At 46.6% G+C, this 144,179-nt stretch overlaps 1 protein-coding gene, 1 long non-coding RNA gene and 1 other non-coding gene across 3 annotated transcripts; 2 read left to right on the forward strand and 1 right to left on the reverse strand.

Annotated features, from left to right (window-relative positions):
• Positions 1–48,910: 48,910 nt before the first annotated feature.
• On the forward strand, positions 48,911–50,528 carry LOC103883661. Its single transcript, XR_001901750.2, has 2 exons — positions 48,911–49,471; positions 49,855–50,528. It is a non-coding gene; the product is annotated as an uncharacterized LOC103883661 (long non-coding RNA).
• Positions 50,529–61,623: 11,095 nt separating this feature from the next.
• On the reverse strand, positions 61,624–103,862 carry LRFN2 (leucine rich repeat and fibronectin type III domain containing 2). Its single transcript, XM_021937225.2, has 2 exons — positions 101,555–103,862; positions 61,624–62,905 (listed from the first exon to the last, which is right to left on the reverse strand). The coding sequence occupies exons 1-2, from the start codon at positions 102,952–102,954 to the stop codon at positions 61,936–61,938; spliced, it is 2,370 nt and encodes a 789-aa protein (XP_021792917.1). The 5' UTR covers positions 102,955–103,862; the 3' UTR covers positions 61,624–61,935.
• LOC116275533 lies at positions 77,682–77,784 on the forward strand. Its single transcript, XR_004184654.1, has one exon. It is a non-coding gene; the product is annotated as a U6 spliceosomal RNA (small nuclear RNA).
• Positions 103,863–144,179: the final 40,317 nt, after the last annotated feature.

Here is a 144,179-nt window from a genome sequence, read left to right on the forward strand (position 1 = left end):
GAAGCAGCAGGTGAGGGAGGCAAGGGCAAATCAGGAGGCAGGGACAGCAAGCCCGGGAGTGAGATCAACATGAGCAGAGGCTGGGAGGCATGGCAGATTTAGAGTGGAACACAGGGTAAGTAGACTTATGTCGTATTCCAGACACCAGGCTCTGTTCCTCTCCTTTCCTGGTCTGAGGAATGCCCAAGTGTGGGAGCTTTCAGTGCCACCCTAAGAAGCCTAGTGGAGTTCCCAGGCCCTCCTGCAGCCCTGCCCTCCTCCTCTTCTCTAGAGAGGAGCGGAGTATCCGGGCTTGGGGGAAGGTGCTGTCACTCAGTCCTCATGGTGCTCCCTGGATGCTGACCTCCTGATTCAGGTTGTTATTATTCCCATTTTGCTGATGAGAAACCAGGGGCTCAGGAAGATGCAGGAACCTGCGCAGGACTGCACAGCAAAGCCAAGCCCCTCAGCCAGGGCTTCTGCCCCCAGCCCCTGTGGCCTATGCTGCTTAGGAGAAGGGACGGAATGGAAATCCCTCTCTCCCCATGTGGTTCAGAAGGCTGACACTAGCCATTTAAAGCAGATTTTTTTTTAAATGGAGGTTTTCCAATTACAAAAGTAATAAATACTCATTATTTTAAAAATCAAACAATATAGAAATTCACAACATTGAAAGTAAAAGTCTCTTATAATCCCACCTCTCTCTCCCCAAGATAACCACTCTTAACAGTTTGATATGTATTTTTCTAGACTTTCCCATGGGTTTGCAAATATGATGGTACATTTTTAAAAAATGAAATTATGCTTTGCTGCAATTTGCTTTCTTCAACTTGTCAGTCGTGAACTGTTCACATGCCTGCATACTGATCGACAAAGTGGGGTTTCTTGTGATCCCCACTTATTGCTGAGGAAACCAGGCTTCCTCAGGGAAGATAAGTTTCCCCAACCACACAGCTCAGGAGGGACAGACTTAGCAGCCCAGCCTGTCAAGATCTGGGGCAGCCAGTGGGGAGCTGCCCATAGCTACACCCGCCCACTCACTGCTTTTTCTCCCAGCAGCTTTCTCACCATCCTCAGCTGCTGAGAATTTTTAGGAATGGATTTCTGTGTCATTTCTAATAGATCAGGAATATCCTAGCAAGACAGATTGCCTGAGCCTGTTAGGTGGTAAAATCCAGGCTCATCCCTCTTGTATGCAGATCATTCCTTTTCCTCAGGAAGGAAGCTCTGGGTAGCAGCTCCCTGGGGGTGGGAGGTAGGGGGTGGAATGAAGCAGCACAGGGCCGCTGACCCACCAGCCTCCTGAAATAGCCAAATATCTGGGCTGGGGGAGGCAAGTGCCACGAAATTCAGTCAGTAGCATACCTTCACCTGTGTAGTCTCGGGAGTAGCACGGCATCCCTGGGGAGCTGGTTAGAAATGCAAAATCTCAGCCCACAGGCCAGACCCACTGAATCAGAATCAGCATTTTAACAAGATCCCTGGGGGAGTCCTATGCATAGTAAAGTATGAGTAGCTGGGGTTTGGCAGTATTCTGGTTCCTATAAAGCCAGTCCATGACTTCTTTTCCAGAAGTTTAGTTGATGCACTTGGTATTAGAAACTTAATAAGAGCTAGCAGTTACAGGGACGTTTCTATGTGCCAGGCAACGTTGCAAGTGTCTTACTTACATGAATTCATTTAATCCTTATAAGGATGCTATGAGTTGAGGTACCATTATTATCCTGATTTTACAGATGAAGAAACTGAGGTGCAGAAAATTTGCTTAATGTGCCTGAGGTCACATGCTAACCAGAGGGTAATCTGGGACTTAAACTCAGTTCCTCCAGGATCTTCACCACCACAGCACGCTGCCCTGCAAGTGGATGCACCCATCTGGCATGGAGCAGTTTTGACAGGCATCTCCAGAGTAGCATTTCCAAGTGGAGCTTGCCAACACATCTTGCTTTTCTCCCCCACCATCTTCCCCCTTCCTAAAGACTGGTCACCTTGGAGAAGCTGCCAGAGCTCAGCATGAACCTCGCCACTGCTTTTGTGGTGATGCTGAGACCAAGAAGTAATAGCAGCTTATTACATCTGCAAAACCCTTTATCATCTATGATGTCTCTTTATTCTCCAAGAACCAAGTGAGATGACGCAGGTGTTACTATCCTCACTGGAAGAACAGGAAAGGAGCCTAGAGACACCCAGTGACTTACAAGGTCATGCAGAACAGAGACTAGCAGCCAGGCCTCCTGACTTCTGGAGCATGTTTCTTTCATCTCTCTAGGATGCCCTCTTCTCTAGAAGACTCTATACCAGTCCTCTCCACCCTGAAGGCGGCCAGCATCTCCTCTCAGTGCTTCTGCAGCTCTGCAGGGGAAACTGGGTCCCTGATGAAGCTTCAGCCTCTCTCCCAGGCTGCCTCCTGCCTGAAGCAATTATAAATCAGGGCATTTTCCTTTCATTCAGACCTGATGTTTAATTCATCGCTATTCTGGCTGCTTTAATGCAGAGAACATTTATTCAGTGGAATAGCTTTGTTTTGCCTCCCAAGCTTTATTCTCCTCTTTAGAATACCATTGCTATTGCAGAGGGGGCTTCCTGTTAGCCAGCTTTGGAGACCCTCCCCCTTCTGCTCCCTGAGAGTGGCCCAGCCCTGCCATCTTATATGGACCCACCCCTGGACCGAGAGTGAGCTTCAGCTCCTGAGAATGAGGAGTCCAGGCTTTTCTGTCCTTGGTCTAAGCACCTGACATTTTCAATTTGCTCACCACCCCCCTTTCTCCCAGGCCACATGCCTGGTGTGATGAGCTGCCTGGCTCCCAGATAGGGCTGCTACTGCCCAGGACACAGGAAGTTGGAAGGGCCTGGAGTGGAGCGGGGGTAGCACAGCTGTCGTGCTTCCTTCTTGGAGCTCCTGCCTTGTGGCACTTACCACATCTTCAACTTCTTGCAGTCTAGACAAATCTAGAACCTTGGACTCCAATCCCTGAATGCTATGCTACCTCCTGACAATAAACCTCCCTGGTGATCATTTCCATTGTCCTGGATCTCAGACTGCTAAGTGTCTACAAAATACCCATTCCTCCTCTATTTTGTAAAAACAAAACCCTCAGCTAAGCATCATGCTGGAAACCCAGTTTACATATAAAACTACATTGCCCAACCTCTCTTGTAGCTGGGTGTGTTCGTATGACTAGGTTCTAGCCACTGACAGCTAAGTGGAAGTGTTGTGTGGGACTTCTGTGAAGCTTTCCTAAAAGAGAGAAGGCACAACTTTCTTAATTTATCTTCTGTTACTTACTAGCTGGAATGTAGATGTAAAGACTGGAACTCTAGCAGCCATTTTGAACCATGAGGTGGAAGCCACATATTGGGTTTAGGAGAGACACAAGACAGAAGGAGATGGGTCGCTGACACTGAGGATTCATCTTTCTGAGTGGTTGGCTCATCTCTGAATTTCCTTTACAATAGAAATAAGCTTCTATCTTGTTTTAGCTACTTTTATTGTGTGCCTTTCAGACATAGGTAGCCAAATTAGTTCCTAACTGATGAAGACACAGCCATTTACCACTTTCTTGATCTCCATGATGGAAGCTGCTTGCCTGCCAAGCTCACTACCTAAACCAGTTTCTGATACAAGATTTAAGAATGTAGCACCTAATAGAAATGAAGGACAGAAGAGCTACAGAGGAGGGATGTGGAGTCTAGGACACAGAGTGAAGAATGAGCGGACATAAATTCAACTTGCTCACAGTACAGATGGGAAGACTGCGTTTTGGAAATAATTAGTCATTAGCCCATAGACCTAGAGCTAATAAGTGGCAAATTCAGGATTCGATACCAGAATTTTTTACTCAAACCATCACTCCATTACCACTTAGAGAGAGCTTGGGACAACACGAGGGAAGACGTGCCACATCTTCCAATCTTGCCATGGTCTTGTCCTCACTGTGAGAACTGGAGCTTGTCCCCACAGAGCTCTGCTCCTTTCTCCTTCTCTCGTGAGGTACATGTATTTATAAAGCAACAGACTTCTTATTATCATACAAAGCAGATGTAGGGGAAGGAATCAGCCCTTTTTGGGGCAAAGCCACCTAGTAAGAGGTGAGCTTCCTCTGGCCCGTCTCAGGCTGGAGGAGGGTGGCTTCCGTTTTTCCATACCCTGCTTCCCACCCTGTAGGTACAGAGCAATGGTTAAGCTCAGGCTTTGAAACCAGGCTGCTCTGGTTTGAATCCTAACCCCACCACTGACTGACTCTGTGACCTTGCCTCCCCATGCCTCAGTTTCCTCACCTATAAAAGAGGTGATAATTATACCCACCTTCTAGGGTTGCTGTGAAGGTTGAAATAATAAGGGCGCAGGGTGTTAGTTATTACTATTTTCCAGAATTACTATCTTCTAGATCGAGATCACCTTGTCGTAGACACACTGACATGGTTGACATTTTAAAGTTTTGCTTGTTTTTCATGTTATAATATGGTCATAAGTTCCTTGATGGCATGGAGCATATTAGTCTTTGTTCATCAATACTTAGACTGGTACCTAGCACACAGTAGATACCCAATAAAAACGTGCTCAATAGAGCCAGGCAGAACTGAATTCTTTCCGCTTCTGAGGAGCATCTTCCATTCTCCCTCCCGTCTCCCTCTCTCCCTTCTTCGCTCTCTTTGTCCGACACTCTTTCTGTCTCTGTCTTTCCCTCTACCACCTCTCTCTCTATTTAATATACTCCCTCTTGCTCTTCCTTTCAACCATTTTCCCCACTCTGTTCCAGGCTTCACACTGACATGTGTGCCCCTGTCCCTGGCTGCCCCGTCTCCAGAGCACGATCATATTCTGCTCCGAATTTGCCTCCAGGATCAGTCCTCCCGGGAGGCCTCCTATTGCTCAGCCTTGAGGACACTGAAGCATCAGGGCTGGATGGGAGCCTCACTACCTGTTCTATTCCAGCCTGCTCACTTTTCAGATGAGGAGGCCAAGGTACAAAGTACTGAGAAAGTTGCTTCACAGTCATGTGGCCAGCTTGTTCCAGAGCTAGGATTAGAACCTGGGCTTTCCCACTCTCAGCCCAATGCTCTTTACATTAGAGCATTCACAGAGGCAGTGGCAGAAACCTAGTAGGAGACCACTGAATGCTTGTTAGATGAATGAATGAATGAATGAATGCTGTTGGAAGAGGAGAGCTACTCAGACAATACTACTTGTTTTTCTGCAGCTCCTTTTGACCTGCTCTACCCCTGCCCCACCCTCCACATGCCTGGGGTCCCCAGAGGAGGTCTTTGGCACTGTTAGTCTTGCCTGTGACCCTTCCACCACCCCTGAGGAGTCAGCCGTCTTTCTCCCTCCTCTCACTCCTGTGTGCATAAAGGCCATTTTCATTGTTCTCTGTGGAAAGATCTTTAGAGGACCGAGGCCATTCTCTGAGAACAAAGCCTCCTCCTAGGGAGTGTTGGTCAGGGCTCTTGTCATTGTGGCTTGCTGTCTGCTCAGAGCCTGTGTTTTGACCAGAACAAAGTGATTCCGATTGGAACCCTGTAGCTTGTTGCTGGCTCTGCCTGCTTTTCCTGCAGATGTGTAGCCCCATTCTGGCCTCTTCTCCTCTCAAGGAAAGGGGAGTTGTCTTCAATTGATGGCCCCTCCCCAAAGCCCAGCCCCCTCCTTCTCCATGCCTTTCCCCTCTACCCTACCCGGCACCTCCCGGACACTACCTGCCGCTGCAGTTCCTTGTTGAACTGTTCTTGTTTTAATTCCATCCCCTGCAATTGGAGCCTGAATAATGAGTTATTTCACAGGATGATTGATCTGGGTATTAGGGCATCATTTAGTTTGCCATTACAACAGCCAATTTTGGTTACATGCTCAGCTGTGAAGGGGAAATGGGCCAGCCTGCTGGAGCTTTCTAAAGCATGGAGCTGGTGAGTAGGGGGATGGGGTGCTGGGCTGAGGGGCAGAGGTGGCAGGTGGGCAGGACGAAGGGGTCTGGCTTGCTTCAGCCAAAATGTCTTTATTCGTAGAATATGATGCTGGGAAAGAAATTTAAGGATTGAAAAGGGATATAACCCTTTCTCAAAGGGACAGGAAGAGTGGAGTTTTCAGGTTGTAGATGCCAGGAGTGGAAAGGTCTCTCTTAAATAACCGAGTGAGTGAACCCCAAATTAAAGAGCATTACAGACTCTCCAGTATTTCAGGATGACAGAATAGTGGTCCATCCTTACTCGCCAGTCCCATACCAGACCCAGCTGCAGAAATTTCAGTGGCTCCCCCATTTATTTTCCTCATAGCACTTCTCATAACCCAACACTTCCCTTTCCATTTACTTTAAGTGAAGTCTCGCCTATCTCTTCCTCAATGAGAATGAAAACTACATGAGGCCAAGTACCACGTCTATGCTGCTCATCTGTTTCCCCAGGGCCTGAGACAGTGCCTGGCACTTCATGGCACTCAATAGGCATTTGTTGAATGAAGTGAATGAGCATCAGAGGGCACTGGTTTCATGGATCTGAGTATGGGGGACAAGGCATAACATGCGCAGTGATCTCCGACTCCCCCGCACGAAGCACATGCACGGTGGTCTCTGACCCCTGCATGAAGCACATGCACGGTGGTCTCTGACTCTCCCGCACGAAGCACATGCACGGTGGTCTCTGACCCCCGCACGAAGCACATGCATGGTGGTCTCTGACTCCTCCGCATGAAGCACAGGCACGGTGGTCTCTGACTCCCCCGCACGCACGCAGGCTGGTCTCTGACTCCTCTGCACAAAGCACATGCACGATGGTCTGACTCCCCCGCATGCGCACGGTGGTCTCTGACCCCCGCACGAAGCACATGCACTGTGGTCTCTGACCTCCGCACAAAGCACATGCATGGTGGTCTCTGACTCCCCCGCACGAAGCACATGCACTGTGGTCTCTGACTTCCCCGCACGCTCGCGGTGATCTCTGACTCCTCCGCACAAAGCACATGCACAGTGGGCTGGCTCCCCCGCATGCGCACGGTGGTCTCTGACTCCTGCACACATGCACGGTGGTCTCTAACTCCTCTGTGCCCCTTTTGAGCATCTTGGGAAAGCAGTAGACCCTCTCCCCAGGAGAAAGTGTACACACATCTGCAATGCGGTATTTTGCAAATAAATTCTAATAGTGAACAGAAACTTCTGCAGAAGCTGCAGTTTTCTTTAGAACCTCGGTCAAGAACTCCTAGCATAGAACTACACAGGGAACATTGAATTTGGAGTCAGTAGACTTGAGGTCTTCCCTATGGAGAAGTCACTGAACATTTCTGAAGTTGTTTTTTCTTGCCTATTTCACAAACATCCCATACAATGTTTGTGAGAACGCCTTCTTATCTGCTAGTTGTAATTAATAGCATCACTGGCCGTTTCAAGCCTGTCTATGACGAAATGAGTTTCCTAAAAAGAAATTAAGGAAGGCTGTCCTATGGGGAGGTACAGCTTTGTAATCACTCTTGGCTCTAGCCACAGAGGGGCCATCCCCTGCAGCCCCCCGCCCCGCAAAGGCCCTCCAATATTCCAACTATCCGCAAGCTTTAAGCCTGGCCTGTTAGAGAAATAATCAGATGACCTGGTCATGATTTGCCTGAAGCATTTGGGTAACAGTAGCAACAAAAGTTGAACAGACTTTAGCTACATTACCAAAGCTATTAAAGTTAAAAACCACTAAACAACCACAGCTTGCTTCCAATCATCCACCCCACAGGCATGCAAAACAAAACCAACAAGAATGTGTTAGAATAAAATGGACACTGAGTCTTATTAATGTCTTGAGTTTGTCTGGAGCTTTAAAAGCAAACCCCTGGCACAACCAGTAGGCATTGTTGAGCAGCACAAGGTCCTTCCAGGAGCATCCTTACACCCCCACACTAGACACCTTTAGGTCCTAGGCTAATTTTCAGGATCCATGATTAGAAGGCATTTGTGAACACAGATGTGACATGGGGGATAGTGGATGGGGAATACCTCTGGCATGGGAGGTCAATGAGTCAGAGTTGAAGACCCTGGGGCAGGCACAGCAGCCAGAAGGATGGGGGCACCAAGTGGGAGCTAAGATATGGGACCAGGGGAAGCCCTACATGTATGAACAAGGGCATTGACTGTGAGTCAGTCTTGGGGGCAGAAGTAGACAACAGCATCAGAGTCTGCCAACAGCCATCATTCTACATTGGCAGGCTCTACAAACAGAGGGAGGTTCTGCAAACAGTGCAAGTGCATTAAATAGCTTCAGATCCTCTAACCAGCAGCTTGCTCTATACACAGAGAACGGTGCAGTCTCCAGGGATCTGGTGAGCAGACGGCTACAGGATTTGTACCCCAGGATTAAAGCCAGAAACCAAAAGACCATCTGCCGGTACACATAGGAGGGAGGATGCAGGTCATTTTCATGTTCAGTGACATTGTAGGTAGGTTCATTTTCCCACAAGACCTGAGGTCTTGACACCTCTATGTGGCTCTTGCTGCCCTCCCCTGAGAAGATCACAGGGTGGGCAAGTTCCTGATTCCTTCCTGTAGCACAGCATAACAAGTTTCTCATTGGGAGTCGCTGGGTGTCTGGCTGTGGTGGGTGTGGACCATGCATTATTAAGAGAGAGGCGAAGCTCCCTGTAGAAGGCTGAAGCCAGTGGCCATTGCATTGTGCGGCATTGCTCAGCCTTTCCAGTTTACAGTCCATTTGGACATCCATTATTTATGGTAACCGAGTGGCTATGAACAAGCTGAGACTCAATTAAGGTAACGTCCCCCACGCAGAAACCATGGTTAATGCTGAGAAGTTATTCCAACTCCCACTTTACCATCGCAGAGCTGGAGACACAAAGAGACCAAGAAGTGGAATTAGAGAAACCCAGAGATGGAGGCAGAGAACAGAGAAATGAAAAGAGAGGCAGACACCCCCCCTCCCAACACCTGCCCACAAAGCCGGAGGCTTTTCCCACGGGTCATCTTAGCACTCTCCTGGCTCTCCTGGAGTCCCCTGTGCCCTGTCTTACAGGAGAAGAGTGTTCTGGCTCCTGGAGGCCTGAAATTGATTATCCCAGTCTCCACTGTCCCCATCTCTTCCTTCCCTCTTAGTGTCCCTCCTGTCCTGTGCCCCAGGACATGGGAGAGATTGGATACATCCTCGGAGGACTGTGGATGGTGCCTGCAAGGGGAACTGGGTGTCAGGGACAAGCTGCTGGTAGTTCTAGAGTCCATGGAGCTGGAGGACAGGAGAGGGAAGCGAGAGGTGTGGCCAGGGAGGGGCTCTGGGAAAGGCATTGCTGGGGAGGGCTGGAGGTGAGGTTTTGGTGTGGAAGTGGAGAGGAGAGTAGGCGGCAGAGAAGTGACTGAGGAAGGGGAAAGACAGGCAGAGAGGGAAGAAAGTGGGGGAAGATGCACGGGAGGTGGGAGAGAGGGAGGTGAAGGAAGAGAGAGACAGAAGAGGGGAATGGTGGAGGTTGGGGTGGCAAGGGCAGAGAGAGGCAGAGTGTTTCAGAGCTGGCAGAGCCCGTGAGGACAGGCATGGTGCTTAGGTGGGAAGCCCTTGAGGAGACTGACTGACAGTGGCTGCCTGAGCATCGTGGAGAATGGCAACAGAGTTTCCTGAGTGTCCTGGGCCCTGAGTCCCAGATTCCTGGGTTGGGGCAGTCTGCTGGCTCCCTGCTCTGTTCCCTGCTCAGGAGGCTGGACAGGTGCAGGAGAACCTGCGGGGGCGGCTCTGCAGGCAGCAGGAGTGGCTGTGTCAGCTGCAGGGTCCAGACCTGACTCAGGACGGGAAGAGCAGGCGGCAGACCTGACTGTCTTCTGTCCCTCTCATGGCTGCATCTCCGCCATGCTCACTTCTCCTCCCTTTCATTTCCCTACTGGAGCCCTGCAGGTGGCCTGGGGCAGAGTCCTGCTGAGTTCTTTCTTGTTGATTATAAGTCATGTCCATCTACCTCCTCCTGCTTTGCCCACTCTTCCTTCTAATTGAGATACAGTTTCATGGTTGTTATTGTTATTATTTTCATCATCATCTTTATTACCATTATCTTTTGGAAGCTTGTAAGCTCCCTGAGGGCAGGAGTCTTATTCACCTCTGTGTGTGCACACATGTACAGACCACACTAACTCACAAACACCCCTGAGTTATTGACAAAGACCCCATGCTTACTTCAGGGAGTGCTGTACCAGTCAGGGTGTTTGCAAATCTACTCTGGCTAGCTTAAGCAGAAAATGAAGATGTTAAATCTTTTGTGGGAGACAGACTCAGACTTTGGGAGCAGCTACCCAGTCAGGAAAAATGCCCAAACCAACCCCAGTCTCTTCTCCTACAGACCTCAGAGCTGCCGTGGGCTGGCACATGCCTCAGAGCTCCCACTGCTGATACAGGGTTCTGGATCCTGGTGCCTCCATCTCTGCTGCTTCCAAAGCCAGACGCCTCTGCCCCTGCCTTCACCAGGAAATAGCTACTGCATGGCATTGGCTACTGCTTGCCTGTCTCAGGCTGAAGCCTCTACTGGTGGGTCCCATTGGCAGAGTCCATGTCCATGCCCTTGTCATAGCTACAAGAGACACTGGGAAAGAAGAGTCTCTGGTTTCTCACTCCAAGAGGCAGGACTCAGAGTGGGAAATTCTCCAACAGGGGAGTGGTGTCCAAGAGACGTGGGTGGCCAGAAAGCTTGCTGGTGTTCTCTAGGCAGTGAGGGGCACCTGCCTGTAGGACTACACTGATGGTGGTGGATGTGGAGATGTCTATCTCATTGGCAGCTACCATGGAGGGCATGTTGTCTCCCTGGGGGGAACTGGGGGCTCATGTATCCAGGCAGGGTGAGGCAGGCATTGAGGATGAGGTGGCTGAATCCAGGCACAGCAGAGCCCCATTGGTAAGCAGGTGAGATATACCCTTGGCATTTTCTCACCTGCAGCCCACCTTCTGCCAGGGAACTGTAGAGAACTGCTGGAGGAGGGCTAACAAAGCTGGGGGGACAGCAGGAACATCCCTTTCCAGGTGTGTCTGCTGATTAAAAAGGGATGCAAAGTGAGGAAATGAAATCGGATCTGAAGGTGCGAGGCAGGGCAGCCTGGCTGTGCAGATGTTCCAACCAACCTGCTCACCGAGGGTATTTCTGTTCACCCACTGCCTGTGTTCCCATCCTGCCAAGGCCTTAAAGACAAGAACACTCCCTCCTGGATCTCTAGAGGTGAAAGATACTCGTGCTGAAATATAAGCACCTGGTAGGGAATGGGGGTTTGAGGGTAAGGCAACCCCCTTGCCTTGTCCCGGGCTGGGCTGTCAATCATTCATTCCACCCCAGCATCACAGAGGTGGGGTCCATCTCCCCCACACCACCACCCGTAGCCCCCTACTCTAGATCCTTCCCCACACATGCCCAGGCAACCTCCTGGTGAGAATGACACCTGAGTTCCATTTATCTTTGTGGCTTTTGGCTAAAGGGATCCACACGCAGCAGGCAGGTTCATGAGCCTAATCGGGCCTGATGCATCTCTAACCAGACAGGGAGTGAGTGTCTGGATTTGTCACCGGACAGGTACAGATGTTGGAGGCTCTCATCCATGAGACAGAATCACTCTTGGGGATTGAGAGGCTTAGGCGGTGTCAGTCAGAGACAGTGCGCACATCTCAAACTGGGACAGAGGCTGCCGGCAAAGCCCTCTTCAACCCACTGGAGTCAGCAGCCCAGGGCTTCATAAACCAAGTTATGAGAGCAGAGCTGAGAATTTGTAAGGTGCCTCCTTTTTAAAGCCTTTCACTTCACCTCCTCTCTCTCAGCTAGCGAGTCTTTCCAGGGCAACACAGGTAAAGGGATGAACAAAGTCTCAGAAATAGAGCATCTGGGTTGAAACCAGCTCCACTCTCTACTAGCTGAGGGGCCTTGGGCAAGTCACTTACCTGCTCCTGGTCCCAGGTAATGCATGTCACCTGTGGGCTTGCTGTAAGCAGTGAGTGGGATTCTCTAGGCAGCCGCTCCGTCTCTCATGCTCCTGTAGCACTTCATTCCTCCCTATTAGGCAGAAACTGTCTAGCACTGGACATATTACTTAACCTCTCTGAGACCCATTTAGTGCTTGTCTACAATGGAGAACCGTGACAGTGCCTACTTGGTCGGGCTGTCGAGAGGGTTCATACCTGCAAAGCCTCCTGACAGCCTGGTGCATGGCGAGCCCTCAGGAAATGGTGGTGGTGGTTTTTGGTGGTGGTGGTGGTGGGTACTCCAGCATCCCCCTTTTCGGGATGAAAGTTTCCTGCTTGCTTGTCTTGCTTCTCTTGCCAGCCAGGGAATGGATCGGGGCAGGGTCTCTATCCAGCCTGCATCCTGGCAAGCAGCCGACATTCAATACATCTATGTTTGATAAATTAGTGAAAGAGACGATGCCATACAAAGATGACACATGACCGCAATGCTGCATAGTGACTCTGGGTATCTGCAAGACCCCTGTGGCCTCTCGTCCACTGTGAGGACTTGGGCAAGAGACTGCACTTCTATGAGCCTCAGTTTTCCCATCTGTGATGTGAAGATATATGATATTGAGATATAGTAGAAATATATATATATATATATTTTGGTCTTATCCCTAGTTTCTTGGCATGCAGCTCCTAAAACCCGTGGGATCTCCAGAAGTGACAAGTCTTTGTGTATGCTAATGAAATGACTGGTGTCTGGGGGCTCCTGGATAGCCTGGGATTGGGGGACTGGTTGCCAGGGGAACCAACCACATGATCAGAGGGTTGAAATGTTCAGCCTCACTTCGCAGAAGGGGAGAGGGGCTGGAGATTGATTTAATCATCAATGGCCAATGAGGTGATCAATCATGCCCACATAATGGAGCAAAACACCCAAAAAGATGAAGTTTGGAGAGCTTCCAGGTTGCGAACACATCGAGGTGCTGGGAGCATGTGTGCCCCACCCCACCCACATACCTTCCCCTGTGCATCTCTTCCTTCTGGCTGCTCCTGAGTGGTGTCCTTTCATAATAAACTGGTGGTGAAGTAAGTAAGCTGCTTTCCCGAGTTCTGTGAGCTGTTCTAGCAAATAATTGAACATGAGGAGAGGGTCTTAGGAACCTCTGATTTATAGCCAGTTGGTCAGAAGCACAGATGGCAGCCTGGACTTGTGATTGGAGTCTGGAGTGGGGGCAGTCTTGTGGGACAGAGTCTTTTAAGCTGTGAAGTCTGCACTAACTCTAGGAAGTTAGCGTCAGAATGGAGTTAAATTGCAGAACACCAAATCACTGTTCACTGAAAATTAGAGAATTACTTGGTGTGGGGAAAAACACTCCCTACACAGTTGGTGGTCAAAAGTATTGAGGTAGTTGGTGTCGAGAAATAAAATTTGTTTTTCTTATTCAGGATAATAGCCCCACCTCAGAGAATGGGTTTAGATGATGTCTCCAAAGCATCCAGTACAATTCTGGGCTTATGGTGGATGCTTAAAAAGTGGTGGCTGGCAGCTGTCCTATGGAAGCCAGCCTGGAAAACTGGTGACCTTGGCCACGAATCTCCCACCTCTCCTCACCTAGGTCTCACCTCCCCTTCCTGCTGCCCTGCTGTAGTCCAAAATGACCACCGCCCACCCCCAACCCCCAAGAGCCTCAGTCAATGGGAGTCTTGTGAGGGTGGCTGTAAATAAATTAATTCCCATGAGGTGTGATTCATAAGTTCTACCTTTCCCAGGCTACTTGCATATATAAGAAAGAAGTTTGGAGATGGCACTATTCGCAAGTTAGCAAGCTAGAACCATAGGGAGTGATGAGGACTGGAGAGAATTTGAGAACAGTGTATTTGAAATTGTTAAACAGTACGTTGGCAAAACAAAACATTTGGTTATGGGTCCCAGTTTGCAACCTCCAAGACAAAAGTGGGCTGGAAGGGTGAAATTCTAAGCTGAGAGTTAATCAGGACCAGAGTAGCCACGCTTCCCCTTCAGATCATTCCGCATCCACTGGGTGCGGCTCTGAGTCTCTAAAACCTGAGAAATGCCACAGCTAGGAGCCTTTCCTCTCCTCGTTGATTCAAGGAAGTCCAAGAGCCAGGGACGGTGCCCCTCACACTGCCGGGAAGGCCTGACACTCTCTCTCCCCAGGGCGCAAGCTGAGGCCAATCCGCTCCTTATTTAGAAAGAGCTGGGACTTAAATGTCAGTGGATGATATGGGAGCAGCATGACAATTACCAGCTTAAACTGAAATAAAGGAAAGAAGGATTAAAAAATGCCCAGCACCCATCAAGCTAGGCCAGAAGAGAAGAGCGAAGCCCTCTGTTTCTACATTAACTCCTCATCAGCGAGGCGCAGGTCAGAAGGGTGGCTGGGGAGGAAGCTGGGGAGGGGAGAGTGGGTGGGAAGCTGAAGGAAGGTCAGAGGTGGTGCTGACTTGGGCTCCCACACTCTCAAGGAGGGGACCCAGAAGGCCCCCTGCTCCTTTTGGCAGTACACTCAGGGGTTGGACCTGTGGTTCCAAACTAGGCAGACTGAGTTCAAATCCCAGCTCCTCCACTAACTAGCTCTGTGATTGTCCCAACTTCCTCAACCTCTCTGAGTTTCAGTTTCCTCATTTAGACCAGTGGGATGATGATAATTCCTCTTAAGATTAAATGGGGTAGTGCCTGTATGTCACTGGGCATGCAACGATACTCAGCAAATGATGCCTCTGCCAGTCAGATGCAGTCAGGAGCTAAGAGCCAGGTACAGCACAGATCACGCCTAATTCCATTACCCCCAGTCGTTGAGCTGCAGATAGTCTCTTTTATTTTAATCTTTCTGTAGGGGGAATGTGTGGTGCTCAGATGTAGGTCCAGCAGGAACTTGGCACCTTTGCAGCAGCCTCAGCTTCTCCTTTCTCTTGGGTGCAGGGCTCAGCTGGGCAGGCGCTCCAGGACCAAGGCCTGGGCCCTCATCTTGGAGCCCCTCTGGGTTGCTCAGCATCTCCTCTTTTCAGGGTGAACTGCTCTGGGGGCTGGGCAATGGTGGAGATGCACCCCACAGGGCCAAGGCAGCCTGGGCACTTTCCCCAGGAAATTCTTGACACTCTGCACTTTTCCACTTGGCCTCCTTTAAAGGGACTGCTCATCTGGCCTCCCCTGGATGTACTAGAATTGACCCCACAGGCTGACCCAGCTGGACCCCAGGCTCTGGGTGAGCAGTGGCCTGGATTTGTTTACCCATCTCCTTCAACTCTCTGCAGGAGAGCAGCCCTTGGTTTCTGAACAGGGGCAGTTCTAGGTCACCTTTGAAAGGACCTGCTGGGATTTCTGCAATGCTCCCCTCCGGCATCCACAGCGGGTCACTGAAGCCCAGCTGATGGTCTGTCCCTGCCTATCCTGAGAGCCTCTGCCCCTGAAGCTGGCAGTTTTTCTCAACCACATCACATCCTCATCACAGCCACCAGGGTCAGAGTCTTCTTTGGCCTCTGAATCAGGCCCAGGCTCCTCCTTTGTTCAGCCCAGCATCCACCTGTCCCAGCTGTGTCCTATATATCAATCAGCATTCTGTGTAGAAAGCAGAAACACCCAAAGGATCCAGCAGAAAGAGATTTAATAAGGGAAATAGTGACTTACAGAGTGATCAGAGGTCCTAGACAAATGAAGGTCAGGACCACTGCTAGGCTTTAGGCTTAAGGTCACATCCCCACAGCTGTGAGCCTGAGACCAGGAGACAGCTGCTGCCCCTGCAAGGACCACTGGTGTGGCTCCAGCTGCCCTGCATTCAGGAAGCTGGTGACAAGACTGTGGATATACCAGTTGCTGCAAATCCTCATGTTGGCAGGAGCCCGCGGACCGTCCAACACACTGCAGAGAAACGCCTCTGCTCTCTGCCACTGTCCAGAGCTCATGGAAATGCCTCTTGTTGGCAAAACCGAAACTGCAGCCAGATCCAAACAGCAAGAAACTCTGGGAAATGTCATTTTTGTCCTGCTAGCCCCTGTGATACAGAAGGAACATAAAGGGTATGAAACAATGCTAAGTGCTGGTAGACAATACCCAGCACAGCCCAGAACTCACTCAGACCCCAACTGGCCCGCAGTCCCGGCCTGCTGTAGCCCCACCCAAGCCTATGGCTGGTGCTGACTCCTGCCTCTGCTGCATTGCCCCACACAGCCTCTGTCCCTTCGCCAGGTGGAGGACTGGCCCCCTCCATTCCCCGGCCCACACCCAGCTCCTTCAGCTAAGGTCCTCCTAACCCCAGCATAGCTCCCGGGCCTTCCTGGAGCCTTTTTGGGATGGAACCAATCCAAAGGCTGGCTCCGCTGGAGGCTAGCTTGGGACTCAGATGCCTGTGCTCTAGCTGTGAACACAGAATGTCTGTGAGCCACATTCCCAGAGTACATTCACCTGGGGGTCTCGTCCAGCTGTGAGGTTCTGAGATTTCTAAGTATCTTTCTTTATAAGCAGAGTGGACACGGACACACACACACACACACAGTCCTCAGGGAGCTACAGCTTTGCTGAGTCAACCCAGAGTCACTGTCCAACTCTCCTCTGGAAACGTGGGCAGAAATAGGTGCTGAGGGAGGAGGGGTGGCTGAAGCAGAAGGCTGAAGCACATCCCCCACCACTGACTTCTGGCTTGAGTGGGCTGGGAAAACCCGCGGAGGACAGGCTTGGGGAGGACAGAGGAGGCTGGGGCGAGAGACGTGGTAAGGGCAGAAGTGAAGCACTCAGGCCACATGAGAGGAAAAGCTACTGTCTGTGCTGAGCTGGACCTAGGGGCTCAGCCCCCAGCCTCCCTGCTGTCCCCTGCTTAGCATCGTCTCAACTAGACCTCTCCCAAAGCAAAGCTACAGCCATGCCAATGACCTTGAGCTGCACATTCAGCTTAATCCGCATCAGTGTCAAAGTGAAGGCCTTGCTGTCAGTCCAGGATATTTATAACCCGCTTGCCAGGTCCCACTACCTGGCGGCCGCCAGGAAACTAGGCCACAGGAGCCACAGAGGAGGCAAGCCCTCCCCCAACCCCAATCCCAGCCTCAGACGGCTCTTCCGTGGCTGTTGGCACCCGCCCTGGCTGTGTGCCTCCTCCCCATGTCCCTGCTCCCTGCTGGTGATCAAAACCCGCCAGAGTTCCCCATGCCTGGGGGCATGTCCACAGGCCTGAGTACAATGTCCATGGCTTCCACTTACCACTGTCTTCCCTGCCCGCTCCTTGTGGCCATGTGGTGTGGTCACAAAGGCTCCACCTGCCTGAGGTCAGGTGCCGGTTCCACTGTTCTCTGTGTTGACCTCAATAATCTTGTGTGACTTTTCTGTGTCTCAGTTTTCTTATCTGTAAAATGGAATTAATAATGAAGACTCCATGAATAAAAGGCTCAGAATGGTGCCTGACACATCGTAAGGGCTCAGTGTGTGCCAGCTGATCTAGAAAGGTCTATTGGATAGCAGCAGAAGCCCCAGGGCCAGGCTGTTCAGGTTCAAATCCCGGTTTGGCCACTCACTGGCTCTGTGACCTTGTGCCCATTAATTATCCGCTCTGGGCCTTAGTTTCTTCCCATGATATGGTCTGGATGTTTGTCCCCTCCATATCTCATGGTGAAATGGGATCCCCAATGTTGGCGGTGGGGCCTGGTGGGAGGTGTTTGGGTCATGGGGCGGATCTCTCATGAATGGCCTGGTGCCCTTCTTGTGGTAGTGAGTGAGTACTCGCTCTGAGTGCTTGTGAGATCTGGTTGTTTAATAGCACGTGGGACCTCCCCCTTCTCTCTCGCTCCCTCTCTCGCCGTGTGACACACCTGTTCCTGCTTCATCTTCCACCAAGAGTAAAAGCTTCCTGAGATCTCATCAGGAGCAGATACTGGGCCATGCTTCCTGTGCAGCCTACAGAACTGTGAGCAGATTAAACCTTTTTTGTTTTTAAATAAATTACTCAGCCTCAGGTATTCCTTTATAGCAACACAAAAACCATGTAAAATCAGAAATGATAATAGTATCTACCTCATGGAAGTGTAAGGATTAAATAAGCTAATCTGTAAAGCTCTGAGAATGGTGCCTGGCACACAGTAGGTGGTCAATTAATATTAGCTCTGATAATGATAATGATTAGCATCATCATCATCATCGTTTATTCTGGAATGATTTTCTCCCAGCCAGGCTGCCCTCTCTTCTTCTTGCCTCCACACTTTAGCTGACACAAACGTTCCCCTTACACACACTCTCTCTTCTTCCCTCCCAATTCAAACTTTGCGTTTCTTTCAAGCCTTACCTCCTCTATGCAGCCTTCCTTGACCATTTTGGTGAGCTTTGCACTGTCTTCCTTACCCAAACCACCTTAGACCAGATCCCCCACGTGATTCCCATGAGTAAACCTAGACTCCAGACCCTGAAGGCAGAGGCTCTGCCAAGCCCACTTCTCCTTCCTGCTTTATGCTGAGCTAACAGCAGTGAGATCAAAGATGTTGTGGATCAGACGTGTCCTTGTTGAGTGTCCAGGGCCCTCCACTCTGGGCAGGGGTCTGATTCCTGGGATGAGGGTACAGTGTGTCCTGGCCCTCAAGAGACAGGTGTGTGACCTATAAAGTAAAACCTAGTCGTTTCCCCAGAAATAATCCCACATTCTGGCCACTGACCACCAAAATGCATTTTTTCCCAATCCCAGTCATTTTCTGGATGTTCTCAGTTTGAGAGAGGACCAGGCCTGTATGCTGTGTCCTAGGGGTGGACCCGAAACCCTTCCCCACCAGAAAGGGCAGGTAGGAAAATGTCTTCCTCGGACACCCAGGCACAACAAGCCCAGGGACACAGGGCTCAACACGGGGGGAGGGCAGAGGGGGCGGGCGCGAGGATCTGGCTCAAACACCACAGTCCTTTCCTTGAGGAAGAAAGCAGCACTCCAGTGTCACTGTGTTCCCCGTATTGAAGGCCTAATAAACAGCAGGTCAGCCCAGTAGGTCAGTGGTTCTGACCTGGCACTGTGGCTGTGTCTGGCACTCTCAGCCTCGGCCAGTCAGAGGCTTGCTGACACTGCCTCCTTCCTCCCCTCCTCCCCACAGGCCTATCACTGCGGAGAGCTCTCCTCCAACCTTCTCCACTGCCTCCCCAGCAATTTCCCCTCCTCTCAGGGGCGGCCTGGCCAGGATCAACGTTGCTCAACCTACAGGGGCTGCCTTTGGTGGGAGCCCCCCTTTTTCCTATGTGCTGGGGGAAGGGGTGGGGGATAGGAAAGGGGCTCAGCAGGGTTGGGGAGGGGTCCTTCCTCGGTACTTATTGTCCCCTCTGGGGGTTGAGGGCGGTTACAAAATGGATGAGGATGGGAAGAGGCCCTCCTGCAGTGCCCTGTGCTTGGCCCTCAGGCTGTCCCCTTACCCATCTTCCCGCTCTAGTCTAAGAGCACCTAAAAAGGAGTCTCACTCTAGCTCTCATGACCCATAACTGAAAATTAATCCCCTCCACGTCCTTTCTAAGTTATCCCAGAGAATATGACATGTCAAAAGCACATTTGTCTAATGGAAGGACCCCAGGCCAGGGGAGAGGGGCGTTGGGGAGAGAAGCCTTAAAAAATCCAGCCAAGCATCTGTGGTTTGTGCTCCATGTAAAGTGAAATGTGGGCATTTCTTCCACTAAACGGCATGGGAATAAGTGTAGTGATACTAGCTGGCATTTATACAGCACACTACAGTTACAAGATCCTTGCCCCACCCTCTCAGTTTGTTACCCTTCTGCATTGCAATAGAGCAAGGGAAGGCTGTTGAACCCCCTTTGACATGGAAGGAAACAGAGCCTCAGAGCAGCTAGGAAGGGGGGATCAGAGGCTGTTTGTGCCCCACCTAGATGTCCTTTACCAACTGGGCACTCACTCCAGGCTGCTGCAGTGTTGGCTGCTAATAGCTCATAACTATACCCTTCTCCTCCACATCGCCTTAGCCAGCAGGAGCCACTTCCCTGGGAGATGCTTTGGAGGTTAAGCCCTCTACCATAGCCCCTTCCCTGGGAATAACCTTTAGCTAAGGCCTGACTGCTGTAGTGACAGAAACACCGCCCTCTTGTCTTCAGGTAGAACAAACTCCATGCACTGTACATGCCCCAAAGCCCCTGTGGGTTTGGCCCAGCTAGACCTCCCCTGAAGTGGCATCTTTGTCTGGACCCTTCTGCTGCTCCATCATGCCCTACAATCCCTCCCAGCTTCTCTGCAAGCACTCACTCAACAAACCACATGCTGGAATATCCTCTCAAACCCTGCTTCTAGGGAACCAGACAGAGGGCTAGTACACAGGGCTTCAGATCCTGAATCCGGATGTTCCTGAGACAGTCTGGTTCCTAAGCATCCTGTGGGTGTCTGTTGTGGTGAGAACCTTGCTTTCTTCCAGGACCTCAGCTCCCTCCCTCTCCTCCTCCCAGGGCAGAAGCTGGTTCTTAACACTTTGACTGTGAACTGAGGGATGAAGCTGCCCAGAGCCCCCGGCACCTCCCAAACCCCACTGAAAGCTCCCTCTCTCCCGCTCCCACCCCGGCTGTGGTAGCCAACACCATGACTCAGGCCCCATCCCCACAGCCCTCCACGGGCCCCCAGATTGCTACCCAGTGCCCTGGCATGTTAAGCAGTACAGATGGCAATTAACTGCGTGACAGGAAAATAGCCCGACACTAATTATTTCAGGGACAAGGCCGGGGACCATTAATAAGTGATGAAGGAGTCTTTCCAGAGGCTCTTTGGCTGGCCCCTGCACCAGCCTGCAGAAGGCTGGAGACTGATGAGGACCCTTCCCCACGCAGAGCTCAGTGGTGTGGGTGGGCAGTGAGACAAGTGTCAGTGCCGAGGGAGATGCCACACATTTTCCAGGGGAAGTCAAGCCACTCTCCCCAGCAGTTAAATCGACAACTGTTAAGGAGACAGTCCTCATCCTTCAGACAGGCAGAAAGCAAACAACAGTGGTTCCCTGGATCTTCTCTGATGAATAATTGATTGTAGAATGCAATCTCATGAATGAATTCCGGAAGAATCCCCAGTCAGCCCCTTCTACACTCTCACATCTGCCTCCCCTTCCCTGGCCCAATCCAAGAGGCAGGCACAATTTCCATTTTCCTGAAATGATTCTGTTTCCTCTGTGCCTGCTTCTAACGTGGCCCCCGGGACAACTCCCACAAGGAGCAGCAGTCAGAGGCCAGGAACGAAGGATGGCGTGCCCAGATGGAGGGCTGAACCACGCCGGGTCAGCCCTGGGCTTTGACAGTGTCTCTCTCCCGCAGCATATCACAGCAAGGCAGGGAGAGGAGAAAAGCGTCGTACATTCAAAAACCCTTTCATGTGCTAGAGTGAATGCAAATGCAGACACTCTCACACTCACATGTACACACTGACACACATACCCACTCTCGCACTCACACTGACACACACATGCACAGACACACTCAACACACATGCACACTGACACACTCACACATACACACACACTCTTGCATACACACCAACACACACATGCACACTGACACACTTATATATACATGTGGACTGACACATACTCATGCACACCGACACACACTGACACACAATTGCTCTTGCGTATACATTCACACTGACATACATATGTACTGACACACTCTTACACAGACACACACACAGATGCACACCCACATATACACTGAGACACACACACTGACACACACTGACAAATTCGTACACTGACACACACATACATATGCACTGACACACACACATTCAGTTACACTGACACACTAACACAAACACATGCACACTGACACGTGCACTGACACACATACAGTGACACACATACACACTGACACACAAATATGCACTGACACATGCTCACATTCACATAGCCTCACACATACACACACACTGATACATACTGACAACACACACACACTGACACATTCTTCCTCACACACCCTCTCACACTCAGATGTACGCACTGACACCCACACAGGCACACATACACTGACACACATATGCATATGCAGTGACACATGCTGACACACATATACACACTGACACACACACATGCACACGGATACACACTCCCACACATACGTGCACACTGACACACTCTCATTCTCCCTCACACACATTCACACTCTCACACTGACCATATACTCACACTCACACATTCTCACACACACACTCTCACACTTACACACGTACACACTGACACACAAGCCCTTTCTCTCTCTCACACACACACACACACACACCCACTTGAACAGACAGGGGCTCCCACACTTTAAGAGCCGAAGTAGGCCGGGCGCAGTGGCTCACGCCTGTAATCCCAGCACTTTTGAGAGGCCAAGGTGGGTGAATCACGAGGTTAAGAGATTGAGACCATCTTAGCCAACATGGTGAAACCCTGTCTCTACTAAAAATACAAAAATTAGCTGGGGGTGGTGGTGCACACCTAGAGTCCCATTTACTTGGGGGACTGAGGCAGGAGAATCGCTTGAACCCGGGAGGCGGAGGTTGTAGTGAGCTGAGATCACGCCACTGCACTCCAGCCTGGATGACAGAGCAAGACTCTGTCTCAAATAAATAATTTAAAAACAGAGCCTAAATATGAAGGAGATATTTATGGGGGAAGAGATATTTGCTTCACAAAAGGATTTGCAACAGGGATTCTTTCAGTAATAAGAAACCAAAGTGCATTGAAAATGGAATTTGATTTACAAAAATGTGATTTCTCTGTAAATTTTCAGAAGCCCATGCCTTGTAGGGGATGGATGTGTGCTTGTAAATATGCAGAACTTGTCAGTGCCCCTCTCCGTGTAGTTCGGGAGAGGGGCAGGGATGTCAGATGGAAATCCTCGCCAAGCCTGCTGGCTACACACTCAGGGGTCTGATGGCAATCCAGCTTGGAGGACCACAGACACCATCTCCTTCTGCACCTCCAGCTTGCAAAGGGGAAACCAAACACTTTATTCCCAAGGCTACCACAATCCAAAAATGCAAGGTGTGTTGTGCTCAAAAGGTCTTCATCTCCAAATGTTTTCCTTTTATCCCCTAACTCACTAACCAGCCCAGCCTCCAGTGGATGTTTTGAGTGGGGTTAACTAAGAAATATCTTATCAGTTATCTCAACTGACTTCTTCATTGATGACTGATGAAAAAAATGAGGCAGAAGCTGCCCCAAACCAGCACCTACTAGACCCTGTGCCCTCCAGCCTTCATCCTCACCAGCCATCCCCACAGTTGTACGAGGCCGAAGCCAAGAGAAAAGGCTCTGGGCAGCACAGTCGCGCGGTCCTGTCTCTTCCAGCCCCATGTCTCCCTCCCTCTCCCCGCTTCACTCACCTTCTTTCCCTGCTGGAAGTGAACAGATGAGTCATTTGAACTTTAGCTTCCTAGGCTGCTTTTCTGGATGAGTTTGGAACTCACTCTTTTTGGGTAAGGACCCCACCCACTAATTAAGACCCCCACCCTTAGGAGACAACTCCTGTGCTGGACACTAAATTAGGGTCTCACAGGACTGTCTTGGTAATGCCTTAAAGGAACTGGACACCTAGAGACTTGAAGACACACCAGGGAGTAAAATTCAGGTCTCTGATAATTTCCAGCACTTGCTCCAACAGACAAATGGACTCTTCTTCAAATTTAAGCTCCTTTCTTGTAATAACAATAAGGCTGATCACAATAGCCTTATTTTTAAAAATAGTGTTTGTTTGTTTGTTTTTTAAAAAACACAGCTGATGTATATGCCAGCTATTGTTTTAAGCCCCTTACATATGTGAACCCATTCCGTCATCGCCATAATGCTCTCTAAAGGAAGTACGGTCATTACCCCTCAGAGGCCCAGAGAGGTTCGGTAACTCCCTCAAAGTCACACAGCTAGTAAGCGACACAGGAGGGAATTGAGTTCTGACTCCCTGAGCCCTGCAGACATCTCTATTTCTGACCTCAGCTCCTGCCAATCTTTCCCCACCCCCACCCTCTTCTCTCCAGCTACAAACACACCAAGCCCATTCCCCACAAGGCTTCTGACTTTGCTGTTTCCTCTGCCGGGAAGGCTCCACCTCCAGCTTATCCTGTCTCCTCAGTTGGGCCTTGCCTGACAACCCCATCTAAAGTAGCCACCGTGGCCACCCCCACCCTAACCCACCCTCCATTTACTAGGCATCGATCTGCTGTAATTCCATCAGCATTCCTCACTACCTCAAATGATCTTATCGTTGGTTTACTGATTCCACCACAATGAAAACTGCACATGTGCAGTGATTCTGCCTCTCCTCTTCACTACTGTGCACTTTATAACACCTTGGCTTGGCACAAACTGGGCATGCAATAAAGACTGATTGATCAAGGAGTGCTCTATTCACAAACCAATATGCACACCCACTCACGTGCACACACACTGCACACTGGCGTGTGCATGGGAATGCATTCACATTAGACCACAGGCAGACGCCATGTCAGTGATACAGTCCTCTGCAGTGTAACACTGATAGATGTGGTGAGGCTAGACTGACATAAATGGGCTTTCTAGCAGTAGATGCTAAGAAACAGAATTCCTCTGAGGACAGATCCATAATTACCCAGCCTGGAAGAATGCAAAACAGAAAATAGAGCCTCTGTGTAGGAGCCCCAGCATCTCTACCACCTGGTCCAGGCCTTTTGTGTTGGTTGCCTGGAGAAATGGAAGACGATTAAAAGGTGTGAGAAACTGGTCCCTTCAGAGTCCTTGGAAGGGGAGGGCGCTAGACCAGTTGCTCTAGTTACTGAATTGAGCTTGCTAAATATAGCTGGCTCAGACATGGGGCATTGAGGAGGCAGGTCTGAAATCAGATGGGGTGGAAGGGGCTTCCCAGTTCCCTGCCCTTGGCCTTATATTTCCACCCCAGGCCCAATTTGTAGTGAGGGGATGCCCTTGACATGGAGGTGGAGAAAGAGGGAGAAGCAGATGCCTAAGCTTATGGTTGTTCTGATCCAGTGCCTGGCATTCCATTCTGAATGGCAGATATCTGAGGTCAAGGTACAGCCAAACTCTAGCAGATAGGACCCTTGTTCTATGGTACTCAGGCTTGATCAATTTCAATGCTGCGCAAAGCCTTCCTGTGTGCATGTGTGAGTGTGGTTCCTAGAGTAGGAGGGGCAAGAAGGTAAATATGACGTCTTTACAGAGCAGAAGCATGGGGGTGTTGGTGAGAGCAAAACTCTGGAGCTGTCGCTAGTGGCATGGGCTGGATGGGGACTACCTCCTCAGCCCAGCAGATTCCCAAAGCCCTGCTTCCACAGAAGAAGATTCCTAGAATCATGTAGTAGGTGGAAAGGGCTGAGAAAAGCTCTCCATAGCAGAGGGCCTGTGGAGCCCAGGCCCTCCGAGACATTTGGCAAGCCAGAGTGCATGCCTCTGGAATCACCCCACTGCCAGGTGCCCAACACACACCGCCCCCCTTGTCCTCTTGGGCAATCCCAGCCTTTGGAGCTCCTGGTTCCAAAAGCTCTTCCCTAGCCCCAGGTGATGTTCCCCTGGACTCCTAGCCAGAAAGCCTTAGAATGGTCCTGAGAGCACCCACTGTGGTGGCCTGAGATTCTCCTTATCAGCTCATGAATAACCATCTGACCCAGGCCCTACCAGCCCAGAGATCTTGTCTGTAAAATGGGAACTACAATGACCTCTTCAGAGGTTATTCTGAGGGTGAAATGAGAAATGTCAGTAGAGCATCCAGCACAGGTTACAGGTCCAGTCAGCAAAGATGGCATTCGAATGTTTGCCATATTTTCTTTCTCTCTTCTCTTTGTGTCTGTTTTGTATTTCCTACAGGAAGGAGATGTGGCCAAACTGTGATATTGCTTTCTACCTCCTTGAACTACCCTAAGAAGCTTCCTTCTCCACCCCTATCTCTAGTGAAAGCCTTCACCAACCCCCCATGTTGTTGCATATGGCGGGATTTCCTACTTTGCTAAGGCTGAATTCTACTCCGTTGCATGTATATTCCACTTTTCTTTAACCGCTTCTTCGTTAATGAACACCCAGGTCGCCTCCACATCTTGGCTGTTGTGGCTAGTGCAATCAACATGGAAGTGCATGTTTGAGATCCTGATTTTAATTCCTTTGGATGAATACCCAGGAGTGGGATTGCTGGATTCCACTTATATGAAGTATCTAAAATAGTCCAACTCACAGAAGCAGAGAGTGGAATGGTGGTTGCCAGGGACTGGGAGGAGGGGGAGATGGAGAGTTGCTATTCAATAGGTACACAGTTTCAGTTATGCAAGGTGAATACATTCTAGAAATCTGCTGTACAATGTTGTTGTACATTGTTATAGTTAACAATACCTTATTGTACATTCAAAAACTTGTTAAGAGAGCAGATCTCAAGTTAAGTGTTCTTAATACAATAAAAAAAAAATGATCAAAATCACAATGCCCCATTCTGCTGGTTTCTGTGTGGGAGGCTGATTGATCTTGCTGCCTAGTTGGGGACAGTAAGCTGGGCTGTACCTGACACTGTATTGCATCAGTGTTGCTCTTCCTGCTGCTGCCTTTCTTCCAGATGTCTCCTGACTTTCTTGTTCTTTCACAAGAATCAAAGCCTGTGATTATTGGTCAAGCAAGAACACAGGGCAGGAGACAACCTCACCCATCCAAAGAAATGCATGCAGAAAAGCCACATTTTCCAATTCTGGGGAGCAACCACCTGACCCTACCCAAGCTCCCTCCCGCCTGTCTTATACCATCTGAGCCCCAGGTACCTGTAGAGGGATCTGCTCATAGGACATGGGGCCTTTGTTTCTGCCCGTCCACCACCCAAGGTGTCTAGTCTCCAACTTCAGTGGCGGGGAGAGCTAGGGCACCTAGAGAAAAGCCCCATTGCGGCCTCCTTTCTCGGGGTGAGGTTCTCATGACTGCTCATGGGGAAGGACTGGGATGTGAGCTGGAATCCCAACATGAGGAGAAAGTGTGCCTCCATCCTCCTTGCTCCTCGCTTTCCTTTTCTTCCCTTCCTGCAGCTCAGCTGTTCCCCTCCATTTACATCCATAGCGGGGAAGCTCTTTACCTGGGCAGGCCCCCGATTCTCAGCCAAATGTCCCAGTACTGCCAGTCCTGTCTTGAAGTTGACCCCAGAACATCTTCTCCCGTGGTTCAAAAGGCCTGGCCAGCCACTCTTGTTCCAACAGAGCCACCCTTGCATCAGGATGGGGAGAACAGTGTTCTTGAATGAAGGTTTTATATTGTATTTCTTACTGCTTGAAGTTGTGCTTGGGGGTGAAGAGGATTAAGACAAGAGTTTATTGTTACTTTCCACCCCAACCAGATGAACTGTATCTGAGACAGAAGGAGGATAAGAATAAAAGGGAGGGACTCCCATCTCTCCTAGAGGATCGATGGCCTCCTGTCACCCTGCAGGTTCCCTAGAGCAGAGCTGTGATGTGCTGGGAGTGGGGACCATCTTCTTATGCATGATTATGTTTTGCAGAGGAAGTTCTAGAACACTAAGGAATGGCTTCTTCACCACTGGCACACTGGGCAAGGCTGGGGAGAGCTATGGGGTAGTATTCTTCCCTGGTGTGGTTTCTTGGTGATTGTGCCAAGAATAGTGGAAAGGATGACTCTTGGGTCACAGATGACTGTGGCAGCAGTGCCATCCTCATGTGGGTGGGGAGGTGACTCCCAGGGAATTGGGACCCTATGCTTATGTTGTTTATGTCTGAAGTTATATCAAGGGCTCTTGGATGCCTTTCAGTTGACATTTGGGACAGTGAGGCTCAATTTCCTGCTGGGTCTGGGGGAAGTAAGCAGCTGGCTCCACTTCCTTAGAAATTTTCTCCAGTCTAAGCCCTGACTCCTAGCTGGTTTTTCCATTCAGATGATGACCACAGCCCACTCTGGATGCCAAACCTGTCTGTGCTCAGGGATCTAGGAGGGCAAGAGTGGTTCTGGTCAACCTGGGGAAGCCTCATAGGAGACAGGCAGGACTACCCACTCTCCCAAGGCCCTGGCTGAACTCTGACATTCAACATGCCCAGTATTACTGAGGAAAATATTAGTACTCCTTAGCACAAATATCTTACAGAGAATTCTAACATCAGATAAGGAAGACCAGGCTGGATGGCCTCTGAAATACTTGCTGTGCCAGTTCAGTGATTCTAGAACCCAATATGCCCAATGTTATCATTAATATGCTGCCATTGATTACAATGTGCTCAGTGATGCATATAATTAATATAATGGAGGCCGTTAGCACTTCCACTTCTCCAAGTCTATGTGTTATTCATTTAATTACTTTAGCACTTCATAGTTTATAAATATACAACCCCCTGAGCTAGATCTTTCTCCAACGCCATTTTACAAATTAAGGAACCAAGGTCATAGAATAAAACCCCACTTCCCTCACTCATGAAGAGACGAGCAGCTTCCCCCCATCTAGGCTGCTGAAGGACCTTCTTGTTCTCCCCAGGCCACCACCCTATAGCCCACACTGTTTGCCCTCCCCCACAAGCTCACACAACCACATCCCCCAAACTCCAAAGGAGTTTGCTCCCCCAGGCCTCCTTGGTCCTCAGAAAAAACAGTCACTCTTTTTTTTTTTTTTTTTTTTTTTTAAGAAGGAGTCTCACTTTGTTGCCCGGGCTGGACTACAGTGGTGCGATCTCCGTTCACTGCAACCTCCACCTCCAGGTTCAGGCGATTCTTCTGCCTCAGCCTCCTGAGTAGCTGGGACAACAGGCGCGTGCCACCAAGCCTGGCTAATTTTTGTATTTTTAGTAGAGACGAGGTTTCACCATATTGGCCAGGCTGGTCTCGAACTCCTGACCTCATGATCCTCCCACCTTGTCCTCCCAAAGTGCTGGGATTACAGGCATGAGCTACTGTGCCATAAAGTTAAGAATGAAGAATAGTCATTCTTAACTGGACGGAAAGCTAATTTCTTCCTCTTCAAGGCATTAGTTGAGCTTTAATAAATGAGACAAGCAGGTCTGAGAACCACTAAGAGCACCCGTGAATTCTTCTGGCTGTAAGAACCACCTTGGACTGAGTGATTTTCTGGCCAATCCATCCTTGCCCAGGCGGTGTGTTCCTCAGAGTCACAGGTACCTGGTAAATTTGTGAAAACATGCCTGTCTGTCAGCTCGAGAAGTTAATTCTTCAGGGAGGCTTGTAAAGACCTCAAAGTCATGGGCCTATGTTCTTTCATTTCTTACAACATGGGGAAGAGTGTCTAGCATTCAGCAAGTTACTAAATGTGAGTTGTTTTGATTTCTACATCTCCCTCACATTGCTGCTGGGCTCTGTCTTCTAAAGTTCATGGCCCATGGGTTAGGATCCATGACTTGGGATGTGAAGGACTTTTCTGGGTTTCATACTGGGGTAGGAGAATATATTTACTAAAGGCTTACTCAGCCCTGTCCCTTACTAGGACTGTGACCTTGGATGTCTCTTGTTTAACCTTTTTATATCTTAGCTTGTTCATCTAAAACATGAGTCTTTGTGTCATGGGCTTAGTGAGGATTAGTTATCATAGCACATATGAGGTGCTTCGCAGAAGTTGTGTAAAGAAACACCAGTTTCTCCCTTTCCTACCCAAAAAGCCCCATCTACATTGCTAAGAACCTTCCTTTTTGTAGAGCCTTAGAATAGTCAACTGAGATTAGCAGGAGCCCCACCTCCTGGGCTTCAGTCTTTCATCACAGGTGCCATTGCTTGGTCCATCGTGTCCTTGAAACATTTGGTAAAGCCACATCTTAGAGCATCTCCTCCGCTCCCCTCTCCTAGGCTAGCAAACCTAACTCCCTTGAGATCCAGCTTTGTCCCAGCCCCACCCTCCTCCCCTGCCTGTGTCATGGCTGACTCAGGGACCATGACAGGTTTTAGAAGGCCAGTGGCTCATTATCCCTACCCTCTGCACTTTGGCCCCTTGGGCCGGCTTTAGCTCCTCATTTGAGGAGGCCTGGGTGGGGTGATGGGCAGGGCCCAGCCATGGGATATTTACAGAGGGGTCTGGAGCCAGGCTCCCTGATGTGACAGCTGCTGTGTCCTCAAGAGCATGTGCACCCCCATACCTACTGATCCTGGGCTAAAAAGGCAACAGGTAAGAGGGAGGTTATCAGGAGTCCTGAGGTGCCCACAGGTGGCATATGACCCCCAGGCAGGAAGAAAGAGCACGCTGAGGCCTGAATATAGGTTTCCCTTCCTCAGAGTCCTAATCTCTGCTTTGTTGTTGTTGTTGTTGATGCCACATTTACTGCCACTGCTACTCCTCTCTTGCATTCTCTGGTGGCTGGAACATGAGAATGGAGAGAAAGTAAAGAAAACCATCAGGGGTCCCCCCAGGCTCTGAGTTTTAGGAGTCTCCTTATCCACTGCTTGAGCCAGAACCAGAGGTTTTCTTCTGCATCTCTCTGTCTGCACCATGCTGCTCACTCCTGGGTTTCAGGCCATGCTGAGTTCTGCTCTAGAGATTCCAGAGGAAAAAGTGTGCACAACTCACCAGCAGTTTTGTGGTACTTGGAATCCTGGCTATTTTCAGCCATCCACTTGCTGGTATTTACTGTTCAGATTATTCAAATAGCTGCACCATGCACTCTATCGAGGTTGTATCATCAGTGGGAGAGAGAGGCTGCCACATGTTTACTTCCTCTTACCCGGAACAGAACACAGGAAAATGGTAAGGTCCTATCAAGTCCTTCTCCTCCCTCCAGAAGGAAGGAATCAAGCCCTGGCTTATTGTCACATTGTCCCGTATCCCTATAAAAACACAATCACACCTATTCACTTATTCATTCATGTAACAAATATTTCTTAGGCACGGATTCTGTGCTAGGCCCCTTCTAGACACGAAAAAATAGACAAAACTACTGTCAGGCAAGTCAGTAACACCTTATGAACAAGTAATGTCATATATTATATGTGGGTAATAAGTGCCATTGTGAAAAATTCAGGAAGGTAAAAGGATGGGAATGTTTTTTGATAAAAGTGGACAGGTAGGACCTCTTTGAATAGGTAATGATATCTGAAGAGAAGGTTTAAAAAAGGCGATCTCTCCAAATACCTGAGGCATTCCTGGAATGGAAATTGCCAGCACCCTTTAAGAGATAAGGGCACGCTCCTGGCAGGTGTCTGGGAAAGCCAGGAGCCTGTGAGCAGGACTGCAGGTGGCAAGGAATGCAGTTGAGGATGAAGTTGGAGATGGGCAGGAGAGGGAGCAGGTCACATGGGCCATGTAGACTGTGATTAGGACTTTGGCTTTTACTCTAAGTGAGATGGGGCATCAATGTGGAGCTTGATGCAGAGTGATACTATCTAACTTATAATTCAACAGGATCCATCTGACTGCTATTGAAAAGAGATTGGGATAGGGGAGTGGGGCCAAGAAGGAAGCAGAAAAGTCATCTAAAAGGCTATTAAAGTAATTCAGGAGAGAGAAAATTGCTTATTGATCCAGGGTGATTGAGGTAGAGGAAGTTAGAAAGGCTTGGGTTCTGAATATATGTCGAAGGTAGAATGGACAAGATTTGTTGACAGAGTAAGCTTGGATAGTGAGAGAATGTGAATGGTCAACTTGGCATTGGCACAGAGACCATCTGGTAATTCCTGTTGACCCAGGTATCTCCTACCTAACATCCCTGACATCATGATATCCAGCCACTTAATGAAGAATGAAGACTCCCTGGAAGAGAGACTTCACTACTTCACACAACAGCCTTTTGCAGGCCTCTAATATTCTTTCCTATGCTCACTCAAAATTCATGTGCCTGTGTCTTTCTCTCACCACTCCTAAAGCAATACAAAGCAGGCCTCCACCACCTCCCACAGGACAGTCCTTGAGATTCCTCCGAGGTTATCCTTGAGACTGATCTCTTCCACAGTTGATGATCCCCATTAATGCTGTTTTCAGGAGGAAGTAGCTCTGGGTTTTCTACTAAGTAAAAGGATCAGGAACTGATGGCCCTCTGAGCTCCTTCTAGAACATCATTCATGAATTTTGATATGTGATTCATGTTCAGGCCATGAATCTAAATTTGGCAAATGCACTCATCTCCATCCTGTTTCTTAGGTGGGAGATAGGAGAGTTAGCTTAGCACATGCTTCCTTACCATTAAGGAAACCACAGCAATGAGAAGAGCCCTTCCTTAGACATCCACCTCCATGTCTCCCCTACTCCATAAGCATCCATACCCACACTCTGGTTTACTGCCCATTATAGTAAATGAACTATCCATATTCCTATTTAAAAGCCATCTCCACTGTTCTACTACATCCTATTCTTTCATACATATTCAAGAAATTGATGTTTCTAACAGGTGAAAGGCACCATGGAATAGAGCTAATTTTTTTAAATGAAATACAAGCACTCTATATAAATAAGAGAAAACCTAAATTTATGGAAGAGTCAATGTGCCTGGAAAAATTGACTGAGAATGATTAATTCTGAGACATAGCCTATACAACTATTAGACTATTAAAGAGAAAAAAAAATACTCATGGCCTCCACACACAACAAGCATAATACCTAGAAAGGTATGAAAATTATATAAGCTTCACAATATTCAAGAAAAATCTGCAAAGCAAGGCAAGAGTGGAACATTATTTTCAAGTAATCAAAGAAAAGGAAATGAACTGTGAGCCATTGCCTTTATTGCAGCAAAACCATCGTTCAGTTATTAAGACTATAGAAAAACAAATGATATATTCAAGGAGTGAGAGAACTTTGTACACATGAACCCTTCTTGGATAATCTGCTACAGGGAAACATTGGCAAAATAATGATGGTGAGCATGTGGTATATTTACTGTAGATCTAAGATTTACATAAGAATCAGGGACAAGGATAGAAAATAATTTATAAGTGTTGTATGTTCTAACAAGGTAGAAAGAATACAACTTAAAATTTGAGCTGAGAATAAAGACAGAAAGAGGAAAGTAGAATAAGATCATTGTTGCATAGAAAACAGGCAGGTGTCAAATTATACCATTTAGAATGAACAATCCACATAGTAAAAGGTTAAGTAAGAAAAAAGATGAATAAAGATATTTTAAAAGGTAACTACTAGAACAAAAATGTACATTTTTTTTTAATCTCAAGGGAAATCTTTTAAAAAGAGCAAGGAAGACATATAAAGAAAGAAACACATAAAAATACATAGAAAAACATTGAAAACAGAGTGATCCAAATTAATTTTAATGAAGAAGAGAATGTAAAAGATAAGATGGGAAAAGTTATGCTAGCTAAATAGGAATAACTCTAAAGCAGAAGTAGCTACTCTAATATCACCCAATGCAGAATTTAGAACACAGAGCATTAAACAAGAAAAATAGTAGCATTATAATGCAAAAACCAACGATCTATAATAAAATATATTATTTATTAAATAATATCTATGTAATTAAATAATATCTATGTAAGAGATTATACAAAATCCATCTATATGTAAAATAAAAATTACAGCAATGCTAGGATAAATAGAAACAATAATGGTAAGATAGTTTTACACATTACTTTCAGGACAAGAGAAGTCAAGAGAAGTCAGGCAAAAAGTAAATATGGATAGAGAAGACTTAACCAATATCAATGATAAATTAGATTTCATAAATATGTATCAAATGCTATACCCTTTAATAAAGAATATTTTCCCTTCTCAAGCAGAAGTGAAAAATTTATTGAAATTCCTCCTATGTTAGATCACAAAGGAAATATAAGTAAGTTCCATGGTAGGAATATTATAAACAGAATTATCTAATCACAATGCAGTAAAAGTAGAAACAAAAGGCAAAAATTTTAAATGCCTTTCCAAAGGTAAGGGAAAAGAGACTAACTTCACTCTCCAGCCTCAAACAACAAAAACATCTGAAGGAAACATTTAAAACAATGATTTTTAAGATACTGGACATCAAACCATGAAAGACAGTGAACCTGAAAAATTGGAAGACAAATGAGATAGTTCTACAATTTCACCAGCTGAGCCCCTTGAGTGGATTTCCTGGCCTCAGTGCAGGAAATGGGAGCCCAGGTAGACTCTGACTTGAGGAACTGAAAGTCTGAGAAGATCAGGATGGACATAGTTCATAGGACAGAGTACCGGAGAGAGGAGAGCGGCAGAGGGTCTCCCTAAAGTATTCAGTGGAATGCGGATCAGTACATACATGCAAGGAACTACCCAAAGCCACATAAAGACTTACCTTAAAGGATTAGAGGAAACTCTGCCAGGTACGTTTACAGGGCCAAGAATTGTGTCTGTTCTGAATAGCTGAGCTGGAAAATCTCATAATTCATGCAGAATTGTGTCAAGTACTCATGAGGATCTTACCTCAGAATACTCTAGACTAAATGCTGCTATCATTCCACCTAACTAATCTTAAAAGCAAGACATGAAAGGATTAACTGTTTCCAAGTAACTTAACAGCATTCCAAACAAAGCTCAAGAGTATTTATAGGGAATATATAAATGTCCAACACCCAATAAATTAAAATTCATAATGTCTGGCATCCAATAAAAAATTGCCAAGCATGGAAAGAGGCAGGAAAATACAACCCATAATGAGGAGAAAAATCAATCAATTAAAACCAACCAGAACAGGACACAAGTGTTATAATTAGCAGGCAAGGACATTGAAACAGTTATGATTATAATCCATATGTTCAAAAAAGTTGGTATAGAGACATACAAGATGTCTAAAATTTCTAAATTGAACATCCACAGCTGAAAACTACTATGTTTTACATGAAAAATACATTGAATGGCATTAATGGCAGATTAGACATTAGAGAAAAGAAAGATGACTGAACTTACAGATAGCAACAGAATCAATCTAAAATAAAACAGAGAATGTCTCTAATGTCTGAAATAATAAAAAACAAAATGAAAGGAGCATCAGTGAGTTACAGGACAATTTCATGTCGTCTATCATACCTGTAATTGGAGTCTCCAAAGAAAAGACAAGAAAGAGACAAAAAAAATTTGAAGAAAAATAACAGCCTAAAATAATCCGAATTTGATAAAAACTATTAATGCACAGACACAAGAAGCTCAAAAGCCCCAAACACAAGAAACACAATGAAAACTATGCTAAGCCAAATCATAATAAAATTACTCAAAACCAGTGATAAAAAGAAAACCTTAAAAGCAACAGAGAAAAAGACAACTTACATGAAGAGCAACAAAGATAAGGAAGATAGTCGCTTTTTGTCAGAAGCAATGAGAGCAAGGAGACAGTGTAGCAACATCTTTAAGGTACTAAAAGAAGTAAACTGTCAATGTAGAATTCAAAAATGAAGGCAAATAATTCTTTAGACATGCAAAAGCTGAAAGAATGCATGCCAGCAGAGTCACACTGCAAGATATGTTAAAGAAGGCCTTTCAGGCAGAGGGGAAAATAACAGCAGACTGAAATACAAATCTACCCAAATAAATGAAAGGAGAGGAAATGGTAGCCAGGTGGATAAATATAGAGATGTTTGTTGATGTACGATGGAGTGCATCTCCATAAACCTATCGTAAGTTGAAAATATCTTAAGTCAAAAATGCATTTCATACACCTAACCTACTTAACATCATAGCTTAGTTTAGCCTACCTTAAACATGCTCCGAACACTTAATATTAGCCTACAGTTGGGCAAAATCATCTGGCAACACAGTACACTGTAGAAGTATTGGTGGTTTATCTGCCTGACTATGTGGCTGACTGGGAGCTGTGGCTTGCTACTGCTGCTCAGCCACATAGGAGAGTGGAGTTTTCTATTGAATGCATTTAGTTTTTGTACCATCATAAAATCCAAAAATCATAAGTTGAACCATCATTAAGTCAGAGACTATCTGTATAGGATTTTCTTATTTAAGCCTCTTTAAAAGATAATTGCATTTAGAACAAAAATAACTGTAGTGTATAATTTATGATATATGTAATAGTAAAATATATTACAGAGATAGTTTAAAGTTCAGTGGGAGATAAATGGAATACACTATTAAAAGACTCTCATACTATGTATAAAGTAGTATAAAGCAACCACTGAAATAGCAAAACTAAGTATTACAGATCATAAGCCAACAAAGAAAAGAACATGAAAATAAAGAACATATGGGACAAATAGAAAACAGATTGTAAGCCAATATACTTAAACCTAATCATATCAATAGTCACATTGCATGTAACTGCATGTGGCCACACTGCATGCATCTAAACACCCCAATAAAAAGGCAGAAATAAAGTTGAGGAGAAAAAGCAAGCCTCACTATTGCTGCTGACATAAAACACACTTTAAATATAAAGACACAAACAAGACAAAGGAATAGGAAAAGATATACAAAGCTAAAACTAATTCTTTAAAAGCTGGAGTGGTTTGTTAACAGCAAACAAAGTTGATCTCAGAACAAAGAATATTACCAAGGATAAAGAAAGTAATTTAACAAGTTTCAAATGATAAATGATATCTAATCAGTTGGAAGGACATAAACTCCTAAATGTCCATGTGCCTAACAACAGAGTTTCAAAATACATTAAACAAAAATTGGATAGAAGAATCCACAATTATAGCTGAAAGTCTTAATACCCTTCCCTCAACAACTGATACAACATATAGAAAATCTGTAAAAATACAAAGGATTTGAACAGCACGATCAACCAAGTTGAACTAATTGACATGTGTAGAACACTACATCCAAAAATAACAGAATATGCATTCTTCTCAAGTGAAACCAAGATATTCTGAGCCAAAACAAATTTTAATACATCTCATTGAAAGACATAAATTCCCAAACTTTATGTAAGAAGAAATAGATAACCTGAAAAGTCCTATGTCTACAAAAGAAATTTAACTTGTAATCATTAAACCTTCAAAAAAGGAAAACTTCAGACCCAGGCAACTTCACTGGTGAATTCTATCAAACATTTAAGAAAACCTTAATACCAATGCAACACCAACTCTTCCAGATGATAAGAGAAGGGAGTACTTGCAAAGTCATTTGATAAGACAACCATTACCTTGACATCAAAACCAGACAAAGATATTACAAGCAAAGAAAACTAAAGACCAATATCCCTCATAAACATAGATATAAATATTCTTTACAAAATTTTAGCAAATCAATACAACAAAATATTAAAAGAATAATATGTCAAGACAAGTGAGATTTATCCCAGGAATTCAAGGTTGGTTCAACATTTTTAAAAAATCGATCAATAAAGTTTACCATATTAAGAAACAAAAAACAAAAAGCATGTGATCATCCTTGCAGACACAGAAAAAGCATTTTAAAAATAGAATATCAATTTTTGATAAAAACTCTCAGGAAACTAGGAAAGGAAGGAGACTTCCTCAGTCTCACAGTGTCTTTTAAAAGCCTACAAATAACAGCATACTTAATGGTGAAAGACTAAATGCTTTCCCCCAAGAAGAGGAACAAATAAGGAGATCTGCTCTTACTATTTCTATTCAATATTTACTGCAAGTTATAGCTAGAGCCATAAGGCTAGGAAATAAAATATTAAGCATTCAGTTTTGAAAAGAAGAAGTAAAACTGTCTTTATTCACAGAAGACATAATTGTCTGTAGAAAATCCGATGGAATAGAGTGGATTCCTATGGAATCCACAATAAGAATTACTAGAAGTGGCCGGGCGCGGTGGCTCAAGCCTGTAATCCCAGCACTTTGGGAGGCCGAGACGGGCAGATCACGAGGTCAGGAGATCGAGACCATCCTGGCTAACACGGTGAAACCCCGTCTCTACTAAAAAATACAAAAAACTAGCCGGGCGAGGTGGCAGGCGCCTGTGGTCCCAGCTACTTGGGAGGCTGAGGCAGGAGAATGGCGTGAACCCAGGAGGCGGAGCTTGCAGTGAGCCGAGATCCGGCCACTGCACTCCAGCCTGGGCGACAGAGCGAGACTCCGTCTCAAAAAAAAAAAAAAAGAATTACTAGAAGTAATACATGATTTTAGCAATGTTGTGTAATACAAGGTCATATGCAAAAATCAATTGTATTTCTGTATATTAGTAACAAATGATAGGAAATTGAAATTTTTAAAATGCCATTTCTAATTGCATCAGAAATGTGAACTATTTATGAATAAATCTGACAAAAGATGCACAAGACCTTAACATTGAAATCTATAAATTGTTGATGAGATAACTTAAAATAGACATAAATAGATCATATTTATAATTAAGAAGACTCTATTATTAAGCTGTAAATTCCCAAATTTACAATTAGATTTAATGCAACCCCAATCAAAATTTCAGTAGGCTTTTTTTTTTTTTTTTCAAATGGCAAGCTGACCTTAAAATCAATATGAAAATCAAAGGACCTAGAACAGCCAAAACAACTTTGAAAAAGTAGAACAAAGTTGGAGGATTAATGTTACTTGATTTCAAGACTTAATATAAAGCTAGTTAGTGTGTTAGTCTGTTCTCACATTGCTATAAGGAAATACTAAAGCCTGGGTAATTTATAAAGGAAAGAGGTTTAATTGACTCACAGTTCCACATGGCTAGGAAGACCTCAGGAAACTTGCAATCATGGCGGAAGGGGAAGCAAGGCACCTCCTTACAGCGTGGCAAGAAGGAGAAATGTCCAGTGAGGGCGGAAGAGGCCCTTATAAAACCATTAGATACCCATGATAACTCACTCACTATCATGAGAACAGCATGGGGGAAACTGCCTCCATGATTCATTACCTCTACCCGGTCCCTCCCTTGATACGTGGAGATTATGGGGATTACAGGGATTACAATTCGAGATGAGATTTGTGTGGAGACACAAAACCTAACCATCTAGAGTAATCAAGACAGTGTGAAATTAGCATAAAAATGGGCAAATACATCAATGAAATAAATAAAGAGTCTAGAAGTAGGCCCTCACATATATGGACAACTGGCTTTTGACAAAGGTTCAATGATAATTCAATGGAGAAGAGATAGAGCTTTCAACAAATGGTTCTGTAACAAATTACAAAATATGATACTAACATAAAAACTGACATATAGACCAATGAAACAAAATAGAGCCCAGAAATACATGCATTCATGGTCGTAAAGGTACAACTTCATTATTTTGCATGTGGATATCCAGCTTTTCCAACACAATGTGCAAAAAAAAAAAAAAAATTCCATCCATACCTTGTACCATATACAAAAATTAACTCAAAATATATTGCAGATCTAGGCTGGGCAGAGTGGCTCACAACTGTAATCCCAGCACTTTGGGAGGCTGAGGTGGGCAGATCAATTGAGGCTGGAAGTTTGAGACCAGCCTGGCCAACATGGTGAAACCCCGTCTCTACTAAAAAATACAAAAATTAGCTGGGCATGGTGGTGCACACTTGTAGTCCCAGCTACGCAGGAGGCTGAGGCAAGAGAATCATTTGAACCCAGGAGGCAGAGGTTGCAGTAAGCAAAGATCATACCACTGCACTCCAGCCTGGATGCCAACAAAAAAAAAAAAGTGTGTATATATATATATATATAATTTAGATCTACTATATATCTATGTGTGTGTGTGTATATATACATTTATATATAAATATGTATTTTCACATATATAAATATATATGTGTATATATAGAGAGAGAGCAGATCTAAATGATCTAAATGTAGAATCTGAAAGCATAAAACTTCTTAAGAAAAAACATTTACAACTGTGGAGATCAGGCAAAGGTTTCTTAGGGATGATACCAAAATCATGACCCATATAAAAGAACAAATTGGTAAACTGGGATTCATCAAAATTAAGAACTTCTTTTCTTCAAAATACACTCTTTTTCCTGTATATTAATTATCATTTATTTGAATACCATTTTTAGAACCTGTAAATCTGTACAAACATACATTTTGCAACCTTGATCAAACTATTTTATTTTATTGTAAGAAACTTAACATGCGATCTATCCTCTTAATAAATTTTTAAGTGTACAACACATTATTTCTGATTATAGGAACAATGTGATATAGCAGATCTCTACAGCTTATTTATCTTCTTTGACTAAAACTTTATTCCTGGTGATTAGTAACTCTCCATTTCCTCCTCCTCCTATTCTGTGGCAACCACCAGAGAGCTCATATAAGTGGAATCATGCAATCTTTCTGTGACTGGCTGTATTAGTCTATTTTCACAGTACTATAAAAAATACCTGAGACTAGGTAATTTATAAAAGAAAGAGGTTTAATTGACTCACAGTTCCACATGGCTGGGGAGGCCTCAAGAAACTTACAATCGTGACAGAAGGTGAAGGGGAAGCAAGGATCTTCTTCACATGGTGACAAGAGAGAGAAGTGTGAGCAAGAGCAGGGAAAACTGCCTTATAGCCATCAGATCTCATGTGAACTCACTCACTCTCATGAGAATAGCATGGGGGAAACTGCCCCCAGGTGATCCAATCACCTCCCATCAGGTCTCTCCCTAGACATGTGGGGATTATGGGGATTACAATTCAAGATGAGATTTGGCTGGGGACACAGCCAAATCATATCACTGGTTTATTTCACTTAGCATAATGTCCTCAAGATTCATCTATGTTGTCACATATTACATAACTTCCTTCCTTTTACAGGCTGACTAGTATTCCATCATATGTATATACCATGTTTTCTTTATTCATCTCTCTGTCTATGGACATTTAGTTTGCTTCCACATGTTGGCTTTTGTAAATAATGCTGTAATGAGCAGAGGAGTGCTAATACCTCTTTGATATCCTGATTTTAATTCTCTTGGATAAATAGCCAGAAATGAAATAGTTAGATCATATGATAATCCTATGTTTTATTTTTTTGAGGATCTTTTCTATACCGTTTTCCATAGCAGCTGCACCATTTTGCATTCTCACCAACAATGTACAAGGATTCCAGTTTTTCCACATCCTCTTCAACACTTTGGTTTTTCTGATAATAGCCATCCTGACAGGTGTGGGGTGTTAGCTCATTGTGGTTTTGACTTACATTTCTTTGATGTTTATTGATGTTGAACATTGATGTTTACTAACCTAACTATCAGGTTAATAGTTTTTTGTTTTTGTTTTTTTCTATTGAGTTGTAGGAGTTTTGGAGATTAACCCCTTACCAGATACAAAGCTTGCGAATATTTTCTTCTATTTTGTAGTTTGTCTTTTCACTTTATCAATGGCTTCCTGTGCAGAAGCTTCTTAGTCTAATGTAGTCCCACTTATTTATTTTTGTTTTTATTACCTGTGCTTTTCTGTCATATCCATAAAATGATTGCCAAGACTAAGTCATGAAGCTTTTCTTCTATGCTTTTTGTAGGTGCTTTACAACTTCAGTCTTACAATTAAATCTTTAATTAATTTTGGTTTTTGTGGGCAGTGTAAGATAAGGGTCCAGTTTTATTCCTTTGCATGTGAATATCCAGTTTTCTGTCATCATTTCTTGAAGAGATTCTCTCACCCATTGTGTAGTTTTGGCACCTTTGTGGATGATCAGTTGAGCATTTATGAGCAAACATATTTCTGGGCTCTCTGTTTTGTTTCATTGGTCTATATGTCTGTTTTTATGCTGGCATTATATTGTTTTGATTATTGCAACTTTGTAATGTAAACTATTTTGAAATCAGCCATTTTCATTATACAAGTCTTTTACCTCCTTGGTTATGTTTATTCCTAGGTATTTTATTCTTTGTGGTGTTATTGTGCATGGGATTGCTTTCCTAATTTCCTCTTCAGATAGTTTGTTTTTGGTATATAGAAATACAATCAATTTGTGTTGTTATTTTTGTATTCTACAACTTTACTGAATCTATTTATTAGTTCGGCCTCCAAAAGTGCTGGGATTACAGGCGTGAGCCACTGTGGCTAGCCAGTTCTAATAGTTTTTTTAATGCAGTCTATAGAGTTTTCTATATATAAGATTAAGCCATCTGCAAGAGGGATAATTTTATGTCTTCCTTTCCAAATTGGATACATTTTCTTTCTTTTTCTTGCCTAATTGCTTTCGGTAGCACATTCAATACTATGTTGAATAGAAGTGGCAAGAGTGGGCATCTTTGCCTTGGTGCTCTTAAAGGAAAAGTTTCTAGTTTTTCACCATTGAGTATGGTGTTAGCTGTGAAGTTTTCATACATGACCTCTATTATGGTGATGTAGTTTCCTTCTATTTCTAGTTTGTTGAGAATTTTTATCATAACAGAGTGTTGAACTTTGCCAAACACTTTTCCTGTATCTATTGTGACAATCATGTAATTTTAATCTATTATTCTGTTAATGTGGCATATCACAGTAATTTCTGAATGCTGAACAACCTTTCACTTCAGGATAAATACCACTTGGTCATAATGTACGATTTTTATAATATGCTATTGGATTCAGTTTGCTGATACTATATTGAGGATTTTTGCATATATATCCATCAGGGATACTGGATGCTGGCCTATAGTTTTCTTTTCTTGTAGTCTCTTTGTCTGGTTTTAGTATCAAGATAGTGCTGGCATCTTAAAATGAGTTTGGAAGTATTCCCCACTCTTCAACTTCTTGGAAGAGTTTGAGAAGATTTAGTGTTAGTTTTTCTTTAAACGTTTGGTAGAATTCACCAGTGAAGTCATCTGGTCTTGAGTTTTTCTTTGTTGGGAGGTTTTTGATTACTAATTCAATCTCTATGCTACTTACAGGTCTGTGCAGGCTTTCAATGTCTTTATGATTTAATTATGGTAGATTGTATGTTTCTAGGAATGTATCCATTTCTTCTGGGCTATTCAGTTTGTTGGTATATAATTGTTCCCAGAAGTCTCATGATCTTTTTAAATTTCTGTGGCACAAGTTCTAATGACCCTTCTTTCATTTATGATTTTATTTATTTTAATTTATCTGTTTTTCTTATTCTAAGGGTTTGTCCATTTGTAAACATTTTGCTCATCTTTCCGAAAATACAGATCTTAGTTTTGTTGACTTTTTTTCGATTGCTTTTATATTTTCTGTTTCATTTATTTCTGCTCTAATTATTGTTGATTCCTTCCCTCTGCTAACTTTGGGCTTAGTTTGTTGTTCTTTCTCTGATTCCTTGAAGAATAAAGTTAGGTTGTTTATTTGAGATCTTTCTTCTTTTTTAATGTAGATGTTTCTTCCCATGAAATTCCTTCTAAGTACTGCTTTTGCTGCGTCTCTAAGTTTTACATGTTTTTTTTTTTAATTTTCGTTTTTCTCAAGCTATTTCATAATGTTCTTTTCAATTTTTTTGACTCAATGATTTTTCAAGAATGTATTTAATTTCTATACATTTGTGCATTTTTCAGTTTTATTTCTGCTATTGGTTTCTAGTTTCATGCCATTGTGGTCAGAAAAGATACTTGATATAATCTTAACCCTATTAAAATAGTTAAGACTTGTTTTACAAACTAATATGTCATCTATCTTAATGAAAGATCCCTATGCTGCTATTGGGTGAAATATTCAGTATATATCTGTTATCTCCATTTGGTTTATAGTGTTATTCAAGTTCTCTGTTTCCTTACTAATCTTCTGTCTGGATGTTGTGTCTACTATTGAAAGTGGGGTGTTGGAGTCTCCTACTATTATTGTATTGCTATTTATTTCTCCCTTTAGTTCTGTTAATGTTTGCTTTATATATTTAGGTGCTCTAATGTTGGGTGCATGTATATATATAATTGTTATAATATTCCTTGTGGATTGACTCTTTTATCATTATATAATAATCTTCTTTGTCTCTTAAGAGAATGAGAATACAAGCTGAAGGCTAGGAGAAAATATTTGCAAAATACATATATCTAACAAAGGACTTGTTTGTAACACATATAAAAACTTTCAAAACTCAATAAGTAAAAAGCAATACAAACTAATAAGAAAATGGGCAAAAGATTTGAATATATAGTTTACCAGAGAAATTGTAGTACAGATAGCAATAAGCACATGAAAAAACACTCAACATTCATAGTCATTAGAAAAACGCAAACTAAAATCACAATGAGATACCACTACACACATTTTAGAATGACCAAAATTTAAAAAACTAACTTTGTGAAATATTGGTAAGGATTTGGAGGAACTAAAAACTTCCACATATTGCTCTTGAGAATTAAAGTGTACAATCACTTTGGAAAACAGTTTGGTAGTTTTTTTTTTTTTTTTTTTTTTTTGAGATAGGGGTCCCGCTATGGTACTCAAGCTGGCCTCAAACTTCTGGGCTCAAGGGGATCCTCTTCAGTACCTTGGGTAGCTGAGATTACAATAGTGCACCATTGCACCTGGCTGGTAGTTAACCATACACTTATCACATGATAGAGTCATTCAACTCCTAAATATTTATCCAAGAGAATAAAAGTATATATTCACACAAATGTCCTCCAAGTTTCCTAGCAGCTTTATTTGTGTTAGCTAAGAACTGGAAACAACACAAATGTCATCATCAGGTGACTAGATAAACTAATTATTGTATATCCATATGATAGAATTCGATTCAACAATAAAAAGAAATTAACACTAAAACTCATGTTTTAATCTCAAAACAATCTCAAAACAATGCTGAGTGAAATTATTTATAAGAAAATTGAATACATACTGTATGATTCCATTTATATTAAATTCTATGAAGTGCACACTAACCACAGTGACAAAGCAGGTAAGTGGCTGCTTGTGGGGAATGAGGTTGAGAACTAGATTACAAAGAGACACAAAGTTTTTTTGGTATGTTCATTATCTTGATCATCATGATGATTTCATTGGTTTTTATAAATGTCAGAATTAATCAAATTGTACATCTTGAATATATGAAGTTTATTGTATGCCAATTATATCTCATTAAAATTGGTAAGAAAAGATTTTTACATCAAAAAATATTTTAAAAGATGCCCTTCCAATTGGAACTTTAAAACAATCTATAGTTAAACAATTGAGTGATAATTAAGATACAAATAAGAATTAAAGGAGCTTGAAAAAAAAAGATAATTAAACCACTAAATATCCTATCTGTAAAATATATTTAAAACAGTAATCAGAGGACAATATATGGCTATAAACACTGTATCTCTAAACATGGAGGAATGAAACTAAATTCAAAAATATATAATATTCCTCTAAAAAGTACAAGAAAGAAGATATAACAACTATACATTATATGTACCTAACAACAGAGCCCCCAAATATATGAAATAACAACTGCTAAGTTGAAGGGAGAAATAGACAATTCAACAATAATACTTGGATACCTCAGTATATCATTTTAATAATGGCTAGAATAACTAGACAGGAGATGATCAACGAAACAGAAGGCTTGAACAACACTATAAAATAACTGGACCTAATAGACATCTATAAAACACTCAACTGAACAGTATATGTTCTTCTGAAATCCACATGGAACATTGTCCAGTACAGACCATAAGTTTGGCAATAAAAGAAGTCTCAGTAAGTATAAAAAATAAAATTATAAAAAGTATCTTCTTCAATCACAATGGAATAAAATTAGAAATCAATAATGAGAAGAAATTTGGAAAGTCACAAATGTGTAGAAATCAAACAAATTCTTAACCAATCCAATGGCTCAAATAATAAATCATAAGAGATACTTGAAAATTCTCTGATATAAATGAAAACAAAACCAAAGCATACCAAAATGTATGGATACAACAAAAGTAGTATTTAGATGAAAATTTTTCATTGCAAACATCCACATTAAAAAAGAATAAATATCTCAAATCAATAACCTAAGTATATAACAAACTAGAAAAATAAAAAGCTAAATTCAAAGCAAACATAATAAAGGAAATAATAAAGAGTAAAGTGTACATAAATGACATAGAGAAAAGAAAAACAATAGAGAAAATGAACAAGCACAAAAAATGGTTCTTTAAAAAAAATAAAATTAACAAAATCAAAACTTTAGACTTACCAAGAGAAAAAAGAGGACTCCAATTACTAAAATCGGTAATAAAAGAGAGGACATTACATTGATCTTACAGAAATAAATGGGGTTATAAAGAAATCATATGAGCAATTATATACCAACAAATTAGATAACCTAAATGAAATAGACAAATTCCTAGGAAGACACGAACTACCAACTGACTTATGAATACATACAAGCATAGACACATAGCTCAATGGAATCAAATTTAGGGTCCAGAAATAAACTCATATACTTATGGTTAACTGATTTTTCTCCAAGGGTCTCAAGACCATTCAGCAGAGAAAGAATTATATTTTCAGCAAATTGTGCTGGGAGACAGCTGGATAAGCACATGTAAAAGAATCAATTTGGACCTCCACTCACAACATGTACAAAAGTTAGTTAAAAATCATAAAAGACCAAACGTAAGTGCTAAAACTATAACTCTTATTAAAAACAACAAATCTTCATAATCTTGGATTTGGCAATAGAGCCTTAGATAGGATACCAAAAACACAAGCAACAAAAGGAAAAACAATAAATTGGGCTTCGTCAAAATTGAAAACTTTTGTGCGTTGAACACTATCAAGAAAGTGGAAAAACAACCAACAAACTGAGGGAAATTATTTGTTAATCATATACCGGTGACAAACTTCCTATGAACTAAATACTTCCCCCAAATTCACGAGGCAGAGCCCTTATGAATGGGATTAGTACTCTTATAAAAGAGGCCTGAGAGAACTCCCTTGTTACTTCCACCACATAACCCAAATATATACTTTAATAAAGTATATAGGACACATTGCAAGATGGCCATGTATGAACCAGGAAGTAGGCCTTCATTAGACACTGAATCTGCTGGCAGCTTGATCTTTAACTTTCCAGTCTCCAAAATTGTGAGAAATAAATTTCTGTTGTTTCTAAGCCATCCAGTCTATGACACTTTGTTACAGCATCACAAACAGACAAAGCCAGGTCTAGGACTGTGAATATATAAATAACTCTTAAAATTCAACAACAAACCAAAATCAATAACAAACCAAAAAGATACAGAAATCAATTTTTTTCAATTGTCAAAGGACTAGAACAGATATTTCTCTTAAAAGACATACCAAGAAAATATAGCCAATAAATACATAAGAGGATATTCAGAATCTTTAGTAATTAGGGAAATTAAATCAAAACCATAATGAGATAACACTTCACACCTACTAGGATAGCTATAATTTAACAATCACAGCAAAAAGAAAACAAGTGTTGACAAGGATGTGGAGAGATCAGAACCCTTATATATTGCTGGTAGAAACACAAAATGGTTCAGCCACTGTGGGAAGCATTTTGGCAGTTCCTCAAAAACCTAAATATAGGATTACCACATGACCCAGCAATTCTACTCCTAGGTACATATCCAACAGAACTGGAAACATGTCCAAACAAAAGCAGGTGTACACAATGTCCATAGCAGATTTATTTCTAACAGTCAAAAAGTAGAAACAATCCAAATGTCCATCAACTGGATACACAATATATTGTATATCCATGCAGTGGAATATAAGCCTTACCAATAATGAAGTACTGGCACAGGCTATGATACGCATGAACCTTGAAAACATTATGCTAATTGAAAGAAGCCAAACACAAAAGGTTATCTATGGTATGACTCCATTTATATGAAATGTCCAGAACAGGCAAATCCATTGAAACAGAAAGCCAATTAGAGGATGAAGGGAGGGCAGAATGGGGAGTGGTTGCTTAATGAATGTGTTAGTCTGTTCTATCACTGCTATAAAGAAACACTTGAGACTGGGTGATTTATAAAGAAAAGAAGTTTCTGCTGCACTCCAGCCTGGGTGACAGAATGAGACCTTGTTTCAAAAACAAACCAACAAAAAAAGGTTTAATTGGCTCACAGTTCCACAGGCTGTACAGGAAGCATACATAGCAGCTTCTGCTTCCGGGGGAGGCCTCAGGACACTTCCAGTCATGGTAGAAGGCAAAGGGAGAGAAAGCAGCACTTCATACGGCCAGAGCAGGAGAAAGAGAGGGAGGAGGGAGGTGCTACACACTTTTAAACAACCAGATATCAGGAAAATTCATTATTGCCATGACAGCATCAAAGAGGATGGTATTAAACCATGAGAAATCACCTCTATGATCCAATCACCTCCCACTAGACCCCACCTCCAACATTGGAGAGAATTATTTGACATGAGATTTGGGTAGGACACAGATTTAAACCATATCAGTGTGTATGGAGCTTGAGTGTGATAAAAATATTCTGGAAGAGAGTTAGTGATAATGATTGCACAATTTTATGAATGAACTGAAAGCCACTAAATTGTACACTTAATACTGTTAATTCTATGCTACATTAATTTTATATCAATTTTTTAAAAAGGCGTATGGGAGGCTCAGATATAATGGTACATTTGAACTTTTCATGACAAGGTCTTTCAAAACACTTGCCCAATAAATATAAATATATGGGCATCCTCCAGTTGGCCTTTAAGGCATTCTCTTCTCATTGGCCGAGAGCGTTCTCATCTGCTCAGCAACTTTCTCCCGTTGGCCGGACCCTTGATGCTGAGGCTTTGAAGCAGAGCCTGGGTTTTCCAGGCAGTGCAGATAAGCCGGTTTTAGCAAACCCTCCAGTTAGGACTCTGGGTCCCCAGGAGCCGACTGAGTCTGTTCAAGCATTTCTCTCTAGTGCCAGGCCTTTGGTTGGTGGGAAAAGGTCAGAGGATGGCACTGGGGCCTCTATTTGCAGTCTTACTCCTAACTCTTGGGAGGCCTCAAAACAAGTGCCTTCTGGGTGGTACTTTCCAATGGGGTAAAATAAAAAGACTCCAGGGTCACAGGCACCCAGGGTTCAATAACCTGGTAAACAGAGAGCAGGAGACAGTACCAGCATAGCCCAAACTCTGTCGGGCCTGTCCCCCTCAGAAGCCAGGACATGGCCAACCTAAATTCTGGAAGGCCTCGTCTCCCATAGTCCCAACAGGCAGTGCTCATCATCAACGACTTTCCACCAAGCCCGCCCTCTGCATACTGCATGGACTCCAGGAGTTCCCTGCCCCTACCCCTGCCCAGGAAGGCTGGTCTGGGACCAATCAGAGGCTGTGGAACTTTCTGGAAAGCCCAAGGCTCCTCCCTGGGTGGGGCAGAGCCTCTGATTGGAGGAGGCCTGCCGGGAAGGTGGGGTAATGGGCGTGGCTAACGGTATAACTGCCCGAGCAGACGACAGTTGGCAGTTATTTCACGGCCTTTATCTGTTCCTGCACGATGCCTGTAGCCTGACTTCCTCCTTGACAGGCTGATTTAGGGGTGCTCCCCAAGAAGATCAGAACTGCTGAAAGAATGAAGAAGAACCTCCTTGGCCCAGGATGTGGATAGAGAACAGAGCGCACTTTCACTTACCTGGCAAGGTGGTTTTGGAAGTTTCCACGGAAGCCTGCCCCGGGCCGCTGCTGCCCGTCCTCGCCTAGGTGTGGAGCTTCCCAACCGGCTGGGGAGGGAATGTCCTGCGGGAGCCGCCGAAGACCCTCGTGAGCCTCTTCCCTGGCTTGGCTGCAGCTGCAGTCTGGTACTTGCCCATTCTGCTCTTCTTCACCTCCGTATTTTCTCTCTCATGGAAGAAGAATTCCATTCTCCCATCCCAGGAAGGAGAGTGCCCTGCGTGCCATGAAAGAGCCCAGGACCCGCAGGACAAGTGCGTCACTGACAGACCTGCCTTCGCCAGCGCCAGCCCATCTATGAAACCTCCAGCATTTGTGCCCCAGACTGGCCCCTCCCAGGCCTGACTCTTTCTGTGTGGGTATTTTCCTCCTGGGCTTGCTGCCGCCTCGCTCCCATTTCTCCCTTCCCTCCCTATGGTGACTGGTGAAGGGTTGGGGCGGGTGGAACCCAGATCTGGGGTCAGAAGGTCCCCTTGCCAAGTCCCAAGTTTTCCATCTAAGCCTTGTGCTCATGGGAAAGACACCTTACCCTTTGTGGCATGTCCGCTCAACTGGAAAGTGACACAATCAATGCCCTAATCCAGAATTCTTGTGAGAATGGGAGTAATTATGTAAATATCTTTTGAAAACAGATGTGCTGCCAATTACATTTTGTGATTTTAACTTTGTCTTGTTTCTCTGCTGTGTTTTGTCTTCGTATGTATCAAGTTTCTTCTGATTTTTTTTTTTCTTTTATAGGAACGGTCACTGCCCAGGATCAAGCTACAATGAAGAGGAGGGAGGCAGTCTGCACGCACCGCCATTTTCTAGGACCTGGAAAGCGCCTCCCGCTCCCCCCGCCCTTAGGAAGATCCATCCCTGTGGAACCTTACCCAGGCTTACCAGCCTTTGCTGAGCTTGATCTATTTGGACTAGTATCAGTCAGTAGGACTTGAGACGTTGGTTCTCTACACTTGCACCCTCCTTGTCCCCATCAAAATATCCAGTACTCTACCTCCAGGGAGTAGACTTGACCCTCAAATAGCAAGTTCAGCCTTCCCAGGTCTAGGTTCCCTGGGGGTTTAAGATTCGTGTGGTTCCTTAGTATAGGGCTAGCTGTGAGATGGAATCCCACTATGAGCTTTAGAATCAGTCAAGAAGAACTGGGCCCCTTCCCTTCATCCCTCCTCTTTTCCCTTTTTGTCCCAGAGCTCAGCTCTGACTCAAAGTTTTTCCATTTACCATCAACATGGAAACTTGGCTCCCCACATGGGTATATTATCCCCCTTTTGTACATGGTCTTGTTGATCAAAACTCCCTTTCTGTGAAAGAGGCCTGTGGGGCTCAAGAAGCCTGGTCAACCAGCCAGGCTAGTCCCACATACCTCAGAACCAGTTTAATAAAGGCTCTATGTCATTCTTTTTTGTTTGGGCTGAATGGTGTGCTGATTCAGAAGACTTTGATATTTTATTCTTTTCCCCAAACCAGCTCAATTGGTGTTTGTGCTAGAGGGAGATGGACAATGGGGAGGGCTGTTATAAGGGATGTCCTTGGCCCTCCCACCTCCCCCTTTGAAGGATGCCCTCATTGTCTTAGGCAGGGACCTGATACCGGTTGGTTTAGTGGATACCTGGCAGTTTACTCTGAGCATTTACCTTGTATTAGGGCAAGAACTAAAGGAACAAATACATCCACCTGAATGTCAGGTCAAATGGGAGGATGTGGATGGGAGTAAATAGTGATTAGTATTGAGGTCCTGGAATTTTACTGGTTACTATTTTTATAACTTTGGTCTTCCAGTCCTTGAATGAAGGTAAATGGAGACTTATTAGGGAACAAATTACTAGTGGCAGGGTGGTGGTGTCCTGGTATCCTGCTTAGAATGTGAAGAGAGTGCCCCATCATTGGCATATGCTGTGCGTCTGGCAGGTGGTAGCCAACTGTCCTGGACTGCACAACTGGTAGTGAAATTCATAGCAGAACGCAACGTTCATTTACTGGGGCCTCACAGTTGGCCAGTGTCCCTGTGGCCTTTCCCCTTTTTCCTTCCACTCTGTGTCATGGAGACCCGACTTGATTTGGCAAGAGAACAGCGTACACCTATGATTTCCCGAATATTTCCCAGCAAGGACCCTGGTTGGCTGTGTTTCTACTTCAGTAGTGACCACAGCAGATACTGGCAGTTTTCTGTTATGGCTGTGGGGTCTTTTAAGGAGCAGGAACGGTGGAATATGTACAAACCTGGAGCCACAATCAAGTACTGAGCTCCTTGAAGCACAAGGCATGAGAATATCATGTTTTCTCTTCCTTAGAGGATTTATGAATTAAAACTAAGGAATAATTTGTAATCAGAATAACACCACCTGGCAGGGATATTGATGAGCTGAGGAAGGCTTATTTGGAGATTTCTGGTATTTTCCAGCTCTGAGACTCCAGACCTAATATCCGTGTAATGGCCATTAATTAATGTCTTGTAATTTTAACAGTTTTATCGGTGATCCATTACATTAATCATCATGAGTTGGTGACTTCTCAAATCCTACAGGTTATTTGTTATTTGTATAACTGTATAGGGCTATTTAATTTACAAACACAATACTCTTTTGAGGTAGATACCAGAACCATTTTACATTTGAGGATATTGAAACCAGGAAAAATACTCAGCTCTTGAAGGAATGGACATGGGGTGCCCTTGCCTTCCTTGGGGAGAGAGCCACCTATTCTGTGCAGTTGTAGTTAGGGCCTGCCACCTTACTCCTCCTCTCTCCATCCAACCGCTACATTTTAGAAAAGGCAGCAGTAATCTGGGAATTATTTAGTGCTTAGTTTGAGATGACAAATTTTAAGGACCTTAAGAGCAACCTTTTATTTCTTACCATATGAGGCACTAGGACAGGCACAGAGAATATTATTTGCCCAGTGCATATCTTCATGGCTTCCACTTTTTAATCTTAGGCTCACTTTTTTAACCTCATTGCTCACATGTTACGATTCCTTCCAGAAAATTCACTGAAATTCTAATGCCCCTTGCTGTTCCTTAGGTAACTTAGGAGTAACTCTAGTTATTAAGCAGTTATCCAGCTCTTCCCCTAACTAGTTGTATGACTTTCAGCAGGCTGCTTAATTTCTGCATGTCTCAGTTTTCTCAGCTGTAAAATGAATGATCCAACCCCTATGTCAGAAGGATGGGTGAGGCTCATGAGGAATAACACACATGAGAAACATGGGATGCTTACCCCAGTGTTTGGTAAATAACATGAGTTTCCTTTTCCCTGTTTGAATAGTCCTTTCTATTCCGCTGAGAACTTTCCTGTTCATGCTGCATCACAACCAAAAGGGGAAAGAATCCTGAGTCCTGTGCTCATTATTTCTCCCTTCTCTAGCTGGTTCAAGGCCAATCTAGATACCATGGTGTTTTCTGAAAGAGTCCCACCCTTCTGTACAACACCCTTCCTCCCAAGGAGACTTGATATGACTGGTTAACAATACGATTAACACTCTGGAACAATCTAGAAGGGCTGGGGCTCATTACCCTCAGCCATTCTCCACCCATTTAGTCTCCAAGCCATTCCCTGGAAGAGACAAGTGGATCTAATGAGTGGGACTGTGCCATGAGACCTCCAGTATTCATGGAGAAGCCAATCCTTTCTTCCTTCACCAGGCCTCAAGATTTCCCAGTGTGCCTCTATTCTTACATGAGGGATGGAAGTCTTTGCCTTCATACAGGAAGGAACTGGAGCCTCAAAGCAGACAGGACAAATACAAATCTTGAAAATGACCATGACTCCTAGTTGGTCCCTACTTGCCTCCTGTTTCACTAGGTAGAGGGTCACTCCAGGTAGAGCCCTACCCAGCATGCTGCTCCTTCCCCCACCTTTAGATGTGGACAGTGGGTAGGCGGGCCCATAGCCTGGACCTGGACAGCTGTGTCCCTGCAACCAGACTCTTCTGATTCTGCCACGCCCCACTCTTTCCTACTTATCCTTTCCTAGATCCCTCTTACTCCATCTTTCCTGCTCAGGTCACAATGGACAATAATCTCTGATGCCTGTCCCAGCTAGATTGGCACTGGAGAGCTGAGAGAGCCTCCTGTCCATGGAGAATTCTGGCAGAGCTCCTCTCTTCAGCCGCCTCTCAACTCTCCATGGTCTGGTGCCCTTTGTCTACCTTTCCCAGGCCTGACTCTCCTCCCACTTGCATGGACATTGTCTTTCCTAGCTCTGGGCTGCCTTCTCAGCCTCATGTTTTGCCCTCTTTCCTGCTGTGTCAGCCAGCCATCACTGTAATGCCTGAGTGCGGGGATGTGGTGTGAAGGGAACTTCAGTTCTGGGGTCAGAAGATTTAAAGTTTGAGACCTACTTCTGTCCCACAAGCTCTATAAAAACTAAGCCAAATAAATGACTTTGATACTCAGTTTGGAAACATTTGTAACATGAAGAAATCAGGCTTTTGATAAAGAATGGAAGAAACGATCATCCATGCTAAAGAAATGTTTGGAATGTTGAGATGCTGTAGAATCTTTTTGACTGTGCTGCTGACTTTGTATACCTCTACATATAAATGTCTCCAGTTTTGTTTCTTTTCTACCATTCTGCAGACAAAGCTGAATGCAGGCAGCTGTTCACCCCTGGAGTCAGGCACTCTTAATCTGAGCCCCTTCATCTTTGGTTTGGGGTAGAAAGCACAGGTGGCACCCTTTCTCTAGTTTTCTCATGTCTGGCAAAAACTCTCATTTTCTGTAACCTAAGAAAGGATGGAAGACCTTGAGCCTCAAGAAAAAAGCCCCAAGACAGTTCCATGCCTCTGCTTCCCTCGCAAATCGAAGCTGAGCTAGCCCAGAGCAGTTTGCATGATTCCTTAGAAGAAGGAGCCTCACCAGGACTCTTAAAAGCATGGAGACCAATGAAGGATTGGGCTTCTGCACTTTTTCACTGTTGAGGTCCTCCCTGCCTGCTTCCAGACCTCTGGAGTGACCCACAGTCTTCTCTCTTTACCTTAAACACAGAAGCCAACCTCTTCATGTATGTGAGTCACCCCATCTGCAATTATATGTCCTGGCACACCCCAGCTCTCCCCAAACAAACTGTGAAGCATCAGCCCTACCCAAGGAACATGTCCAGCCATGCACACTTCAACCAACCCTCTCTGACCTTAGGATGAAACCATTTCTCTAACATTTTTTTTTTCACTCACATTAGGATCAGTGCGTTGATTCAGAAGATCAAATTGGGAACGAATTTTAATCTCCCTACCTCAAGCAAATGGATGGCCTTTGGACTAGAGGGGGCCCAGGTATTAAAGGGAGGCAGAAAGGGCTGGTCAATGGGCTACCATCCCCCCACCCCTTGGGAAGAGCTCACCTCCCTTCTCAAGTGGAGAGCCTCTGGCCCACTCTCAGCCCTCTGATCAGAGTCAGGCTCTCACTGAGTGATTTTCCTGGCACCTGGCAGTCTTCCCATCCTAGAAGGGAACAGTGGGAGGTTTTTGGTGGCAGCATTTGTGTCATTCCAGAGTACTGAATGTTAGATTTTGGCTGTTGGGCCAATCCTGGAACAAAGATGAAGGGTGAGAAGGATTAGGGAACCAATCAGTGAGGGGCAGGATGGCTATCCTCAGCCCAGAAGTGAAGTCTAGAATTTTCCAGGTGCTTCCACCTATTATGGAGACTGTTGTGTACGTCAGAACATTCAGGGCATCAGGGGCTACAGAGGTTACCATGTACTCTCTGCCCCTTCCCTGCCTCCTTTCTTTGCTCTAAATCATGGAGACCAGTACTGATTTGGCAAGGGAATATCGAACCTCTTGAGATTTTCCCAGCTGGGACCCCGGCTCTGTACCTGTTTTTTTAACACTGTTTTGACCATAGCAGTCTTTGGGAGTTGCTTGATGTCTGGGCTCTGGATTTCCCATGAAGTCAAGAATGATGGATTCACAAGGGCCCACCAGGAATATGGAGCCATGGTCCCATTAGAGTATAGAGAGCTACTCCCTGCCTTGGGTAAATCCTGAAATTCATCATGCATAATTTTGCTTGTAATAAGATTAATAAGAGCTTGAATAGATATTGAACAGGGGATCCTAATACCCACTGAGGGAGGCTGGAGTAGACGACCTCTGATAGCTTTTGCCAGCTTTGAGAGTCTATGAGCTTAACATATGTAATATTATCATGAATATGCTATAATTTATATTAATTTAAATGATGCATATCATTAATACGAATGACTATTATGCTGCCTTTTCCAATCCAATATGTGATCTGTATAACTACATAGTACTACAGAAGCATACTTACTGAAGTCGATACTTACCATTGATATCTTACCAAAAAGGAAACTGTGGCCAAGAAACAGGCTCTCAACCCAGATCCCCTAAACTAAACAGCCCCTTTCCCTCAAGAGCAACTGCACCTGCCTTGGGTTACTCAGGACCTTCTAGTTCTCTGCAACTACCCTTCTTCCAGGCCTGCTTTGTTCCCTCCACCACGCCCCCTCTCAAGCTCCTAGGACAGCCAGAGATGCTTCCTTCAACCCCTGCTTGTCCAGGCACAGGACCCGAGTCCTTAATGTGCCCCTGTTAGATCCAAAGCCAGTCACTTTTCCATACCAGGTCTTAATTTCCTCTTCTGTAAAGTGACTCAAGATTTTGGAACTTAAAATCTGGTGCATTCTTCCAAGCACAGGGCCATCTTATGTTGCATGGCCTTTGGCCAATCTATCTGTTCATCTTTTCTTGGATAGTAGTTTTGCCAGATTTATAAGTTATCTTGAAATTAGTGAAAACAGACCAATCTTTGATAACCAGAGATCTAAAGCATCAGTTTATGTCCCTGTCCTTCAGGGTAATGTGTAAGGCCCTCAAAGGCATGCATAGTGTCTTTTACTTTGACTTTTATCTCTCTTGATACCATGCACAGTGCTAGGCACACAACAGGTCAGCAAGAGCATGCTGAATGAGCACAAACGGATTTTGCCATCCGACAGAGGGCACAGATGTAGGGCCCTGAGGTTTTACTTCACAGCAAAGTGGAAACAATGTCAGATAGGTCAGCTAACAGAGGTCTCCATGGTTTGGAAAACAGGATATCTTGGATGTAGCCTAGGAGATTCAAGGGAAAGAAAACTCATCCTTGCAAAGTATATGAATGTTAATGCTGCTGTGGGGTGTGCTAGGGAGCACCGCTGAACACATGTTACAGAGGAGGTGCAGGAGAAGAGGGGGTGTGCTCATCACCAACTAACCAGATGGATAGCCTGGACGGATGGGCTGGGGCTGTGGGAGGTTGGTCAGTGGGCTGACTGACTGTGGGCCAGATGGGTTTGGGGATCCCATGGAGATGGGTGAAATTCCAGTTCCACTGTCTCAGCAGTAGGAAACCGAGCGTGTGACTGTTGACGTCTTGGAAAGGACTAGATCATGAGATCTTCCTTGCTCCAATCCCAGACAGATTCCAGCATGAGATGGTAGAGGAGAATTCTGGCTCCAATCGCCAGGAGCACATTCAGCTGTTGGCTAAAGGGACCAGAAGATCAATTATCCCAACAATAGCAGGAAAATAACCAAGGAAGAGCCTGTAATCTGGGCCTACTTCCTCAGAATAGGTGAGCAAAAGAAAGATGCCACACGTTATACAAAATGAGAACATGGGGAAAGATCACTGAACCTGTCAGAAGTTCCTAAATGGCTATGATAGGGGTCGCAGGATAGCCTTAAAGGTAAAAGCTAGCTCCTCTCTTTGGTCTGGGGAAAACATGCCAGTTTCCCTCCAATACAAGCTTTGGGGAAGGGAAACCATGAGCCTTGTAAACACTGACTGACTGTGAGGTACAGAACCTTAACTGAGATGATGGAAGCTACAACCTTTGGTTTAAGGGCTGAAAGCACAAATAGATATTTTTAAACTGTGAAAGTGACAGTGTTCCTTTTAGATATTGGGGGAGTAACCTGGATGGGCCTGATTCTATTATGCAAAGGTGGAAACCTCAGGTATTTACCTGTGAGAAGCCTTCTTGTCACAACAAATGTTTCTTACTGCCAACTGCGTCACATGGAAAGGCTGGTTTTGATACTCTAGGTGGAATCTTTAAAACTGTGCATTCAGATTTTGAGTGCTGCCTGCCAATAGTCTCTTCTTTTGAATAAGTATGTCTATTTTTCTGGCACCAGTTTGCAGAAATCCCAATGGTTGCAAGAACAGAGGAAGCCCCACCCAGCTTGCTGAAGCCCTGAGACCTTCACTGCAGGCACATTGAGAACAGAAGACACAGAAGTACTCAGGCTGTACTTACGAAAAATCAAGACTCACAGACTTTTAAAGAAAAGTTACTTTGCCTTTGAGAAGGGGGAAATCTGAGACAGTGACTGTTGCCTAACCTGGCTGACAATTATATCCCTTAACAAAAAAGTGTTCCTAAGGTCTTTTGGAATTTCAACACTGTAACGATGAAAAAATAAAAAATTCTCTTGAGGGAAACCTGAGGGATATGTCATTATCAAGAACGTGGGGAAAGGGCTCGAACTGTTTTTCCAGAAAGCCTAATAATCAACTAGGCAAATACTGTATCAGCTATCTCACTTCTGCAAAAGATCGAAGAGCTGGAGGCTTCTGTATATCAGGAAAGAGGATCTGGGTAGGTATCATCCCTGATAGGGACAGAGTATTAAAATAGAAAGAGGCAAGAAGATGGGTTTTGCCTCTGAAGCAAGCTGATGTCAGGCTTTTTATCTTAGGGGGAAGAAGTTATAGGCTCCTGGGGCAGAGGAGCCCAGACAAGACTGGAGATGGAAGGTTCATTCAACAAGTGACCTCCTAGAGGTCACCAAGAGGGGAGAAGGGGTGGCCACAGGGTGGGGTGGGGAGTGCAGTCTGAATCCTGAGGAATTTTCCTGGCTGGGGGAGGGAACGTGTTTTAAGGCAAGGAGGGCCAGAAAGGCCGGTGTATGGTCAGAAGGAACCGATTCACCAAGGTGCTCTTGCCTGGAGTTAACATTCTGAGGATTCTAGCAGATCTTAGGCTAATCAAGGGTTTCCCGATTAGGCTACAAACGTGAATCATTCAGTCAATATAAAATACAATCTATTAACAGGTTGATGGGAAGAAGAAAGGATAGGGGAGGCAGTGTAATGTCATGGGAAGAACTAAGGCTTTGCAGCCAGACTTAACTGTGTGACCTTGGGCAAGTTACTTAACCCCTCTGAGCTTCCGTCCCTTCATTTATAATATGGGCATAATACTATCTACCTAAAAAGGCTTTAGTGATGATTCAGTGAGAAACATATGTGAAGCAACAAGCACAGTATCTGGAAGCTGTAGGTACTCAACAAATGTCAGTTTCCTTCCTCTTCTAAGCTGTGCTTTCAAGTCAATTGTATGTCTAGAGTCACACTGTCCAGTACAGTGGCCAGTACTAGCCACATATGGCTCTCAGGTACTTTAAAGAGGGCTAGTCTGAATTCATATGTGCCATACATGTAAAATACTTTAAAGAGGGCTCATCTGAATTGATATATGCCATACATGTAAAATACAAACCAGATTTCTAAAACTTTGTACCAAAAAATACTATAAAATAACTTACTAATAATTTGAGTGATTACATGTTACAATAATATTTTGGATATATTGAGTTAAAATATAAGATTAAAATTAATCCCACCTGTTTCTTTATGTTTGATTCAACATGGCTACTAGAAAATTTAAAATTACAGTGTGGCTCACATTTTATTCTATTGGACATTACTGATCTAGATACTAGAAAAGACAAGGTTGGGAAGCTGTGTTCCAGAAGCACGTTTGTTTCTATATCTTGGGTTTGGGTTTTGGTTTTGGTTTGTTCTCCCACGGTTTCCCAGTAAAAGACCCTTTTGAAAAAAATACTATCCAGGGCTCAACCAAAATGGGTAGAAGATACCCACATGCCCCTAGTTGTCAGGCGCTGTGGTGACCACAGTCCAGGAAAAAGTAGGTAGGGCTGGCATATCAGAGAATGGAGATGTCAGGTAGGACAGTCGGGACAGCTGGGGATGGACTGTTCTTTTCTTAGCCTGAAGCTTCACTTCAGATTTCTCTACCTTTCTTTACCCTGGGAGGATGATCCCATTCTCTATTATTTCAGAAGATTCCCCCACCGTATACACAAACTTGGCAAGAAGCAGGCTCCCACCAGGCAGTAACAAACACAGGTGCAAGAGAAAATGCCACTTCAAAGCCATCTTTAGAAAACCCCAGAGTTTCCAGAGAAATGAACAGCAGACATTCACAGACATAAGAATTTTTTTTTCTCCCGCCCAAGGAGTGTGGTTAGTGGTTGTTTTTAAAACTGTACATTTTACTGTACATTTTTTTTAGCAAAGGAGAAGATTGGCATTTATATTCTGACCACAGGGATGCTGCTTTCCAAAACTCCAAGTCAGAAACATGACAAACACAAGAGCAAGTACATATCATGTCACGACAGAACTCGGAGCCGCTGATGAGAATAGACAGTGAGTTGGTTCCTTCCACTGTTCACCACCTTCCCTCTGTGTGTCTGAATCCAAAGGCAAAAAAGAAAGCTGGTATTTGAGACCACTTCCACAATGGCTATAGTTTGAAAGGATGAATGAGAAAGATGAGGAGGGATAAAAGAGAAGAGGAAAAAACAGGAAGGGAAAAGAGAAAGGGTGGAAGAGACTTCCTTTCAAGTTACTCAATTCTGTGGGTGCTTCTGTGACCATAGAAGGGATGTGCTCCAGCCCTGGGACTGGCCTGGAAAATTGTTATAACTTGAGGTCTCAGGAGGAACTGGCCTGGTCTGTTAATGACCTTGTCAGGACCAGAAAGGGACTGGGAAAGGCAGAGAGTAACAGGAAAAAAAAAAAAAAAGAAGAAGAAGAAGAAGAAGAAGAAGAAGAAGAATGAAGAGAAGAGAGGGGAGGGAGAAGTGAGGAAGGAGGAAGGCCTGGGATTTGGAGACTCTGGAACTAGAGCCAAAGGTAATTCTGCATAGACAGTTGCAATCCCTCCTTGTGTGTTCCAGAGTGGGGTTGGGGGCCAGCAGCTCAGCTCCAGGTCTGAGGCCATTGGAACTTTTTGGCCCAGAATGGTCTTGCCTGTATGCGCTGTGGGCTGTGTGGATGGCAAATGGAAGAAGGAAGAACAAAAGAGAGAAAATAGAGGTCTATGGAAGGAGTTGGGAGAGGAAAGAATGAGTTGGAGAGACTGAGGGAGAGGTAGTGAGTTGCTGATGAGTAGACACTGGACAGGGATGCAGGGGAAGGTCATTCCAATCTGTCTACAGCAGGTTCTCTGGGGGCACATCTCCTCTTCCCCTTCTCTTGCCACTGTCTGGCAGGGAGGGGTTATCCCTAGATGGAAAGGAGCCTATGCACCCCTCCCATTCCACCCTGTAATTTCCAAGGATGGACCCTCCTCAAGAAACCAAGAGCAGGCATCCCCTCATCCCACCTTGAGCCACTTTCTTAAAGAACAAACATGGGGCAGCCTTTGGACACAGAAATGCCCTAGGCAGGGTGAAAACAGGGTCATGGATCCCAAACACCACTGCCAGGAGGCAGGTGGCCTTGGCTCCTGCCCTGACCTGGTCATGAACTCACTGTGTGACCTTGGGCAATTCCCTTATGCTCTGTGGAAGGGAGAGGAAGGGTTAAAGATGGGATGATTGCAAAGACCTCCCCAAGCTTCAAAAGCCTATTATTCTAAAAAGATTCAACTTCCTCCCTCCAAGGCTTCTAGAATTCTCTGTGCCCAGTAAAAAGGACGGGGACTGCTGTAACCAGCTTGTGTTAAGCGAAAAGGCCTAACATCTAGAGTCGTGAAGAATTAATAGGCCCATAGAACTGGAAAGGGACTGGAGACCTAATACAATCCCAGTATTTTTGCAAAGTGGCAAATTCAGGTACCAACAGATAAAAGGGTCTTGCCCCAGTTACTCAGCAGGCTCTTCATGTGACTATGGACACATGAGCTTTGGACTCCAAGTCCACCGCTCTTTCTGCCACCCACACTGCTTTCCTTAAGAGAAGCCCTCCTGGCCTGCCACGTGCTCAAGGGGGACTTTCCATGCCAGCTTCCCAGAAAGAGTGGCAACAAGCCCAAAGCAACTCCGGAAGTTAAGATCCCTTGTGCCCTACAACATGAAGCCCTCCTCCCTCCCCACACATAAGAACCCAGGAAGTTACTCTTCTGGTTCAAACTTCTGTGATGGGTGTGGCATGTCATGTTTGAGAAGCAAAGGAAACTAGGTCAGGTATTAGGTGTCAGTCACTCACCCCTTCCAGTGTCGGGTGTGGGCGTGGTTGGGAGTAATGAGAGCTCTGGGCAGGGAACCCCACAGTCTTCCCCCAAACAAGTGTGGAAACAGAATAATTCCCTCCTCTTGTCAATTGGCAACAATTACCCAGTACCAGGGCTGCTGGGAACACGCATTCATATGTACGATTAACTCTTGATTATCCGTGTGAATGAAGAGGAGGAGTCTGGGAAATGGAAAAAAATAAATTAAGAAATAAAAACAACACTAGACCCATAAGCAATCCAAAGCCGCTTGCTTGTAGGCTACATTTGTGATTAGAAAGGCGGAGTCTCGCCTTTCCAAACACTCAGGGCTCAGTCCGGTATTTGAGCGAGTCCGCATTCCCTGAGCACACCCCGGCCGGGTGGTGGGGAGGTGATATGGGTGTTGGGGGTTGGGGGGGGGGACACGAGGCCATTGACAGGGAGACGAAACTGTCCCTGGATGTAAACATCACCATGGAAACTCCACAAACACTTGCCAGTGAGATTCTTTCCCCTTCTTCTCCCACCCTGCGCGCAGGAAAGGGAGCATGCCCACCCCCACCTAGACCGTGCTCTCCATCACCCACTCGGAGCTGCCAAAAGTCCCTCGGGCCCCCACCAGGTCACTCTCCTCGAAGGGCAAGAGCATGCCGTTGACAGAGAGGCTGCGCTTCGTCCAGATGTTCGAGACCCTCCGAGGGGGACTGTAGCCGCCGGGCACTACCCCTCCCGCCGCCGCAGCCGCAAAGTCCCCCATGTCGAAGGAGTGACTGCGTTTGGCCTTGCCCTCCAAGGGCAAGGGGAGCAGGCTCCTGGCCCGGGCCGCGGGCGGCCCCAGCAGTGGCTCTCGGTCCGAGTGGTGGCCCCTGGCTGACGTCCCAGCCCCTCTCCCGGCTGGAGTCCTGGAGTCCAGCAGCTCCTCCTTTCTCTGACTCTTGAGGTCCAGGGAGGCGAAGGCCCCCATCAGGCGGTCAAGGCTGGGCTTGGGGCGCGGGGCGGAGGGTGGGAGCCTCCAGGGGGCCCGTCCCAGCCCCGCGGCCTCCCCACTGCCCAGGGAGCTGGAGGAAGAGGAGTCACTAGCGCGGGCCAGGCTGGCGGTGAAGTCCAGGAGCTCGTTGCGCACCACCACCTTGGGCGGGCCCTGAGGCGGGGCTCCGGCAGGCGCGCTGCTTGGAGGCGGTGGCTGGGCACCGTTGGTCTGCGAGTACACATTGCTGACGGCCGCTGCCATCTTACTGGGGGCCTCGTGGTTGCAGACCTTGTAGCGCACCATGAGGATGACGATGAAGACCAGCAGCGTAGCCACGATGATGCCCCCGATGACCAGGATCATGGTGCCGCCCAGTATCTGGCTGTGCATGGACTGGCACTGTGGGTAGTCAGCCTTGGTGAAGAACTGAGCGCAGCCCACGATGTTGGTGGCCGTGAGTGTTGTGGCTGTGTCATCCCACATGGCCAGCACACACAAGTCGTAGCCGGTCCCAGACACCAGGTTGTTGACCACGAAGGCCTTGTTGGAGGCTGGGATCATCCTGGGGAGGGAGGTGGACACAAAGAGTGAGGGGTGGTGGGGTGGAAGGACAGGGTGAGGGGGAGGGGACAGAGGGAGAAACAGAGTGAAGGGGGAGGGGGAGGGAGGCCAAGACACACACAGGGATACAGAGAATAGGGCAGAGGGAAAGTAAGGGACAGGGGTGAAGAGACACAGAAGAAGAGAGATGAAGAGACAGAGGAGAGGGGAGGAGAGAGGGGCGGGGGCAGGCAGGTGACAGGAATAGGGTATAGGAAATGAGAAGAAAGAGATGTGAGGAGGGAGACCCAGACAAGGGAACCAAGGGACAGGTTGGGGTGGAAAGGAAGGTGAGAGAGGCAGATTCAGGGATGGAGCGTCAGGGAGAGGTATAGATGGAGAATGTGTCAGAGACCGGGTGAGAGAACATCCAGATATATGGAAACAAAAACACAAAAAGACAATGAGTATGAAGATGAAGGGAATGAGAAGCGGGGTAGTTGAAAGCAGAGAAAAGGGGAGGCATTTAGAGGTGGAGGGAAAGAGGAGGAGGGGGAGAGACTCAAGCAGAGTTGAGAGGACACACAGGGACAGGCAGAGGGAGAGACAGAGAGGCAGAGAGGTTAAAGTGTGAAGAAGCAGAAATTATACAAAGGGACACCCGCTACCCTCCTCCCTCATACCTGCTACAAGTATTCCCTCGGTCTCTGGGAAGGGCGGGGTGAGAGGTCAGCCCTGACCCTGTGCCAGCCCACTCCAAGGCTCGCTCCAGCCCTCCTGTGACCTCTGAGATTCGCAGGGATCCCCATCAACACTTTCTGAGCCTTCTTTCTGGACCAGGTGCTGTGCTGTGTCAGAGACAAGATCCTGCCTGGAGAGGCCAGCACCACCCTCACCTCCAAAGGGCTTTCTCATGACTCAGGAGGGAGAGCATTTGCTGCTGCAGACTGAGGGAGAGGGGGTCTAAGCAGAAGAGGAGTGGAGGCAGGAGAAGGGGGCCTGCCGCTTAGGGGTGGAGGGACAGTGCAGTGTTAAGGACTGGGGGGCACTTCTGCATCCCAGAAGAAAGGGACGATACCTTGGTCCTAGTTGTAGTAGCCCAGGCTCAGCCAGGAAACCTAGGGGAAGAGTTTCTTTAGTAGAAGACTTTAACTGCTCCTTCCACCTTAGGGGAGGGTCTGATGGGGAAGCACTCTCCCCACATTGTGGCTGATCCTCTCCTGCCTGGACCTGCTCACTCTGAACTCTAGAACCTTGTGACCTTGTTAAGCCTGGATGCACACCCTGAACTCTAAGACCCTTTTTGAGGTATCATGCCTTCTGCCGATTCCAGAAATGATGCCTGTGTCACTTCCATAAACACTCCTGAAGAAATACCCAGGCTTGAAGGTACCACTGTGTAGCTTTCTTGGTATTTCCTCCACTCCCATTCTCCTATTCCCTACTACTTGAGAATGAAAGGGCTCTATCAGCTCCCATCAACCCCTCAAACCTAGAGCTGGGCAACTTAATTAAGATATCAAATATGAAATACTGAAGTCTGAAAACTTCCACCTGGGATCCTCACACAGAGGACTGGAACTGACAGGCAGATATTGACATCCCGTCAGTGGGTAACCCCAGTGGCTGCTGCCTCCCTCCTCACCTACCCACCTGCTCTTTTGCTAGGGAAGCCACACTGGAGGAAATTGAGCCCCCAAGGCCCAACTGATATGGTCTGGCTGTGTCCCCACCCAAATCTCATCTTGAATTGTAGCTCCTACAATTCACGTGTGTTGGAGGGACCTGGTGGGAGGTAATTAAATCATGAGGACCCGTCTTTCCCATGCTATTCTCATGATATTGAATAAATCTCATGAGATCTGATGGTTTTATAAAGGGGAGTTTCCCTGCACAAGCTCTCTTCTCCTGTCTGCCTCCAGGTAAGACATGCCTTTCACCTTTTGCCATGATTGTGAGGCCTCCCCAGCCATGTGGAACTGTGAGTCCCTTTAACCTTTTTCTTTTTTTTATGTAAATTATCCAGTCTTGTGTATGTCTTTATCAGCGGCGTGAAAATGGACTAATGCACAGCCCCACCCCTAGCACAGTGTTTGGGGCAGAAGAGGCCAGAGGGGTTAGGAGGGATGGATCCAGCAAGGACCCTGCAGCCAGCCCCACAGGTCTATCTGCAGACTTCAGAGCCAGTTTCCCCTGGGCATCATGACAGTCCTGTAAAGGCAGTGATCAGTACTCCCATTTCACAGAGAAGAAATGGCTGAGACTCAGAGAGGGTAAGTGATTTGCCTGAGGTCACAAGCTTGGACTGCTAGTATGCAGCAGTTGAGACTTTTAACACTAGCTTCTGGGTCCATGGTCTGGGCTTGTTCCTCATTGTGTGACAGACATGGAAGCATTTTTCCTCATTTCAGTGAAAAGTTCACCCTGGCCTGTGGTTGGTCAACCACCTTCATCCCTGGAGCAGCTTAGAGCCTGCTGTGGCTCACGCTCCTCTACTGATAGGATGCCCTGCCTGCTGGGCCATCTGCTGGGCAGGGCCTAAGGAGCCCTGTATGGCCAACGCTGCAGGGGACACTCGAGTCCTCCAGGGCCTCGTTCCTTTCCCCTCAGGGCTAATGATGTAAGTTGAGAAGGCAGGAGCTAAGCACACCCAGAACAGTGACAGCAGCAAGAGCAAACACCAGCTGGTAACTGTGTGCCATGCTCTGTTTTAAGTGCCCTATGCCAACTCACTTAGGCCTACAGCAACTCCCCGACACAGCTGCCATCATAATCCAGATATTTCAGATGGGGAAACAGAGGTACAGAAGTGTTAAGCAAAGATAACATGGCGGAGCTGGGATTAAATCCCAGGGAGGCCACGTTCAGTCTGCTCTGAACCACCGCATTCCACCATTTTGCTGGGTCGCAGTGATATAAGAGCATGTCCACTTGAGAGGTAGATGGACACCCTTGTTTACTGAATACCTGTTGTGTAACATAGATTTCCACATTCATGATTGCATTAAACACAGCCACCCCAGGACACCAAAGATGTACTACAAGCCCAGAAATCTTCTCGATATTTAGCCACCTTCTCCTGGGAAGCAGACCACACTATTACTACTATTACTACTACTACTACTAATAGCAACAAAATAAGAAGAACAGCTAACATGAGGGCTTACTCTGTGCCAGGCACTATTGTGAGATATTTAAGGGGATTAAGACTCATTTAATACTCCCTAACATTGTTGGGAGGCAGTTATTGTTATTCTCATTTTCATTTAACGGATAAGAAACTGAAGCACAGAAAGGTGAAGCTACCTGCCCAAGGAGGCCCAGCTAGTAAGTTGGCAGAGTGGGATTCAAATCAGGCAGTTTGGCTCCAGGGCCTCCGCACCTGACCACGGGGCCATGCTGCCTCTCAGACACTGCCCCATCTACCTGCCCTTCCTGGGCAACTTTGTGTGGAAACCTGCCTGGCCTCCCCAACTCCCCTTTGCTCCCAAACTCAGAGAAAATCATAATGTGGTGAAGCCACCTCCTAATGTGATGAAGCTGCAGTTGGGCTGTGCTGCTGATGGAGGTGTAACAAGGCAAGGCTGATTCTTGGCGGGCCACTGGCACCTGGATGAAGGGTCAGGTCTGGAACAGTTTTGCACTGTAACTGGCCCATCAGAAACAAGGCCAGCAGGAAAAGCCTGCCAGGATGAAAAGCAGAAAGGCAGAAGGCGGCTCCTGATTCCTCTGCTGTGTGTGTGCGTGCGTGTGTGTGTGTGTGTGTGTGTGTGGCAGTAGGAGGAGCTGGGGTGACTTAAGGAGAGCCAGAGCCAGCTAACTCAAAACAGCCCTAGCGGGTAAGGTCAAGTTTGCCTTTTCTAATAACAATAATAACCAGTATTCGCCTATTGTGCTGGCATGTTTACACGCCTTATCTCATTTAAGATCCTGACAACCCTCTGAGGAAGTTATTCCCATTTAAAGAAGGAGGAAGCTAAACAGTTTGAACTTTCCCTTGGAGGAATGATGGGGCTGAGACCAGATCAGGTCCACTGGGACCCAGAGCCCACACCTCTTAAAAGCAAGACCACTGCTGCCTCCAGGCAGCCAACAGACAAACTGCATGAGAAAGTCACAGGAAATGGGCACTCCAGTGAAAGAGAATTCATCTCTGACCTGTGTACCCCTGTCCATCTCATCATCCAACCCTACGAAACCATTCACTGATCCTCCAAGCTGTATCTGGGGAGCCTGGATTTCCCCCTTCACTCCTGCTCACAACCCATCACTCTGGCTGGTAGATTCTACCTTTTGAACACCCTCTGCCTTCCAACTCCACATGCAGTGTTAGCTTAGGGCTCTCCATTTCTGGTCGGGATGGACTCAGCAACCTCCAGTCAGGCTCTCTGCCACAGATTGTGCTCCCTGAAAGTGCATTCTCAGCACCACACCATCTCGAGTGCTCCACCTAAAACACAGCTCTGGCTGTGTCCCCTGCCTGCTGAGATGCTTCCAGAGCTGACTACGGTCTACAAGAGACAGTGCAAGCTCTTTAGCTGGGCTCCAAAGCTAGGCTGCTGTCACATTGTTGTCCTTCTACCCACACAGCCTCTAACACTGCCCACATTCTTAAAAACTTGCCCAGGTAGGAAAACACTGCAGAATCAGCCGGGGCCTGAGCGGGCAGATGGCACTTCCTAGAAGGATAATTAAAGAACTTATTTATCAAGGGACTAATTGTAAAGAGGCAAGAGGTTATGGGGGATCACAAGGGAATGTGCAAGAACCCAGAGCTAATAGCAGCCAAGAGCCGAGCTGTTGCCTCTGCCACACCCCCAGGAGAGAGAAGCACGTAGGCCAGTGCTACTCGTAGTGTGGCTCACAGACAGATGCCGGCCCATGGACAGTTTGTTCCTGCTCCATGATCAGACACTACAGAAGTCAAGAGTAAGCATTAAGGCTTTATAGCAATTTGGCATTGGTTGTCACATTCAAGTGTGTGATGATTATTTCTGATAACTTAGTTCTAGTCTTACAAAAGCACTGGCCTGCAACAGAGTGGGGAAAATTGAAGCTGCTCCTTCACAATGCATAGCTTGAGGAGCCCTGGGCTAGTGCAGGCTTTCTCAGCCCCGCCACTGTTGACACTTGGGCTGACTATGTCTTGGTTGTGTAGGGCTGTTCTCTGCATCGTAGGAGGACAATCCCAGGACACCCCTGGGCTCCACCCGCCAGATGCCAGAATACACCCACAGTGTGACAAGCTAAAATGTCTCCAAGCATTGCCCAATGACCTCTGGGGGCAAAGTCACCCTCCACTGATGCACATTGATTTAGAGAATTTGGTTGAGAGACAGAAGCTGCCAGGGGCAACCTCACAGGGTGGGCGCCAGACAAAGAAGTAGCCGGACCTCACTCTTCTCTGCTGCCGACCTTCTGCTGCTGCTCTGCATGGCTGAACCAAACTGAAAGCCAGATTCACAGGCACATGCAGGTCAGGCTTCCAGAGTGCAGAGCATGGCAGAGGAGGGGAGAGTGGATCCCGAGGGACAATAGACAATAAATGGCTCAACCGTCAGGTCAGTCACGGGCCTCCCGGTGAAAACCACGTCCCTGAAATCCTGAGAGATTTCTTTTCATCATGTAAACTACCAATATCTCTGTTAGCAGAAAACATGAATTGCTATTTTAAGTTAAGCTGTTCCAATGCGTTAAATTTAATTAAGCTCACACACTCTAAAAGACAATTTGAAACTGCAACCCCAAGCACTTACTCAGGAAACACAAAACAAACCTAAGTGACTGCCTCTGGATTGTTTTTCTTTTTCTTTCTTTTTCTGTTAATATTATTTTGGCACTGTTCATTCAGTTTAACACTAGCACACAAATCTACAGTTGATACCAGAGGTCTATGAAATCACAGGCACATACTGTGATTCTACTGTGGGCTCTCGAATCTGTTCTCCGCCTTTCACCTGCTTGCCTCTGCTCTGTGGGGAACTACATTTCCCAGGCTACCTTGCCTGTTCCCAGGTTTCCGAGCCCTCAGGCTGCCAGGTGGAGGTGGCCAATGGAGGCACTGGAGAGAGACTGGAGGGCCGGAAGAGGGGAGAAGCCAGGTATCTCTTCTACTTTTTCATCTCCAAGTGGTTTCGCCCTGTCAGGCACTGAATCTCCTCTGTGATTCCAGCTGCCAGGGTTCCAGCTCCTGCTAGACACATTAGGATCTTAGTCACTGGCCATGCCATCTCCTCCTGTGTCCTTCCAGCCTTGGATGGGGATGTGTGGGTGGTGGTGGCTTCCCTCTGTTGCTAATCTCTATAGTGCCTCCCTGTCCTGCCCCCCACCCACTGCTCCTGTACCCACTGTCCCCACCTGTTGTTGACCTCTGAGCAGCTCCATCATCCCTAAAATCCAAACCCTGTACTGAATTCTCTTTCTCTCTCTCTCTTTTTTTTTTGATACAGAGTCTCACTCTATAGCCCAAGCTGAAGTACAGTGGTGCGATCTCTTGGATCACTGAAACCTCCGCCTCCGGGTTTCAAGCAATTCTTGTGCCTCAGCCTCCCGAGTAACTGGGACTACAGGCACATGCCATCAAGCCCAGCTAATTTTTTGTATTGAGTAGAGATAGGGTTTCACCATGTTGCCCAGGGTGGTCTCGAACTTCTGAGCTCAGGCAATCTGCCCGCCTTAGCCTCCCAAAGTGCTAGGATTACAGGTGTGAGCCACGGCGCCCAGCCTAAATTCCCTCTTTCAAAAGACCTAAAATGTTTCTTTTTTTTTCTGACTGAATCCTGAATGACACAAGGAGATAACCTTTACATTGTTGAGAACATTCTATTTATTAACTTATTTCCTTGCACTTTGGGAAAAGATGATCATCTCTTCATGTCAGCAGCAGCACATCTTGGCTGCATCTGGTGAAACTCCAGCTGTAGGAAACAATTTACCAGCCTCTCGAAATCACTCATCACTCCCCCAGTAAGCCATCTTGATCCCATTATCCCATTGCACACAGTGGTCCCTCTTCCTTAGCATCATATCTTTCTCCACCGGGTGATCTCATCTTTTAAGGCCTGACTCATAAATTACCTCTGACCTCACCAGAGCTGTCTTTTCTCTCCCTTCTCCCACAACCCCTCCTACAGTCCCCTGTTAAAGCCCTGGGGGTTGTTCATGTACACTTTTCCCTTGAGGACTGGAACTATGTCTTATTCCTCTTTGTATTTCTACTGCTGATCATGATGTCTGGTCTAGAGTCAATGCTGAGTAAATATTTGCCCTATGGTTAGGCAGTGAGTGCAAGAGTGCTTTGCAAAATGTTAGGGCCTAAACATATGTGAGGGATTCTTATCTAATATTCAAGGGCTAGCTAATGGTGAATTCTCAGACACTGGCTGGTTCTGAGGACATCTTTCTGGAGAGGTATTTTTTCTGTCACCCAGGCTGGAGTGCAATGGCATGATCTTGGATCACTGCAACTTCTGCTTCCCAGGCTCAAGCAATTCTCCTGCCTCAGCCTCCCGAGTAGCTGAAATTACAGGCAGGCACCACCATACCTGGCTAATTTTTGTATTTTTAGTAGAGATGAGGTTTCGCCATGTTGGCCAGGCTGGTCTCGAACTCCTGACCTCAGGTGATCCACCTGCCTTGGCCTCCTAAAGTGCTGGGATTACAGGCTTGAGCCACCGCACCCAGCCTGGGGAGGTATTTTTTCTGTATCCTTGAGGCTTACTGCAAGGGCTTCTGAAAACCTTTCATGGATGTGCATATACGTATGTGTTTGGGGTATATGATTGTGTGTAGGCCTGTGTGCGAGAAGATGTGTGTCTAAGAAGTATCATTTGTCAGCTGAATGTGTGGGTATTTGTGAGTGTATGTCAGAGTGTAGGTGTTTACATGTATGTGGCAATAAGGGGTCCTGGTCCTAGGCGATGTTAGTCATTGTTCTGCCCCTCTTTCAACCAACCCCCTAACCCCACCACCCCCAGAGGCTCCCACATCCTCTGAAACTTCTGAGGTGACTTCCTGTGTGACCTCTCCTGCAGACTGAGCCTCCTCTTTTCTAATGGAACAGAGTTTGCCCCCCAGAAAAGGCATTTGGGCCTCAGAAATAGCAATGGGAATGGAGTGGGAGTTTCCGCCTGGGCCTTGGCCTCCAGGAAGAGCCTGTGGGCTAACTACCAAACCCCACTCTCTCCCTCTCTCGTGACTTCCCATTTAGGCCACACTCTCTAGGCTCTCTTGCAGCTAGTACGCCCATGTGACCCTTTCTGGCTAAAGGGATGTGGAGGATGTCATCTGTGCCAGATGATCTGTGCCATCTCTGGGCCAGGCCTTCAGTAGGTCAGGATGCCTTCCCCACACTCCCCTGTCCTTCTGCCAGCTGGACCCTGGGGCAGGATGACAAGGCCTGGAGGGAGGTACATATGGGTACCTAGGTCTCCCATGAGGAAGGTCTCCTGGTAACCTGGCACACTGCTCTGGACTGTTAGGACAGCGAGAAATCTAATTTGATTCTGCTTGAGCCTTTACATTATGGCAATTCTTTGCAACAGCAGCTGCCTCCCCTGACTAACAGACACCTGCAGGTAAGATGAAGTGAGCCTGAGGAATTTGCTATGTAGTGGGTACGTGTGTGAGAGACAGGGTGAATGTGTGTGTGTTTGTGTAAGAAGAACACATTGGTGCTGGTGTCTATACGAGAAATCTTTGCCCTCCTGGAGTTGTCAACAAATACCACCTCTTGTATCTGCATAATTCCTCCAGCCTCCAGCCTCCCCTCTGCTCCCCTAGCACCACGCCTTTCTAGGTGCTCTGTCCTCTCCTCCCTCCATCAGTGATGCACCATGGCTGCCTGCTGAGCCTCAGCGCTAATTTGGAATGGCCACATCAAGTTTCCCTCACCCCACCCCCCTGGCTCTGTGTCCTCATTACTGGCTCTTCACAGAACCACTGGCTTGCCACCCTCTCTAGCTAGCCTTGGGATCTCAGACTACATGACATGGCCTCATTAAACCAAGCCAAGCAGCCCTTACTCCCAGATTCTCTCTCTTCCTGCAAGCCCCAAAGGGACCTGTTTGCTTTCATGCATGAGCTGCAAGGGAGTAGAGGAGATGAGTGTGGTTCCATCCTGCATACAATTTACTGAGTACTTACTACGTGCCAGGAACTTGACAGGCAGAATCTGATTCTGCACACTGACTGTATGAGGTAGGAATAATTACCCCATATCACAGAGGAAGAAACTAAGGCTCAGGCAGATAGAACCCCTGCTTAAGCTCACACAGCTGGAAAGTGGCTGAGCCAAGTCGGCCAGGCCACAGAGCATGATCTTCCCTATGCTGTATTATACTGAACTGAATTAAGCAGAATCAGGATTTAGCAGGAGGCGAGTCTTGGAGTCAGCCAACTGTTTGCCAGCAATTTAAAAAGAAAAAAATAACCTGCATTACTTTACAATGATAGTTAACATTTATTAAGCACTTACTATATGTCAAACACTGTTCTGAATATTTTCCACGTATTAGTTAATTTAATCTTGGGAAATCCTGTGAGGGAGGTACTAGTCTTATTATCATTATGGATGAGAAAATCGAGGCTCCAAGAAATTAAGTGATGTGACTAAGCTCTCACAGAGAGGTTCGTGCTCAGCCAAGATTGAACCCAGCACTTTCACATTTCCTCAATTCATGTTCACAATAACCCTGGGAAGTACATCTAATAATCATGCTGCTGTTTGAGAGGCAGCGGTCAACTGAACTGCCGTGGGCTCACATAGCTGATTAGGGCCGGAAATGGGACTCCAGTGAATAAGGAGGGCAGTCTCTCTACTTCAGGACACATGCTCCTGGGAGGTCTGAGGGAAGTGAGGGAACCATGTGGATATCCATGGGCAGAGTTTCCAGGCAGCAAGGAGGTGCCAGTGCAAAGGCCTTGAGGTAGAAACAGTGAGGAGGACGGTGAGGCTGGAACAGAGAGATGGAAAGGGAGAGTAGTAGGAAATGAAGTCGCCAAGATAGCAGCTAGGAGCCAGGTTCTTGCAAGTATGTTCACTCTTGTGTTCCAACTCTGAGCATTGGCTGCTGGGTGCTAGTGTTAAGGATTCTGAGGCTGTGTTTAGACTCAGTGGGACAGAGTCCTCTGGAGACTGTGTCTCGTATTTGCTGTTTCTGGCCTAGAGATCAGAGTAGTTAGAATTACCAGTACAAGTTGTAGACCCTACTGGTGACTAGTGCCAAATGCTGGCCTTCCCTAAGCACCAGGCCCTGAGTGATAATGGGGGAAGGCACATGTCTTTTCTTTAGAGTGGGATGATCATGGAGCTGGTGTGACTCAGTGAGGGCTCCAAGGATCGGAAGCCTCTGATCTTCCAATTGGGGCCAGGGACCAGAGGCCTGGGGTTGGGGGCCAGCCTCTGTCCCTGCTCTTCTGCCCTTGTGGCTCCTGAGAATATGGAGCTTCCACAAATGCCCCGAAGCACCCCTGCCTTACTGGCAGTTACTTTAGCCTCTCAGTGAGTGAAGGGGCCACATTCCTTTCAATAAGATTGAGACTCTGAGACAGAGCACCCCAACCATTGCCTCAATCCTCAGGTGTACCCAGACATCCACTTCCACAGCCCCTGAGACAGCAGGCAGGGTTGACATCAGCCCCTGTTGAGTTGGCCTCTGGGTCTGGGTGTCCTTCCTTGCTCCCATCCCCCAGCCTCTTCTCTGCCAGTAGTCAGAGGGATCCTGTTAAAACCCAGGTCAGAGCCTGTCTTTCTCGCTCAACCCTGCTCTGCCCCCAGAGAAGCCCACCTCATGTAGTCAAAGTCCTCATATGGCTCACAGGCCCCAGGCGATCTGCCCCTCCCCTCTTGGGTTTTGTCTCCTTCTATTCCTCATTCTTACTCTACAACCTGGGCTCCCCGCTGCTTCTCAAATCTGCCAAGGGGTCTCCTGCCTCAGGACTTTCGCACTGGCTGTTCCCTCTGCCTGGACGCTCTTCCTCCAGATATTTATATGCTAGCTGCTTTGCCTCTTTCAGGTCCCTGTTCCAATGTCACGTTCTCAGAGAGGCCATCCCAGATCATCTTTTCAACACTGGGGGCTTCCTCAGGCTTGTTACTCCACTCCATTTTTCCCCAATGCACTTTTATTGCCCAACAGACAATATCATTGATTTATTATGATTACTGTTAGTTGCCTTTCTTTCTCTCTGTCTACTAGAATGTCAGCTCCCTGAGGTCAGAGTTTTTTGGGCTGTTTTGTTTTGTTTTGTTTTTACCTGTTTTGTTTACTGATATTTTCCCAACACCTAGAATGATACTTGGCACAGCGTAGGCCCTTGAAAACATTGGCTGAACTTGTAAATGAAATGAACGTTCCACACTGCACTGCCCAATATAGTAGCTGCATGTGGTCATTTAAATTTAACTTCAAATTAATAATAATTGATTAGAATTAAAAATTTACTTTCTGAGTCATAACAACCAGATTTCAAGTGCTCAGTAGTCACATGTGGCTAGTGGCTACTGGATTGGACAGTGCCACTGTGTGACATTTCTGTCAACACAGGCAGTGCTATTGGATGGTGCTGTTCTAGAACATGCTATGCAGCCCTATCCATGTACCCAGCAAATGGTATTAACACTGTCATTTTCTATGTGAGCCCTGATGCACCAAACAGGTGGGCCAGTCCAGGTGATGTTGTCCAGCTCTGGGGCAGTTCACACCAAGGAATGAATTTGTCTTGGAGACTTTGATCTGGACCTCTGAGCAGCTCCCCATTCTCTCTGAGGCTCTGGACAGCTTCATCCCTCCTTCATGACTCTTCCAGTTCTCCATGGTTCCTAGGACCTCTGGGTTCAGCATGCCCTCTCTGGGATTCTCTCAGGCCTAACTCAAGCTCCTCTGCCCCCTGGAGTGTTCTCTCTGCCTCCAATACTCAGCTTGTGCCCCAGCCCCTTCCCAAGGCTTGGCCCCACTGGCAAAGCTGCCTCACCTTCCCCACAGTCCTCAAATAGGGCCAGCCCTTAGCCAGCATGTGTCTTTGGGCCCCCTGTGGTCCTTTGTTTCGATATTCTGGTTCCTGCTTTTCTGCTTCCCATGTTCAAGCTACCCATTACACATCTGACACAATTCTATTAAGAAAACTCCCTCATAGATCCAATAACAATGAGAGATATCATCGGAATACCTACCGTTAGCAAGAGAAGCTGAAGAGGCAGCAGGTGCGGTGGATATGCACACAGGCTCTGGAGCCAGACTCTGGGGTTCCAATCCTGGTTTTGCACATACCAGCTATAAAACCTTATCTTGGGCAAGTTTCTTAATCTCTCTGTGTTTGTTTCCTAGAACTATCCCCTTTCTGTAAAATGGTGCATTCATAATCTCTGCCTTATAGGGTTGTTATGAGGATTCAAGGAGTCATGATTCCTAAAGTACCTAGGTCAGTGCCTGGCACAGAGTAAGCCCCGCATGAGGGTCTGTTACATAAAGGAGTGGGCCATGCTTAACCCGCTTAACCCCAAGGAAATGCCTCTCTGATGGTGGAAATCCAGGCCTCGGGGATTTGTGGCTGGCAAACCTTATGCAAGTTAGAAACAAGGAGATTCGGCAGTGCCTGACCCTAGCTGGGCTGGCAGGGAGGCATCTTGGCTTCAACACTTGCAGCAGGATGGGTCCCCTTCCAACTTCCCATGAGAGTCTTGTTCAGAATTCACGTGGAGGAAGTGTCAGTAAAGGCCTGGCTGAGCAGTGGCAGAGATGACAGGAAATTAGGCCAAAGAGAGCTGAGCCCCAGCAGGCTGCCTCTGTGCTCATCTCCCCAGCATTAGACCTTACCCGGTGACAGGTGAGGATCACTCGTTGGGAGGCCCTGTGTTTGCTCCCTGATTTGGGAGGCATGGCGGATGCAGCTGCCAGGCAAGGACTTGGGAAAGTCGCAGCCCAAGTGTTTGGTGGAGGCAACAGTGTCAGGAAGGGAGCTTCGCCCTGCTCCATGGGGCTCCTTCATGGAGGGGATAAAGCCAGGAGGTGGGAATCCAGGCACTAGCACTGCACCACCGGGTTCAAGCCCCAGTCCTGTCACTGACCAGCAGTGTGACCTTGGGCAAGCCACGTAACCATCCTGTAAGAGGGGGCAGATGATAGAGCCCCGTCACAGGGTTGCTATGAGGATTACATGAGCGAATCTCTGTGATTTGAACAGTGCCTTGTCCCTAGTGAGTGCTGAATTTGTGCTAGTGTTTGTGACTGAGGACAGAGAAGTGAATCCAGGCCTGAGGCTGGATACTGGCTGATGGCTCAGGTGCACAGCCAGCTCCGCAAGCCAGTCGTCTGAGGTCTGACAATCTGTCTTGGTGCAGGCCACTGGGGCCAGCCTGCCCCCTGATCCAGGCACTTCTCTTGCTGACTCATCAAGGTGTCTGCTGGCTCTTCCCAGTTCTTCTCTGCCCTCACCATGCACAGATCCTAGGAACTCCGGGTTGCGAAGGGCCCTGAGAGCCAACCTGCTCATCAGCGCCTCCATAGCAGGCCCACCTGGCTGTCAGCACCCTCTGCTCACACACTTCCGGGATATACCAGGTAGTCATCCTAGCTCTGGACAACTCCGAGTGACTCATGGGGGCCATGGTCTGACAGACTGCGACTTCCTACCACCAGCCCAATGCAACCCCACAGCTGCCCAGAACAAGCCTGTTTCTTTCTTTTCTACATGTTGATGCTTCCCATATTGTGAGGCCACTCTCTCATCCCACCTTGACTTTTCACATCTCCAGAATTCACATTTCCGTTTCTTCCAACCATTTCCTCATAGCACAGTTTCTAGTTTGCTGGCAGGCTGCCCCGCCTGATCATACCCGATCACATGTCAGTTTGTCTTTGGCCCTTCTCTTTGGGGGTTCTGAGTAGTCAGATCCTATGCTCCCCAATCAGACATCACACTTCTTGTGAACACCACCCTCCTCCCTGAAAGTACACTGGATTCTCTAGAAGCCACATCCCATTGGTGGTCACACTGAGCAGACTGTCAATGGAGAGGCCCTGTGCTTTCCCAGGACTGCTGTTAAGCCACATTGCTTAAACACTGTCCCCACCACTGCAGGCTCAGCCAACCCAGGCGAGCTCTTGAGCCCATGTAAGGCCTGCCTCTCTCTCTCTCTCATTCTGTGTATGTGTGTGCGCGTCCTCATTCAGGTCTCCACAGATATAGAAGTCTTTTCTGCATTTAATTGTCTTTAGCTTCCAGCCCCCAGGGACTGGGTTGGCATATCTTAGAGGAAAGAGTGTAGGCTTTAGACTCAGACAGAAATCTCTCTTTGAAGGCTAGTTCTGCCCCCGACCAGATGTGTGACTCTAGACCATGTAACTTTCCTCTCTCTGAACCTCTGTTTCCTCACATGTGAAATGGGAGAGTAATACCAGCCTTTTGTGGTGAGTGTGAGAAATCAAGTACAACAGGAATAAACATGTCTGCTCCTTTCCTGGGCCATTTGGTACCACAACGACGATGACTACAATGATGCTACTTGTCATTTATCTCCTGGAGGAGCTGAGAAGAGCTTACTCAACAACTCATCACGTACAGAAAAAAATGCAGAAGGTGTCAGATCAATTACACCTTGTTATAAACACAAACGTGTGCAAAATGAAGATTCCCCACCAGCTGTGCCCAAGACACGCTAGAATAACCAGCAGACACCAAGTAAACACCACCTAATGATGAACCTGATCGGACCATTCGCCCCAGTTGGCAGATCCATAATTTCGTGGGGGCATCACCCGGAGCAAAGGCAGCACCAGCCTCCTTGAAAATGCTATCGTTTGCTCTCTTTGGCAGCACTTCCACTAAAACTGGAACCATGCAGAGGTCAGCATGGCCCCTGCAGAAGGATGACGGCAAATCTGTGAAGCGTTTTATATTTGTACGAAATTCTGACACATGCTACAACTTGCATGAACTTTGTGTGATTCCACTTATATAAAGGGCCTAGGGTAGTCAAATTCATAGAGACAAAAAGTAGCAGGGTGGTTGCTGGGTGCTGGGGGAAGTGAGGAATAGGGAATTCTTATTTAATGACTACAGAGTTTTAGTTTGGGATGATGAAAAAGTTCCAAGATGGATGGTGATGGTGACTGCACAACAATATGATGTATTTAGTGCCAGTGAACTGTCCACTCTAATGTGGTGAAAATGGTAAATGTTATATATATTTTACAATAAAAAAGGGCAAAAAATATTGCAAAGCCAGTTCTACCAGGTGAGCAGGAAGAGGAGAGGTTGTTGGAAATAGATGTGTCACTTCAGGGAGGCTGATGAGCATCTGGGTGGCAGTCACCATCGGCAGGGGTTTCTTGATTCTGTTGTCAGTGGGCTTGGGTGGCCCTGTCAGATCTGGGGAAGGAGACAGCATTTGGGGAGGGGTAGAAAGAACCCCTGGCCATCTGATGCTATTCTACATGTGCCCCCGTGGGTGAAGAGTAGGGCAACTCCAGAGAAGAAGTTGGCAGGAATCAAATGCCTGGGAAGAGGCATTTGAAGATCCAGCATGGTGGTTCACAGCAGCTGGGCCTGGGTTCAAAATCTGCTCTGGCGCTGACTAGCTGTGTGACCCCAGGCAGATTACCTACGCTCTGCCTCAGTTAAATAGGAATGCTAGTACCTACTGTGTTGGAATATAATCAGGGCTAAATGAGGTAAAGTGTGTTAAATGCTAGGGGTGTCTGGCAATAAATGAAGGAATGGTAAACACTGGGTTTTGTTTCAATGCCAATGGTGAAGTCAACAGTAACCCTTTGTCTTAGTTTCTGTGTATTGCTTAACAGAATACCACAGACTAATTTATATTTTTTAAAAAACAACAACAAGATTTTCTCATAGTACTAGAGGCTGGAAGCCCAAGATTAAGGTGCCAGCATTTGGTCTGACAAGAGCCTTCTTTCTGTATCCTCACATGGCAGCAGTGGGAGGGCAAGAGAGAGACAGAGAGCCCCCTCAGCAGCCACAAGCCCTCATGAGTTTATCACCCCTTACGGGCTCCACTTCTTCATCCTATCATCGGGGATTAGGTTTTAATCTATGAATATCAAAGAGGACACAAGCATTCAAACCACTGCACCCTTAATAAAGCAACTCTGGGTAAAATGAAGCCCTCAGTCGTTTCATGGAGGGGCCCCACCTTTTTCTTCAATTATAACCACCTCCTCTGTCAGAGCAGAGGCTGTATCATAAGAAGGAACCTGTATTGATCCCCAGGGTGAATTTGTGCTCTAGTGAAGAAGGTTTACTGACTGTGCCATGTGAGGTGCGTCACTTCCCATGTTTGAGCCTCAATTCCACAGTTTTCTCACCTGCAAAATGGGTTCATAACAGCAATCATATGGTGTCTTCGTGCAAATTAAGTACCATGATATTCGCTCAGTACAGAGTATGCTGCTTAGAGTGTGTTTATGCATTAAAAAGTAGCCATGATGATGTTTGCATTTGGTATTTGAAGATCAGTTTCAAATGTTGGCCCCACCATCTGCTAGCTGAGCAATCTCGAACAAGGAGATTGTGCTCCTCTGAATCTCAGCCTCCTCTTCTGTCAAACGGGAATGAGAACACTACCACCTCCCCGAAAGGACCGTCTGGAAAACCTAAGATGCACATCTGCTTGGACACAGTATGTAAGTGGTGAAGCATTTATAAATGTGAGGTGTCCATTTTTTATAATGGGGACAGCCAGCACTCGTGCATAGTGAGTGACCGAGAAACTTACTGACACTTCCTTGGGGGCTGCTCCAAGCTGCATGCCTGGAGGCAGACTCCCTGGTGAGAGCTTGCTGGGCATCTGGCTGCTGAGTTGCTGCATCATCCTGCCCACTGCCTCACCCCACGGAGAGTTGCCCTTTCCACCCAGCAGTCAGGAGGAGCCCACTCAGCACTTCTCTGGGCTGTGCTTCTGCTGATTCTCCCTGGATACCTCTGTCTCTAACAAGCAGTCTGCTCAGGAAGGAGTTAATTAAGGGTGGGGAGAGTGACAACTTCTAGGGGGAGTTCTCAGGTGGGCAGCAGGGAAGCCCCACTCTGTCCAGCCAAGTGGAAGGTCCTTGCACACTCCCGATCCTGGAATCAGCAGGAGGGAGGGTGGGGGAGCAGAGCTGTCCCCACCCACCAGCCATCCTCATGTCCAGGCTGGAGGACGAGGCTCTAACTCCCACTCTGTCATGACTTGTTCAGCCTTGGGCAATTCACTTTCTTTCTCTGTGCTTTTAACATTCTAGAATTTCATAAGAACATCACTGGAAGAGGGGTGATGGGAGCGAGGGGAAGGCGGGAGGAAGGGGATGGGATACTGGGGCCGTGGGAGTAGGGGCAGCAGCAGGTGCCTGACCCTGAAAGCACACAGGGCTCAAATCCCATCTCCACAATTTATTGACTGTATCTTTACTCCCTTACTTAACTTTCCGTAGCTTGTGTCTTCTTATTTGTAAAAGCAGTTTGCGAACCCAATTTGCAGAGTTAGATGAGGATCAGCAGTAACGTATGCCAAGCACTGGCATACAATATATACTCAATAAATCATTTATGTATATAGTGAATGCTTACGTACTTTATTATTGTCTATCTTCTATTTGTCTTTCTGTCATCTCTTTTATAGACTAATACCATCCATTCCACCCACCTCGCAGCAGGGCCTCTCCTGGTGGCAGAAGATGAGCCACCTGAGGGCACAGGTAGTTTTAGGGGTTGGGGTCTCTGCCAGATGGCAGAGGAGCCTTCCTACGGGATGTATTCATTAGCAGGAGCTTTAAGGTGGGGCTGGCCTGGCCCAGAGGTGCACCATCCTGATTTTGCCCGGGAATTACTAAAAGCAGCAGCATAATTATCCTCCTTCCTCTGTCCTGCCCCAAGTCTGGGAGCAGCCAGCGCCTGTGGGGACAATGAACACAGAACAGAGCCACTAATTGCATGCCAGGGTCCCTGGAGGATGGCCATATGGGCCTGTCATCTTCTTAGTGTGGAAGTAATCATGTAAATAAATCACGTGGAGTAAATCACAGACTTATCTGTAATTTTCTGGGAGTCTCTCCAGCACTGTTTATTAGGGTGCATGGGTCTGAAGCCCCAGGAATTGGCTCGGTCTCCTCCCTCTCCTGCTCCAGCTGGGGAGAGGCCACACTGGGTGGCAGACGGGAGTGAGGCTGATGAGGAGTTGTCCCTGCTCTGCTGGGGCACATGCAGGTGCGGTGGAGGGTGAAGCTCAAACGGGCATGGCAGGAGTAGGGGGGCTGTGGGAGTGAGTGGCCATTGGCCATGTAGGTACGTATGTGAGTGTGACTGTGTGTCCACTGGCCAGCGTGGAAGCAGCCCTGAGCATGTGGCAGGGAAACGGATTGACCTGAAGCTGTGAGCACCTGTGATCATGCACAGGTGGGGGTGAACACTTGAATCAGTGTCCTCACAAGGGCCACATGGCCCCACGGGATCTGGCCCCACTGCCTCTCTGCCCCAGCTCGCCCAACCTGCCCTGCACTCTCTCTGCTTCAGCCACCCTGGCCTCTTCATTGCTCCTCAGAAACACTCCGGTCACAGAGACTTTGCTCTTCCTTCTGCCTGGAAGGCCCTTCCCACAGACCTCAGTCCGGCTCCCCTTCAAGTCTTTGCTCAAATCCCACCTTCTCAGGGAGGCCTGCCCTGGACACCCTAGCTAATATTACAACTTACCCACCACCCCCAGCACCCTGCCATGTCTTGCCTGAGGTTTCTTTTTTGTGTGGCACTCACTGCCTCCCAGCACCCATATCATTTACTCATTTGTGGTGCCTGCTGCCCGTTTTCCTCTCATAAGGACCAGGATTGCCAGCTGTTTTGTTGACTGATGTGTCCTGAACACCCGGAACAGGAGCGTTTCTTTGCTGGCATAGCTGCTTCAGGTCTCTCATCTGCATGTAACATGGGGAGGAGACAGAAGCCATCCAGGTCGTAGGGCTGCTGGACAGGCCCAATGGTCGGATATCTAAAAGCACTGACAGCAGCCTTGGCACACTGTTCAGTAGCTGTGAGCCCTTGTTATCATGCCCCACTGCAGCCTGGAAGTGAAGCCTGCATGAATGATCCGTGGAAGGATCTGACACAGCAGCAGGTATCCCGGGGAGGGGTCCTGATAAACGCTTCCCGCCCCACTCCCACTCAACACCTTACAAATTCTCAGGAACAAAAATTTTCTAACCTCCCCCAGTCAAGGAACTCATATTTTGGGGATCCCTTTGGGTTAAGAAATTATTTATCAGGAAATGTGTAAGATTTTTGGTTTTTTAAATCAAGGGAAAAAGCAAGCGAGGCCCCACCCATGCCTAGCCTGGGGCTGCACAGCTCCGGAGTCCTACAGGTAAGTTAACAGAGCGTGACTGACAAGTACATCCTCTGAGGGGTGTGAGAGCCACGCAGACCATGCAGGACCTGGAGCTCTGGCCTGAGAGTCTCCAGCCCAGTGTCTTCTCCCAGCTTTGCAACCCCTAACAGGCTATGAGACTGGGGTCAAGTCCTATCCCTTCTCTGGGTCTCTGCTTTTCCCTGACACCATGAGGCATTGGAATTAAGCCATTTCTTAGGTAATTTCCAGACTCATTCATTCATCCAAGAATGTTTGTGGAGCTTATGTGACAGGCACTGCTTTAGGTGTCTGTGGGGACAGCAGTGACCCCCACTGATACGAGTCCCTGCCTTGTGGAGTTGACATTCTCTGTGGGGACAGAGCAAACAGTAAACACAACTGGTAACTGATTTAGTATGTTAGAAAGTGGGCTGTGCTAAGGAAAGAAGAACAAGCAGGTAAGAGAGAAAAAGAAAGTGTTGAGGTTAGGGTGGGACGGCTCAGCTTTAAGTGGGTGGTCAGGCATCACCTCATTGAGCAGGTGACCTTTGAGGTGAGGGAGATCTTACATCCTAGGAATCTAAGAATCTGGTCAATGATTCCCAGCACTGCCGTATTCCAGAGAGCACCGTTTGTGGTCTCTGGAGCCCTATCTCTTCTTTTTCTCCATCGCTGTGCACACTGACCCCATGCCACCCCGTGGGTGATGGGACTGGAAGACAGATCAGCCATATTTGCAAGAGTGGTGAGTGATTTACCGCTGCCTTTATTCATACTCTGATATTTCATGGCTCCCGCAGCTTTGTTGGGATAAATATGACCTCTTATTCTCCACTTTGCTTAAGACTCAAGGTCAACAGCCCAGCTGTGATCTATCTGCTGTTCCCTCTGCTGTATGTCCCCAAGCCAGGGAATCCCGTGACTGTCCAAGATTCACAGTGTTGTCCTCCAGCTACACACGCCTGCCTGCCACTCAGCACTGGGCCTGGGCCTGGCTGGGCCGGGGAGGCAGTGGCTGCAGTAGCTCTGGGAGAATGATGGCTCATGTAGGGCAGACGCTGAGCCATAAATCTCGCTCTTCCCTAAGCCTATGCTGTCTTTAGGGCTGAACCACGACCCGGTTTCCTTTCAGTCTGGGAAGAGGCAGCAGTGGGAGGCAGAGCAGCCATGGTTCAAGTGGCAAGTTATAAATTAGAACACCCCAGGACATGGCCATCATCTTCCCAGCATGGAGAAGGGGTGGAAGGCATGCATCAGCATGCCTGCCTCAGATGGAATCCCCCAGGCCCTTGAAGCAGCCGAGGCTCCCCTCTGCCTTCAAAGCAGCCATGGCTTTGTCAGACATCACCAGCACTGCCGGAAGTTCTCCCACTTGTCTAGCTGAGAGCCCACTCCTCCTAAAGTGCCCACCTGTTTCCTCGTGTTCCTCCTTATGTGCAGGTGGGTGGGATGGGTGGATCTGGTTCAGTCTACCGCATTTCCTCATGGTGGTTCTCAGTGCCAGCGGGCTGACGGTTTTGGGGTTGTTAGTAAATTGGGCGACTGGGGAGGGGACAGGGGTGAAGGAAATGGGGTCACAGGACTCTATTTTGAAGACATTACCTGTGACTCCAAGACACTTATCTCACCCCCTCAATCCTAACTCATGTCCTGGGAGGGAGAAGAACAGTCAGGAGCTCTTTGGAGCACAACAGGCCTGGGTTTGAATCCGGCCCTGTCACCTCCTAGCTGGGAGGCCTTGGGCAGTTTACATACCCTGTCTTCTCCCTGTGATTCCTAGCCTGGGAAAGAATCATAAGCCTGCCTCCCAGAGGGCTATGAAGGTGCCCGGTGCAGGGGGGCACACACCAATGGGCACTCAGAAGCTGGCGGCGCACTATTGAGGCCTCAACTGGAGCCAGTCTACTTGGCTTCACATTCCAGCTGGGACACTTCAGGCAGGCTTCTTCCCCAGGCCATGCCTCAGTTCCCCCCGCCCCGTAAAATCGAGATAACACCTGCATCTTTTTTGTCAGGATGTTGAAATCATTAAATGAGCTAATAAACAGAAACCACGTACAACAGTACCTGGCATGGAATAATTTCTCAGAAAGGTTGGCTCTTATTCTCCTTATCTTTATTGGAGGAGAAACCGCCTGCATTCACTTAGCACTTTTGACCTAATTCCATCCATTGGCTTTGTGATTTATAACCCATTTATTTCCAATCAAAGAAATGAAATGACTTGAAACATAAAAACATATAAAATGGGACACGCAAAATTTGTTAATGTTCTATTGAAGATTGAAAATCAATAAAAAGTCTTGAGTGAGAAGCTTGCCCCCCCAGGTGGGGTCATTGTGACACCCAAAGGATCACTTCAGTTATAAACCCCCACATGACCACACAGCTGAACACAGCCCTGAGCCACTGTCTTTTGGGAACAGCCTAGGGAGGAGGCAGCAAGATGGTTCTGGACAATGTGAGGGGGTGGCTTTGTTGGGGTACTCTGTGTGGGAGTTGGCACCGTCGGAGGCTAGGGAGGGCTGAGGCTGCCTTCACATGGGGGGCACCCTCAGCTTCAGAGGAGCTTCTTCAGCCCACTTTGGCCCGGACAGGCCACATTCAGTGTACTGTCCACTGCCGGACCCCACACCTGCAGGGAGACATCACAAACCCTGTACACATCTGAGGCAAGGGACCGGAGACCCACCCCAGGCAACTTACTGCTCCAGAGACAGACAGACATGCCAGTCTTTCCCCACAATGCCTCCTGTGCCTCTTCACTAATTGAGCTCTTACTTATTTTTATTTTTTTCTTTGAGACAGTCTTGCTTTGTCGCCTAGGCTGGAATGAGATGGCGCAATCTCAGCTCACTGCAACCGCTACCTCCCGGGTTCATGTGATTTTCCTCAGCCTCTTGAGTAGCTGGAATTACAGGCACGTGCCACCATGCCCAGCTAATTTTTGTATTTTTAGTAGAGACGGGGTTTTACCATGTTGGCCAGGCTGGTCTTGAACTCCTGACCTCAGGTGATCCACCCACCTCGACCTCCCAAAGTGCTGGGATTACAGGCGTGAGCCACCATGCCCGGCCTGAGTTCCTACTTGACCTTCTGGGTCACCTCTTCCAGGAAGCCTTCCCTGGCTTCCCCAGGCTAGGTCAGTTCCCCAGGACCTGCTCTAGCATGTACTTGCACAGCATTTATCACAGCTGTAGCTACTGAATCGGTGAACACCTCTCAGCATAGTTGTTTAACGTTTGTCTCCCTGGGAGATGCGAGTTGTAAGAGGGCAGAAATGCCTTGTTCATAGCTGCCCTTCCCATGTGTGGCCCAGACGAGTTGTAAACTTAAACACCTCTTGAATGATTAAAGGTAAAGGCAAGGATGGAGGGAGGCAGAGAGGGAGGGTGTTGAATCTGAACAAATAGTATTGGGTGAACTATGAGAATTATGTTCAAAAATTAAATGGACATATTACAGGAAAAGAACTAGTTTTATGCCTGATAAAGATGAAGGCAGAATTTAAAGGTTGGAGGTAGAGGGAGATAGATTTGAGGGCCTGCAATGAAGTATAACTTTTGTTTATTTGTTTGTTTGTTTGTTTTGAGACAGAGTCTCGCTTCTTCACCCAGGCTGGAGTGCAGTGGCATGATCTCGGCTCACTGCAACTTCCGCCTCCCGGGTTCAAGCAATTTTCCTGCCTCAGCCTCCCCAGTAGCTGGGATTACAGGCATGTGCCAGCACGCCCAACTAATTTTTGTAGTTTTAGTAGAGACAGGGTTTCACCATGTTGGCCAGGCTGGTCTCAAACTCCTAACTTCAAGTGATTCGCCCACCTCAGCCTCCCAAACTGCTGGAATTACGGGCATGAGCCACCACGCATGGCCAATGAGGTATAACATTTTAGCCAGTGGCACCCAACAGTGGTGGGGGCTTTCTTGTCTCTGGAAGTTATTCCTGCATGAAGCCAGCCAACATCCCAAGTGGGTGGTGGGAATGAGGGGTGACGGGTGGGAATGAGGGGTGACGGGTGGGAATGAGAGGTGACAGGTGGCAATGAGGGGTGACGGGTGGGAGGAGTGGTGGGCACCACAAGGATTCACAGAAAGGGGAGGGTTGGCCTGGTTGAGCTTGAACTGACCTTTTCTTACTCTGGACTTCTTCTTGGTCTGAGAGTAGCAAGAACAAGGCCCATTTTAAAGACAGAAGAACCAAGTCCAAGAGAGTTGCAATAAAGAAGCAGCTGGACTGGTCCTAAGGACTTTGGCTCTGCCTTTCCTCTCCCTGACTCTCCCAAGCCCTTGACAATAGGTCCACAGAGGGGAACTGGGCTTTGAGGTCACCTCATGACCCTTCCTGACCCCCTTCCTCCTTCTCCTGCTAGGGCGTCCACTGTGCCCTCCCTCGGGTCAGCATCCACTGTTTGCCAGTCCCAGGAAAAAACCCACTTCACCATCTCCCAGGTTTCTGCCCCTTAAACGTGCAAAGAAACCCATCTTTAATGGTGGAATTCCCGGCCCTCTGAACTGTGAAGGAGGCATTTTTAAACAGGGTTCTGTTCTTAGGCCTGTTCTAGGCAGGGTGGGGAAGAATAGGTCTTGGGTCTAAACCTGGGCGCTCCTGCTTTCCTGGCCTGGGAGAAGCAGCCCCCCACCCACTCCCTTTTGCTGCAGGACAGAAGCTTCCTTCCAGCCCCCTGCCCCTGAGGGAGGCGACTGCTGAGCACCAGCCAAGCCAACCCAGGAATCTTCAAAGCCTCCCTGTTCCACTCAGACCTTTTTCCTAGCAACAATCAAAGCTTGAGGGAGGAGAGCAAAGCAGCCTTGGGAAGCAGCCCTTGGCACTGGCTCACACGCGGTGGCATTTTGACGGGTGGTAAAAATATCTTTCTGGTGTTCAGTGCCGGCTGCCGCTGCTGCCACCATCTCAGTTTCCAAGATCCTGTCTCCAAGCTCAGTGCCTCGGCAGCCTCCCCACCTGTCAACGCACACCTTGGGAGTCAGAGCACAGGTCACTGAGCCCCTGACCAAGGGCCACATTCATATATGACAACTGCCACCTTCATTGCCAGGGCCAGGCACCAGCCAAAAATGCACTTATGAGCCATTAGACTAGGTGATTTATTGTCAGAAATGCCACGGCACACACCTAATGAGCTAATTAAACAAGAACATAAATAATTACTCCCTATCAGAGTACAAGGTTGTGGGGTGGAGGGGCTGGGGGATGCTGACGGAGGAGCTGGGTCAGTGATGGCGTGGGATGCTCTGCTCTACACGGGAAGATCCAAAACTCCTCTCCACTCACGGCTGAGTTGGGCCTCAGTGAGGTTCCCGGGCTGAGCAGACATAGGCCCAAGGATTCTGCCAGAAAAATCATGACAAAATGCTGCTTTGTTCCCTACCTAAGTACTTCCTACTCCCTCACAGGCCCACACCCTAATCTCCTCCTGCCCCAAGTGGGAGAGAAAGAAGGGGTCCTTCTCCCATTTTATGGATGTGAACATTCAGGAGGAAGAGGGTCTCAAGATACACCTAAAACCCTGCAACCATCCCGTAACTGGTCTCCCTGATGCTCTCCCTGCCTGCTGTGGTATATTCTCCAGCCAGCAGCAGAATCTTCTTTCTTAATCACACCACACCAGTCTCCTGCTTTCAAATCTCCCCAGCCTCAGCCCCAGAGGTTTCCATCTCATTCAGGATAAAATCCAAGGCCTCATCATGGCCAGCAAGGGCCTATGTAATCCAGCCCTGTCCAGTCCTCTCACTCATTCACTGCCACTCTACCTCCAGAGGCACTGGAGTCCTTGCCACTTCTCCAACAGGATAAATGCGTCCCTCCCCAGGGCCTCTGTATGTGCTGTTTCCCCTGCCTGACTCTTTCACCCCATTCAGGTCTCTACTCCAACATCTCTCCTTACAGAGGCAATTCCTGACCACCCATGTAAAACCGTAGCCCTCTGGTCTCAGTCTCGTTTCACTGTTTATTTTTCTTCCTCCTGTATATTTTTGAACTTTTCATCTCTCCCCCCAATAAGAATGTAAGCTCCTTGATATTCAAGGCCACTCTTCCCTCTTCCAACCTCTGCCTTCCTATCACTTTCCTAGGCAAGTGCTATGCCTGTCTTTTCCCAATCCTGAGGTCTTAACCAGACAATAAATATTTATTGACTGAATAAATGAATATCTGGTTCCAAATACAGAGTTTTCCTCACCCCAGGTCATTCCTCACCTCAGAACTAGACCCTGGCTTCTCACCAGCAACAGGAAGAAGCCCAAAGTCAGGACAGCACTGGCTCCAAGCTCAAGCTCCACCGCCTCCAAGCTGTGAGGCCTTGCAAGTCATGCCACCTCCCTATGGCTCAGAGTCCTCATCTGTCAAGTGGCAATCATGGATCACACCTCATAGGGTTAGCATGAGTCCAAATAAGAGAACATGCAGAACAGCTTTAGAACAGTACCTGGAGTGCAGTAAGGACTCAGAAACATAGCTACTGTGTGTGACATTCAAGGCCATCCATACTCTGCTCTCTTCCAACCTCTACATTCCTATCCTTTTCCTAGACCAGTGATTCTCAAAGTAATTTCCCCAGACCAGCAGCATCAGCATCCCGGAGAGAATGTATTAGAAATGCAGATTCTCAGGCTCCACTCGATACCTACTGAATTACAAACTCAGGGGACAGGGTCTGGTACTTGTATGTTCACAAGCCTGCCAGGTGATTCTCATGCATGCTCAGGTTTGAGAACCACTGCCCTCTAGGGGGGCTTTCTGCCAGGAAAGTCAAGTGTCACAAATTATTGGTCCTGTTTCTTTACGGGCCTGTAATAAAGGAGGATCTCCACAGCCTTTCATGGCTTGATGCTGAGCGCAGTTCATTCCCTGCACCTTGCCTTTGGGCTTGGCCACGTAACTTGCTGTGGGTAGCGGGATTTTGCAGATGTGATACCAACAGAAGCTTGACATTCTTTTCTGCAGCTGGGCTTGCCTTCCTGCATTTCTGCTATTACCATGAGAAGAACATACCTGGAGAACCACTACCCTTCTCCTGGGGCTCCAGGATGAGATACCCAAAGAGGATGGGAATCAGAACTGGAGCCTGAAGCCAAGTGCAGTCGTGCCCAGCCCAGCCCGGACCAGACCAGTTCAGCTCCAGCCAGCCTGCAGAGCTATGACTAAGGAAATTCAATATTCTTGGCTATAAGCCACCTAGAGTTTGAGGTTCTTTGTTATGCAACACGGTTGTGGCAGCAGCTGACAAATACACCAGGGGTCCTCACAGGCCTTTGACTGGGCCTGATCATTCTTGCCTCTGTCTCTGTCTTCACTGGTTTCACCTAAAATAGCTACCACCCCCGCTGACCCCGTGCAGCCTCCTTCCTTCCAAATCCCGCCTTAATCCCAGGACACAGCTTATACACCACTGTACCTGCTATCATAGCCCCCCAGAATATGTTCCTCTCAAGCCAGGCAGTTAGCGCATGGAAAAGCTCAAGTGGACTAATTTCACCAAGCAATTCATTTACATTTTAATCTTTTTGGGGGCTAATTGCTAAACTGAGAAGCTCCTTTACTTAATACCATCACTGACTAATGACCTAGTGCAAAGGTTTGCTGTTTAACAGATCTCTTCCATGCTTCATTTCCTGCCGTTCACCTCTTTTACGATGCAAGTGGAGTTCATCCGCATGTCTGGATCAGCACTCTCAACCACAGCATCAGCCCCACAGCCACAGAGCACAGCGGAGCCCACCTTTGGAGCCCACCCCCGCTGGAAATAGCTCTCTTTTGTAAAGAGTTAACAAGCTCGTTCATCCACAGTGCATGGCTGCATGGCCCTGCGTTCACCCCGGGGTGGCCCATCACATCCTGTGGTTTTGTGCCATTCTTCCCGCACCCATCCCCCACCTCTGAGACCCTGAAGATGATGGACATTAATTTGACTTCTTGTCATGATCCCTTCTGTCACCCACAGGGTGCCCACTCCCATCACACACATTCATGCCAGACCATAGGCCTCATTGACAAGAGGTAAGCTTCCCTCTTTGCTTTGCTCTGTGTCTCCAGAGATGAGAAAAGAACACTCACAGAGCGGCAGGAAAGCAGCCCCATCAGCTTCCCCCCCAAGGCTGGCCTCAGCCACAAACTGGCTACTGGTTGCTGGGACTGTGTGGGCAGGTGCCAAGAAACGCTCACAGCAGCGATGCTTCCGCCCAGGCAGCTCTGTGGCCGTCGTACGCCTCCCCAACATCCATTCCCCACTTCTAATTGCCCGGCAGAATGCTGATTTTATCTAGTGGGGAGCAACGTGCACGAACAGACAATTGCCCTCCTCAGCCTCCAATGTGCATTGGGAGAAATACAATAAGCTGGCAGCAAAAGCCACCGCGTGGGATTCTTTAAAGGGTTTGGTGCCTGTCTTAGTTTGGGCTTCCCAGATGCAGACCCTGAGACCAGGATTTGAGTATCAGTAGTTTATCTGGGAGGTGGGCTCAGGAATCTGTGGTAAGGAAGTGTGGAAGGAAGTCAACACAGGGCATTTTGCTAAGCAAGTTACCACTGTGGGCAATTGGGGCCCACTCCTACTGGGAGCCCCTGGGAGCGAGCATAGACCACGTATCCACCTTTCTCCGACGGTAAGGAAGCTGCGGTATTAATCCTCCAAACTCTGTTAAAGGCTGAGGGCTGATCCCAGGGTTGGCAAATCCCCTATGGATAGGCCACACCAGAGAAAATCTACAGGTAGAGAATGTGAGCAAGAGCAGGAGCAGTGAGCCACACATTAAGAATAATGCAATTGACCTGCCTCAGTCCCTGACTCCATGGAGCTCCCATACCAGCTCTGAACTACCTCCTTCTGGAATGCTTTGACAGAATTGTGAACCCACAAAAGTATCTGACAGGTCTCAATCCATTTAGAAAGTTTATTTTGCCAAGGTTAAGGACGTGCCCATGACGCAGCCTCAGGAGGTCCTGACGACACGTGCCCAAGGTAGTCTGGGTGCAGCTTGCTTTTATACATTTGAGGGAGACATAACACATCAATCAGTACATGCAGGATGTACATGGTTCAAACTGGAAAGACAAGAGGTGGGTCACTTCAAGGTAATAGGTAGATTTAAAGATGTTCTGATTGGCAATTGGCTGAGTCATTATCAACAGAAAGGAGTGTCTGGGTAACAATAAAGGGTTGTGGAGACCAAGGTTTTATCATGCAAATGAAGCCTCCAGGTAGCAGGATTCAGAGAAAATAGATTGTAAATGTTTCTTATCAGACTTAAAGAGTCTGTTCTGTCAGTAATGCCGAAAGAGAGGAGGGTATAATGAGGCACGTGTGGCTCCCCATTCCCATGATGGCCAAGTTTTTGGAGTGCTTTGACAGAATTGTGAACTCACAAAAGTTCAGGTTAACTTTGGAATGCTCTTGGCTGAGTGGAGGGGTTCATTCAATTGGTTGGGGGGCCTTAGAATTTTATTTTTGGTTTTCAGAATGACGGAAATTACCCCCAAATTTGGAAAAGTCAGATTTCTGCTACTAGAAGCACTTCACATTTTATGAAGATGTTCTTCTTTCATGCTGTGTCATCTCTTTCCAATTTTACAACAACCTGGTGAGTTATCATTATCGCCATTTAGAAGGTGAGGAGCCTGAGGTTCAGACAAGTAAAGAGAAGGGAGATCACAAGAGCCCATGTCTGGAGCCCCTAATTCCATCTTTCTTATGGTAATCACTCAGACTCAGCTGAGGGGTGAAAAAAATGGCTCCAGAGACTGAAATGCACATGGTGTTTTTGTTTCCAAAGTGTTTCCACATATGTTATCTCTTTGGAGATAACCCCATAGAGAAAAGATTTTTTATTCCAATGTTAGATGAAGCAAATCTCAAAGAGATGAGTAGTGCATGGTAGAGCTGGGATTGAACCCAGGCCTTCTGGCTTCTTCCCTCACTAGCAGTTTAGAGACCAATCCCCTAGCTGTGGATTTACAGAAACTCTGTCTACCAGTGCTGTCCAAACCCCTGATTTCACTGGGCATGATGCTGAATGCATGTCAGAATCACTGGGAGAGCCTTAAAAACGTGAATATCCAGGCACCAACACAAGCTGACTCAGAATCCCTTTTTTAATGGGGGGATGCCACTCCTCAAGGGGTTCCAAAACACAGTCAGGGTTGGGAAACATGGGTGGGTAGGAAGCCCTGGGGTCAGGGTCAGAATGCCTGAATTCCACACCTTCCCCACTCCTGGTCTGACCTGGGCTGTTAATGAGGCTGAGTGGAGCTGGGTTCTGTGAACACGAACATGCCTGGAAAAGTTCAGTTGTGAGATAAGTGTTTGGTGTTGTTTTGATGGCCACCATCACAGCATCGTCCCCAAGTCCCAGGCACTCCTCCAGGCCTAACTCCATCCCTCTGTAAGCCCTTTTTAGTGTTTTCCTGGTATAGAATAAATGATATCCCCACTCCCATCTCCATATAACCAAACATATGTAAAATTAATTGGACTGATTCTCTTGTTATCTCTTACTGGATGGGGGAAAAGCTTCATTTCAGAAGAAGGGAGACCGGATACATGCTGTAATCTCTTTACTCTTGCTAATTACTTTTTATCTTTGGAGCTCTCTCCAGCCACAGCTTTTGGAGATTGAGAAGGGAATAACGTGGAGAAATTAGTCACCTCTGAACAGATGCTCTGAAGCTTTTTGAATCCCAGTGGTGTCACCTTCTTGAGGACAGCAAGAGGGGCCGGATGTGGGGATAGTAATATGATTTGAAATGCTCTTAGAAGGTGCCCTGAAAAACATCTCCCCATGCACAAACCTACTGTGGGTTTTAAAACTCCACCATCAGGGATTCACTCCTTTGGGTCTTTCAGAGCTCCCAATTGAAGTGAAAATATTTCTTATACTTTGATCCCTTAAAACTTCATCAGATCGTTTTCCAAGTTTACAGCTCTGTTGGTGTTGAAAAATGGAGACACAGGAGGCAGGCTGGGGAACAGGGACTAGAAGAGAGGTGCAAGAAGAAAAAGTGGGCAGGCTCCTAGTAATCATAAGTACTCTCAGGTAACCAGTACGCCACTGCTGACTATGAAGAATGCTCTTTCAAATACATGAGTTCATTCAGTCCTCACCACAATCCTGTGAAATATGCAGAAAGGAATCTCTGTTCTCATTTTACAGATGAGAAAATAAAGATGGAGAGCAGTAAAATGATTTTTCCATGGTCCCAGGACTAGTAAATGATGGAGTTGTGTGGATGTGCTACCTGCCTTCCTATCTTCTCTACATTACTGAGGGTGCATTGTGCCTAACTTGGAAAAAATAACCCTACATTTCCTAGATTCCTTTGCAGAAATGTGTGCCCAATGAAATGCAAGGAGAAGTTATTGGATGGGGATTCTGAGAAACTCCCCACTTTGCTTTCTTGCCCTTCTTGTTTCCATCTTTCCTATTGCATAAAAGGGAGATGGGATCACTGGTGCTCCAGCAACCATTTTGTACTATTAAGTGACCTTAAGGACAGAAATTGTGTGCTGAGGATGGTAGGACAGAAAGACAGAAGGAACTGGGCTCCTGATGACCATGCTACCCAGTCCTAAATTCTCTTCCACTGGTCTTCTTTTACATGAGATGTTATAAAACTTTATGAGTTTAAATCATACTAGTTGAGTTTTCTGTTCATCCTAATCACCACCCTGGACTTCTGACTCCAGAGTCATTTTTTTCTGTGATGCCTCTAGCAACTCTGTCACTTCACAGTGGCTTACCTGGTGACATGCAACCCAGAAATCTTCATCTTGCCCATTGATCCCCTGGACGATCCCAGGCGGTAGAGTGGAACCAAGCTTCTCACTGGCACCCCTGTTTCCCCAGCATTGCTGGAACTTAGAAGTATGAGACTGAGTCTCGACTAAAGCTGACAGAAAATCCCTGTGGACTTCCAGAAAGCTACTCCATACTTCCCAGAAAGAGAAATTACAGCTGGTGTCCCCAACCCGTGTCTCCAGCCTTAGTAAGGACTCTTTGGGGCTTTAGCGAGAAGTGCCCCACAGCAGGTACATAGCACAGTGGAAAGGGCTGGATGTAGAAGACTACATTTCTTAGTCTTTGCTTTGGATAACTTTGTAAAATCTACTCAATCTGTTTGAGACTAGTTTTACTATCTATAAAATGGGTTTAACATTATTGTCTTTTGCATCCTCTCTTGTAGATGTCATGTTTCAACAGTGTGAAAAAAAAAATAGAAAATATAAAATCCAAGGCAGGTTGATTTTGATTTGGGTTCTGACCAAGGAGTTACCTTTCCTCCCTGTCCACCCCTATTTCCTCCTCTATACCATTCTCTTCCTCTGCCTGTCGGGACTCAACCGACCCTTCCAGAAGAGTCCAGACCCTCTGGGGAAACAGCTGAGTCAAAGAATCTTCTCTCACAGGTCCTGTCCCTGGCATGCCCCACTCCCTTTAGAGAACACCCGTCCCTAACAGCGTCTCCCTTTAAGAACACCTGTTCCCACCAGCTTCTCCCCATGGCCCCAGATCCTGAGATGTTGATTTCACGAGTAAAGTTTTCTCCAACCCACAGTAGAGATGGCTGTCTTTTCATGGGGTAGGGCAGAGCTCCACTGAGATGTGGAGTGGTGAGATCCTGATGGGGTGAAAACTTGCTGAATCTGCCCTCTTGTCCTTTCCCCAGATGGAAGACAGAGCAGCAGTAAAACACGCAGCCCCCTGCCCCAGCCCTGCAAAACTCAGTGGGGTGGTCCGGTCTCCCAGGACAGGACGTGTGTCTAACAATCACAGAAGACATGGCATGGGAAAGGGAGCCTGCAGATAGGGTCGGACGGGGGCTGGGGTGGCTGTCATCTCCCCATCTTCAGGGTCTCTCTTGTCACAGCCCCTCACTTTTCTACACGAGGATGGGGGCAGCATATCGAGCAGCACAAGGCACAGCTGCATCCCGGCTGACTGCCTCAGGAGCACGCCTGCTCTTCCCCTGGCCCTCCTGGGGACCATTCCAACATCACGCCTGGTGACAGATGTTCTTGACAACTCTTAGAGACAAGTGTTTGTGAATGTCACTTGGGCTGATAATGACATGCAGGACATTTAACTTTCCATGTCACCCCAGGGATGAAGCCAAGCTGGGGTGGGCTGTTGCTGCCTCCAGGGTGGCAGGGGAGGCTGCCTTTCTGACTTCCCTCTCCCAAACTTTCCCTACCCCTCGTTGACTCCTCTCCCCTTTGTTGCTGACACCATTAGTGCCAGCCCCTTCCTGACAGGGTGGGCCCTGGCATTGAGGGACATGTCAGTCAGCCCTCCCCGTCACACAGGAAACAGGCCAGGCCCCGCTTGCGGACTGTCTGTCTCCAGTGTGTCACAGCGCCTGCCTGCAGGGCTCAGCTGTGTGTACTCAGGAAGGGCAAGCAGCTTGGAAGTGCAGCCAGAATCGTTAAATAATGAGGGAGCTTATTAGCTGAAAAAAGAGCAAGGCACTATTTTGTATAGCCTAATTCAAATCTGGTCTGAGTTATCCATGATTTGGGGTGATCCGTGCCTCTGCTCCTCCTTCCTGGTATGTAGACTAGATGCTGATGTTTTCAGACATCGCTCACAGCTCTTTGGGGTTTCTGTGAAACCTTGAGGTGGGTCACTGGTGACCTGTCAATGGCCTATGTCCAGGTCTGGTTGGGTTCTCTGGGCCTCTGCCAAGATTTTTGTCTCTGACCTCAGGCCCTGGAGCTTAAATGCCTGTGAGACACGGTACCCTAACCCCAGGAGGCAAGCTGACACAGTGCCCCCAACTAGTAAAAGCAGGTGAATTTAGCAACAGTGGAAGCCATATTATCTTGATCATGGGATTTTGAAAGTCTCGAGTAGATCCACACACTGTGAGAGCTGGGATCATTTAAGTTAAATGTTTTCACTCCTGCCTGAAAGTCAGGCTGCCTGCTTAGTACCCCTGGAATGGAGTCAGCCAGGTTCTATTGAACTCTTTTGGTATGGGCAGCTCACTACTTTGTGGCAGCTTTTACTTTAAGCTGCTGTTGGGCAGCTTTGATCTTTATTTCCAGTCTGTCCAGTTCACCAAATGTTGACTCAATAGCTATTTTGGACCAGGACTTACTAAGGGGTGAGGACATGGAGATGAGCATGCATGAATATCACATGCTAGCGAGGAAGATAGATACAAAGCCAAATCATTTCGGAGCCAGATGGAGAGCAATGAGAGACATGTGTAAGGCTGTTGCTGTTGGAATTTTGTTTTTGTAACGGGCCAATGCCTCCTTCCATGCACGCATGTGTGTGCGTGTGTGTGTGTGTGTGTGTGTGTGTGTCTTTTCCTCTTTTCCACCCACAAATTCTTCGAATAAGTTAAAGGAGCCATGACTTCTTTTCTAAGTCTTCTCATCTCCAAAGTGAACTTCTTCCATTTCACGTGAGCTTCCAGAGCCTCATTCTCATCAGCCCTCCTCTGGATACATTGCAGCTTATAAACATGACTCCCAAGACTGTACCATCCAGAATTAAACATATTAAAGCTCTGCTCTGACCAGCTACAATGACTCAGCAGAACCATAACCTCTCATGATCTGACCACTATACTTCCATTAGCGCAACTAAAAATGACAGGAGTCTCTCACGGGTTCCATCACATTGTGGCCATAACATCCTCAAGATCAACTACAACTCTGAGCCTAGGCACACAGAATTTCAGTCGAGCCAGATTTTCCTCACCTTGAACTTGTGCAATTGCAACTGATTCCTTGAACCAAAATGAAGATAGATTATTGACTGATAGTTTTGTTGACATGACAATTGGCCAAGCCTATTTTCTGTGTAGTTAGCAATCTCAATTAGAAAATACACTGGCAGTACAGAAATGGGACAGATGTTGAGGCAGAAGCCAAAGGCTTTCTGGCATATTCGCATCAATTTATTAATCAATCTGGTTATCTGACCAGTTACAACTTCACTTCATCAGTTTACATGTCTCCATTTTGTCCCCAAGACAGCATGAGTTCACCAAATGTCCTGTACGATTGTGATGTGCTCTGTTTATGGTAGTGACTCACAGCCAGCAGAAACTCCTAGGACATTTTCCAAGTGTACCTGTCACTCCAGAGATGCTGGTCCAGCCGAGAATCACTATGCAAGTGGGGATATCTCTGAGAAGCACTGCCCTCATGAATGACAAGGAGGCAGATAAAAAGGTTGAGAACTACTGGTCCACAGCCTCTCCTGAAGACATGGTTCAATGACTTGGCAGGATTTGCCCTTAGTGAACCCATGTTAGGTTAGCATTCTTTTCCAAGCGCTCACAGCTACCTATTGAGAAAGCCTTTCCAGAATTGTATAGGGACTCCATGTCCAGCTTAACACCCTAAGCATTACAGAGTTTATTCCCTGAAAATCAGAATATTCACCCCTTTCCCATCTCAGGCATCTCTCTGTCCATGCTATCTCAGAATCACCACCATGGGCTTGAGAACCTCGTCTACTTGCTCCTTTAGTCCTTACTCACCTACATGTGACCCACCAGGGCCTGGTGACCAGAACTCATGGACGGCACTGTTATGCAGGCCTATTGGGCTTTGGCATCCCTCTCCATAGTATTGGTCTTGTTAGGTTGAGGCTTTGGGCAAACATACAGGCTGCCTATATTCAGATTCCATCTCTGCTACTTACCCCCTGTTTAACACCTTGAGCAAGTTTCTTCTACGTAAAGTGAAATAATAGTTTTTAACCTCCTAAGGGTTTGTGGGAACTAAATGAGTTAGTGCACATAGAACCCTTAGAATAGTGACCAGCACAAATAATCCATCAATGCAGGTGTGTACTATTATTGCTGCTGTTGCTGCTGCTGCTTTTCTCCTTGCTGGGGAAGATGGAGGCAAGTTGCAAGTTGTAACTCTTTGCCTCTTATCTATTCTCATTGTAACCTCTTTCCCAAGCAGCATTTTTTCTTCTTGGACATAAACACGGACTAAAAAACCCTCTTTGGTTGCATTTAGCTTTCTCTGTACAGCACGTGCTCCGCTTCAATACTCATCTTCAGATACAGACCTTTCCTCCCTTCTTTTATATACCTTCCGGTTAAAATGAGCACTCTTTCTAATGAGGACAATTCATTTTCTAAAAATCCAGATTCTGTATTAGAGTCTCCTATTTCTCTCAAGCCGTAATCCCTTTTAGGACAGTGGGCAGCATGACCACAGGGGTTGAGTCTGGGTGCTGAAGCCAGAGGCCGGAGTTCAAATCACAGCCCTGTCTCCTTCTGCTGTGTGTTCTTGAAATAATTTTATTTTTTAATTCTCTTGGTCTTTTATGCTTCTTCATATACCCAGAAGGATTAAATGAGATACTGCCTGTAAAAGCTAAGCATCAAACACATAGTAGCCTGGCAGTAATGTTGGCCAGTGATTGCTATTACTATTATCTGGCTACAGACTTGTGCTTATTTTTCCTCAAACATTTTGGAAATTTGTCTTCTTAAAGAGAAGACTGAATTGCATATCTAACCTTCCTCTTCCACTTTCTTCCCCAGGATGGTGGATGTGATGCTAGTCTTATTTTATACTACTATTATTCTCACTGCTACTACTACTGCTAGTAGTACTACTAGTACTACTACTAATACTGATAATAATAATCCTTGAGTGTTTACTACTATATGCCCCCACTATCTGGAGGATTTCCATGCTGTATCTCCTCTTGTCCGTGTAACCAGCCCTGAGAAGTCACTATCGCTAGCTGCATTTTTTTATTCCAAGGTTTCTGACACTTCCATTTAATTTACATTATATTTAGAAAGTTAGTGTCTCCAGGTTCTCAATCACCAAATAAAAGCAATTTGAATTCCCACCTTGAGTGATTACCGGAGCCTACCCCAAGCCTTCCCCTCCTCCTCCCAGGGTATCTTTGAGACCCCCGGTGAGCTGCGTCATTTTGGCAATGCTAGCGTGTTGCCTTGTGGAAGCCAACATCTTCTCTCCCCCTCACAAACTGCATTTCCCTGTGCAAACCGCAGAGCTGGTAGCTTTTTGCCTTTACATTTTTTTTTTATCAAAGTCATGACCATATAATAAATTCACAAGTAAAGAAATATATTTATTTTCAAAAGGTCAACCTCACAAGTTAGCAAAGAAATGCAAATTAAAGCAAGTGCCATTTTTCACCTCTCAAATTGGCAAAGATGAAAGTAATTATATATTCAATATTGGCAAAAGTGTGATCAAAATGAGTGCTTCCACTGGTGAAAGGGTAAATATTTATATGTAATGTATAAAGATTATAATTTATCCACAAACCAGTAATTCAACTCCTAGAAAAATATGCTAAAGAAATCACTGAAGTTGCACAAATATATTTATGTGCAAAAATATCCCTCACTGTATTACTTTTAATAATGAAAAATGAGAAACCACCTGAATGTTCAATAATAGAAGGTTAGTTAAATAAATTATAATACAGCCAAATAAAAAGTATTTTAATACCATGGGAACTAAGCAAGCTGTAATGTTGAGTGGGAAGAATTAAGATACAGAATATACACTAGATTGATTATAAATACCATTTGAATGAACTCAGACACCTTCCAAATTTCTCTTATTAACTTTGGATGGTGGGATTATAGGTAATTTTTATTTCCTTCTTCATCAATTTTCCCTACTTTCCAAATTTTCAATAAAGACTATGACTTTTATAATGAGAAAAATACATATATGCATATTTAAGTTTGACTATATGCCCCTATCTATATATTCCTATATATGTTCATACATGCATGTGGGTAAGTTCCAATACTGCTTTCTCTCCATTCTGAGACGCAACACTGCTGTCTAGACAAGACCAGCAGCTGCCAGGTAACGGGAGTTCCCCAGCTCCACTACGGTTTCCATGACACACCCACCCTCAATCACATTGACTCTATTCTTCCCCATGTACTCTTCTCCCACAAAGCTTCCCATCCAGAGTCTCATCAACTCAGACAGTCAGAGCTGGAGGAGACCTCCAGGATGGATCAAGTATTCTTGATCTCTCTTGCACCATGGGCCCTTTGGCTGTCTGATGAAACTCATGGGATCCCATCTCCAAACAATCATTTTACATGCATAAAATAAAACACACAGAATTTCAAAGGAGACCATACATTCCTTGAGTGATAAGGTTCTAGGCCATGTCCTTCATGTTTCATATAAGGGAACTCATCTATGGTCAGCATTTCAGCCCCTGGCTTCTGTCTCTCTGTGACCTTCTTCCCTCTGAATGACTTGTGTGATTCTATTGCAGCTTTCCACACTTAACCTCCCTTTCTACCAGACCTAGGAAAGACCCCTTGATTTTCAAAGAACTTTCCAAGGTCAATATCATTGTCTGCACTTCTAGATGAAGAGACTAAGGCCCAGGGGGTTCAGCACAGGAGAGAGGGCTGACGCTACCTGTAAGACTCGGGGGCTCACGTGATGTGGTCTGACTCAACCAGCGCTCAATCGGGATTGGGAAGCTCTTCTCCCTCTAGGGCTCTAAGTGGGCTCTAGGGCTCCTTAGAGGACCCAGCAGAGGCCTCCCAGAGGAAAGAGACTGCCTGACGGTGAAGCCAACCTAGAGAAAAATAGAACTTAGGGGAGGTAAGAAACTGAGAATACAGGTTTGTGGGGACCTTTGATCCAGCTGAACCTGAAGCAGGTTCCTGACTTATTAATGACATGAGTCAACACACTCCCGCTCCCTTTCTCTCTCTCTCTTTTTTTTTTTAAAGCCAGTTTGATTCAGTTACCAAAACTAAGTAAGTGCATTTAGTGAGTGTCCAAACTAAGTCAGGTATTAATTATCCCTATTTTATAGATGAGAAAACTGAGGTAGGCCAGGAGAATGAAATGACCAGCAAGTGGAAAAGCCATGATTTGAATCCCACTCTTTCTGACCTCAGAGCCTTAACCATGACTGTATATGAGTCCAGGTGAAGGTCAAATGCATTCTTCCTTGGGGGAGTCAAAACCTTCAGCCAAGAGGTCTATTCATTGTCCTTGTATATCCTCCATCTGGGCTCAGAACAGAACATTCAGAAGCTCATAGCCACATGACCACTGACCATAGCCACCCAGCTGGGAGGTGTGGTCTTTCTCTACACATATCTCTCAGGCTGACCATGTGGGTTCTTTTCTTCTTAGCCTTGTAGTTGATGTTCTTTCTATCTCCTCTTACCTGCACGAACGGCACAGTTTACCCCAGAATCCCCACAGACACCTTTGGGGAAGAGGGGTATAGATGGGAGCAGCCCCAGAACCTCCCCATTCCCTCCTCCTTCCCCAGCCAGACACCCTCCCTGCCTTTGCCACAGCCGCTCGCTCACCTGTAGATCAGTACCTCATCGTCAGAGCAGTTGTACTGCAGCTGGTACATCTTCACCCGGGGTGCTGACTTGCTGACAGACCACTTGACCAGAGCTGAGGTGGTGGTCACTTCAGACACAAGCACAGCCCGTTCCGGGGGGCTTTTGGGAGGCTCTCCGCCCCCACTGCCTCCACCTCCCCGGCTGGTCTTGCTGGAACCAGTGATGTCTGAGAGGCGGGACTTGGGGGGTGCAGTGCGGCTGGTGCTGTTGCTGAGGTGTGGCAGCTGGACGATGGAGACCTCCACCGTGGCTGTGGCCTCTCCGGCGGCATTGGCAGCAATGCAGGTGAAGGCACCACTGTCCTGAGATGTGGTGATGAAGATGTCCAGGGTGCCATTGTCATAGACAGCGGTCCTTGAGGAGTTCCCTACCAGGCGGTCATCGGGGGCTACCCAGTGGATAAGGGGGCTGGGGTCCCCGATGGCTTTGCACTTGAGTGTGGCTGCCTGGCCCTCCAGAACCAGCAGCTTGTGTGTGTGCTGGGTGATGAGAGGCGGCTCGCACACAAACTCCTCCTCACGCACGTGCCAGAAGTAGCGACCCTTGAGGCCCCCGGGGGAGCCACAGGTTTCCAGGTCGTCGTCTCGCTCGAGCCTCCGCAGCCAGAGAAGCTCACAATTGCAGTGAAGTGGGTTACCCCCAAAACTAAAGGACAAGGGTGGCGCAAAGGGTGTGGCTGTCAAAGCTGAAGCCTGGGAGCGGGCAAAGATGGGATCAGGGGGCAGCTTCTGCAGCCGGTTGGAGGTGAGATCCAGGCGGGCCAGTTTCTGCAGGTCTGCAAAGGTGCCCTCAGCGATGTGGTCCAGCAGGTTGTGGTCCAGGCTCAGCTGGTGGAGGTTGACCATGCGCCGCACGGAGTCCCACGGCAGGCCATGGAGGTTATTGTAGGAGAGGTCCAGGTCCTCCAGTGTCAGCAGGAAGTCCTCAAAAGCCTCATCTGCAATGCCGCCCAGCTGGTTGTTGTTCACGATAAGGTGCTGCAGGTTAACCAGGCCCCGGAGGGTGTCCTCCCCAAGGCTTGGCAGCCGATTGCTGTCAAGATGCAGGGAGCGGAGGCTCTCGAGGTCCAGAAAGGAAAAGGGCTGGATGTGGCTGATGGTGTTCCTGGACAGGGTCAGGTCCACCAGCCCGGTCATGTTGGCAAAGTCCTGGCGGCTGATGTGGATGATGAAGTTGCCGCCCAGACGCAGCTCCACTGTCCGCCGGTCAATGTCAGGGGGTACAAAGAGCAGCCCCTTGGAGGGGCACAGGGTCCCCAGTGACTCAGACAGGTTCTGGCAGACACAGTACTTGGGGCAGGCGTCGACCACGGCAAACGCCATGCCAAACGCCAGCAGGCCACCAAGCAGGGTCTCCATGGTCTGGTCACTCAGGCCACGGTGCCTGGAAGGGAGAAACACAAGGTCAGGGTCAGGAGACAAATTCCTAATGCACTCACCCAGAGCTTCCTCCCTCACATTAACTCTCACTGCTTAGGGAGTGGCAGAGAATGGCATGTGCTCAGGCAAGACCTAATCTCTTCCACGAATCCCTCTAATGCAGTTTCACTGTTTCTCTTTTCCTTAGCTTCTATCACCTTCTAACACACTATTTAGTTTACTTATTTATGATGTTTACTTATTGTTTCCTGTATCAGTCCTATATGGTCAGCTCTAAAGAGGGCAGGTACTTTTGCCTGTTTTACTAACTACTATATCCCAATTACCTAGCTCAATGCCTGGAACACAGGAGCTGCTCAATAACCATCTGTTGGATGGATGGATGGATGGATGGATGGATGGATGGGATACCATACCATTGGTTTATCCAATAATTGAGTTTGAAAGGATGTTATGGCTGTATTTTGAGACATAATTTTACCTTCTTAATTGGTTTAGGCTTAGCATGAAATTAAATTGAACCAGCATTCCTTAAGAATGATGTTGTAGATAAGAAGAGAGTTGGTGCTGAGAGACTCCAGGGTCAGTGGGGAACTGTTTCACCAAGGAGAATCCATATAGTTCATGAATCTTTGAGAATGTGGGAAGTGAAGAAGGAGGTATGATGGGAGGCAAAGGAGTGAATTCTGAACCCTTTGTAAGCAATTAGCCTCTGTCTGGACCCTCACATACATCAGCTCTTTTGGACTTTAGGAAACCCCTTCAGAAGGAAGGGATTATCTATACACAGATGAGGATTGCTCATGGCCTCAGAGCCTCCTTTGGATCTTTACTCACAAGTTACCTTCTCCCAGAGGCCTTCCCAGACGCCCTTCCATGATCATCCCCGCCCCGCCCCACTGCACAGCCCACTGTTCTGCTCTCTATTTTCTCCTTGAAACTTATCTCTATCAACCTACTCTACGTTTTACCTATTTGTCTTCTTTATAATTTGTTCTTTTGCTCTAGCAGTAAAGCCCCAAGAAGAAGGCACCTCTTTTTATTCACCACTGCATGCCTAAAGCCTAAAGCGCTGCCTGGCACATAGTAGGTGCTTTTACAAGAATGACTATGTAAGAAAGAAAGGAACAGAAATCTGACTCAGGTCTTTGTGCCTCCAAATCTCAACAGTTTCATCACTATCCCATGTTGTACTAAATGTGGCCTTATTGATGTAGTGCTTCTTGGGTCTTTACTGCTAGAGCAAAAGAACAAATGATAACCAGTTGAGGTGGACTTTTGGAAAATCATGCACACTGATTGTGTAGCACTATGCAGACCAGCATTTCTCAAATTGCTTTTTTTTTTTTTTTTTTTTGAGACGGAGTCTCACTCTGTCTCCCAGGGGAGTGCAGTGGCGCAATCTCGGCTCACTGCAACCTCCACCTCCGTGGTTCCAGTGATTCTTCTGCCTCAGCCTCCCAAGTAGTTGGGCCTACAGGCACACACCACCATGCCCAGCTAATTTTTTGTATTTTTAGTAGAGATGGGGTTTCACCATGTTGGCCAGGCTGTTCTCAAACTCCTAACCTCAGGTGATCCACCTGCCTCAGTCTCCCAAAGTGCTGGGATTACAAATGTGAGCCACCATGCCCAGCCCCTCAAATTGCCTTCTAAATGTACTAATTACAGTTCTGCAAAAATGGCTTCTAAGGCCAGTAAGTTGGGGAAGCATTGCCTACTCTTGCTTTCTCTCGCAATAGCTCTATGCGCATGAGCAAGTTTAGAAGAACTGAGAAATTCTGCTGCAGTGAAACACTAAATTAATGTTTAATTTTGCATTACTCCTATTTCTTTTTACTATAAAGACATCCCTTTTTAAAGCAACAGTTATATGTGTATATATGTGTGTGTGTATATATATATATAAAGAGAGAGACAGAGAGATTTTATATATATAGAGAGAGAGAGAGACAGACAGAGACAGAGAGACAGAGAGAGAGAGACAGATTCTTGCTCTGTCACCCAGGCTGTAGTGCAGTGGCACAATCCTAATTCATGACAGCCTGAAACTCCTGGGCTCAAGTGATTCTCCCACCTTGGCCTCCTAGTAACTACAGGCATGTGCCATCATGCCTGGCTAATTATTTTTATTTTTATTTTTATTTTTGTAGAGTCAGATTTTGCTATGTTGCCCAGGCTGGTCTCAAACTCCTGGCTTCAGCCTCCCCAAATGTTGGATTTACAGGCATGAGCCACCTCGCCTGGCCAATATCTTGTGGAAGTAGAGCTCCATAGCTCTAGCTTATTTTATTTTTTATTTATTTATTTTTTTTGAGACGGAGTCTCACTCTGTCGCCCAGGCTGGAGCACAGTAGTGCTATCTCGGCTCACTGCAAGCTCCGCCTCCTGGGTTCACGCCATTCTCCTGACTCAGCCTCCAGAGTAGCTGGGACTACAGGCACCCACCACCACGCCCGGCTAATTTTTTGTATTTTTAGTAGAGACGGAGTTTCACTGTATTAGCCAGCATAGTCTCGATCACCTGACCTCATGATCCGCCTGCCTCGGCCTCCTGTAATAGCATTAAAAAAAAAAAAAAAAAAAAAAAAGATATGTAATATATTGAAAAATCTATTCCTATCATACACTTTATTATGCATATTTGAATTCCATTATGCATATTTGAATTCCATTATTGTTCCTCTTTAAGGGTAACTCTCCTACCCGAGACCCTTTAAGGGCCAGAGGCTTGCCCAATATTTCATCTGGAGAGAGCATCACTGTGAAGTAGATATATGATGTGAGCCAAAAATGTGATTTCAAATTTTCTAGTGCCCATATTTTTTTTAAAAAAGTAAAAAGAAACAGGTGAAATTAACTTTGATAACGTATTTTATATAACTAGCTATATCCAAAATATTATTTCAACATATCATCAATATAATTATTAATGAGATGGCTAACTTTTTTATTTTACAAAGTCTTCAAAATCTGGTGTGTATTTTACCCTCAGAGCACATTTCAAATGCTCACTAGCCATATGCGGCTATTGGCTACCATACTGGGTAGTGCTGCACAGACCAAATATATCCTGTCACCTGTTTTTGTAAATAAAATTTTATTAGAACACAGGCATGCATATGTGTTTACATATTGCCTGTGGCTTCCTTTGTGCCACCGTGGCAGAGGTGAGCCATTGCTGCATATAACATGTGGTCACCAAAGCCTAAAATATTTACTATCTTGTCCTTTACGAAAGAGTTTGCTGACCTCTGTTCTATAGGATATGTGTTTTTTTTTCATCTTCATCATGGGCACCTTCATTAAAAGTCTTGGCCAAAGTTCCATACAGCTCTGCCCTGGGGTCCCCATGAGCACCTGCCCACCCTGCCAGTCCCTGTTCTCACCAAGCTCCTACCTAAGGTAGACCAGCTTCACCTTACCCAGACCCCACCAGGTCACAGGTGTTGATACATGGAAGCTTTCCACCTGCCACCTTTCCAACTTGCTCTGTGTTCTAATGTGTTCTGGCCTTCTTGGTCTCTACTTGCTGGGGCCTCATAGAACAAAATGAGGATCTTCTCCATTTGCACTGAGTCTTGAGTTTTAGTTACACCTCCCTATGACTCATTGTGGTCACAGAATGAAGAAGGCCGACATTTTTTTGGCTATGGCACCTGCTCAAATATAGTTGAGTGGTATTCTCTATACCAATGGGAGCACACGAACAGCCACAGCCACATCCAAGGATGTCCCTTGCTAATTAATCAAGAGGTGGTTGAGTGTGTGTGTGTGGCAGGGGGTAGTGTTCTATGGCCCCATGAGAAAGGCCATCTCTCTTATGAGCTCTTATCAATAAATGCGGCAGTGTTCTAAGTCCAGACAGCACTTCCCAACATTTTCGAGTCCTGGCACACAGGAAATGATATTTGTCAGGTGATCCCCTAGGCCCAGGGGTGAGGCTGTTCATGGCCTGTGCTGAATATCTTCCACTGTCTCTCCAGATCCTCTCTCCCACCCCCGCTGCCGGCTCTGCATTCTGGGAGGCTGACCCATATGGGCTGCATCTGTGCAATATAGATGGACTGCCTCCGCCATCCTTTGCGCCTTTCCACCCTTGGCTGTGTCGCCTGCCCTCTGGTAGAGACAGCAATGGCAACAGCAGGCAAAGAAGGCCCAGCCACTTCCGGATGCATATCCTGGAGCTCAGAGGCACAGAGCCCATTGTTTCAAACAGTTGTGTCCTTGTAAATTATGCTAAACAAACCACATTTTAAAAAAAGTTTGTGGAGGATTAACAAACGTCTAATGAATTCAAATCTATGACATAATAGAGCTGGGTAAATATATTTTAAGTAATCAGCATGGAAGATTACTGACAGAGAAGTGACTATTGAATCTTAATTAAAATTGTATTCTGAGAACTGTCACTTAATATATTGTTCTAACAGCCAAACAAAAGGCGGTTTAAATCCCAAGTTGGGAGGGAGACAAGGGGACTGGATGAATATGTGTAATTAGTGTGTATCTAGGGTGCAAGGCCTTTCTCTTTGGGGCCAGAATTTGGACAAATGCTGGAAAGAGGAACTCCAGGCCTAGTTCCCTCTAAGTATCTTAGGGTGGTGTAGGTGGTGGAGGGGAGGAAGGATATCCTCCATCTGGGCCCACAATAGAACATTCAGAAGCTCGTAGCCACATGGCAATTAGGGAAAAGGGCTCAGACCAGGAGCAAAGAGATAAATGAAAGTGGGCAGGAGGGGCAGTGAGATTATTTGTGGGCAAAGGTGAGAGAGGTGTGTGGGGATCAGAAGCGAGGCTGAAATGGATGCTGGTATCAAATGTCAGAATCAGCCTTCATAGGAGGAATCCATCTGCAAAGGAGTGAGAGCTTGTCTGCTCAGACTGTCTATGAGCCTGCGCTGCGGGGAGGCAGGGTGGCAAACAGAGGTAGATACAGGGGAGCAGGGAGAAGAAAATCAGTCCCCAAAATGAACCTACAGCATTCCAGAAAAGCAGTCCAGTCTTGGGCATTTATCCAGGATAGAAACAGTATCTCCTCCCTTCCTTGACTGGGTTTCTTCATGCAGCCTTCACAACCCTACAAGGTGAGTGCCACCATAATTGCACAAGGCACCCTCGTGCAGGCAGAAAGAGGTGTTCCTGCTGGCCTCTGGTAGGGTTCCCTCATCTGCGCAACCTCGTGCAGTAAGCAACTTGCCCCACCGTACCTTGTGGCCCTGAATATTGTCATCCCCATTTTAGCTACTAGGAAGTGAGGTTAAAAGAGGTTTGTGCCTGTCTAAACTCCCCTAGCTACCCTGGACAGAACCACAATTTAAACCAAGATCATCTGGCTCCAGGCCATGCTTAGAGTAAAGGAAGCCCCTCTGGAGGCTTCCATGTGCCTGGCGTGCAGAGAGACTGGCTGCCTCCACTACGGGTTTGCTTAGTAACTGGTGGCGAACCAGCTGCTTGGCTACATGCGGGCACTTGTGTTTCCTGCTTGGGGTCAGGCCTGGAAGGGACGCTGGCATTCTCGGAAGTAGAGAGGCCTAATTGGCCCAGAAAGACCCACCTGTCGGGCCCTGATAGTGGTGAGTCTCTCTCACACACATATACGTGTTCAGAAATACATACTGGCGATAATAAATATAAAGTTGTGGAACTAGGCTCTTGGTTTGTAATAAAAGCCTTCGGATGTGATTTTACATTTAAAACAAAAGGGAGAAACAAAGATGATGACAGAGAGTGGAAAGATAATGAACATGGCGGCAGAAAAGGAAAGTTCTTGTTCCTTGGCTTGACCACAGGCTCTTCCTGTAGCCAGAGGCTTCCTCCCCTCACTCCCCTCCCTGGGCTCTGCCTCCCAGTCAGAACCACCTCGAGCTGTTCCAGACAGAAGAGGCAACAGTTAGCAGATGGCTGGCACGATGTATGTGATATCTCTCCACCCTGATTTCCATTTAAAAGATACCTTAGCAACCAGCCGAGGAGCCACCCGCCCCTAGAGCCTGTAAATCAAGTAAGATGCCTGTCTCTGCATCAGGTAAAAAGAAATGGCCCCTCCAGGGTGCTCCAGGCCTGGAAAGTGTGAATTAATAAGAGTGGGAGGGGTTGGGATCTGCCAGGGAGAGGCAGCCGCCTGCAACTTCTTTCCAGACTTCCCCTCCCAAAGCCCCACTGCTCCCCATAAATCACACCACTCAGGGCGAGCCCTGGAGGGACCAGTTCTGGAGAAAGGGGTGGGGAAAGGAAACTCGAGTTCCACTTGGACGGGGGCATACAAACCCAGAAACATGCTGCTTTTCTGATTTGGGAGTTGCCGGGGGGTGAACGCCGCCAGCACCATGTGCCAGCTCCAGTGTGAAGCCTCTCTCCCTGCCCTGCTGTCTCCAGCACATCCACCTCCCTGCAGGGTGCCCACAGACTCTCAGGAAGTGGCATTCTGAGGTTTCATCTAAGAGGTAGCATCAGTGAGTTGATTTTTAAAACCTCCTTTCCAAAGCCTCCCTGTATAGAGATTCTTCTAGAATCATGAGAAGAGACAGCAGAAGCAGGCTCAATGAGTGTGTGTTGGGGTAGGAGAGGGCCCCTGCTCCACAGAGATCCCAGTCTGACAGGGGAGGAACAGCATTTGACTTCAGGGACCTCCTAGTTTGACCTTGGAGTCACGGTTTCTAATTTGAAGGTAGGGGGAAAAGAGAGAAAGAGAGAGAATCCCCGAGCGAGCTTCTCGCTCTCAGAAGGTTCTAGCTTAGTGGCTGCAGAAAGACACCCACACAAGATAGGCAAGAACATTCTCTGTTCTTTCCCCAAACAAAACCTTGGGGACAGGAGCCACATCCTGAATCTCCAAACTTCTTCATAAACCCGGTAAAAACAGCAGTCTGGTAACACAGACAACAGGAAAAAAAAAAGACAAAATAATGTCTAAAACATCAAAAGGGCAGAATGAGCCCATTAGGCTCTTTTTAAACTTCTATTGTGCAAGATAAGCAATTGTTATCATAAGTAAGTTATTAAGCTCAGAACCGCTTCCCCTCTGTTCTCAATGACAGCATTATGCCTCTGTGTTAGCACGTCCGTGATAGCTTTTATTGTGTGGCAACATAATTATGTGTTTGCCTGCCTTCTACCCTTGTGCACCTGGGAACCCCTTCTTGGCAGGGATTGTATATTGCTCAGCTCTGTGTCGATGGTAGCAAACCCAGTACCTGGCACTGAGTAGGCACCCGGGATATGTTTGAGGAGAGAATGAGTGAATGAATGAATAAATGAATGAATGAATGGATGGATGCTCCAGCATGAACAGACACAGTAGCCCTTGACCCCTCTGACACCCTGTGCCCTCTGACTCAATGCAAATGCATGCTTGCACCTCTGGGGCAGGCTGGGTGTGCTAAAGAATTATTGCCCCCAGAGAATAGTCCCCAACCAATGCTAGTGAGGGAAATAGAGGATAAATGCCTCAACTTCCTCACCTCCTGGGTGGGACAACTCCAAGGCACATTCTACGTAGTCTTCTAGAAGCCCCTAGGAGGGCTAAGCCTCAGTTGCCCTTCCCAGTCACCTGCTCCTTAATGCACTGTATATGGGCCTCCTTCCTTTCCCCATCTCATTTCCCCACTTCTGTTCCCTCATTTCCTGCAATCATTACCCAAATAAACTACTTACATTCAAATCCTTATTTCAAATCACTGTTCCATTTCTGGGGAATCCAGCTCAAAGCAAACTTCTTAATTATAACTGTCATTATATAAGGGACCAACTAGCTGAGCTTGGGCCACTGTAGAAACGTGAGATGCAGGGAAATAAAAAATAATCTAAAAACCACGCACGTTCTTGTTAATAACTAACAAACCCTAGCAACTTTCAGAGGAAGGAGACCTCAGTTCACATACCAATGATTAGTAGTAATAGTTTAATGGAAAACGTCTTCTACCCAGGGTATTCACGACCTGGGCTGTGCGGCACTCGCCGTCTGTTGTCTTGAGACGTGTGAGCCAATGTGTGAATGAGTGTCTGTGCATGAATGGAGGGAGGCCTATGCACGGATGGGGTGAGGGGTGTGAACGCGGAGGCTGGAATGTGAATGGAGAGGTGTGTGTGTGAGGAAGATCTGTGCAATAGTGGGCGTGTGTGACTGAGTGCTCCTGAGGGCATGTGAGTGAGGGGGCCTCACATGAATGGAGGTGAGTGAATGGGTGTGTCCCTTGATGGAGGGCTGTGTGGGTAAAGGAGAGCCGGGTTTCACCAGTAGGGGCCTGGATATGAGTGAGTCCGCCTGAGGAAGGGAGAGGGAGCACAGCTTGTTTGTTCAGCTTTGATGGAAACAAATGCTATTTTCCTGCTGTGTTGTCAACTTCGAATGCATTAATCTTCATGGTTGCCTGTGATCTGTCCCTGCTTTGGGGACACAGACAACCCACAGGCTGGCAGCTCTCAGCGTCAGTTTAGACCTTAGGCTGCTCCTCCTCTCCCTGCCTATCAGCCTCCACTCCAGCCTACAGGTGTGAGTACGTGGGGGCTCTCGTGTCACACAATGAGATTTTTGCTTTGAATCAGTCATGACTTTGAAGATTTTTTGTCTAAACTGCCCCGACCCCCAACACTGCCCATGTTTCAAGCATCTTTAATTTTAATTTAATTCTCAAGCAAGGCTCCAACCCTAGGAACCTGGATGGAGACCAGAGTTCCTGGATGGAAACTTCTCACCCAGAGGGTGAAGGTGGAGAATGCCCAGGGATGCATTTCCAGTCACCAGGGCCTTGCCGGGCCTTTCTCCCTCGCCCAAGGTCTTCCCCAGCAGATCCAAGTGCCAGGTTCCAGGCCTTGTTATCTCAACCCCTTACTCCGTCCGGTTCTGAATCACAGAATACCCCAGTTCACTAACACACCAGCACCCTCTGCCCTCCAAGGGCCTCGGCCTTTTACTAGTACCCATCCAGGAGCAACCTCAGTGCAGGATCCTCTCTAGGACGGGGCTAATGAAGGGAGCAGTGGGGTAAATAATGCAAAGTGGCAGATAATCCTAAACTCATTTCCATTTGGCTGGGGAATGTTCACTCTGTGATTTACTCTCCTCATTACGGTTGGCCCAGGTGAAAATTAAAATAGGCTTTTCTTTTTCAACCTACACAGGATAGAAGGTAGGCAAAGGCTAGGAGGCTAGGTAGCATCAAAGGTCACTCCATAATTACAGGCTGACACAAGACTTGAAAGTTATTGCAGGTAGGGGTTGTATTTCCTTCAGCAGACTGGGGCTCCTAGAGGACAGGGCTGAGTCTCCCCTCAGACTGAGACCTTCTGAGGATGGAGCTGGGGCTCCCTGAGGATCTCCCCTCAGTCTGGGGCTCCGTGAGGACAGGGTTGTATCTCCCCTCAGACTGGGGCTCCCTGAGGATGGGACTCTGTTTCCCCTCAGACTGGGGCTCCCTGAGTCAAGGCTGTTTCCCCTCAGCCTGGGGCTCCTTGAGGAGAGGGCTGAGTCTCCCCTCAGCCTGGGCCTCCCTGAGAACAGGACTGAGTCTCCCCTCAGACTGGGCCTCCGTGAGAACAGGGCTGGGTCTCCCCTCAGCCTGGGGCTCCCTGAGAACAGGGCTGGGTCTCCCCTCAGCCTGGGGCTCCCTGAGGACAGGGCTGGGTCTCCTCTTAGACTGGGATTCCCTGAGGACGGGACTCTGTTTCCCCTCCGACTGGGGCTCCTTGAGAGGACTGAGTCTCCCCTCAGCCTGGGCCTCCCTGAGAACACGACTGAGTCTCCCCTCAGACTGGGCCTCCGTGAGAACAGGGCTGGGTCTCCCCTCAGACTGGGCCTCCCTGAGAACAGGACTGAGTCTCCCCTCAGACTGGGCCTCCGTGAGAACAGGACTGAGTCTCCCCTCAGCCTGGGCCTCCCTGAGAACAGGGCTGGGTCTCCCTTGAGCCTGGGGCTCCCTGAGGACAGGGCTGGGTCTCCTCTCAGACTGGGGCTCCCTGAGATTGGGACTCTGTTTCCCCTCAGACTGGGGCTCCTTCAGACAGGGCAGTATCTTCTTTCTGTATACCAAGGATAAGCCCAAATTTCTGCCTCCTGGGTCTGAGGCTAATATGAGCAACGTCCTCCTGTTTCCTCACAGCCACCTCTCCTCACTGCATGGGGACCTGCTGAGGGCCTGGCCTCCCTGAACACCCCTCCTAGTTGTGCAGAGCTGGGCCTCAGCAGGGCCTGGCTAGGCTGCGTCTCTTGAGCATCATGTCCTCAGGCTGCTCTGGGGAGAGTCTCATTACACAGGCCTGTGGTTATCACCCTGCCCTGTTATTATGTGTGTGGTGTAACATTACGCATAGCATATTTAATCTTGGGCTCCTAATAACCCCTCTTATTATTAAAACAAAAATAATTTAGAAAATCAAATTTCCTTCCTGAAGGGCGTTTGTGTTTCATTTGCCTGTTTGTGGGCGGTCAGGCAGGGCTGCTGCAGTGGAGAACAAGTTACAGACAAAGGATCTCACGTTGTACCAGCAAGGTCTGGTCTTTCCTTGGCCTTGGGACAGAATCCTCACCTGTTGACCAACCTGGACTTATAGGAAACCAAGATGCACAGAAACAAGACGACTTTTCAGCTGTGACTACCTTTACTGTTTTTGAGCCCCCACAAATTATTTCAGTAAACATAATTCATAGAAAACAGCTGCAATAGGGAAAAGGCCCATTTGGGGGATTCCCACAATAGGCTGCCCTATCTCACAAGCATTAGCCAGTTCTGAAGTATTTCCCAAGCAGCCGCGAAAGGGTCAGGATGAGTACAGATCCGGACTTCCAGGGCCTTTGAGGGCAAAGAGAGGCTAGGCCTATATGCCATCTTTGTCCCCACGCACATACTACAAATGCTTCCCTCAAGACCAGGTATCATCCAGGCCCTGGATCCTTCCTCCCACTTTGCAAAAGGCAAATGGAGCAGAGTCTCCCTGCCTGTGGCATTATTTATTGTTCTCCTGTGTCCCCACAGTTCTGGGGAGAAGAGGTAGAGACACATTATCAGTCAGGGGCTTGAGAGGAAACAGATGAGAGAATCCAAGCAGTAGCTGAAGGATGTTTGATGAAGGGACCATTTAGAGAGACATGGGCAGGTGGGGGAACAAAGAGGAGGTGGTGTAGCACCCAGGGGGTGGCAACAGAGGGGAGCTACTCAGCCTTCTACCCCTAGCCTAAAGGGACAAAGGTAGAGGGCAGTTTCTAGAACCCAGCCAGGGCATAGCCATGGGACAAGACTTGTCCAACAGGAGGATGCAGCCCTAAGTAGACAGACACAGCTCACTGATAACCTGGCACTGGGAGGGAGCTGGCCGAGGGAATTAGCCTGTCTCTTTCTCCACCCTCTCACCACCTGCTGACGCCTCCCAGTGGCCAAACCCAACGAGAGGCCAAGGGGTAAGGAAACGTGCATGCAGTTGTCCGTACAGGTCAGCCTACCCGGGCACAGAGCAGGGCAGTTAAAGGTGGAGAGTTTATTTGGAGGAGCAAATAAATGAAAAATAACTAGCACAGACAGGTAGTCCTTCTCTCTTTTCAGCTTTCTCAATGAGTTATTGGATAATTAAGGCACTTGGAAGTATAGGAAAATGAAGAAGGGAAAGAAGGGGGAGAAGGAGAAAGGAGAAAGAGAGACAGACAAGAGAGATTAATCCATTGGAAACAACAAACCCACAGACTCAAGAGCAGTAAATATGAATTCAATTTGGTTTTGCCATTTACAGAACCCAGCCTTCTAAAGAGTTGACAGGCCGATCAGATAAAAGCCACTGTTGCCACCAGGACAGCACATTTAAATTTTTATTGCAAAGACCAGGCTCCATTACCCTGGGATTTGCTCTCTGCATTCCTAATATTGTCTTTCTTCGGGTGGGAATGGGAGTATCCTGACTCTCGCTTACAACCAGATACAGCAGGAAGCGCATACATAGGAGTTCCATAAGCTCGGTCCCTGCACTGACCCAGCCTTGAACCTCAACAAGCCACTTCTCTTTGTGCCTCAGATTCCTCATCTGGGCAATTAGGCTGGATGGGGGTCATCAATTCAAGTTTATTTCTAGCCCTGGTTTGACTAAATGTTGGCAAGGAGCAGTGAAGACTCAGAAAACCCTAGCAGTTCAGTCCACCCTGCCCAGTGTCCCTCTCAGTCCTCAAGTCCAAATAGGGCTTCTTTTTCCCTGCTTTGCAATTTTTTGCTTCTCCATTTCCTCCTGCCTCTGTCTTCTTCATCTTTTTTTTTATTACCTCCCTGGTGACTTTATTTGCTGTCAAGAGCTGGAACATTGCAGTCAAGCCCTTCCTCCTTCCTGCACCCCCTCCACCTCACCCCATGGGGACCTGCTTTACTCAGCAGCAATGATTCAACCATTCAGTTAGGCTTCTGTCAAGCACCAGCCCCACATGGGCATGCAGACATGGGGTGGTGGAAAGAGCTGGATGGGACATCTTCCCTCTTCTCAGGAGGAGCTTACAAACACATACCTGGATAGGAGCAATCCAAGGGAGGAGGCAAGTATCTACAGGGTGTCTGGCGTTTCACACGTTATTTCATTTAAACCATTCACTAATGCAATACCATCTGCCCATTTTTTTTTTTTTTTTTTTTTTTGAGACGGAGTCTCGCGCTGTCGCCCGGGCTGGAGTGCAGTGGCCGGATCTCAGCTCACTGCAAGCTCCGCCTCCCGGGTTTGCGCCATTCTCCTGCCTCAGCCTCCCGAGTAGCTGGGACTACAGGTGCCCGCCACCTCGCCCGGCTAGTTTTTTGTATTTTTTAGTAGAGACGGGGTTTCACTGTGTTAGCCAAGATGGTCTCGATCTCCTGACCTCATGATCCGCCCGTCTCGGCCTCCCAAAGTGCTGGGATTACAGGCTTGAGCCACCGTGCCCGGCCCATCTGCCCATTTTATAAGTGGAGAAACTGAAGCTTAGGAAGCTTCCACACCTTGTTCAATAACTTATGACAAAAGGCAGAGTTGGAATCCCAGTGCAGGTATGCCCTAGCCCCTCCCAGATGACACTGTTCTCAAGGCCGAGAGCAAAGGTGTTATGGGAATTCTATGGAAGACTGCCCCTCCAACTAGGGCAAGGGAACGCTTCTTGGAGCAGGTGGTGCTGATTGTGGCCTTGAATGGTAGGTGGTAGGATTTCAGCAGCTTGGGCCAATTGTCTTAATGAGGACATTCAAGAGGGAAGAACAAAGATTCAAGGTATTGTGATTGGAGGGAGGTGGATCTGCCAAAGGGGGACAATTACAGGAACCTTTTTTTTTTTTTTGGAGACGAAGTCTTGCTCTGTCGCCCAGGCTGAAGTGCAGTGGCACTATCTCAGCTCACTGCAAGCTCCACCTCCCCTGTTCATGCCATTCTTCTGCCTCAGCCTCCCGAGTAGCTGGGACTACAGGTGCCCACCACCACACCTGGCTAAGTTTTTGTATTTTTAGTAGAGACGGGATTTCACCGTGTTAGCCAGGATGGTCTACATCTGCTGATCTCGTGATCTGCCCGCCTCGGCCTCCCAAAGTGCTGGGATTACAGGCGTGAGCCACCACACCCAGTTACAGGAACCTTATAAAGGAAGTATCTTCAAGAGGCCCCGGCTTGAGAAGTGCTGTCTTAAGAAGCTTGACTTACTGGCAAGGTGGCTAGTGGTAGGCACATGGCCTCTGGGGTCCAGCCACTTTGTAGAACTAAGGCGTCCCCTCAGCTTCAATCCTGGCTTGCCTCTTTCTGGCCCAGTGGTCTTGGGCAAGTTGCTTGACCTCTCAATACCTCAGTTTCCTTACCTGTAAAATCGAATAATCTTATAAAGTTGTGAGGATTGAGTCAATCCTGTAAAACACTTAACCAGGGCCAGGCACACAGTAAAATCTCAAAACAGTGTTTCCCATTATAGTTCTTATTAAGTGCACTCTCTTTAAGTTGTGACTGGCTGTTCTCAAGGAGAAGCTTTAGTAAAGAATGAATTTTAGATTGCCACCAAAATAAAAAGCTGAAATGTAAAACATATTCATAGAACTCAGCACCTCCTGGGGACCTCACCACTAGTTTAGGAAATTCTGCTGTTGTGGGTTAGATGGGCAGGAATAGAGCTGTGACTAGGAAACAATAATCAAATCTTCCTCCAGCCTGGCTGCTTCTGAATCCAAGATCAGGCTGGGTGTAGTTTGGGTGCAGGAGGTCTCCTTGCCCGGGAGAAAGGCAACCAGCAGTGGAGAGATTTTTTTTAATTTTTAATTTTAATAAAGAAGCATTCCAAGGCAAAAGTGGCTAGGGCCCACAAAGGTGATAATGCAGCCCTGCTCAGGGGCACTTTCTGGGCACGTGTTATGGGGGATACAGAGGAGAAAGGATCTCCCCCTTCCCCGCTGCCCCTGCATTCCTCCTCTCTGATCATTATAGGCTTTTTAGTAACTCCCCGCCAGCAGCTTCCTCACTCCCAATGGCCTTGCCGGCACAGGTTCATCAGGCTTCTGTCACTGGGGCTAAGTGTATTTATTGTGCTACATCATTAGCGGTGATACGTATACATTGAACACCTGCTGTGCTGAGCTCCATACAGAGTCTGAGTAAATAGTTTCTTTCTGTCCTCTGGGAGGCTGCAATCTATCAAAGGCAAGACAGAGTCTGCACAGAGGAAGACACAAAATTATCTTCTTCCAGTAGGACAGAGAGATGTATAGGCAGGGGACAAATGACAAAAGCAAAATCTGCCCTGTTTCTCCTTCAAACTAGACCTCCCAGAGAAGTGGGAGCTGTGTCCCCCCTCAGACTGGGGCTCCCTGAGGATGGGGCTGTGTCTCCCTCAGACTGGTCCCTGAGTCAGGGCTGTGTCTCCCTTCAGACTGGGACTTCCTTATGACAAGGCCACACATTCCCTCATTATCCTATTAGTTTTCCAAGAACACGGTATTTCTACTTTCTCTATTCAAGGCAAAAGACCCCACCAACCTTCTCATTAACCTCAAGCAAAGCATGTCCCCACCGTATGCCTCAGTTTTCCTGTGTAAATGAGGACATTAATTACCTTTAAAGTTGTGGTAATGTTATGACATTAACCTCAAACTCAGAATTCTGCCTCACAGGCTTTCTTCTTTCCCCAAATTCGGCTACCTTTAACATCACCATAGGCAAAGCTGTCACCATCCCGTGATGTCTTCTTCCACCTGAACTAAATGGGGACCTGAGTTCAGAATCTTTAACAAGTTTTTTCCCAAGCCTTTATTTTTCTGTGAACTTTTCAGAAGCTGAAAGACTTGACTTTAGCTCAAATAATTCTCACTCTTCATTACTTCAAATGTAGATGATATCGTCATCATCATCATCAAATGGTGAACACATGAATGCTGATTCTATGCTAAGCATTTTCTGCTTTAACACATTTCATCTTCCCACCCACCCTAAGAAGTGGGTGTGGTAATTATTTCTATTTTACAGATAAGGTGAGGCCCATCAAGGTGTTTAGATGATTCACTCTGGGTGGCCTACCTAGTAGGTGGACCCTCATCCATCTGGGCTCTCAAAGAGCTCTGTAGACATTGCCAGAGTCTAGGGACCCTATGACTGACCTCTGTTCTCCTCCATTAGAATCAACCAACAAAATGTACACAAGGCTCTAGCCAAACAGCAATCACTTTACCATCAAGCACTGATATTAACTGATAATTAACCAAGAAAGAATGGGGAGCATGCCCTGGAGTTTCAGGGAGGGAGGCCCAGCCTTTAGGTGTCAAAAGCCATGAGTGCTCCTAGTAGGGCAATAGCCTGTGAGAGACCGAGAGTGTGGGTCCTCCTGAGCAGTGTCCTTCACACCCGTGAATCCTTCCTCCACTCATACCCATCACTTGGCCTTGGGATTTGTGGGCTTGCTGAGTTGAGGAAGCAGCTCACACCTTCCCACTATGAAGAGGAGAAACAGAGTCAAGTGCTTGGCAGAGGCAGTGTGTTTTGTGCTTCTCCTGCAACCCCCTGGGTTTAGTGCACCCACCAAGTGCGTGCTCCCCTCCAGACCCCACCTCTGGTAGCCTCAGATAGGGTGAAAAAATAATTATTTTGAGAATCAGAAGATCAGGGCGAGCCTGAGGCCAAAAAAGATTTGCGTCTGCCAAAGTAATAATGATACCCAACAAATATATACAAATTGTAAATTTACAATTAAACATAAAAATGAAAAAAAAAGATATATTTGCATCTCCCATCAGCCCTAATCTTTTGGATTCTTCTTTTGCTGCAATACTCAAAAAGATCAAATACATAGATGGTTAAAATATTAATGGCTGATTATCTTAAATGAGAATTCTACACTGCCTTAACCAAAGGACTGAATCGCTAATGAATTTTTAGGCACTATCTCCTGACTTGTGGGGGCAGTGTCTGGAGAGATTGCAAGGCTGGGAGAGTCTAATTGTTGCTCTTAATTCACACCATATACATGTTTCCTGTCCTTTGGCAGAAGGCGGAGCCAAGGAAGCGGAACACTTCTGGCTTCAATTCCCTTGCAGAACTGGAGATTGAATGGAGGAGGCTGGCTGGAGGCTCTGTGGGCTGGGAAAGAGGTCCTGGGCCTATTTTGCCAAAGGGAGGAAGCAAGGGCAGTTTCCTTCTTTAGTTAGGAGGGGTAATGGGAAGTCAGGCTGGGGACTCAGAAGTGTAACCAAAGCAACCAACTCTTCCTTGATATGCAGCGTTGTGCTCTTCCTCTATGGGGTGACTACCACAGCCTCTTGGTTGTTCCCTAACACCCATTTTCCTATTCTTCCCCTAGTAAGAATCCTCAATTGCACATGGTGAATATAGTTAATAATAGAGTATTGTACATTTCAAAATTGCTAAGAGAGCACAGTTCAAACGTTCTCACCACAAAAGTGTTAAGTATTTGAGGTGATGGTTATGTTAACTAACTTGACATAATTATTCCACAATGTGTTTATAAATCAAAACATTCCTTTGCAACCCATAAATATATACAAATTGTAAATTTACAACAAAATATACAAATTTTAAAAAGAGAAAAGAAGTCCCAAGTATTATTTGGCCAAAAGACCACCCCCAAATAAAGACTATATTTCCCAGCCTCCCTTGTACTTAGTTGCGGCCACGTGACTTAGTTCCAACCAAAGGGTTGTGAGGAAATGTCTACTATATGATGACCCACAAGTATCCTTAGAGAAAGGTCATGCCCGTCTTTGTTCCTTCCTGCTTTCTACTGATTGGAATGTAGATGGGGTGGGTAGAGCCTGAGCAGTTATCTTGGACAATGAGGTGGTGGTCAGGTGTTGAGAATGCAAAACAATAAGATGGAAGGAACCTGGGTACCTGGTGACCATGGCACCACCATATAGCCCTGGACTTCCTGCAGTTTGTCTCTTTTTTCATTACAACTTTCTATTTTAAATAGTTTAAGACTCATAAGAAGTAAAAATAGTATAAAGAGTTTCTATATACTCTTCACCCCATTTGCCCCATTGGTAACATATTACCTAGCCATAGCACAATTGACATTGGTACAATGCTATTCATCCAAATATAGATCTTATCTCTGTATTTGTTACTTGATAGAGAAATAAAATTCTGTCTCATTTGGGCTACTTTGCATTGTTTTGGTTTTCTTTTTTCTCACTCACAATGAAATCTATTTCTAACCGATATGAATTTCCAAAAAATATAAGGTGGCATCTCAGTCCCATCCCTGAGAAATGGATATGGTAGGCAGAAGGAGCTGATGCAGATGCAAGGAACTAGAAAAACTTCAGGACAATGTAGAAAAGTTTTTTAAACAGACAGAGATACAGGACTATCAAGTCATCCTTTCTTTCGATGGTGCTGAGAGAACTGTTCTCTCCAGCCTCCTTACCCCACCACTGACTTTGCATCCTTGCCTCACCTTCTCTACCTCAGTGCTCACCTTTATTGTGCTTGAACCACCTGCATATCCACATCTTACCTACCCAGAGCTCTGCATCTCCCTGCTAATTCTTGGAGACTTAAGATTCTCATTAGTATTGCCAGCTCCTGGCCCATCAGAGTCACATGTCGGGAGAGAGGAGTGAAGGCGGGTGACATTTGTTGGTATTTTCAACTCGGGTGAAAACAAACAAATTGCACTGAAGTTAAATGTCAAAGGCCCCTGAGCATATTGCAAGGGAGAGAGGGAGGGAGGAGCACCTCCTCACAGGGGCAGCCTTCTCCTTGTCCCTGGGTGGGGGTGCATGGGGGATGCAACCATGTGAGAAGCCTACAAGGAGGGCAAAGTGTGCAGTGTTTATCCAGTGTCCAACTTCATCCCGTTGTGGGCAGACTGATTACATACATGGGCAATACCCAAGTGAGGAGATTCATTTATTCTCCATCTATTCGCTTAGAGAACATTTACTGAGAACTTACTATGTACAAAAGTTGCTGTAATAGGTACTGAGGGAAGCCAACTATGAAACAAATTTTGGCTGGTCTCCACCTCCAGGGAATGGATCTTCCTTAGAGGACATAAGATGTACAAATACATAATGTAACAAGTGAATGAGTATAATCACTAGGAGTACAAAGTTCTTTGAATGCTCAGACACAGGAGGAAGGAAGATCAGGGAAGAATTTCAGAAGCTTTGTCATGAGACCTGAAGGAGGGACAATATTTAGACATGCACAGATGTGGGCTATAGGTGCCACTCACCTCAAAGACAGCATAAATGCATCTCCATGGATATCACCAGTAGCTTTGATATCATTGTTTCCTCAAACTAAAGAGAAGTGCACTAAGGGAACTAGACGTGTGTGACATAATCCAGCAGAGGAGGTTTTGTTTGTCTTACTCCTTAAACCATGGGGGAATTTCTGTGGTCTGTGAACTGACTGAAATTGTATGCCACGTTTTTTGTGATTATGCATTTTTCTGGAAAGACTATCCATAGACTCTCCATGGTAGAGATGACTTCTCCCAAACTTCAATTCCTATTCCACAAGCTGGCAAGAAATGGGTCCTCACTGAATCTTGGACCATTAGTTGTCTGTCTGAATCTACTCTATGAGGAGAGGCTGGAGGTTTCTACATGTGGTTCTTCTTGCACAAGCTCTAATTCCTGAGACCTGGGTTACATGCCTCATCTGGAGAGACCCTAAAGCAGCTGCAGCTCAAGGGGGTGGGGCAAGAGATAAACAGGGGAAGGGATAAGACAAGCTCTTCACCTGGGGGAAGCAGCATCTTCTGCTTATGTCTGGCCCTGTGGTGATTGAATTATCAACCCTCAGACTTAATGAGCACCTCTCTAGTCTGACCACGCAGGCTGTGTTGGGGAGAGCAGACATTTCATTACTAGAATTCAGTGGTGCTGTGTGGATCCTGGTCTCCTGACAATTACGAGAAGGAGCTGTAGTGCCAGGCAGCAGCCTTATGTTAGTCTTGCCTTGTTAGAAACATGCCAACTCTCTGCCACTCCCTAGTCACATGTGTAGCTCTATGTGACCAGGGGAGGCCAGATGCCCCTTCTAGGAGACCCAAAGTACAAAACAAATTCCCTAGTCACGTGTGTAGCTCTGTGTGACCAGGAGAGGCAAGATGTCCCTTCTAGGAGACCCAAAGTACAAGACAAATGCCTTGTTTGGATGTTTCCTTGGGCCTGGACCATCTGGCTACCCAGAAATAATGAGAATACACATGACACCTTTCCAGATTAGGATTAAGAAAGAAATGCACAGGCTGCTGCTGGACAATTTCTAGGAATCACCATCACTCTTTCATCTTTTTACTTTCAAGGGTATCTCTCCCAACTAAAATGACTTTATGGACACCTCAGGTCACTGTAGATACCACCATTATCTTCCCTCCTACACAAGGAGAAACAAAGGCACAGGGAAAAGGCCAAGGACACTAGAAGACTCTAGGAGGATGTCTGAAGTGTCCAATCTTACCACCCAGTGAAAGTCTTCCAAGAATCAAGGGCAAACATAGATCAGAATTGTTGTGTCATGTGATAATGCATGTCAGAGTTTCTCTAGGTCACCTGGCCTCAAGGACAGAGTCATGGCTGATCAATATCAAAAGCCTAAGGCCAACCAAATCTTGGGTCAACCATGCCATAGGACTGTTCCTGTGATATTGCTGACATCCCAAACCAACAATGATTCAGAATTACCACATCAGCTGGCAAAGTCATGATAGCCAGTGGTGTCTCCAGTCAGGGTTAAAATGTCACTCCTTGCATTGGTGAGTCCTGAGCACTGCTGGATTATTACTTCAGGGCATCCTGACATGAGGGAAAGAGAAGTACATTTCAGCCTGTGGCTGTGTGATCCTCCCTAAATTCTCCACCCTGGAAGTCAGAAGAACTGAGGGATTCGACCCACCTGATTGTTTCACCAAGTCCAGAAAAACTTAGTGATGGGTGACAGGTCTCTAAAAAGAGCCACACAGACCACAAGTAGGATAGAAATGACTGAGGACATAAGGGAGGTTCCTTTGAAGCCAACTGTGTAAACATTATGGAATTATCCTTCTCCCTCAATACTTCCTTAGCATACAGAGAGGAGGGCACACACAGAGAGAGAGAAGGAAACAGAGGGTGAGAAAGAGAGGAATAGGGAAAGGGGAGAGGGAGAGGAAGAGAATATACACAAGGAACTTTAGAAAGAGAAATTCCAGCATATCACACCAGCCCCCTAGGGTAAGAGATTTGGTTGTAGCCTTGGGCAACTTATGTAAAATAAGAGTGACTCATTGCTAGGTGTAAGAGATGAGGCCCATGGCAAACCGCATTGACAGAATAGGTGATTCTTCCTCAATGGGAATGTTCTATGGCACCCTGCTTCAGGCTAGAGAAGGGTCCCCATCACCACTGCCAGTAGAGACTCCAGCTCTCTCCAAGAAGAAATATAAAGTCTTTTCCTGTTGTGTACCCTGCAGGGAACTGTCACTCTAGAAATGTCATTATGTTAATACAGTTGGAAGGAAAAAGGAAGAGGAGTGCTGGAGAGTGAAGATGTGGCAATAGGGTTGAGGGCAAAGGAGAAACTAATTGGCTGGCTTTGATATTCTCATTGTGCATTGACGTGGCACAATGTGGGGGAAAGATGAATGACATCTCAGTTTTCTCTAGCTTTAAGGATCCTAAGCATCTGTGTAACAAGGATCACCCCACAACACCCACCACCACCACCCTTAGCAATGCCAGACCCACCACCACCCACCACTCCTTAATAGGGTCAACACCACTGTTACTCCCCCAACTCAGACACACACACACACACACACATACATGCACACACACACACACACACCTCTCTTTGAACTGACTTTGCAAACACACACACCTCTCTTTGAGTTGACTTTGATATCCAGATGTTTCTTCCCTCTGAGTTAAAAAGACACTCTTTTCCCCCAAAGACATTTGCCTAGAGGGACGCATGATCAGGACTGGGTGATATGCAGGAGTATTTTCAGTTTTACTCACATCACTCACAGGGCTTTTAATTTGCTGAGGGCACAAGGATTTGTGCCCAAGAATTAGTAAGTCACTGATACTGACGATTCTCTACAACAAACTAACTTCAAGGTTCTTTCGGATGTGACAAAGCTCAAAGCAAAATGTTCCCATAAACATCCAGGCCCTGTCCATTGTTTCATCAGATTCAAAACACCTGTGAGCCTCTCCCTGGCTCTCCCTGCTTCAGGTGAACCCTCCAGTCCGTGTGGTTTTTGTGCTGGACTGTCTCTCTACGCCATCTCATCCAGCTAGGAATGACTCTGGGTTCCCTGAATTGGGGTCTCCTGTCTAGTTGGGATGCTCCAGACCAAGACCATTGATCATTTAAAACCTCCTTGGATGTCTAACATGCTCAACTTTATTGATAATTAAGGAAATGCAAAGGAAAACACTTTAATTTCATTTTTCCCCAAGAGTTTGGTAGAGACAAAGATGTTTGATAATAGCCAATGCTGGTGAGGCTGTAGTCAAACAAACACAGTCAAACACTGTTGGGGCTGTTGGGGAGGGAGGTGCAAATTAGACAAATTATTGAATCTGTTGACATTTTTGAAAGACAATTTGGAAATATCTATAGAAATTTTAATGCTGTCCTGGGTGCATCTAGTTGGGGATGGTGTCGTGGGTGGTAAAATTTACCAAGACAGTTGTAGGTAAAGAAAGACAGATTAGAGAAAGTATGAAAATATGTTGCAAGGGTGCAATGGGCAGTACAGCAGAGAAGGGCTGTCTGCAAAGAGCCTGGGGCTGGAGGGAAGTTTTATAGGGTCATGCTGGAGGGGGTATGTGCAGAAGGAGGTCATTGTACCCTCAAATCGTTTGTGATTGGCCATCTCTCAGAACAATTGCTCATTTTTCTCCCCTACCTGGGCCCCTTCCCTACCTGTGACCCCTTCCTTGTTCTTGCTTACTTATCTTATCAGGATTCTACACTATCCACTCTTTGATCCGGCAGTTTCACATCTAGGAATTTATTCTGCACAGACACTTGTACTTACACACAAAAATTTAGATATAAGAATTTTGTTATAGCATTGTTTATAAGAGCCAAAGACTATATATAACTTAAATATTTACCTATAGCATACCCACATGTGAAATGCTGAGTTGTAAAACCTAATGCATAGTGAGATCCTATTTGTATCCCTGAAAAGGACACATACACACAAACACACACATAAGCACATCTATTTATCTTTTATATGCTATCTATGTATAAGCCAGAAATTTTCTGAAAGGTTTCTCTTAGAGCTGTAACTGGGAATCTAGGACATAAAAAAGATGTCCTTTTTATTATACACAGTTTTGCACTGTTCCCATTTTTTAAATTTAAATCTATTGCTTTTATAATAAGAAGAAACTATTTATAAAGTAAATAACCGAAATGAAATTCATACCTCTTGACTCTTTCCCCTCCTCTTCATTCTCATGGTTTCTGCCTTGGAGCCATGCTTTCCTCTCACTTATCACAGTAGCTTTCTGTCACTCCTCAGTATGCGAAGCCTGTGCATCTCTGAGATTGCTTTGCACCACTCTACCAAACACATCATGATCTCATGGCCTTACCCGCCCCTCAGGCCACCAGCTGTTTGCTCCACCTCAGTTGTCACCTCAGCAGAACACTTCCATACAGCCATGTGGATTCCACGTGGGGTCTGGCGTAAGCCCCACACCACCCTATGGCATGAGATTGGGCTTCCAGAGCACTCCCTTAAGAGGCCAATGACACAACCTGGAAGTGCAGGGGAGTTAACTCCTTATGGAGTACTAGCCAATGGAAACATCCTAAAACGGAGATAAAAGTATTACATATTCCCCCCAGGGCTCAAACAAGCCAACAAATATCCCAGCTTTGCTCACTCTAAAGGACTGTACAAACATGAGAAGTTACCATGCAGCAGCAGCAGCATCACCATCATCTTTATTGTGTTATTTTGTGGCCTTGAGCACACACATAAGAGCACAAGATATCAGCAGTAGGGAGGAGGTGGGACTTGTCAACATGATGGGTGTGATGGGGTACCACTCCTGTGATTACATGACATTGTAGGGCAGAGGAAGTTCTGCAGATGTTATTAATGAAGGTCCCCCATTAATAGACTTTGAGTTAATCATAAGGGAGATTATCCTGGGTGGGCCTGACCTAATTAGATGAGCCCATAGAAGGGACTCAGCCCTTCCTGAAATCATGGAAATTCAAAGTGGGAGAGATGTTTCTCCTTCTGGCTTTGATGGCGCAAACTAGCATGTTGTGGAGAGGGCCATGCAGCTGGGAGTGGTAGGCAGACCCTAGGAAGTAGGAGAGATCCCCAGGTTGACAGCCTGCAAGAGAGAAGGGGCCTCAGTTCTACAGCTTCAAGGAACTGAATTCTGCCAACAACCTCAAAGGAGCTTAGAAGTAGATATTCCCCTAGAACCAAGCCTACAGATCAGAATTCCTTGACTTCAGCTGTGTGAGACCCTGAGCAAAGGAGCCACATAAACTGCAAGGCAGTAAATCTGTGTTGCTTTAAGCCATTAAGTTCCTGCTAATTCATTATGCAATAACAAAAAACTAACACATACCCAGAAGTGTGAATTCATTTCATACTGAAAGAAGGAGGCAGCTAACTGCTTAGAAAGCCAGAGGAGAAGGACAATGAACTCCTAGGAAATGAATCTAGGAAAGAGAGACTGAGAGAAACAGGACCCAGGTATATTCATGAAATGTGTTTCCTAAGCCTGAAGTAGCCTACTTTGTAGCTAGCCTGAGTACTTAGGGTCACTGATCTCTTTGAATCTTGTGCTCTTGTGTGTGGCCAAGGCCACAAAATAATGATCGTGTTGCTGCTGCATGGCAACTCCTTGTGTTTGCACAGCTCTTTAAAGGTAACAAAGCTGGCATAGCGGTTGGCTTGTTTGATTCTCTAAGAACTCTAAAGGGAATATTTAATACTTTTATCTCCATTTTACAAATGAAGAAAATGAAAACAGATCATTGAGGGCTCTCCACAGTTACACAGTTATTAAAGGCTGCCCAGGACCCAGACCTGAGGCTCACAACTCCCTCTCCAAGGAAGGAGAGAAAAGGGAAGGGTGAAAAACAGTAGCTATGCTCCTTGGGTCAAGGACACAAGAACCAGCCTCAGAGGCAGCCCAACTCCCACTTACTTGTAGTCATTTTGGCACCTAGGGAAAAACAGCATTCCCAGAATCACCACACGTGCTTTTCTCTAACCAGGAACACACCAACCATGCAGCTCTTCATCTTTCAGCTCAGTGAAGGATAGGGGTGGTCACCATCCAATCCCCTCCAACCATCCCAAACCACCTCCCCTGCACCCCTCACCACCACCCTTTCCTCTGTTCTCTCCTCCTCCTCCCCTATCAAAACATACCTGTTCTAATTCCTAGTCTCTTCTCACTAAGAATATCATCACCATATGGAGGTAGAAATGGATAACAATGGTTTACATTCCTGTCCGTAAGCCAAGAGAGATGTGTATATTTTAAGAGTTTTTTCCTTAGAGTCCTAATCCAAAGGAGGGATCTTAAATATGTGGATTTAAGGCCTTGAAATATAGGTAAGCTGCTTACTCTGGAAAAAAGCCCATCATTCCACAAGGAAGTTTAGGGGAGAAAAAGGGATTATTTTCTGTTATACCAAGGGAAAGGTAAGTGGAGCTTGCCTTATTGTCAGCATAGGGTTACATCAGAAATGAGAAAACTCAGGCCAGAGTCAAGAGTCAGTGGCTCAGGTCTATAATCCCAGTCATCCCAGCACCTTGGGAGGCTGAGGCAGGAGAAATCACTTGAGCCTAGGAAGTTGAGGCTGCAGTGAGCCATGATCATACCTCTGCATTCCAGCCTGGGCAACAAAGCAAGGCCCTGTTTAAAAAAAAAAAAAAAACAGAGAGAAAGGAAATGATAAAATTCTTTGAAAACCTGAAGGTGCCATGATTTACCATGGGATCTTGTGCAAACATGTGTGGTAGATGTGATGAGTGCTCACCAGTATCCAGCTCTCTTCCCCTTCTAGACAACACTTCTCAGCCTTCTTACAGGTCTGAGAGCTCTGCGATTGCATCTGGCCAATGAAATGTAAGCAAAAGCAATGTGTGTGATTGACAGATATGATTGTCCAGCCCTTCTCCTGCCCTACCATGAGGGCCAAGAGGGCTGTGCAGTCCAGAAGTTGTAGCTACAGGAGAATGAAGCCATCATTAGCCTGGATTGTTTAGGGTCACATATAGGAGAGCTGCCCTTAAGAGTCATTCACGTGCATAGTGGATTTTGTGAGGGTGAGAAATAAACATTTGTTGTGTAAGATTGGAGGCCGCTTATTACTAAAGCATAATCTAGCTTATTCTAATTAATAGATTTCTTAACTTCACTGAGTCTGTTTTCTCTAACATATGGAGAAAACCTGCCCAGCCTTCATCCTAGGGTGACAGTGAGGAACAGATGAAACCACTGATAACTGCTTTGTAAACAAAAGTGTATAAATTATGCCAGGTTAGATCAAGGAATGGGCAATTTGCTGGAACGGAGGTTTCACTGACAATTGGTGCAGGCAGTGATAAGCCTCACACGTTAGGAAGCAGAGAGAGCTAGGCAGTCGTCACGCTTTTGTTTAAAAAAGGTACTATTTAAGAGCAGCAAAAAGTCCAAAGTTCTCTGAGAACAGCAATATATGTCAGTCTAGGGCTGTCCACTGTAGTCTACACACTGGTTTCTATATCCTGGCTATGTTGACAGGTGATAGTCCAGAGCAACATAAAGTCTCAGCTTTCTCCATTCCCCCAGCAGTGAGATAGAGAAGAATCACTAATCACCCTTCTTTCCATGCTAACAGACCCCATCCCTCCTCCAGGGTTGCTTGGACAAATGGTACCAGCCTCTCCTAGAATTACAATATGACCTTGTGTTCTCCCAAGCAAAGTGTGCAGCAGTGATGAGTGCAACTTCGGCATCCCTTGCTTTAAAGAAAAGCTCTTCTTCTTGACTTCTCTTTCCAATTCCCAGGAGTTGGGTAGTTGCCAGTCACCCAGCCCCAACAACGCAGATGAGCCCAGCACCCAAGGGGTTTGAACCATAAGACAGAAGAATCCTGGGTCTGAATGACTGTCCAGCACAGCTGACCCCACCAGCTGGCACCAACTAGACTGCTCTGTGAGAGCAAAATACACTTCTATCTCATTTAAGCCATTCTCTTTTCAGACTCTTTGTTACAGCAACTTTACCTTATCCCAAGTGATACACTGGATTAACAGATGCTACAACAAATGTTTCAGTTTATTTCATATGTGTTTTCCAAGAACCCATGAGACCAACATAACAAAAAGTCTTTCGGTTTGTAAACTTGGCTAAAGATCTCTACCTTCCCTAAGAAGGAAAGCCAGGTCCCTGGGCTAGGCAGGCAGGTTGGAGGGCACTGAATAGTGCCCTTTGGGTCTCACTGTCTCACTCTCATTTCCCCTAAGAATCCAAGGAAATTGTTTCTTTACCTTGGCCACCACACTTTCAACAAAGTGAACAAAATCTATGATGGGTCAGTCACGAGTAATAGACCAGAGGAACTTCAATTGTGAGGGATGATGTGTTCCCCTGGTCTGTCTACCCAAGGGGTGACTAAATAGAGTAAGAAGCTTGGAAAGGTGTGTGACATATAACTCCTTAGTAAATTGCAGCTAAATTGCAAACACTGTCTTTTTACAGTAAATTTCAATATGTCAAGTACAGACAAAACGTGTGTTTTGCTGTGGACTTCTCTCCATGAACACTTCATGATTCCCTGCTTCCTACTGTCCTCCCCTCTCATCTCTGCAGGGCCTAATCCTATCAGTCTTTCAGGGCCCAGAACAAATGCTATCTCTTCTCCCTTGAAAAACCGGCATGTTCCCTACAACAAGATCAGTTGCTCCCATGTCCAAATACCAAGGCATTTTCACCTGTGCTTCTGTTGGGATGCTTGGCACTATGTGCCTTCTGGATCTGTTGGTGAAGACACACAGCAAAGGCTTGTGGTTTGGATGGAGGGAGGGCCTTTTAATGAGAACATGTAATCTTTGTCTCTGGCTAGGGGCCTCATATATTATTTCATCTAATTCTTATATCAACTCTATGAGCTGGGCATTATTAAGAGCACCAAGAGGTGAAGTCACTTACTCATGGTCACCCAGCTAACAACTAGGTAGGAAGGAATTCAAACCTAGGAAGATGCAATTGCAAGCCAATATTTATAACCACTGTACAACGCTGCCCTCATTCATGACAGGGACAAATGGGTGCCCATGAAGCTGGGCACAAGGAAAATATTGATGGCAGAGAAGGTGGCTGCAACCAGGAGCAGTTCAGAAGTCCCCATGTGGACTCTTGTGGAGTCCCCTCACAGGGGCTCCTTCCGGAGGCTCCTACTGACAGCAGGCCTGAGCTTTGAGTTAGTCAACCGAGATAGTGAAACAATTCTCTCAATTAAGCCAAACATCTGGTAAATGTAGTGAAAAATCAGTCACCAGGGTTCTGGCCACAGACCCAGGACTTCTTCCAGGCTGTAGACTCTTCCCCAGGCCCCAGCAGATGGTGATGCTTCTTTAATTCCCAGCCCCTGATTTGCATGCTTCTTTCTGATTGGTGGGTGAGACTCACATCTAATCCTGTCCTAAGGACCTACCATGAGCATAGGAGGGGCAAATTCTGTGGCCTCTGAAGTGTGCATTAGAATGGAGAGCTGGATTCAGCCCAGATCCTAAAAGCACATTCCCAAGCCGGGTACTAAGTTCTGTGCTGTCTGCTGTAGAAATGCAAATTGCCATAATAAATGCCAATTATCCCAATTACCTCTAATTGTCTGGCTTATGTAGCAAGAGCATTACCATAGGAGAGGCCTACAAGGGAGAGGGTGTATTTAACAGAATACCCTATCCAGGAGCTGGGTTATAAATGAAGTAGGTGAGCTGGCCCAAGAAGCCCCCTCCATAGCCCTTGGGATAGATCACCACAGAAAGACGAGGAGACTTCACAGTCTACCAGCTGCTTGGGGACAGCACTGATGCAGTGACATCTTTATGCAATGGTCATTAAATGCTATTTAAAAATATTGGCCAAGTGCTGGAGAGATAAGAGCAGAGAACATATGCTTGTTCCCTATCCCTCTTCCTTCTGGCCAACTGAGTCTATGGAACAACTAGGGGAGAGCGTAGGCTATTGAATGAAACAATGACATTATTTTCCATCATTGTAATGTAACATTTGATTCATTCATTTATTTAATCAAGCAGCCAGGCAATCGGGAAGCATGCACTATATAACAAACATCTGGAAACAACATTTTGAGCTGAAAAGCGACATTAGAAATTATACACACTGGGCTGGGCTCAGTGGTTCATGCCTGTAATTCCAGCAATTTGGGAGGTTGAGGTGGGACTATGGCTTGAGGCCAGGAGTTCAAGACCAGCCTAGGCAACATAGCAAGAATTCGTCTCTATAAAAAAAATAAAAAAATTAGCCGGGCACGGTAGTCACACCTGCAGTCCCAGCTACTCTGGAGGCTGAAGTGGGAGGATTGCTTGAGCCCAGGAGTTCAAGGCTGCAGTGAGCCATGATCACACACTGCACTCCAGCCTGGGTGACAGAGTGAGACCCTGACTCTAAAAAAATAAAATAAAATAAAATAAAATTTTTATAAAAGAAATTATACACACTGCATGTCCAACAATCATGCCAAATGATTTCATTCCTTTCTGTAGCAAATAATTTTTTGAGCCAGGCACAGTTGTAGCCCCCAAAATATAGCAGTAAACAAGATAGATCAAATCTCCAGCCACCCCACACACCAAAAAACAAAAACAAACAAACAAAAAAATCCCTCCACCTTCAACAGAGCCTATATTATAGTTTGGGGAGACAGAATACATGAGATAAATAAAGGAAACATGATATCAGAAGGTGGTAAGTGCTAAGGAGAAAAATAAAGTATGAGAGGCGAGGGAGATTACCAGGTCTGGAATTGAAATTTAATGTAATTTGGGTGACATGAAAGAAGATGACACAAAACCTTTAGTAGCAGCAATGAGAGACTGCACCCTCCCCCAAAAACCTCACACTCTATTAGTCACTACCTGAATAGACTAGAGACAATTTGATACAATACAGAAAAATATGGTCATAGGCTACGTACAAATACATTAGCTGAGGTCCCATTTGTAGTTGTGCAGGCTCATTTTTTATCAGCTTAGGTAAGAACACAAGTCTTGCTGGACCTCTTAATTCTGTTACAGTATTGATTAAGGTTGAGCAAATGCAAAATGTACAATTTACACATACCTTTGTGAAATCAAAACCTCTCCATTTACTGACAGAGCAGTAATTACTGCAAGAACTGAGGCCACCTCAGCTAAAACCAATAAATGATTTCATTTGCCAATGAAAAGAAAAACAGAGACTAAGTATTAAGTGTGGGTATGTCGCCTTGTGCTCCTGTTCTTAACCCTGGCTTGGTCCAAGGGCAGAAGCATGGGTGAGCTCAGGATGATGGAGAAAAGCCCTGGGATATAGGCTGGTAGGAATGTGTGGATTACAAACGAAGCTACACAAGTCCCTCCATACTCTCTTGCAGGATTCCAGGTACCCTCTTGGCTTTGACTAAAGATGTCTCCTCCAGAAGCACATGGACTCCATTCCAGGAAACCCCTGCAGCTCCCCTCAGTACATGATTCATAGCCTCCCTTCCCTAAGTCCTCTCTGTCTAGGAGAAAGCCTCCTCCTGCCTCACTCTTTCCCTCCCTTATTCCAAGAATTTTTACTGACCTAGAGGCATCTAAATCTGTATCTCTCATTCAGTACTTGTAAAGCAATCTTGGTTTATCAATGGGGCTACAATGAATACAACCACAGTGATGATATCTCATGAGTGACAGCACTTTGCAGTTTATAAAAACTTTTTTTGTCTATCATCTTGTCAAATCTTCACAATAATCCTACATCTCCATTTACAGATGAAGGCACCAAGGCTCACAGAAGGTACCCAAGGTAACAAAGAGTGGAAGCCAGGTCAGTCTGGCCACAGCGCACACGTCTATTGTTACCTTCTAAGGACCAGTTGCTTCCAGGGCCCAATGTACCCTTGTGTAGTAATAGAACTGTGGTTGGGAAGATGGCTTCCAGAAAAAAGACATTATTTCCCAGTCACCTTTGCAACTAGGTGTAGCCATGTGGCCAAGTTCTGGCAAATGAAGTGTAAGTGGTAAAGGTATAGACAACTTTTAGGAAGTGTCCTTAAAGGAAGGGTTGAGCTCTTCCCTCATCTCCTTCCTGCTGGCTGGAATGTGAATGTGACAGATGGAGTTGCAGTGGTCATCTTGAACCATAAGGTGGATTTGGGAGTGAAAGACATGCAGGGCAATAAGGTGCAAGGAGCTTGGACCACCTAGCTAGAGTTTTATATAAGAGGAAAATAAACTTCTATTGTCCAGTTTGGATTTTCTGTCATTCAAAGTCATACCTTGTTCTAAGTGATATAATAGTATTTTATCTACAAACAGAGCTGCCCTTGGATATCTCTCTACCTCTGCAACCAGAATGCTAATTTGGAAGCTCTTTATCTCTTCCCTGGACTGCTGCAATAGCTCCTGACTAATCTCCCCTGCTCCTACTCTCAGTATTTTACATCCATTTTCCACTCTGTGGACAGAGCGACCTAACAATGATACTACTCTGGCTACATTCTCTCCTGGCTCAAAACCTTCAAGGGTTTCCCATTTGCTCCAAGATGGTGTTTGAACATCTTCCAATGGGTGCTAGTGTCCCACAACCACATTCCTGCTCAACTCTCTAGCAGAATCTCTACCCTTCTCTGCCCAGTGTTTTAAGCAAGCAGGGATACTTCACTCTATGTTACCTGCATTTCCCTGCATGCATCATACTATTTCTTTCTTTTCTTTATTTTTTTATTTTATTTTATTATTTTTTTTTGAGGCAGGGTCTTACCCTGTCGCTGAGGCTGGAGTGCAGTGGCACAATCACAGCTCACTGCAGCCTCAACCTCTTGGGCTCAAGAGATCCTCCCACTTCAGCTTCACAAGTAGCTGAGACTACAGGCATGCACCACCATGCCCAGCTAAATGTTTGCATTTTTTTTGTAGAAACAGGGCTTCACCATGTTGCCCAGGCTGGTCTTGAACTCCTGGGCTCATGCAATCACACCATTTCTTATCCATGTGTATTTTCTCATGCCTCCTTTCCACCTTGAACAATGACCTGCCTTTATCTGGCCAATTCCTAATGTCCTTCAGTGTTAACTCAGACTTTACGCTGCAGTATGTCGTTTCTGATCTGTCTCTTATCCCTATTCTAGACTGTGTTCCACCAATGCGCAGCTCAGGTTCCTATCACTACCCTTACCACACTGCATTATAATGATTTCATATGGGTCTATTCTTTCCACTAGACTGTGAAACCCTCCAAAGCAAGGACTGGTGTGTTTTTCATCGTTTTCTCACTAGGATCTGGTAAAAAACATGGCCTAACCATTCATATTTCTGATGAATCAATAGATGAGTTAGTTAAAGGAGTGCTGTGGTTTGCATGTACGCCTCAAAGTTCGTGTGTTGGAAACTTAATCATCAATGCAACAATGTTGAGAGTTGGGAACTTTAAGGTGATTAGGTTATGATGAATTGATGCTGTTATGGTGGGAGCAGGTTCCTGATAAAAGAATGAGTTTGTCCATTCCCCTCCCCACTTCTGCCGTGGGATGATGCAGCAAGAAGGCCCTTGTGAGATGCAAGCCCCTTGACCTTGGGCTTCTCAGCCTCCAGAACTGTAAGAGATAAATCTCTGTTCCTTATAAATTATCCACTCTCAGGTATTCTGTGATGGCAGCACAAACGGACTAAGACAAACAGACTCTGTTGGGTGTCTTACCCACACCCCTCAATGCCCACCATTCCCATGCATTCTGAGTGCTTCCTGCCCCAAGCACATGTGACTCTGCCTTCTGTGGCCACAAGAGTCAGTAGGCTATGGAAAACAGGTCAGAAATGCAGAAGGGTTACTCACCCCCTACTCCAAACCAATCTCGGATGGGAGCTGGTGAATAAGCAACCCAGCCTTCTCACTCTTTGGGTAGGACGACTCTCAGAGGTAATCTACACATTTTCTTGTGGTAGGCAGAATAATGGCCCTTTATAGATGTCTACATCCTCATCCCTAGAGCCTATGAATATGTGAGGTTACGTGACAATGAGGAATTAAGGTTGCAGATATAATTAAAGTTGTTAATCAGCAGACTGTAAAGTAAATGTTATGCTGGATTATCCTGGGTGCATCCAATGTAATCAATAGGGTCCTTAAATATGAAAGAGGGAAGGAGGTGAGAAGAACTAGACCCACTGTTTCTGGCTTTGAGGGACGGGGCCATAAGCTAAGGAGTATGGGCAGCCTCTAGAAGCTGGAAAGAGCAAGGAAACAGATTCTACCCTAGAGCCCCGTGAAAGGAATGTAGCTCTGTCAGTACCTTGATTTTAGTTAATGAGACCCATTTTGAACTTCTGAACTACAGAACTGTAGAATCATATATTTGTTATTTTAAGCTATCAATTTTGTGATAACTTGTTACAGAAGCAACAGGAAACTAATGCACCCCTGGAAGTCTCCAGGAAACCTGAGTCTCAGGTGTTCAAATCAGTGACTTGCTTATGAGCAGCCCTATATTGGCTTCTTGCCCTTCCTGCTCTCACTTCCCTACTTCTCTATCAATGCCTCTTGAAGTCACCCCCAGATAAACTACTTACTCTCAGATCCTGACTTGGTTTACTTCTGGGAAAATCCAACATAAGATATTAATTAATTAGAGGAACCAGGGAGATATTTGACCACAAAAACCTGGGCTCTCCTGACCCATGTAGGATTTGACTCAGATCTGATACCTGACAGCTTCAGGATCCTCAAACATCATAGGATGTTCCCAAGAGGATCAAATTTCTGGGAATTTGGAGACTGGAGAGATGCCCCCCAATACCAGGAGTGAGGAGGGCAGGATGGGATGGAACAGAGGTGGAGCAGCAGTGGGCTCACACTGTCCACCCAGAGAAGAACAGCAGTGACCTCTAACTTGCCCCCGCAGCCCTCAGGTAGGTTCCTGGAGGGGAAGGGAAGCTTTAACCTGGAAAAGAAAAGGTTGTAGGGGTGGAGATGGTAACTGGCAGAACAAGGCAGTAGTGGTGACAAAAGGCAATCCTCTTAAGGCCCTACAGTCTAACGGGGCTTACTTAGAATATGGCGAGAAAGAGAAAGTGGTACAGCAAGGGAAGACTTGAGGCTGTCAGCTACCAACTGTCTTTCTCATTAGCCACCGAGCACTTCTTTGGGGTCTGAGATCATGGGATAATTCTCTGCAAGAGAATACAGGAGATGTAATAAATGGGATGACCTTTGCAGGTCCATTCCCATCTGATGTTTGGATATTTTATGACCTTGAGACAAGACGACCAGATCACCCCAAGGAGCAGACAGCAAAGATAAAGGGAGGGAAAATCAGGAGAACCTATAAATGTGTTAAGCAAAGGTCACCCAGATGTTGCCAGGCCATCTTTCTGCAATTTGTCACTCTTTTAGGGGAGGTTCCAGATGGGGAAATGAAGTTCGGTCCCAGGGAGCCCTTCATTGGAGGGAAGAGTCTCAGTCGCATTTTTAAAGAGCCCCTGATGTTACAGGTAGAGCAAGGACACCCACCTGAAAGACAGCCATTGGCATCCAATAATGTCTAGTATAAGCAGGGGTTTCCATCATGAGGTGATATAGGCAGAAAGGAGAGGCCCCCGCTCAAGAGTCTACCAAGATTGCTCCTGCCAGAGGACAAAGACACAGGGTCCTGGGCTGGACCTAGCATGAGATTTAGAGGTAAATCCACTTCTGCTTCTTCATCCCTATGCAAGTCACCCCAGACAAGCCACTTCTGTCCCTGCCTTAATTTTTTAGCTGTAAAGTGAGGACAACGTGTGCTTTACTTATTGTTATAGGATGAATATGGCCAAAATTCATAAGTACGTTGAAATCCCAAGTCCAAGTGCCTGAGAAATATAACTGTATTTGGAGATAAGATTCTTGAAGAAATAATTACGGTAAAATGAAGTCATATATATGGGGCCCTAATCCAATATGCCTGGTATTCTTATAAGAAGTAAAAGTGTGGACACAGACACACACATAGGAAAGATCATGAGAAGACAGAGGGAGAAGACGGTCACCTACAAGCCAAGAGGAGAGGCCTCAAAAGAAGCCAACCCTGCTGACTCCTTGATCTGGACTCGTAACATCTAGAATAGTGAGAAAATAAATTTCTATTGTTTAAGCCACCTGTTCTTGTTTTGGTAGACCTAGCAAAGTAATACACTTATCTCAGTATTTGGAAAGTTGAATGAGATGATGATGATGATGATGATGAGTGTGTTTCAAAAATGAGGCCCTTTCCCCGTCCCATTAGTCCTCCTTCCTAGGTCCCTACTGTTCTTTCTATCACTTGGTGAACTGAAGGGAGGGCTTTCTCCAGATCCTGTCTGGGGCAGGCCCAGCTGCCTGTGTCCTTGGAGGCTGCACTCAGCCTGCAGATACTGCAGCAGGCTCTGAGCTAGAGCCAAGACCTAAATCAGAGGAGGTGACATCCCCTCCCTTACCCTGATAGCCTTAAAAATGGTGCTACTCCTACCTTGTCCCACCCAGGAGTTGCACCAGGACATCCCTCCACCCTGCATGCACCTTGCAAACCATCACTTTACTCATCTCTGTAGTTAATCCTGGGAGTTAGTCATCTACCCACAGCTGGGTCCTCACCAGCCACAGTGTCCACTTTGGAGCAGAGGGACAGACTTGTAACCTGGAGCCAGTCCCTTCCTTTTGAATTCCCACTGGCGGATTTGTCTTTCTAGAACATCACATTGGGTGATCCTGGGCCCCTGGGTGCCTAAAGCACATGTCTGGGCCTCAGTTTTTCACCTGCCACACATCTCATCCTGCCTGCAGAACACCACCTGCCAAGCCAACATGGCTCCCCAAGGCATGTGGGCTGGGGAAACAGGCAGTCATGGCCTGGGTGCATCTGAGAAAACACAATGCCCCCTCCTTCCACACCGGCTCAGGTAACAGAAACCACAGAGAAATGGAGCCAAGTGTTTTTCCATTTAATTAACAATTTAAGAGGCTGTGTGGCTGGGTGCAGTGGCTCACGCCTGTAATCCCAGCACTTTGGGAGGCCAAAGTGGGCAGATCATGAGGTCAGGAGATCAAGACCATTTTGGCCAACATGGTGAAACCCCTTCTCAACTAAAAATACAAAAATTAGCTGGGCATAGTGGCGTGCACCTGTAGTCCCAGCTACTTAGGAGGCTGAGGCAGGAGAATCGCTTGAACGCAGGAGCTGGAGCTTGCAGTTAGCCGAGATCGTGCCACTGCACTCCAGCCTGGCGACAGAGCAACACTCCATCTCAAAAAAAAAAAAAAAAAAAAAGAAGCTGTGTGCTTCTCTCAGAGGAATTCCCCAATGGAAAGAGAGGAACTGTGAAGGCAGAGTAGCCAGTGGTGAGCCCTTCTCATCCCAGGCTTCAGGTTCAGCACACCTGGCTTCTCCTTGCCTCAGCCCCTGCATTACCTGCTGCTGTCCTTGCTATTCACCTCCAACACAGGCAACTGCTGGGCCTGGGCGCACCTCCAGGGGAACACCAGGGGTGGGGATGGAGCATAAGAGACAGGGTCAGGACAGGGGGTGGGTGGCTGCACCACAGATGCCTGGAATGTCAGAGCCCCCTGAGTTAATCCCTCATCCTACAGAGGACTGCAAGGACCAGGAGTGGCAGGGTCACACCTGGAATACCCCACCCAACCCTGGGGACAGCAGGCTGAGAAGGAAGTTGGTACATCAGGTTGTGTCCAGCTGGTCTGAGCCTGACAGGTGAGGGGCTGGGGGACAGTGGCTGAGAAAGAAAAAGGGCTAAGGGGGGCCAGGGGCCCACAAGCTTGTTCAATCCAAGGCTGCAGGCAGGGGTACAGAGGAGGGTGATGTGCAGCTATCTGAGAGTGTCTGGAAAAGCGGATGGGGCTCTTCTCAGTGGCTCTAGAACTAAAGCCAGGGCAGAAGGTACAGGGGCTCAACTTCCAAATGATTTTTCCCAAAATCCAAACCATAGGAAGATGGATGGCTCTGGTGTCCTGGCAAAGTAATGAGTAGGCTGTCACTGCATGTGTTCAAGCGAAGGCTAGGCTGCCACCGTTCAGGGATGCTGTCATATTGTCATGCCATGGGAAGCTCTGCAAAGTGTCACATCGACTGCTGAAATCTCTTCCCAGTACACACTGAGCTGCCCTTGGAGAGGTGGTGTGGCATGCTGCTGAGCGTTCAACCCTAGAGCCAGCTGGCTCGGGTTCAAATCCCTGCTCTGCTCTTGAGGAGTGGAGCTACCTGGGGTAACTCACTGCAGCCACCCCCAGCTCCAATACTGTATTAAAAGGATGACAATGGCAGTGCCACCTTCAAAGGGTTGCAGTGAGGATGGAATGAGTTAATACTGCAAGTACTTGCTCATTCTGGTTGCACAACCAGAAAGGCCACTCAGACCAGTATCCATCCTCCAGATCAGCCAGGAAGGATTTCACTTTGTATTACACTAAGAGAGGCGCCTTCTCTGGAATGACTTGCCACACACCCACAGCCAGACATATAGTTCCCTGAAGGAAGAGGGTAAGCAGGGGACCCCAACACTGCAAAGCAAGCGCCTTGAGAGGGTGCCTGAGTGCTCAGAAGCAGTGAGGGCCTATTTATTCATACGTATTTAGTGAACCTCATGCCCCAGGTATCCCAAATGCTGGAGGGCCCAGTCACAGGGACCCAATGACTTGCATTACCCAATAATAAATAGATGCCCCAACCCCACTTGCAGGGTGCTAAACACAAGCTCCCCAGTGTGTGCACGGAAGTAAAGACAATCAGGTTGTACTTATAGAAAACTTGAATTCTTCCCCCATCAACCCCCGCACTGTCCCCTCCCTCTGTCTCTGCTCCTCATCTTCCCTCCACCTTCCCTCCAGCCCCTGCAGTTTCTCTTGTTTGGCTTCCTCCCCAGAGCTGGATAGGTGTTTCCAGGTCAAGACAATTGGTCGATTCCATCAAAACCCACAGCAGGTGGGGCTTTGAAAAAACCAGGAGTCTGCATATTTATTCTCGCAACACTTTTCACTGCTTGCCTGAACTTCTCACTTTTCTGCAGGCTGAGTTGGCATCTGAAGACCCTCTGCTGTTGGCCACAGCAGCAACTCAGAAGTGGGAGGATTTAGGAGTGCAGAGAGCAGAGAAGCCGCTAAGGGCATTTTCAGCCTAATAAGCCTTCCTGGGCGTCATGCCAAATGACCTTTGGGAGCAGCCTGTGGGGTACCCCTCGCTACTCGCAAGCATTCAGATTCGCCCCGCGTAAGCCGAGCTGCATTTGTGCACTTCCTCCTCCTGATGCTGGTGTGGCTCAAGCCACTTCAGAAGCTGCATCCTATGCTTCCAGGGAGATCCTATGGGAGCCCTGGATGTGACCTGACTCTGAGCAGCATTTGACATGCTGATATCCTTTTTCCTCAGGCCTCTCTCCTGCCTGCACCTGCTGCCTCCCCTTTCAGGCACCTTGGCAGGCTGACAGATAGGAACCATGTCATTCCCTAAACTGCATTTCATTGGCTCTGAACTTTCAGTAAGTGTGATTCTCCTTGGCTTGGAACCTCCCGTCTCTGTCTCTCCCACCCTGGTGTTCACACCCTTCATTCGCTCGGGGCTGCATCCGTCAGGAGCTCCTGAAGCACCTGTTTCTCTGGCTGTTTCATAAATGGGTCTTATTGGGCGAGATGCTGGAACAGGGGACACAAAACATACACCTACCTCCTCCCTGCCTCTTGGGATCCAGCTCTCATCTCTTCTCCCACGCCTCCAGATCCCTCCTCTTACGTTCTTGCTCCCCAAGATAGGTGATCTTCTGGGCCCCAAACTCCAGGGCCCCACTCTCTACTGGGTGGCAGCCAGGAGGGATGGTTATAAACTGACAAGCAGCTCCCAGCTGCCACGCCTCGGCCAGACTGCCTGTGGAGCGTCTCAGGTAGCATCCTGCCTCCTCCCAGCTTAAATGTCATGTCTCCAGGAAGCTCCCGAAAAGGAGACAGCGTGTGTCAGACTAGAAAGTGCCTCTGCTTCGAAGTTAAGAAAACCTAGGTTCAAACTCCAGCCCAGCCATCTTCTAGCCATGTTGGGGATGTGACATAGCCCCCCAGGCCTCTGTTTCCACCCCCAGTCATTGGGGGAAATGGTCATGGCCCACATTTCCCAGGGTGCTATAGATACTAATTCATTAATCCCTCACAACACCCCAGAAGGTGGGCATTACTATTATCATCCCTATTTTGTTTTTTATTTAAGTTCTGGGATACATGTGCAGAACGTGCAGGTTTGTTACACGGGTATACATGTGCCATGGTTTGCTGCATCTATCAATTTCAGCCCCACATGCATTAGGTATTTGTCCTCATGCTCTCCCTCCCCTTGCCTCACAACCCCCACCAGGCCTCGGTGTATGATGTTCCTGTCCCTGTATCCACGTGTTCTCATTGTTCAACTCCCACTTATGAATGAGAACATATCATCCCTATTTTACCAGTGAGGAAACTGAGGCAGAGTGGTTACATCACCTGCCCAGGGATACATAACTAGAAACTGGCCACCTGGACCCACCATGCCCTTAACCACTATTGCACACTACCTCGCACACATGCCTCCTCACTCACCGGGATTCAAACACCCAGGTGTCCCTGGCACATGGCAGGAACACAGTCACGCAAAATGGTCTTAGGGTCGTCGTTTTTTTAGATAGGGGGCTTTCAGGCAGGCCCACAGGGTCTAATAGGTATAGTGGGGGAAACCTGGGCACCTTCTCAGGTAAGTCAAGAGCCTTGTGTATTTGTTTCCTGGTGCTTCCATAACAAATGGCCACACACTGAGTGGATTAAAACAACAGAGATTTACCCTCTCATAGTCTGGAGGCCAGAATTCTGAAATGAAGGTGTCATCAGGGCCATGTTCTCTCAGGAGGCTCTAGAGAAGATTGCTTCCTTCCCTCTTCCAGCTTCTAGAGGCTCCTTTAAATCCTGGGCGCTCCTTGGCTGTAGCTGGATCACTTCAGCCTCTGCCTCTGTCTTTACATGGCTGTCTTTTCTGTGCCTGTCTCTTCTCCTTTTTTTGTCTGTTATAAGGACACTAGCATTGGATTTAGGGCCTACTTTAATCCACAATTTTTTTTTTTTTTTTTTTTTGATATGGAGTCTCACTCTGTCACCCAGACTGGAGTGCGGTGGCGTGATCTCGGCTCACTGCAATCTGCAACCTCCGCCTCCCGGGTTCAAGTGATTCTCCTACCTCAGCCTCCCAAGTAGCTGGGATCACACGGGTGTGCCACCACACCTGGCTAATTTTTGTATTTTCAGTAGAAACAAGGTTTCACCATGTTGACCAGGCTGGTCTTGAACTCCTCACCCCAAGCAATCCTCCTGCCTCGGCCTCCCAAAGTGCTGGGATTACAGTTGTAAGCCACTGTGCCCGGCCCATAATGATTTCATTTTGAGATCCTTATTCCAAATAAGGTCATATTCTAAGGTTCCAAGTGAAATTATCGTTTGGAGGTCACTATTCCATCACAAATACTCTTTTGGTTCCAGCTTCTGTTTCTTAAAACAAGAAAATGATGCTAGAAGACCCTGTGCTCTTCTGGGTTTTCAAGGACAATGACCTCAACCATCCCAAGGCTGGTCCTGAAGAGACAGCCCCAGCCACACTCACTCTCACGGTTGTTGGAGACGGGCTTCATGGGCAAGCAGCCACAGTGCACCCCATATGTGCAGGAGGAGCCTCCAGGGGTCAGTATGGCCCCAAATTCTCTGGGATGGGGCAGGAGACCCTTGCTCCATGGCAAGGCAGCTGCAGGCTGGGCACTAGCACTGAGCCTATGTGCTTGACCAACTAAAGTGCAACAAAGGACAATCGATGTAGCAGTTCTGCTTGGAGATGGCAGCCAGACCTTGAGAGCATCGCAGGGAAGAGAGACAAGGATGTGAGCCCAGTAGGGCCCCTGGAGGAAAAATGGAAAAGGAGGGACTTGGGGGATGGCCTGGGAGGGATTCCACTCCGTATTAGAGACAAGCACGGTCTGTATGATGCTAAGCTGTGTAAGTGCAGGCAAGGAAGGTGTGGGGAGGGCAAAACGAGGTCCCAGGCCTCAGGGGCTGGTGGGGTGTCATGAGATGTATGCTTAAGGGGTACACAGACAATTTCTATAGGTTGTGCCATCAGTACTGGAAACTGAGAAGTTGTTTTTGTTTCAGTGGAAAGATACGTTATGAAGTACATGGAATAGAGATGATGAGGCTGAGGAAGGGAGCCCTGATCCCTTCCCCTAAAACTAAGCTCTTCTCACAGCTGCTTTTAAAGCAATTTCATGTTTCCTACTCTGTCGACCTCTCACTCTTGGCCATTCCACCTTGTTGTACAATTCCAGGGGCACCATGCTTGATGTAGTCCAGGCCAGCGGTGCTCCTGGGATGTGCTGCCTGTGAGATGGGTCTACCCTTCCCAGGTTACAGAAGGGCAAACTAAGCTTCAAAGAGGATGGGTGAATTGCCCAAGGATGCACGGCTAATTAAAGGCAGGGCCTGAAAGAGTATCCAGGGATTTAGAATCCCACCCAAGTG

This window comes from Papio anubis, chromosome 6 (genome assembly GCF_008728515.1).
Source record: "Papio anubis isolate 15944 chromosome 6, Panubis1.0, whole genome shotgun sequence".
Lineage (NCBI taxonomy): Eukaryota > Metazoa > Chordata > Mammalia > Primates > Cercopithecidae > Papio > Papio anubis.

What these genes read in the sequence shown, in the direction of transcription:
- LRFN2 (XM_021937225.2), bottom strand. Translation starts at nt 102,954, where the DNA reads ATGGAGACCCTGCTTGGTGGCCTGCTGGCGTTTGGCATGGCGTTTGCC. An exon ending in GATGAGGTACTGATCTACAG is followed by an intron (nt 62,906 to 101,554) that starts GTGAGCGAGCGG and finishes CTCCCTCCCCAG; the next exon opens with GATGATCCCAGCCTCCAACA.